Genomic DNA, 144,179 nt, shown 5'->3' on the forward strand with positions numbered 1-144,179 from the left:
CTGCATCAAGAACCTTCTTCATTACACTTTCTGTTTTCTAAGAAGTTTCACTTTATTTCAAGGAACAAACTCTATTTATTAGATTTTTCAAATGGGAGTCATTCTGTGCTTAGCATAGAGCTTTCATCATGGTATTCCAGTGATAGAAGAGATTGCATCGTTCTTCAGAGATGCCACCTTTGGCAGTTTATATTAAGCCAAGACCTATTTTTATGAAATGGGAAAATGATAACATTTCTCAGTTATGAATGAATATGATTTCAGTAGGAAAAATTCAGTATGTCTTTGTAGAGGAAGAGGAAGTATTGTTCTGTTAGAGCTTTTTGAAGGAGCAGATTGATAACAATGATCTGCTTGATGTGGTGTTTGTATTTCCAAAAGCTTGAAAAAGGTCTTTCACTGAAGGCTCCTGAAGTATCCAAGCTGTTACAGAATAAGCATTTGTAGATGAATGTCATCTAGATATCCATTGTAAATACACAGGTTAAAAAACCCCAGACAGTTACAGGTATTATTGACCAGATTTCATTACTAACAGTATAACTAAGACTTGTAGCATTCACTATGTTCATAACTGACCTGGAAAACATACTGAATTAGGGAGGAAACAGTTTGAATTCTTCCAGAGTGTTGAGATGACACTGATGCTGTAAGTGTAAAGAGTTGCAGAAAGTATCATGAATGAACAAATCAATGCCAGATGAAACTCAGTGTTGACAGACACAAAGAAATGTGTTGAGGCAAAACCAGTCCTAACTATCTGTATGTGTTGGTGGGTTTTAAATTACCTACTATTGCTTATGAAAGAGATTTTTGAATAATTTGGGGTAATTCTTAAAATATCAGCTTAATGGTTAGGTAGCATGCAAAAGAATAACAGAAGGTTAGGAACTACTTGTGAAAAGACTAGAGAGTGCAATATGCTACTCCTGTAATGCATAACTTGAAGGGAACAGAAGAGTGCACAGAATTCATCTCAAGGGTGTATTGGAGCTGGGGAAGGTGCAAATAGGGGAGCTCAGAAGTGTTAAACAGCTTACGTAGAGGAAAGGGAAATGCCAAGGTCAGTTTGCTTCATGGAAAGGACAGATGAGGGAGGGCATAGCAGATGTCTATAAAATTCTGGGCTGTTAAGAGGAAGTAAACGAGGACATAAATATTGTATGAGAACTAAGAGTACCCACTGACGTTACAGTCTTCCGGATGCTGAAAGACAGCTAAATGACAGAGTGAGGCTCTGGTATGGGAATCCTATATCATCCCAGATTGCTTGGTTTGCTCGGATTAGTGCCTCCTTGCCTACCTTGTGAATACCATCATACTTCTCTACCAAATGATCAAACTGAAGCTCTTTGGGTAAAAGCCGGAGCAGCTGGGAGTGCACCTATAGCAGTCTGTTAGTGTGCGCCATATTTCACTGTTACCTTTCTGAATTGTCTCTACCACCTTCTATTTATCAGCTGGTAAAGTTGTTGCTTTTTATCACTGTCCTTGTGAGCTCTGAAGTACGAACATGTTCCTGTAGTGCAAAAGGACAACAGGTTCTCTTTGGCTTTAAGTACTACTGTAGTAGTCATTAATGATGATCAGTTGTTGAGTGACCTAGTTCATAAAAACTGGTTATTTTTCTAGAATTTACCCTATAGATCTCTTTGCTTAATTCCATGGGTGCTTTATTATTACATATAAATATTAAAAATGCACTGAGCCACCTTTTTATTTAGTTTTATTTTGTATTATATGATGATCACAATCTCAAATACTGTGTCCTTAAGTACATGCCCAAAACTAATTTATACCAAATAATGAATCATACACTGGGTTCAGCAGAGCAGTAACACTCGTGCTCAAAATCAAGAACTCATGTGGCATCTCTCAAATACTTTGAGCAGCAAAGCAGAGCACCAACCTTTAACTTGTGCTTGTAAGATTGATAATATTTTTTTTATGCCTTGATCAGTCTAATTAAATTATTTTTCCATTGTGTCACCAGGTGAAGGCAATGAACAGTGCCAGTAGTATTGATAATGCATTACGTAAGAAGAAACACTTGCAAAGATATATTTTTCACGTGTAATTGATATTAACAAGACTGTCAACCCTCTTTTGTTTAGGGTTATGTTGTTGTTTATGAGCAGGAGGAGGAAGGTTTCTTTGTCAGTAGTGTTATGTACCTGACAGCCTAATGCATGGAGCAGTGACTAGTATAATAACGTGTGTTTTGCTTGTAGTTTGCCTCCAACAAGCTTTGGACTATCTTTAGCTGCTACTTTGGACTGTTCAGCATGTGATACTCTGAACACTCTTGGAGGGTGGGTTCTCCATTGCCTAGTACTTTGTTCAAGTTGATTCTGAGCACACCCCGCCCCCCCCAGCTACGGCTAATTAAAAATGCTACCATTTTAGGACAGTAACGTGCTAGATCCTCTTGGCTGGTGGTGTCTTTCATGCTTTAGAAATCACTGGGTTAAAATTAAGCCCACTGAATTCCATAGCATTGTTTCTGTCCTTACTACAGGATTAATATTTGGATTTCTGCTGCAGTTTGAATTTAGCACTTTCTTACAGTTAAGCATTTCTATAAATGGTTCCAGCAAATCCATTAGTCATTTCCAAAGTACAAAAGAGCTAAACTAAACTAAACTAAAGTCTCCCTTTCCATCTTCTGTACAGATTCAGCTTCCTCAGGGTTTTTGTAACTGTTGACATTGAAAGAACTTAAAGGCGACTGGAGAGCTGCACTCTGGGAACACCTCATCGCTCCTCTCAGAAAGCGGCTGTCTTGTCTGGGGTAAATGTTGTAGTAACAAGAGAAAAAGCGGGCTCGTGTTATAGCAACAAGATGTAGTTGCTTGCGTGTTTAAATACATTCTTGATAGTATTATTGCATAGTACGTTTACATTTCCCATACTTCTGCCTCATACTTTTCTCTGCGGTGCATATTTGATGTTGGGAAGAATCAGATGTATCAGACTATTGGTAAGCAAAAGTAGTATAGACAGGATGGTATTTTGCTTCTGCCAGACCCTCCACAAAACCAGAAATGATCCTGTAAAAGAAATTCTCTCAAAAGATAAGACCAGTCTTTGAAAGGGAGACTGTGACACAGGTGAAATGAGGGCAAGCTCATCCAGCTTCAGAGACAGGGCCAGAACTTGGGTTCAAAGTTCGTAATGATGTGTATAAATAATAATAAATAAATAATGTAAAGGTAGTTTAGCTATGGACCAAATTAATCAAGGAGGGTGGCTCTTTCCAGCCTGTGTTTGAATGAACATTCTTAGACTCAGTGAAATCCCCTACAAGAAGAGTATTAAACTGAATTATTTCCATCTTTAAGTCAGTTATTTACCTGAATATAGAGAGACTATCAATTGTCAGAGATAACTATTGTACTGAGAGCAGGGAAGGAGGAGAGGAAGATAGAGGTGGCTTCCTTTTTCCTTAACCTGTACCTGGTGGCATGACCAAGCCATGGGTGCTGTGTAGAGATTATTTAGGATCATTTAATGTTACTCTTGCTTGCAACAATGCTAGAAGGATAATAGTTCAGCCCCTTCTTGCCAGAGCACATTTGCCATCACATGTAGTGGGTACCAGAACTGCTTGTGGATGACAGCCAGTAGACTTGGGGATTTATTTTTATCCAGAGGTTTAAAATCTTCCCTGTTGGGGTTATGCCATAAGTGCCAGTGTGAGTTTAAGCTTGTTTTCCCTGCTATTTGAAATATTAGGTCAACCTGTGTGCAGTAAAACAGGTAAATGTGGAGAAGCATAAAAAACCCCACCCTACAAACCCTTAGAGTACTTAAACTTATGAAGCATTTAATGTGTATTATTAATAGATGGCTCATTTCAGTCCAAGTCATAAGTACTGGAACTTACTAAATCAGTTTTGTACATGTCCTGCCCCTTCAGGAAGATGCAAGTTTGGTGGTTGCGTTATTCTTGAGGCTAGTAAAGAGGTATAAAGCTGCAAAAGTTAAGAATAGTGTTGCACAGATAATTATTAGCATCCTAGTTATAGATGATTGTCACCAAAGTTTAAGAAATATTTGTTATGGTTTAACCCCAGCCAGTAACTAAGCACCACACAGCTGCTCAATCACTTCCCCCCGCTCCCCCCCAGTGGGATGGGGAGAGAATTGGGGAAAAAAAAGGAAAATTTGTGGGTTGAGATAAGAACAGTTTAATAGGACAGAAAGGAAGAAAATAATAATAATGGTAGTAATAATAATAAAATGACAATAATAATAATAAAAGGATTGGAATATACAAAACAAGTGATGCACAATGCAATTACTCACCACTTGCCGACTGATGCCCAGTTAGTTCCCGAGCAGTGATCCACCCCAGTTTATATACTGGGCTTGATGTCACATGGTATGTAATACCCCTTTGGCCAGTTCGGGTCAGCTGTCCTGGCTGTGTCCCCTCCCAACTTCTTGTGCCCCTCCAGCCTTCTTGCTGGCTGGGCATGAGAAGCTGAAAGATTCTTGACTTAGTATAAACACGACTTAGTAACAACTGAAAGCATCAGTGTGTTATCCACATTATTCTCCTACTAAATCCAAAATGTAACGCTATACCAGCTACTAGAAAGAAAATTAACTCTATCCCAGCCGAAACCAGGATGTTTTAGATATCCAATAATTTATTACATTAGATTTAAACATGATAATTAGTGTAACCTTCAATATGAAAGGTAAGCCTAAAGTGTTTCTCTCAAGGGTTGCTTCTTACCAGTGATCTGTCTTTTTATTTGCTTCTGTTTTCAAGCAACTCAAGATTATATTTTTTTTAAGTGGGAACAAGGTAGAGGAAAGAGAAAAATTATTCCTACTCCAGGCTGTTGCAGCTGAAATACATTTTTATTTCTTTAGTGAAGCAACTTCATGCAAATAAAAAGTACCAGCAATATAGTACCCAAAATAAAACAGCAAGCACTAAGTCAAGTAGGAAAGTTGTAAAACAGCGTTCCATTGCCGAATGTTAAATATTCAAATAAACATTGTAAAAACTTCAGGAAGACTTTATGGGGCCATAGATGCACAGTGTAAAATCATTTGAGTTCTGCTATCAAACCACACCAATTGTTCAACGTATTCTTAGCAGTCCAAGTTGAAAGTGAGTATCTTAAGGGAGGGGAATACCTAAGCTAGTGCATATGTGTAATTCATCTCTCAAACTGCATGTATCCTGCTGCTTTCCCTATTACACCTTTGCATACAGAATCAAGACAGTGATTAAGAACATCACAGAACATTGATGGCATAAATAAAATGTGTGCAAACATACGTCGGTGTCTGGATGAAGGAGACAGTTTGTTTCACCTAAGTGTGCTGTTACTGCCCTGGGTGCATGTTCTGTGTGCATTGGTAAGTGCCACAAGGAGAACTAAGGAAGAAGCTCTGTAGTAGGACTGCATGGGCAAAAAATTGCAAGACTGCCTGCAAAAATACGGAAGAAGGCAGCAGAACAATAGCAGGAAAAAAGGGCTTAACATTAATCTAGAGATTTTTCTCTAGATTAGTTTCCTTTTTTCTGTAGTTGAAATGTATTTAATGGAAAAGACGCCTTTAGGAAAGACTTCAGTGGAAGCATTAGTTGAATTTGAAATGTTTTAAAGAGCTGGCCTTATTCTCTAATGGCCTAGTATTCTGTGGCATTGTATTTCTGTTGCTGGAAGTAGACCTGTCTAGTAATGAATAGCAGGGAATGATTTGTTATCTGGTGGTCAACATGCCTATGGTGACATAACTCCCAAAGCTTGCGTTCCTCACAAAGAAATTGTTTGAAAATGTATCAACAGATAGAAGAACCTTTATGTGTTCAGATACGTTTTGATCTTCTTCTCACTGAGTAATACTTTATTCTGCAAATAGCCTCATTGAAATCAATGGGACTGTTTTACAGACAAAAAATAAGTGGGAGTGAGAGTGGCAGAACCAGACTGGCAGACTCTGAAGTAGATGAACAAGATACTAGAAATGAAAAATACCTATTAATAGTCTCAAGATCAAATTTACTAATCAACCACATTGTTTATCAGCTGGAGTAGCTGAGGTATTTCCGTCTGTAAACTCTGCTTGTGCACGCACCCTGTTTCTGTCTGTCAGCTGTCTCCTCATCTCACCTTATGCGGCAGATGACTAGGAGAGAATACCATCTATGGGTTGACTTGCAGCACCTTGATGTTTTTTAGCACAAAAGCAGATGGCATATCTAGGTAGCCTAAGCTTACTGAATAAGGTTACCTATAAAGTTAATCTGGATCCAAATACAGAAGAGATGTGGATTTTTGTAAGGAGGATACTGCGGAAGCTTGAATTTAAGCTGAGATACTAAACTCCCCAAAACTTCAGGAATTTTTGGTAAAATGTCAGCTCAGGGTAGAAAATGTTCCAGAGAGAAATTGTACAGGTGTGATTCAACAACAGTTATTGCAGTAACAGTTACTTAATCAGCTATTTCTATAATGAAGTAATTGTTCTAATAGTCCTTTTAAGAGTTTGGTTTAGCTTTAAATAAACTGAAAAGAGGAAGGATGGAAATCCTTAAGTGTAATCAATAATTAATTTTAAGAAATAAAATCACACCTTGTATTTGTCATCCAGGGCCTGAGTTACAGGCTGAAACCTAATTTGTCTTCTGTGTTTTTTGGTTTTGGCTCACACAAAGGTTTCTGTTGACAGAGAATAAATGACCTTGTGGAAGAGACGTGCACTTGGGAGTTGCAGGACCTGTGCTTTGTTCTTAGCTCAGTGCCAGTATTCCGTGAAATCACTTAATCTGGATGTGTTTCCCATCTATTCTGCTTTTTTGGGTGGCAAGCTTTTGCGACCATGTTTGCATACAGATGAATATAGGGGATCCCAAGTGTTACTCAGAGCCTCTTGTTGCTGTTGATATGCATATGCCAGTGAAATTAATTCTGGTTTTGTGTCTTTAAGTGATTAGATCTTAATTATATTCAAGTGTCTATTCTTCATTTGCAAGGAATTGTGGGGAACATTTACAAACGCGTTCCTCCTGTACAAAAAACTGATTAAATAAGGATGAGGGCAATGATTTAAGAAGGATAGCAAGCTGTAAGTTTATGGAGGACTTCTTGTAGAGGGATCAGAGCAGAACAGTTTTGAGTCACCCACTTCAGCTGTTTATGTCCTTGTGATTTTGCAGTTTAATTTTCCAGCCACGATGGCCTGGTCAGACATGCCCCGGCCTCTTCCTGAGTACAGGATGCTGAAGTGCAGTGTTGGAGAAGATTGAGTTGGAATGGAAGTGGTTAGTTATGTATTAAAAGCAATCATTGCTAGTAATGAGGAGTCCCGAAGAGTTTATTCTGGCAATTAAAAAGGTTGTAGCTACGCTTTCCTGGGTTCATTAGAGAAAGATGCATTTTTGCCTGATGTAAATTGATAAAGCTCTAATTATAGCTACCCTCTCAGATAAGCTGAATATTCATACTTGAGAATCTCAAGTATCACTGAATTAAAACCATGGACTGGTACTTTAGTTGCTATGGGGAAAGAAAAAAAAAATCCCAGAAATTTCTCTTGATCTCCTATTGTATTCCTAGATTGACCCCTCCCCAATCCCTGCCTTTTGTAAGCTGCCTCTGGTTCTAGAGTTGTGCTCTGTTGTGTAGAAGTATAGCTAACCTTTGATCTCATGTAGTATGTTAACTGCTGGCTTTAAATGAAATTTTTCCTGGAACAGACATTCTATGCTGCACAACTTCACTTAAATCCAGTTTATTCGAAGACAGATGGTGTTTTAAATTTACTAAATAGATACTAGTGCTCTGTAGTACTCACACTTTTTGGCAAGCTGCCTTTCTGATGTGTCTTTAAAAGATGTTTAAAATACATATTCATCAGTTTCGTGTGCCCTGCCTCCCCTCATGCCTGTGAAGGTGTGGTTTTGCATTTTTGTCAGGTAATGGGGAATAGTGGCTACTAAACTTACGGGCCATACTTCACATAAAGTTACTATTAGAAATCTAGGCAAAAATTTGTAGACTACTTGTGCAAGAAAGAACAGCTTCCATCTGATTTTATTTAGGTTTCAGAAGCTCTTGGTAGCAGAGACACCTTCCCTGTGTGTGCTGTTCCTTGTTTCCTTTAGCCTAGTTATAGGGAATAGCAATTTAATGCTAAAATAACTAAAGCCTCTAAGATCAGTTGTGTCCATTGCTTTCAGACTTCTGCACAAACCCTTGTCTGTAGGTTTACATTGCCATTCCTTAATATGAACAGTGATTCTTTGGAATGGGATTTTTAGGTGTTATTATGGAGAGGTTCACTATGGCCTGGACCACAACAGAGAGCGAATGTTGTTATGGACTGTGAATGGGACAGAGAGAGGCCAGCACTGAGCATTTCGTACTTCCTTGCTGTGGATCACTTCTGTTCATTGGAAATGGTGGAAATTGGGTGACATACTCAAGGATCCTATTTTTTTATCTCAAATATAAGATGAGTGAAAATGTGCCCTTCAAAATAACCATGAAATGCTTTGATTCCAGCTAAAAGATAAAGGCAAACCTTTGTCTGCAGTTGTTTAAGAATGGCAAAAAATTGGTCACAGGGATAAATCGATAGTTTTTCTTCACTGTCAAGCAACACAAATGATGTCATGGAAAGCAGTTTTGGTAAACAACATTTATCTCTGTTTCTCCATTTTCTGTGCTTGATGACAATTATTCATGCCAATTAAATATTCATTAACTGAATTGAAAATGTGTTTGATATTGTAAGTGTACTAACATCTATTAAAATTATTTTTTTTTAACAAACTTTTTTTTTTAAGTGAAAGGAGCAGTGGTCTGAATGTACTTCAAACAGATGACAGGCCACTTAAAATAAACTTGCTTCATATGTTTTTCATCCCAGGATCTCACAGTTAATACACTGAACCTCATAGCTAATATGCCTACCCTCAAGGAAATCTGAAAACAATTCATTCTGAAATATAGGCAGCTCTTGTGTGAATGTGATTTTAAAAAGGGGACGGATTTTTTTTCAAAACTTCTCAGCCTCTGTGTGGGGAGTACAGTTTAGTGAGTACCAGGTGCTTTGAAAATACTAGCCCACTGCATACCAAGTCAGTTAAATATATTTACATTTACATAATATTTGCTGTCATAGTAAAAAATATTAACTAGCATATTCTGTGTAGGCAGAGCCAAGTGCTGGCTGCTGTTCAGTGCACTCCTGAATTGGTATTTGTGAATAGATATGATTGTATCAAGTGCAGTGTGATGGATGCCGAAATCCTGATGGATGCCTGTGGATATCAACATGATTTTCATGTCTTAGGTCTTCCCTAAGTCTAGACTAGTTGCAGTAATGTTGACTCATCAGTGCAAATACCTCTAAGGAGATGCTTCACTAATACAAGCTCATTTTATGCTAGTGCTTTTGTACATGCGGGATTATGTCACCATAGTGTCCGTAGCATCACTGCAATACTGCAAGTCCAAAAAAAGAAACAGGCAAAATGGAGTGAAGGGAAGGTGGAGGACGAGACTGGAAGCCACTACCTGGTGTGTAATGGGCACTTCCCATAACTTCCCAAATGACTAAGGCAGCAATATCTGCCCTGGTCTTGGTATTAAGGGTGACCCTAGGCAGAGTAAAAGCCTAGGGTTTTTACTAGAAAAGGCAAAGAAAGCAGTTGTTATTTGCATATACTATGCCAGAGTCCAAAATGCTGTAGAGGTTGCTAGCTTGGGATTGCCAAGGAAGGGGTTAGATTATGTAGGACAAGGAGTGCTGCTGACAAGCCGTGATTGCAACCTCTACCCTCCCTGTGCCTCCGTCCTCTTTCACTAGGAGAAGCTGTGAGCCCAGACCTCTTCACCCTCCTGCTCTGCACCTCCCAACTGCTTCTCCTGCTGCAGGAACAACTTCACTCTTGCCAAACCTCAGCCCCTCATTTCAGAAGTGACGGGACTTGGTTTTGCCTGCTATGAGGGAAACATTTACCAGCCAAGATGACAAGATTTCTTTCTTTTTTTTTTTTTTTTTCAATCTTGGTGTTTTGCATAGATAGCACCACAGTATGCAGGACAATATCAATGTTGGTCCATGTTTTCTCTCAACCTACTTTCATTTCTCTTCCAGCAACAAGAGGCTGCAATCATTTAGTCCAGCTGTAGCTTTCTCCAAAACTTACGAGATCAGATTTGTATATGGTACAAATATGGAATGTGGTGCTTCATTCTATTCAGGATCTACTGCAGCTCTGTTTGATATGATCAGTGACTCTGGTTTGTAATCTGTGGTAAAACCAGGTTGATCTTATACTTGAATACAGTGGGCCTGATGTGCTCTGCCTTGGTCCCTCTGTGCAGTCCAGTCCACCAGCAGTCCAGTGTACCAGCAGAAAATAGGACAGAAGGTGAATGCTAGGGCTGCAGTAAGTGAGGAGCTCTGATATTTTCTTGCATTTTAGAATTGGCACAGGTATCAGGTGGTTGCCTGAAGGCAGCGAAGATTTGTGGCTTTTGTAGTTGAATGTCAGGAAATGAATTTGATAATGGAATTGATTATGGGCCAATGGAATTGATTCAAGCCTCTGTTAGCCTTAGGTTTGTGATTGTTTTGCTCAGTGTGAGTAACACATAGCATCTGCATATGTATTCTGATAGGTAATAAAGTGGAAGTGGGAGAATTTACAAAAACGCCAGCTGTTAAGAAAAATTCAATAACTGCAATGACTTCATGTATTTATTAACTCTGTAATTAATGAAATTACAATTAATGAGCTGAAGAAGAAAAGAATTTAAGATGATGATGTTGGTGCCTTATATATTACTGTAAGACCAGAAGAAATGTAGTGTCTGCTCTTCCATTGTCTTGACACTGTGGATTGTGTGGCAAATTTGCAAATGGTGCGTAGGGGTTACAGAGCCTGAGTAACAGCGCTTCAGGTGCACTTTGTACAGATGATGGTTGCTTGACAAGCCTCAGGGATGTGCAGAGTATGTGCTTAAAAGGTATACTTGGCTTTTCTTAAAATGCTTGGGTAGCTCCCAGTGCTGCTAGTAAGAAACAACTCCATTATGGCAACGGTGGAGGCCACGTGAACTCTTAATTTGGATTTCAGTTTAGGTAAATGACTTCCATTTCTTCCAGCCTGTCTCCTGGACTGCAGAAGGGCAGTGCAATCCCATGGTTCAACCTAGACTGAAACATCAGGAAAACAGGAGGGAAAATATAGCCCAAAAAATTGTTAGCTCTTCTGTAGCAAAGGTGCCTAGCTTAGCTGAGTGTCTGTAGGTCCATTTGCATACCCAAGAATGTTTAAAAATAATTGTTTTAAAATTTAACTAGCATTTAGAAGTACAATATTGTAGTTTAAATTATAGTTTGGGAAGCTAGGAGAAAATAATTTTAAATCTCTGGCATTTCAAAGATTAATACCTTCTAGGATATTTTTAATTCTGTCCTCAGTATTAGCTTAGAAGCTAAATTAAAATGAGCCAAGACCTCTCAGATTCTGAAGTTGTTTAGACCAAATTTTGACTAGTAAAAATGTCTGACATTTTGTAGGTACAGAATTAAACAAATGCAACTTGTGTGCCCCTCTAGAAAGGCTTAAGTGAAATAACTTCAAATATTCAAATTCATGGAAAGATCATGCCATTTTTCCCTAGATAAAGATGTATGAAAAACAGTAGAGTTGTATTAATTTTTACATCCATAGGAAGTAGCATATAGCTGCACATGAAGGTCTCTCCTGTCAAGTTGCAGTCATTTCCAGAATGCCTTCAAAAGTAGAGAATTTTCTATCAGAAAATAGAAAATTTCTCCATTTTAATTTTGTAACAGAGGTTATTTGAGGCTTTCTATATAAAAGTGACTTTAAAATGTAGTGTGAAGACGGGTGTACATTTTGTGTTTTCTTTGCGTGCCTGAAAGCCCTGTGTTCTGGAATTCCTGATGGGAGAACACATCTGTATGTCTGTCAGTTACACACAGTTGCAGTGCTGTCATGAATCACTTTCTTTTATAAGTAATTCAGAGTTTAGATTCATTTTCAGTGATGTTTTTAAGTGTGCCCAGGATTCAGCGGGACCTATTTAATGGGACTGATCAAAACAATTACCCGGTGAAGCAATTTCCCTAAAGAGCAGCTTGTTTCTGCTGTCAGTCTTTCCTCCCTTCATAGCTGTTCATTTATCATTTGCCAAGACATGTGGTGGTGATTTTTTTTTTTTTTTTAAGCAACCAGTTTAAAAAAAAAAAGCCACATACAAAAACACTTACTGGTGAAAGTTTCTTTCAAAGAGTCACCAAAGGATTTATTTCACATTGTCAGCATTCTGTACTAATTATTTTATATATCCTTAGATCTTCTAAAATTAAGACTTGAGTTCTGAGTTCAACAAAAGAAAATAATTTATCAAAATTATCCTAAAATGATGAGTGATATTTTATTATTATAAAATATAATAATGTTTTATGTTGAACCATTTACCCACTTCAAACCCTGAAAAGTATTTTCAAGTGGACTCAAAATCATTCAATACATTGGATTGTCATGAGGAGTTAGTAGAAAGGCAGTGATTTCCCACATAATTACTCTTAAGTAGAGGTGCCACAGTTGTGTAGCAGCTATTAGTAAGGTTTCTTTTCTTTAAGAGAGCTCTGCTTATCAGCCTTGGCTAATTTTCCAAGTCTGCGTACCTAGCCTTTGGAAAGGCTTTTGTTCAGAGTATTGCCACTAACAGGGCTGTGCTGAAACATGATTCTTTAGTGGTTAATATAAAGAACTCTCTGATCAATGGGAAGTCTCTTGACCTCTGCTTCCTGAGCAGAATAAATTCGTTCAGTATCTTGAAGATGCTTTGGTGATATGGAGACTTGAAAAAAATAAAAACATTATCAACTTGTTACCTATTAGAGCAACAAAACAGGAAATTGAATCAATTAAATAGTAATGCAAAATACAAAGAAAAAACCACTACTATAGCATAAAAATATACAGAGGAAGCACTATGTAAAAAAGATAGTCATCTGATTAAAATAGTGTGCACAGAATTATTTCACTGTGACATTAAGCTGGAGGGAGGGTTGGGATGGGAGGCAAGCTGTCAGATAGTATCCCTGACAGTTCTGCAACACTGAGGTCCAGGTGGTGAAAACCTAGTGAATATGGATACCTGCTTTAGACCTCTGTCCAATATTGCTTTTGAATATCCATCAGACTTGGATGGGATTCCTATTGTCATCTCTGTGGTTGTGCTTAGCTCTGTTCTCTGTATTCAATTGCCCACAAATGCTTGTATGGATTTAACTTATACCATGGGTATGATGATCCCAGTTCGCACAAAAATCTCACAGGTTTAATAGGATTTCTTAAGAAATTTTTGTTCAGTTTGGACTTTTTAGGATGAAATGGTAAGGAACACCCCCAAATGCAGCTGATTCATGTACTTGGTTATTCTCTGGTAATTGTCAACTTTTCATCTGACTGATCAAGATAGACTCTTGAAATATTTCGAGTAGTAAAACTGTTTCCCATTGGAATAACTTTGTGCTCTTTACACATTAGGACAATATTGTGCCTTGGGGTTTGGCCAGACAAAAACCTTTCCTCCTGTTAATTGACTGCCAATTAGCCTGAGAGCAAACCAGCACTTATGTAAATGTCCATCAAGATACTTCAGTTGTAACAGTGCAATTTGTAAGTGCTAGCAAGGGCTCAGATTTAAAATCCAGCTCCTGTTTGGCCCCTGAGATATTGCAGTGCTTTCAGAGCTGCAGTCTCTTGAAAGACTTTGATTCCTGGCTTTTCTTCAACTTCTCAGCATCTAAACCCTCTCCTGTAGTTTTTATGTCTGTCGTAAGTGCATTGGTTGAGAAAACAGAAATGGATAAAGTAATACAGCTCCCATGTGTAGATGTAGTTTGATACACATGTGTAACTAGATCTACACTGGCAGTTAGGATGGCTTCATTATTGGTATTCCTATACTAATGTAGTATGATATGAAAAATGCTTACCCAAGAAGAAATGTAGAGACAGCACTTCATATTGTGAAACTGTTCTGCAATTAACTGAAATCCTTGGTAATTACCTAAAAGCTAGCTTGGGTGTCTCTAGAGTGCAGAAGGGATGTATGCATATGCATGTACATGTAAGTAGACATATCCACAGAGTATTTTAAAAATACTCTTTCTGTCAAAATTCTGCTGGTGATAGCACCCTTATAAATTAAAATAATTTGTATTGCTTTGTTCTGTTCATAAGTGGTGATGAAACAGGGGATCTAGAACATGTCTTGCATGTCTGGCCTCCTCCAGTGCAGTCCATGGCAGGGATATTGGGTTGTTCACATCTAATTTTACAGACTGTGGCCAGAAGCGAGTCTTGAAAGATACAAGCTATTCAGGATTCATATTCAGAGCGTAACATGCATTGACCTGCCTGCTAGCAGCATCTGTATTGCTTAGTGCTTTTTCGAAGCTGTATTCAGCTTACAGATCATCAAGTTAACTAGATCTTGTATGGAAGACTATATGGATGAGTGCCATCACATGGCATGTACAGGACAACCAGGTGATCAGGCCCAGTCAGCATGGGTTTATGAAAGGCAGGTCCTGCTTGACTAACCTGATCTCCTTCTGTGACAAGGTGACCTGCTTAGTGGATGAGGGAAAGGCTGTGGATGTTGTCTACCTAGATTTTAGTAAAGCCTTTGACACCATTTCCCACAGCATTCTCGTGCAGAAACTGGCTGCTCACGGCTTGGACAGGTGTACTCTTCCCTGGGTAAAAAACTGGCTGGATGGACAAGTCTGAAGAGTGGTGGTGAATGGAGTTAAATCCAGTTGGCGGCCAGTCACAGGTGGTGTTCCCCAGGGCTCAGTACTGGGGCCAGTTCTGTTTAATATCTTTATTAATGATCTAGATGAGGGGATCGAGGGCACCTCAGTAAGTTTGCAGAGGACACCAAGTTGGGAGGGAGGGTTGATCTGCTTGAGGGTAGGAAGGCTCTACAGAGGGATCTGGACAGGCTGGATCGATGGGCCGAGGCTAATTGTATGAGGTTCAACAAGGCCAAGTGCTGGGTCCCACGCTTGGGTCGCAACAACCCCATGCAGCGCTCCAGGCTTGGGGAAGAGTGGCTGGAAAGCTGCCTTGCAGAAAAGGACCTGGGGGTGCTGGTTGACAGCTGGCTGAGTATGAGCCAGCAGTGTGCCCAGGTGGCCAAGAAGGCAAATGGCATCCTGGCTTGTATCAGAAATAGTGTGGCCAGCAGGACCAGGGAAGTGATCGTCCCCCTGTACTCGGCACTGGTGAGGCCGCACCTCGAGTACTGTGTTCAGTTTTGGGCCCCTCACTACAGGAAAGACATTGAGTTGCTGGAGCGTGTCCAGAGAAGGGCCATCAAGTTGTTGAGGGGCCTGGAGTCAAGTCTTATGAGGAGCGGCTGAGGGAACTGGGGTTGTTTAGTCTGGAGAAAAGGAGGCTGAGGGGAGACCTTATCGCTCTCTACAGCTAGCTGAAAGGAGGTGTATTGGGTCTGGCTGAGATGGAGTTAATACATCTCCTCCAGATGTTCACACACAGGTTATGACTTGGGCCCCATCCATCAAGATGAGTGGTCAGGACAGGAGAAGCAGTATGTTCGATCGTTGGGCACCAACACCGGCTTGGTTTGGGTCACCGATGCACTTGTCTGGTTCCTTACGAAGTTCACTCCTCTGCAGTTCAGGTCATTCCTGCTACATTACTTCCTACAACATACAACTCACATCACAGATTATTTTTCCCTCAAGGTTAAATGTCCTTGAGGCACACACTGGGTCTCCCCATCCTTCCGCATTACCCACCAAGTACACCCAGGTCCCTGAGCAAAGACAATCCCACGAATGGGTTTGCCTTTTCCCATGGGAGGAGAAATCCACACTGCCTTCCCCAGCCACTTCCCCATGTGCACTACGGGGACCTTATCTCCTCCCACAGTATGTAGGGGTTTTGTTTGGGCAGGACCAGGACGGTTAGCAGACCCTCTGGTGTTAACTAGCCAAGTGGCTTCTGCTAAATTTGTATCCCAATGCTTCCATGTCCCATTGCCTAGCGCTCTCAACATAGTCTTCAACAGTCCATTATATCTCTCAATTTTTCCAGATGCTTGTGGGTGATAGGGTATGTGGTACACCCACTCGATGCCGTGTTTCTTTGCCCAGGAGCTTATGAGGTTATTTCGGAAATGAGTCCCATTGTCTGATTCAATTCTTTCCGGGGTACCATGTCGCCATAAAATTTGCCTTTCGAGGCCTAAGATGGTGTTTCGGGCAGTGGCATGGTTTACAGGATATGTTTCTAGCCAACCAGTAGTTGCTTCCACCATCGTGAGTATGTAGCGCTTGCCTTGGCGTGTTCGTGGCAGTGGTCCAATGTAGTCAATTTGCCAGGCCTCGCCATATCGAAAGCCCAGCCACCGCCCTCTGTTCCAGGGAGACTTTACTCTGGTGGCTCGTTTGATTGCAGCACATGTTTCACATTCATGAGTGACCTGTGTGATGGCCTCCATGGTCAGGTCCACCCCTCGATCACGAGCCCACCTATATGTTGCATCTCTCCCTAGATGTCCCGATGTCTCATGGGCCCAGCGAGCTACAAATAGCTCACCCTTACGCTCCCAGTCCAGGTCCACCTGAGCTACTTCTATTTTGGCAGCCTTGTCTACCTGTTCATTATTTCGATGTTCTTCAGTGGCACGGCTTTTGGGCATGTGAGCGTCTACATGACGTACCTTTAAAGTCATGTGTTCTACACGGGCAGCAATGTCCTGCCACAATGCTGCTGCCCAGATGGGTTTACCCCTGCGTTGCCAATTGGTCTTCTTCCACTGCTGTAGCCACCCCCACAGGGCATTAGCCACCATCCAGGAGTCAGTATAGAGGTAGAGTACTGGCCACTTTTCTCGTTCAGCAATGTCTAGGGCTAGTTGGACGGCTTTCACTTCTGCAAACTGACTTGACTCACCTTCTCCTTCAGTGGCCTCAACGACTTGTCGTGTGGGACTCCACACAGCAGCTTTCCACTTCCGATGGTTCCCTACCACACGACAGGATCCATCAGTAAACAAAGCATAACACCTTTCGTCTTCTGATAACTCATTATATGGTGGTGCCTCTTGGGCACGAGCCACCTCCTCAGGCGATGCTCCAAAATCTCTGCCTTCTGGCCAGTCCATGATCTCTTCCAGAATTCCTGGGCGGTTAGATTTCCCCAGTCGAGCCCGTTGCGTGATCAATGCTATCCACTTACTCCATGTAGCACTGGTTGCATGATGTGTAGAGGGGATGTTTCCTTTGAACATCCAGTGTAGCACGGGCAATCGTGGTGCCAAGAGAAGATATGCTTCTGTACCAACAACTTCTGAAGCGGCTCGAACCCCCTCATATGCTGCTAGTATCTCTTTTTCAGTCGGGGTGTAGTGGGCTTCTGATCCTCGGTACCCCCGGCTCCAAAACCCTAATGGTCGACCTCGGGTTTCTCCTGGTGTTTTCTGCCAGAGGCTCCAGGTGAGACCATGCTCCCCAGCTGCAGTGTAGAGCACATTTTGTACATCTGGTCCTGTCCGGACAGGCCCAAGAGCTACCGCACGAGCTATTTCCTGTCTGATATGCTCAAAGGCTTGTTGTTGTTCAGGGCCCCATTCAAAATAGTTCTTTTTCCGCGTTACTCGATAGAGAGGGCTCACAAGCTGACTATAACCTGGAATATGCATTCTCCAGAACCCCACAAGGCCTAGGAAAGCTTGTGTTTCTTTCTTGTTAGCTGGTGGAGACATAGTTGCTATCTTGTTAACCACATCCATAGGGACATGACGGCGTCCATCCTGCCATTTTATTCCCAAGAACTGAATCTCCTGTGCAGGTCCCTTGACCTTGCTTTTCTTTATGGCAAAACCAGCTTTCAGAAGAATCTGAATTATTCTTTTTCCCTTCTCAAACACTTCTTCTGCCTCGTTGCCCCACACGATGATGTCATCTATGTATTGTAAATGTTCAGGGGCATCGCCTTGTTCCAATGCTGTTTGGATTAGTCCGTGACAAATGGTAGGGCTGTGCTTCCACCCCTGGGGCAGTCGATTCCAGGTGTATTGGACACCTCTCCATGTGAAAGCAAACTGTGGCCTGCACTCTGCTGCCAAAGGAATGGAGAAAAACCCATTGGCAATATCAATTGTAGCATACCACATGGCTGCCTTTGATGCCAGTTCATACTGGAGCTCTAACATGTCTGGTACAGCAGCACTCAGTGGCGGTGTCACTTCATTCAGGCCGCGATAATCTACTGTTAACCTCCACCCTCCATCAGACTTTCGCACTGGCCATATAGGACTATTAAAAGGTGAATGAGTCTTGCTGATGACTCCTTGGCTCTCTAGTTGATGGATCAGCTCATGGATGGGAGCCAGGGAGTCTCTGTTTGTCCGATATTGCCGGCGGTGCACCGTCCTGGTAGCGATTGGCACCTGCTGTTCTTCAACTTGCAACAGTCCCACAATGAAGGGATCTTCCGAGAGGCCAGGCAGGGTAGATAGCTGTTTGATCTTCTCTGCGTTTACAGTGGCTACACCAAAAGCCCATCGGTACCCCTTTGGGTCCTTGAAGTACCCTCTCTTGAGGTAGTCTATGCCAAGGATACAAGGAGCCTCTGGGCCAGTCACAATGGGGTGCTTTTCCCACTTGTCCCCTGTCAAGCTCACTTCAGCCTCCAATACAGTCAATTCCTGGCATCCCCCTGTCACTCCAGAGATCCAGATGGGTTCTGTGCCCCTATACACTGATGGTACCAGCGTACACTGTGCACCAGTGTCTACCAAAGCCTTATACTTCTGTGGGTCTGATGTGCCAGGCCATCGAATCCACACAGTCCAGTATATCCGGTCATCCCTTTCCTCCTCCTGGCCAAAGGCAGGGACCCTCTATTGCTGTTCCTCATCAGAGTATTCACTGTCTGACCCTTGCGGTGCCAGACCAGAAGTCCCCTCACCAGAGTCAAGGGAGGTCGTTTCAGTTCTTCTATGCCTGGAGGATCGCTGATTGCTTTCTTGGGCCTCTACAGCAACGACACTGACAGCCTTCTTCTTGGGTGACCCCTTCTTAACAGCTGTCTTCCCTCTCAGTTCACGTACGCGGGCTTCCAGCTTAAAGGTGGGTTCACCGTCCCACTTCCTCATGTCCTCCCCTTGGTCACGCAGGAAGAACCAGAGTGTACCACGTGGCATACGCCTTGGGCTCCCTTTCCCTCTGACCGGGGCAGGAGAGGACTGATTTCTTGGAGCGTCCCTAAGAGCCAAGGCACTGTCCTGTAGGGATGAGGAGACACAGAGATTTTCTTCAAAGTTTTGGAGCCAAGATGACACTTTCTCCACAGTTGGTGTTTCCATATCTGGGCAATACATTGCTGCCAAGCTGTTAGAATATGACGCTGGGGCACCTTGAATCACCTTTCTCCACATGGCCCGTGTGCACAGGACATCCTCTGGATCTTTTGAGACTTCCTCATCATCTAGATCACTGTAGATGACTTCCACCACTGCTAACTCTCTCAGGTACTGGATGCCTTCATCTGCGGTAGTCCACTTTTCTGAGGAATTCACAAGATCTTCCTTGAATGGATATCTTGCCCTCACACTTGAGAGGAGCCGGCTCCAGAGACTGCAAATTGCTGCCTCTTTTCCAATTCCTCTTTCAATTCCCCGGTTTCTAGCGAGGGATCCCAGCTGTTGGGCTTCCTTGCCTTCCAGTTGCTGACTGTCGGCCCTGTTATCCCAGCATCGGAGCAGCCAGGCAGCAATCCGCTCACCTGGCTGGCGGCTGTAGTCTTTCCGCAAGTCCCGAAGTTCTGAGGACGTCAGGGACCGGGTAGTTTCCGCTTCCTGTCTAAGTTCCCTCACTCCTTCCTCCAATTTCTTTATCGAAGGACCAGCTTCTAGATTAAGCCTTTCCTCTTCTTCTTCTTCTTCCCTCACTAATCGATGGTATGGACCTGTTGAACTCCTCGTCCACTGTTTCTTTTTCACTATTGGGGCAATTACTGTATTTGTTGTTGTTGTTTGGGTCCCTGCCTCGAGCATGGTGTCCTCAGATGCAGTCTGGGTCCCTGCCTCAACCGTGGTCCTCTGAGAGTGTTGAACTATGGCTCGGTAGGCATAGGCCAGGCCCCAGTACAGTGCGAGAAGCTGCTGGTTTTCATTGGGATAGGCAAGGCACCCTTCTATCAGGTGGCGCGTCAGTTTGCCAGGGTTACTTGCCTGTTCAGGTGTAAAGTCCCAGATTATGGGAGGTGATAACCGTCCTAGGAATCTGCCCAAATCCTTCCATATACCCTGCCACCCAGGGACCGGTCGCTTGAGGGCACATTTCAGTATTGCCTCACCCAAAACTTGTCTTCTCTTATACCAGGACGAGACCAGATTCCACAATACCCATAATATACCACCAGTATTAATTATTAGTACTGAACAACTCACATAAGGGTGAACAAGGACCTCAGGAGCCTGCATAATAAAACCATTCACATCAATGCCCGGTAGGGAGAGGGAGATGTGTTCCCTCATCTCCTCCACAAGATAGCTCCCACAACACAGCAAAGCCATCAGTGCCAGGACAAAGCACATAGATATTATTTGTATTAGCATGTTCTCGAGTTCCTTCATTCTCCCCACAAGATAGCTCCCGCAGCACAACAAAGCCATCAGTGCCAGGGCAAAGCACACAGCCATTATTTGTGTTACCATGTTCCCAAACTCAGCAAGGTAGAGATAAGCAAGCAGGCAACAAGCTCCGTGACCTGCACAGGAGCTTGCCACTTAATAACTAGCTATGGCACGTTTAATGCAAAACTGCCGTTGTCTTGTCCCTGTTCGGGCGCCAAAAAAGGACTGTAGTGGGTTGACCCTGGCTGGATGCCAGGTGCCCACCAAAGCCGCTCTATCACTCCCCCTTCTTAACTGGACAGGGGGAAGAAAATATAACCAAAGGCTCGTGGGTCAAGATAAGGACAGTTTAATAAACTGAAAGCCAAGGTCGCGCGCGAAAGCAAAGAAAAACAAATGATATTATTCTCTACTTCCCATCAGCAGGCGATGTCTAGCCACTTCCTGGGAAGCAGGGCTTCAGTACGCGTAGTGGTTGCTCCTGAAGACAAAAAATGCCCCCCTTCCGTCTCCCTTTACTTAGCTTTTATATCTGAGCTGATGTCATATGGTATGGAATATCTGTTTGGTTAGTTTAGGTCAGCTGTCCTGGTTATGTCCCCTCCCGAGATCTCGCCCTGCCCCAGCCTGCCGTTGAGGGGGGGGGCAAAAATGTTGGAGAGACAGCCTTGATGCTGTGCCAGCACTGCTCAGCAGTAGCCAAAACACTGGTGTGTTATCAACACCTTTCTAGCTACTGATGCAGAGCACAGTGCTATGAGGGCTGCTATGGGGAGTATTAACTCCATCTCAGCCAGACCCAATACAGGAGGTTGTAGTGAGGTGGGGGTCGGTCTCTTCTCCCAAGTAACAAGCAACAGGACAAGAGAAAATGGGCTCAAGTTGTGACAGGGGAGGTTTAGATTGGATATTAGGAAAAATTTCTTCACCGAAAGGGTTGTCAAGCATTGGAACAGGCTGCCCAGGGAAGTGGTGGAGTCACCATCCCTGGAGGTATTTAAAAGATGTATAGATGTGGTGCTTAGGGACATGGTTTAGTGGTAGACTTGGCAGTGATAGGTTAATGGTTGGACTCTGTGATCTTAAAGGTCTTTTCCAACCTAAACGATTCTATGATGCTTTCATATTTATTTCTTTTGAAACGCTCAGTTTTGACATGTTTCCTGACCAGCTCCTTAGTTACAGTATATGGAAGTCTGTCCCCCAAGCATGACAGTTTTCTTACCTGCAGCTCTTCAGTCTCTGTTATGGGCTTTTTTATTATTTTAAGGTTGGAGTCAGCAGTTGCTGGTCAGTCTTCTTCATATTCAGCATGTCTAGAGTTGCTCTAGGGTCTGTTTTACTTGCATGTTTAGCAATGTAATTATACTTCACTGTATTATTTTCTGCCATTCTTTCCCTTTATATAGAATTAAAATATCTAGATATAGTGCTTTATCTCAAAGTGGTTTACAAAAAAATGTTAATATTGTCACCCCTTTTTGTGAATGATATACTTAAGGGGAGCAGGGACACGTAAGGCAGATCTTTCAGGATCATCCAGTAATGAGGAATAAAACTAAAAATTAGTGTGATGCTGCAGTCACTGAATATTGCTGTCTCCTTGATATTAATGTCCAGAAATAGCTAGATCAATACTGATTTGGAAATACTGTTATTTTAATTTTAATATTTTCATATTTTTCCTTGGAAGTTTGTTCTGTGAAAGCCAGGAAGTTGACTCTCAGCTCAGTTATTTTTCTAACATCATTCAATTTCTCCTAATTAAGCTGGTTTTATGTAATCAGGTTTATGTTTCAGTATAAGAATTCCAGAAAAAACACTAGATCTTAAATTCACGATTCAAATGATGGATTGTGTATCCATTCAAATCAGTGGCAAAACTCCCAGTTACTCCAAACTACTTTCATAAAAATGACTGACAACATAAGATTACTAAACATTGTCTGTCTTCTTTGAGAACATTTTTTGATTAGTCATTAGGAAAAAAGTAATTTTGATTGGGTAGAATGAGATACTATTGAATCTGAATCAAACTATTGAAATGTGTTCTAAGCTAAGCATAATTTGTCATTATCTAAAATGATTGTAAATGGCTTCCTTGGAGAGGGATTTAATTGGGGCAGATGGATTAGGCAAGGCTGTCCAATCTCTGACTTGCTATATCAAAGTTCTACTGTCTCAAGTCAGTGAAGATGGAGGAATGTATCAGTGACAGGAAAAAAAAAACTTCAATAAACTGATCATGGGTTTGTTTGGTTTTTTTAACAAACACCACTCATTCAAAATTCTGACTTTGAAGTTATGTATTAAAGCGCAGCACTGTGTCTGTTTTTAGAAGATTGTCTAACTGCGATGAATAGGATAATTCTTGTGAGATGAGCAACATCTGAATTGTATATCTACCTCTACAAATCTCCCTTCTAGATAATTAAGAACAAAAAAAGGTAATTTTCAGGTCTGTTTTCCAAAGCACACGAGCATGTTCTCAATCAAACATAGTGTAGATTATAGAGAGAGATGTATATAAAGAGAGATAGATATAAATGTGAAGTCCTTGTGTAGGTAACATTATTACAATCAGCAGCTTCTATAGATGGGAAGGCTATATACAGTGTTGGCAATAAGTTATTAGGCTGGATACATACTTACGCAATACAATTTTTCCTTATTCAACTTCTTGCTAGGAGAGTTTGCATTGTATTTGCAAAACTACAGAGATACAGAATGTAGTTAGCCTAAAGAACAGTCAGGCAGAGTGTCTTTCTAGTAGTAGTGCTGTAGTAACTAAATCTAACGTAGCTTTGCTGTATTGTAAGCAGGACACTTCCATTCTGTCATTGCCCACCTCAGTCATTATTGCACTTACCTCAGGCATTTGGAGCACAGGTTTAGTGCCTTCAACTGCCAACAAATACTTAAGAAATGTATATAATTTTGCTATTATAATAAAAACAAATTGCAAGTCATCCCTGAATTTAGTGGTGACAGCCAAGCCTAGGGTTCCATTTGAGTTCAGCACATCATAGTTTTCAATTAAAGTCTGATGCTGTCCAGAGGACTGTTACTATTTCTATTCATTTGTTACCTTAATTAGTACCCGTCATCCCAGTGATGTGTCTGAATTCCAGTGTCACAAAACATTATGAAATTGATAGAAATTGTAAGTGTAGAAAACTGTCATCTATGCAAAAGTGAACAGGAAATTTTGCTTAAAGTGGTCCCACACTTGGCTGTGTAAGATTTCGGGCTGACTGTTGGGTTGGTGGAGGAACACAAAATCAAAGCTTGCGTGTGGTTCTGTCTATCCCCCAGCTGAAGGATAATGTTCTGGAACACAGATATTGTATGAATATGGTGCCCAGACAAAAACTGGGAGTTACTGTGTTAGCCTGGGTGGGAGGAGGGAAAAGTAAAAAAGTTTCCTAGTTCCTATGATTAAAGTCACTTTACTCTGTACATTTTTCTGGAAATTTGTGTGCAAGCTGTGTCTAAGCTGTTGGCTGTTCAGGACATTCCACTTTGGAACAGGCAAAATACATCCTTCTGTAGAAAAAGAGTTTAAGAGCTCCATTTAAAATACCTCAGAGGTATTCCCCCCGGCAAGGGGGAGGAGATCTAGGGGCTTTGGGGATTTGCTCCATCTCTAGCACTGTCTAGCTGAGTATTCTTCTCCATTGGCTCACCCTTCGAAGACCTGTCATTCAGCACTATTCCTGTGTTATTTCAGCATGGGAGAGGAAACCAAAACGGAAGACTTGCTTGTTTATCTCATAAAGACTACACTTCCACCAGCACTGTATCTTTTGGAAATGCCCCAATATCAGTACTGATCTTATATTTACCCTTTGCCATGGATATATTTTATCTTAATTTCTTATTGTCGGCTCTGAGCACTACAGAGTGGGTATCGTGGAGCATTTATAGACCAGATACCTGTACCTCCTTTCCTGGAGTACTAGAGAAAAATTGTCTGACTAGCCTCTCTAGCTACCTAAACTTGTGCTAGAATTGCACCACCATTGGATTATCTCATGTTGTAAGCACACTAGAGACAGACCTCTCCTGGTCCTTCAGGTCTGGTATCCCTTTAAGCTGGTGAACAGTGATGTTTTAGTCTGTGTTCCTAAAAGAAAAATCAGACCTAGGGTGGGGAGTTCAGGGGCTATTTCCTCTCCCAACATTATGTTAGACAGAAAGATCCTGGTGTGAGGATTTAGCTGGGTACATGGTTCTCCTGCTTTATTTGTTGATCTGAGAGTTAATACTTTTGGCCCCATGCCTACGAGATGTGGAGCAGCTCACTGAGAGTGAGTTTTCTTCACATTCTCCTTTAGTGCAGGCTCACAGTTTGTATGTTAGACCCTGTGGTAAAGCTGGTCCAGTGAGTTTATTTCATCTTCTACAGTGAGAACTAACACAGAGTGGAAGCTGTGTAGATGGGTACTTGACCCATCCTGACTTCTGACTTGAAGTACCCTCTGACTTTTCGGTGACTGAGCTGCTTTGAAATGTCACCACACAGGTTCCATACCTGTTTTCCATCCCAAGAATCAAACACTTGGATTGGAATTATTAAAGATATAAATGCTATGTACATTTTTTTTTTTCCAGCTGGATGAAAAACTGCTTGTCCTGTGAATCACCAGGAAATGAAATTCAAATTGGGGTCTGTGTGTCTTGGTGAGTCTAAGATGAGTCTGAGGTAATTAGAAGGTTGTTGTAGCTTGACTTCAATATTGGTGGTTTCCAGCTGGATAAGAGCCTGAGTGGATCTTGTTCATACTCATCCGCAGGTCTGTTCAGGCACAGTGTGGTGGATAATTGCAGGTATCCTGCCTATTAACTGTGGCTGCTGGGAAGCACTAATTGATTTGCGTGAACTGGATTTTTTTTAATGCACATGTATTGAGGATATATGTTTTGAATGAATGCTGTGTGGACAGTGCATTACCTATTCTAATAAATAATCATTGCTGATTTATTTTATTTTTAAAAATCCTTCAGAATACTCAAGAACATGAGAGGTTAATGTAAGCAGGATGGTGAGAAGTAAAGACTCATTTTGAATGCCATAAGGCAAGTATTAGAGGTAGTGGTATTAGTGTTCTCAAGACACTAGGGTAGATTTTAGATTTTCTAATATTCCTATATTCAAAATCCAGACCAAATATACTCATTTTTAACTTTGACATTTGCCCTTCTATGATTACTAATACTACAACTGTGTTGCTCTGTCACTGTGTATCATGTACCATTTGGACACAAAACAGGCTTCCAAATCCTCTTTCCTGCAAGGGAATTGACCTTCTCATTAGTTGAAAATAACACTATGATAGGTAATCAATATTTAGTTGAAATACCAGCATCTAGTCTTTGGCATTGCTCAACCTTATTTCTGGAAAGCATTCAGATTAAAAGCAAAATGTTTAGACTCAGCTGTGTATGGCAAATCCGCCCTTATACATACAAGTCATGTGTATACAAGTGTTACTCTGAATGTACAAATTGCAGATTTGCATCTCTGAAGCTTGTTGTGCGTCAGTCTGACCTTACACTCAAGAGCCTGTATCAGAACATAAAGCAGTTGCCCTGAGTGCTGCCAGGTTTCCCTGCTGACAGGGAGTTAGCTAGAATTGCTACTGGGACCTTTATGAAAGAATTCACTGGCTGTTTTTTCTTTTAAGCTGCTGTAAAGGCTTGGTAGAAAATCACTGTTTTTCTCCTCGCACTTTTAAAAATGTGTCAGATAAGAATTGATGCAGGTATCGATTAGCATTCGGAATTGTGAAGTCAATTCAGTTTTGGCATTTTACAAGAAAATGCACCTTCACCTGCCCATTTTCTGTAAAGTTGAAGGAAGAACCAAGCAACTATCTGAAAACGTGGCTTCAGTTTTTAATGGAAGTGTGACCTAATATGCCCTGGCTCAGCTCACGAGCTGTAATCAGACTAAAGGTTTTGTAAATATGAAAGCCTCTTTGTCATGTATCTCTAATGAGGCTGTATAAATTCTATGCCAACATATGTATGTTTCCAGTCAAAACTGAAGACCCTTCCTTACAACATTGCTTACACTCTCTGGAGACTGGATTCCCTTTAGATTTATTGGCTATCATCTCCTCTAGTTTTACACTTCTTGGCTTTTTTTTTTTTTTTTTAAAGTTTAATAGATGGAAACAAATACTACAGTTATTGCAGGAGAACCCTAAAGGAGCATTTCTTCTATCCTGTCTGCAGAAACAAATGGGTAAAGATAGCTGCTGAAATGTGCTTCCTTTTACCTCACCATGGTTCAGGCATCTCCTCTATTCACAGCTCAATCCTGAGAGCTGCATAATCAAATCTGTGTCTAGGTCTGCTTATGAAAAGTTAATTGGAACAGCCTGTGTGTTTAACAGCTGGAATTAAATGAGATGGAATGCTTGAAACAAAAAACACCTCAGTCTCCCTTAGCTTAGGGTTGCCATATGTATATCAGGAATGCCATAGGCCATAGCATCAAAATTAGCTTTTTGCTTTTGCATGGGCCGTTTCATTTCTTAGCGTGTATAGCAGAGTAAAAGTATATGTAGACTCGAGTCTTACTGTAGTACCAGTAAGGAAAACATTTGCAGGTAGAAACCCAAACCCTGCAATCGCTGTTGTTTGTATGGATGGCTGTTCTCTCAAGGAAATTATGATTACTGTGGTTTTTGTGGTGTTCAGGGTTACAGCCTCAACCTGTCTAGTGGCAGGATTGGACCTCAATATAACACAAAGGCAGAAGAATCCAGGCCTTAATGTGACATATATTTAAGAAGTGGCATATCAAAACTGTAAGGTATGCTTTGCTTTTGTTCTGGCAATGTCAGGCGTAAGTAGTGGAAGAGAAAGTAATGGTCATGTGTTTTTCCTCAACAAAAATGCTGAGGTCAGGTTAAAAATAAGTTTTCAAGAATAATCTGTGCTGGAATAGTTAAACACCTAATAGTTCTTCAGGTTAGTAACGTGAACTTCATTGGCACAAGTGAGAGAAGCTATTCCAAAATTGGTCTCTTGCAGCCCAGACACTGGCTGCTTTGTCAGTCAGTATTACCCTGGCAGTGCAAGCCCAGCTGGGCACTAATGGAGAGTAAATCAAGGATGAAGCAGTAGGCATGTTTTGTGCCCATTCTGATCAAATAGAAAATTACCTAACAAATAAGTGTAAAATTATTTTAGAATAAGGATCAATCTATGTATCTTGAGGTGATTGTTAGTTAAAAGAGGGTTTTTTCCTCTCTTATCATTCACCTTTAATTCTCTACATGCAGTGAAAGGTACCTAAGCATGTAGGAAAAATACCTAGCTGATAGTATTTGATTCAGATGATAAACCATAATCTGTACATGAGGGCTATTGCATCTGCTAAGTTTAACTTTCCTTCAAATGCTGTGAGAATTGATCAAATTAAAGAAGAAATTATGCTTCATTTTGTTTGCTTTTCTGACACAGCATTTCAAATAGTTTGAAGGGATAAGAAACCCTAAACAAGCACACACACCTAAGGAGCTGCAGACTGCATTTTTGTTCCTCAGTAGTGGTTTTACATGTTTTAAAATGGAGTTTGAACACTTTATTTTCAGGCATGTCTTTTTGCACAACGCGGTAGTGTCAACATTTTAGTGAGTGATACCTGGTTACCTAATGCTGCCGTAATGGTTCCAGATGCACTGCTTTTTATATTCTGCAGTTGTTTCAGTCAAGAGAAGCACACGTTATTGTAAAATGGCTTTCTGGGAATCACTGCTTTTGTTCATCCACCAGTGGAAGCCTGTGATAAGGCTGAGTTTATAGAAGAGTAATACAGGATTTATGATACATAGAAAAAAGAATGTCTTATTAAGGCCAATAGCAGCAGAACCAGAGTGATTAGTATTCTCAAAACACTTTTGAGTTTTGAAGTGTAAATGACTACTGAAGTAATGCAAAGATTGGAAACAACCTTTTAAAAGTTTGAGGCTTAGTGTAACTTAAGATGCGGCTTTTATCTGAATAAAGTTGGAAGTTACACAAATTTAATTCTGCAAGATGCTGATGATTTTGCCAAACCTCTCTTAAAATCAAGTAAAAAAACCAAAGAACACTTGCCTCTCTGTTCAGTGCTTCATTGCTCTTGCAGGTGACGGACATGCAACTGCTTTGTGGGAAACACTAGAATTACTGTAACAGATTTGATCAGTGACTTGGCTAAACTAGCCTTTTCTCTCCAATGAGGAATCATGATCTAGATATCCTAACTTCACTAGATTGCCAAGAAACAGATAAACCAGGGTTCGTTTTTGAGGGGAATCATTTCGCAGTGTGCATTGCTGCAGCTTTACTCCTCAAACTGAGGCTGAGGCACACAGCTTGCCACAGGTGGCTGGTTTTGCTCCCCATCTGCTTCTTCAAAGCATCTCAGCTTTACCTGCATTTCATCCTAAGGTGGTAATACTGTTTTATACTTCTGTTAGAAGTACTTTTGACTATAATGCTATTGTTGCTTGTTTCATTTAAATTGGAGAATTTTATTTTAAGGAAGCTATTGCGAACAAAATAGTTCTACCAACAACTTGTACTTAGTTCCTGTTCTTAGCCTCTAGCTTACTCAGGGAAGGCTGTTAATGCAAAGGCTAGGTTGATGGGTGAAGATACTCTTTTGAGAGGCAATAGTTTCCTCCCAATGCTATTAAAAATGATCTGGTTCTATCATCTTTTCTCTTTGTATGCAGTTGTCCCCCTTTGTACATGCCTTTGGCAGTTATCTATTTGTTTAATGTTGCAAGGGGTTTGTGGGTGGTGGGGTTTTTTGGGGGGGCGGGGGGGCATGTTCTGTTTTTCTGGGAGTTTTTTACCTTTCAGACATGGGTATCTGTTTAACTGAATTTCAGATGTGAAAAGAAATCTGAAAAGAAACTCCATGTATGGGACAATTTTGGCTACATATTTTTTTTTAAATAGTCCAACTTTTAATGGCTTATTAATGCCTGTGAGATACCTGCTCATCAGTGATCAATTATGCCTGTGTATTTTTATTCTTAAATAAAAGTAGATACTGTAAGAGTAAGCTGCTGCTTTCAAATTTATCATAGATGGTCTTTTGTTTTTAGATTAAACTTGCTCAATTAGTCTATCAGCAATTTTACAGAGCAGAGAAATATGCACATTTTTCTCGATTCCCAGAAGAGCAAAGGAAGCATGATATAAAACATTAACCTACATTTGTGATGGGTGATGTTGCTTCATGCGGTGTCTTATTCTCACCATTTGAGTGCAGATTTTGCAGAAGCAGAATATGATCCCTACTTTTGCCAGAAATATTGTGCTTATCTCTTTCTTGAACATATTTTTCTAGTGGTGGGGAGAGGGAGAATGCTGAAGCTGCTGTATAAACCTAACTGAAAGCTTCTTAACAAAGTGTGGGTATCATATTAAAAAAATTAAGTACAAAATTATGTGTTATAAAGGTGTTGCATGTTGTTGTGGTAGGTTGAATATAATGGATTTTTCTGTTACTCTGTCTCACAAGTGTTAATTGACAAATGTAATAATAACTTTACTCTCAAGACATCTTGGCTATTGGGTATAAAAATACTCATTTACAGTATTCTGATCATTTCTAGACAACTCTTTCATATGGGCTCATAATGGAAAGTGATTCATCAATAATTCAGGAACCATGCTTAGTTGGTATGGTAAGTGCAAGGACAGGTATGGAAAGAATATTATTAGAGGGGGGCCAATAAAAGAATAAGAAAATCCTGGAATACAAGTATAATCATGTGTATTCTAAAAAGCAGCCAGCACTCAATTTGATATGCAGTGGATGTCACCTTTGCAAATGAAACACTGGAAGCTTCCTTAGCAATGAATATAAAAATGCGAAGATCAGTTATGCAGAAAAAGGAAATTAAAAAGTAACTTTTTACATAGGTGTGATTGAAACTGTAGAATAGTTTTTAATCCTTTTGGGACAGGTATCCTGATGTGTCATTTATTGGCAATAGACTTTGCCCTTAGGATTCACTCCAGGCTTCAAGGAATTATAGTTCATACAGTGAATTATTTTTTGTTGAAACTACAGACAAGCGGCGTGAAGACTAGCCCTCTTGGGATCAGAGCGGCTGGGGATGGGGAGGAGAAGAAAAGAATGGCTTTCATTTGCAGCTAACATTGTAGTGCCGTAAAGAGCCCTAAGTATATCACACTGGAATAGATTTTCAGGGAATTTGCAATGAGGTATAGTGCAGCAAAGACAAGCTACAGTACAAGCAGAATAGAGTACTTCATCTTATAGCTTCAGGTGCAACCCAACAAGGTATTCCCAGCACTTGTAATGGATGCTTGCTGCATGGCAAGTAATTCTAGGCAGAGAATAGTTCTGAAGGTTGTTCCAGTCAAACCACTAGCTGACCTTTAGATGGTAGAATAGCTTATATTGGGGTGCTATAAACTTACTCTCCCATATTTTGTAGTCCTGTGTCCTACAGCAGGTCCTTTCTGGGGAAGGCTGACTTGAAGTTGCAACCATTTTGAATTTGTAAATTGTTTCATATGAGTATTCCTTCTTCTGCACCAAGACATTGGAAGAGTAAAGGAGTCCTGTGACATGTTTAACAGCTGCCTTTGTGGAGCTCTAGGTTGAACTATGGTATAGGACAGTGCCTTGTTACTGAATGATAGGTACATATACATAGATGTTCTCCTCTTTAGGTCAGTTGTGTATTTACATGGGGGACAAGTGGTATTTAAGAAGCTTGGAGACTGCTTTCTCATTTGGCAGTAGTGATAAAGGGAATTGGGTCTCTGGTAACCTAGCTTGTAACCCGGTATTACCTGTAAGTACATAGGACAGTCGAGTGTTAATTTCAGTACTTGTATTCACGATAAGGTGGAAGAGGAGAGTTTTTTGACTCGTATGTCAGACATACTAGAAGTGGGAGGCAGGAAAAAAACATTAGAGCACAGCTATTGCTCAGAAACTGTTTTCTGATGGGGATTGTTAACATCACAGGGATTAGGTAGTTGGCTATTTTTAGATGCCTATAACTTTTAGAGGCAATTTGAAGCAGTAGATATTACCTAGGGCATGTTTTTGTGCTGCCAGAACAGCACCTTGAGATAAGCAGGACTTCTCTCAGTTTGGAATCCTTAATTTCCTTCAGAACAGAGACTGCATAAATTCAGACTTGCACATTATGACCTCTCTGTCAAACAGCTTGTGAAACGCTCTCTGAGAAGGAGAGCCAGCTGGGCACTTAGTTGAATGGTAAGAAGGGAAGAATTGGCATCAATTGTAGCAGCAGCAAGGAGGCACACAGATGTTCATTTACTTTCTCTCTCCTGCAGGGCTGACACAAAAAGAAATAAAGGTTAGAACAAACAGAGGAATACATATTTTTAATTAAAACAAAGATGCAGGGTGTGTCAGGAAATATTTTTAATTTAAAATTAAAGGTGGGGAGGATCAAGTTAATTGATCCACTCTGGCTTCCTGATGCCACTCTGATCTCCTAAAATGACAATGAAATTGGGTTAAATAGCTAGTAGCAAGACCTGGACACCTCCTCAGATGCTGTCATTCTCAAGTTGTATAAAATGTGCTAGTTGTAGACAAGAGAAATTCAGAGAATAGAATTGTTCCAGATACTCAGCCCTGCTGTTTGAGCAATGTAATACAAACAAATCACAGAAACAGCACTCCTCAGATTTATATTGTCATGAATGGAAGAAGAGTTTGGTCCCTGTTGTGTGGTAAGAAATGCCACTTTAGTGACAACTGCATTTGTTGTTGGCACTGCAGATTCCACCTAGCTGCAAGCAAGCAAACTGGCTTTTGCATCTCATCGTTGAATTCGTGGACCTCTTACCTGTGACACACAGAGTCATTTGTAAATAAATCACGGTTTGACTAACAGAGTCAAGTTGGGATTAGGGTCTCCAAAGTGCTCCTTTTAATTTTGGCCACATCTGCTTTATTTTGGACTAATTTGAATTATTAAAGCAGCACAAAGTAATTGAATTGTATCAGGAAAACTACCATTTTGATATAAAATGGTCTTGTGCTGTAGCAGTCCAGCATTAAGGAAATTGATCTGGCTTTGATTGCTATGTGACTTGGTCAGAGTAATTCATTCGGGCACCCAAATGAATCTGGCTTGACTTTTAAATCTTAAGTAGAGTTTACTTTTAGAAAATGCAGCTTATTACTTGTGAGATAAGCAAACTTGATATGAAGCTGTAGAGACAGGCTGAATAAGGAAACCACTAGAGCTCTTATTACGTTTTTACTGAAGTTGCTATAGTTCAAATTGGATCACTTAAGCCAGAAGCATATTGCTTTCTTTTTCTTAGACTCTCAAGTCTGTAGTCTGAAATGGAGTTTAAAAACTTGTCATCCAGGAGTTCTGGCAAAGTGGAGAGGTGAATCCAGGTCCCGCAAGCCTTGGTATGGTGTCATAATCAACAGACACCCTTTACCAGAATATGCATTTCCAGAAGTATAAGTAATGCTTCTCTTTGGCTGAGTATCTGTGGGAACAGCAAAAAGCCAAAGGTCAGAGATTTTTAAAATGTTAAAGGGCAAGAGATATACTCTTTTACAGAACTTTACTGAAAATTCATCATCCCATTTGCTGAAGTTCCTTTGGAAAGAATAGCCAAACCATTAGATATGATTTTCTAACGTTTTATATTGTCAGCCTTTCACTTCTGTTTTTCTTTTGGCCAGGCTGTGTGTTTTTGCCCTTTAAAAAACAAACAAACAAAAACCCACACAAAAGCTCACAACAACAAAAAGCCACTAAATCGGAAATACTGGAAAGTAATTGCAGGAGTTACAGGATTTGTTTTTCTGAAGATTAGTTGCTTTGTAACATCCCCAACAGAACTTTAGAGTTAAATACACGTGAACAGCACTTGGCACTTGTTGTTATATTAATGATAATTGATTCTCAAATACACACAAATCTATACTATGGTGCAAGCTCTGTGACATCCCAAAATGCTTTGCTTGAATTGCAGTACCTGAAGTACTCCTGGGTTTAAATCAAAATGTAATTATTTTGTTCCTCATAAATCAGCATCCCTGAAGATAATACCAGCTTGTATAAGAACCCAATGGCTGTGCAGCCATTCATCTTCTGAAGAGCCAGAGTGTTTGTAATAGTTGTATGAGAAGTTAGTGACTCCTCGGACTTGGACACTACTGGTTTTGTGCAGAGCAATGGTGTACTTTTAATGTAGTGTAAGTACATACCCTGAAAGTTGGACAGACCTCTGAAGTGTGCAACGGTTGATTCTAAAAGATTAAGTACTTCATCTCTCTGAAGATGTAACTGTCTTCCTCCTTCACCTGTAAAACATGAAAAGCCATTTTCTATTTATGCTGTGAAAGCATGGCTGTGAAATGCCCAGATACTGCACTGAGAGCCTGAGAAGTATATAAAACACAATACTTCCGAGTTTCCATTCTCATGCTCAACATACTCTATTCAATTCTCTCTGTGTCAGTAGGGGTTAATTGTGTTTCTTTGTTACTCAATGTTGGCATATATTGGAAGTAATGAATTTGGGTTTTTAAGGCATCTCAATATATTTAATAAAATTATCTCTGTTCTTTTGGTCATTGACATCCTAGCAGTGTACAGATTTCAAAAATCTGATCTGTTGGCTAAAGCAAGGAGTCTTTTCTAAGCCTCTTGTGTTTGTTTGGTGTTGTGAGGGTGACTTCAGTGAGTTGTCATTGACAATCAAAACTGAGCTTAACTCTGTGTATGAATGCTCTTTTAAACTGCAGTACGATTTTGCCTAGGATGCATGCACTTTAATCACATTCCTTATCAGAAATATTAAAAGCCTTTTTTTTTTTTTTTAAGGTAACAGATTCTTAAGGCAGATCCCATGATGGGTGTTCTAAAGCTTCATGCTTTGAAATGTGTTCCATGTCATAATTATCTTTGTGCACGCCCACGTAGCATATGCTTTTAATTATGCTTTTAATCCATATGGATTTTTACATACACTCAAGCTAACACAAGACACATGGACTTGAGGAAGGTGAATTTTTCAGCTTGGGTTGCAGGAAAGGCTAAGCCCAAAGGTACAACAAATCAAGACTTGTTTAACGTGATTACCATGTGACCTGGCTTTAGCTAACAATTCTGGTTTTAAGGAAATATGAAATGCAGTTTTTGAGTCCAAGTGGAAACCAGTGACAAAAACATGAGAATTCTTGTGCAGTGAGGTAACTGGGATTGTCTCTGCTGCTCCATTCCTACGCTTCTGCTTCTTTACTAAGATTATCATAAGTAAAAAAAAAATACCTGCAGGCTCGAAGCATCTCTCCGAGAACAGCATGCATTTGCAAGAGTAAGTTACTATTGCTATGATACTCTCTGTGAACCGTGTCTCTTCGTAGTTATGGGCTTGGAATTGTGTTCTGACCCTGGCAAAACCAGTGGGTTCTGTGAGCCTGGACTGCGCTGTAGTTCCTGTGAAGGGAATTTCATTCCACTGAAACTAGTGCTAGAAGCATATAAATCTTATCAAAATGCAGTTACTGCCAGCACAGCACAAGTAGATCTTTAGTGGATCAAGTTACATCTGGGTGTGCTCGCGGACTGAAAAATAAATTCTCTATGGAAATAATTTTCATCAAGCTTGAACTTCAAATTTGTATATATGATTCTGGCTTTGAATTCAACAGGCAGGAGGACATAAGTGAAAAGCTGGTGCTGTAATTGCTTCGCTCTGTCTCAGGCCCTGCATCCATGCCATCACTCTTGTGCGACTCCATTTCCTCTGACTGCGGAGTGACTCCTGATTACAGAGCAGGTGTACATTAGCAAGGCTGCTAATGTTACTTCAGAAGCTGTGGTCCCCCCTCTCACTGACCACACCCTTTTGTTGCCTGTAAACTAAGACTTTTGACAGCTGCTCTTAAGCAGCTGGAATGTACTGCTTTCCGTAGCCTTTGATATTGAGTAGCAAGGCCCTGACAGAAACACACCAGTGCTGGTGACATTTAGTCAGGTCCTGTCTGGGATGAGACACAACTTCTGTCAGTTCAGCCATTTGCTTTACAGGTTTTGTAGGAAATACCACATCCACAAATGAACATTATCAAGGGTTCAAAGAGCAATACTTGCAAGAGTTGAAGTGTGCTTCCTACTTTCATCTGGTTGCCTCTTCTGCTGCCTATAAATGTTACTTCTATCCAGAGGACTGCCTGTCTTGCTTCATCTAAGGCTCTCCTTGAGATGTCTGGTACTATGCTTTATTTATTGCACACTATTCACACCTTGTTGTGATTAGACAAGTATTGATTTCCTTATGGGCTCTTCTGTGGTACGCATCATTTTGAGATGAGCATTTCATAAATGCTAATTGATCCTCAGCTTGTCCATTAGGTGACAGGATGGTGGGTATTCTCATTCTCCAGATGAAGAACTGCGACTTAGATTAAGCCAAAAAAAAAAAGGCAGCTCATTTCTGTTTGCCTAATTTGATGTGACACTGCCCTGGCTTCTCACAGCAGTCCAGATCATGTAACAATTCAGATGCTGACAGCCTGCAGTCCTGTGACCTCAGCTGCAGCTGTGAGCACTTAGGGCTCCTGCCTTTCAGACCCTGAGGTCTCAGAATACCCCAAAATGAGCAATGTGATAAGTGGCCCCTGTGGGAAATTTGGTTAAAACTATGCATTTGGTCTGTAGGAACTCATACACACTGGCAATAACAACCAGTGTTCTCTGGGACAAGAGGATCCGCCTTAACCATGAGAAAGTCCTTTATCTCATTGTTCCCTGCTCTTTGCAGCTCTGGTTAACCCCTCATGTCCCACAGCCAAGTCTCCTGCCATGTGGTATGGACCTATTCCATAGATCCTAACAACCTTCCCTCTCCCGCTGGTAGCAACCATGTTTCTTTCCCAAATTTCCTGATTAACATAATTAACATAATTAACTTGAATTCAGAGCAATTGTCCTTATCATTAGAACTTGTTGCTAGGTTTCTACAAAGCAAGGCATTCTGTCTGTACTTTTAGAGGTAACGATATTAAAGCCTAAAATGTAAAGCCATGTACTGGGCCTTGGGTAGGGGTGCGAATACAAATCTAGTTTCCTGAATGCAAGTTGACTGTTGTCTACATCATGTGTGTCCTTGCTCTCACGCAGAATTACTGCAATACAAAACTAATCCAGCATCAACTACTGCTGAAATACGCTGCAAATCCATACAAAATACCTAATTTCTGGAGCAAGGTAGTTGTTATCAATGTGCTCTTTTTTTTTTTCTTCTGGTGAACTGAATTTGCATAGCCTTTTTATTATTATGTTCATACTTTAAACAGGTAGTAAAAATGAGGCTATAAATAAGGTATTCTCTATAAGAAGGGAACTAGTGCAGCCCTTACAAACAAACTTTATTCACGACAGCTATTTTTGCAGGCAGTTGCTGTGTTCACCCGTTGTAGTGGTTTCAGGGATGTTGTTGAGCAGCACAGAAGGGTGCTGCATGTCTTTGTTTAAAAATGTCATCCCTCCCCAACTATATTACTTGGACAAAGGAGCAGGTTTGCTGGTCTCACCTCCTAGCCATTTGTGCTCATCATGAAACTACTCTGCAGTTTGCTGCAAGTGGCAAGCTGTGCTGAAAATATCAGGGGTTGCTGCCAATAAGGATTAAGGTGCATTGGTGGCAGGAGGGCAGTGTGAAGAGGCTTGCTGCTTCCCTTGCTTGTTACAACTGGCTTTTGCTAGAGGCTGTCTGTTCCTGTATTTCTTGAGCATTTATTGCAAGATTGAGACGCATCATCTGAGACTTAGATTTATTATGCCTGTTTAGATGAAAACAAACAAAACTTTTCTTGAATCTTTAGAGTTGCTCTCTTTTCCTCCTAACTAGCAAGCCCTAGGTCTGGCATCTTTTGATATCAATAAAGGGTAAATAAAGAAGCCTTTATTTAGCAACTGCATTTTGCAGAATTTCTGACATTAAAAATGGCTAGTTGTTACCAATGGAGGCTGCTCTTTTGCTCCCCCCCCCCAAACTGACCATGCTCTGCATGTGTGTCACAGTAGGGAAGAGGTCAACTCTACTGGTAGCTTTTAATTGCTACAGCATACCATAATGCCCTTCCTTTTCCTTTCTTACATGTGCTTTTTTCAACTGAGCAGCAATTGTGGACAGAAGAGTGTGTATAGTAAAGGAAAAAATAAACGAGACACTCTTTGTGCAGCCTGTCACTTATCCTTGTTCCAAAATATCAGCAATCTGCTTCTTCATTTGGGAGAACTATAAATTGGCCATCTGCTAAAAGACTGGGGTCCAAAGTTGCACACTTGTATTTGTGAAAATAGAAATCCGTTACTTCTGGCCAGCTACGATCTGCAGCAGGGTAGGGGTCATCCTTGGGGTCTGTGGGGACCCTGGGACAGGTCTGTTGTCTCTTCTTGGAGAGTGTGACCTGAGCGATGGGAAGAGGTGGGTGGGTGCAGCTCAGCCAGGCTTCTCACGGGCTGAATCTGTGTCGATTTATGGAATGAGTTGAGGGCAGTTTGGGAGGGTGATCTTGTTTTGATTTGCTTTTTCTTAAGAGTTTAGTGGGAAGCAAATATCTTTGTCTCTAGAATAGTATATGAATTCTTCCCACCTTTATGGGGTGCTGGTTAGTGCTGTCCATGTAACTGATGTGAAACCCTTTACGCTGAGAGACCTGTAAATTTTTTCAAAACACATTTCATATTGAAACCTTCCCCTCGCCAAAGAGGCACTGGTGGTGGGTGGGAGCCAGTCTCATTACACACAGAACTGATACCATTCAGAGTTGAGTCTTTGGGGGAAGAGAAACATTTCCTTGCTGTGGCTGTACAATTCTGCATCTAGCTGTAGGTACCTCATGGGGGTCCTTTGTACTGTTTCAGTATATATAACTTTGTTTCTTAGAGCATCTGCAGCATATCAAGTTCCTTGACATTATGTCAAAGAATCCCAATGCTTTCCCTGAGCATTATATTCTGGTTTGTGTTTAGTTTTCCCATAATGTTGTCTGCCCTTCCATGTAAATACCAAGAAAGGGGGTGAGAAAAGGTTGGGATTTTCTACATGGGTTATTAGAGGAGAGCTTAAAATGCTGTAGGAAGTGATATTCTCTTGAAGCCACAAGGGAAGGTTCAGCATGAGGTCACTGTGAGCTCTGTAGCACTCAATAACATAAAAATGAGTGACCCAACTGTGTGTAAGCTTTGCCATTGAGGCTAATTACCCACAACCTATCTCTGCGCTGGGGTCCTGAGCGAGCTGTGACTGCACGGACACAGCGTGTGTGCATCGGCTGCAGTACCGCTGAGCTCAGATGCTCAGCCTGCCCTGGCATTTGAGGCCAGACTCTGTCAAGTGAGATACCTGGTTGTGTTCCCCTGCCTTCCCCCTCATTATTCCATTTATTGATATACTTCTCTTTATTTGGTGCAGCGTTTCTAAGTTTCATCGGATTAGCTGCAGCATTACAGTTTGGGGGGGGAGAGGATTGGGGGCTTGTTCTTTTTATTTTCATGAAAGCAGTCTGTGTAAGAAGCTTTGAGATGTCTCTGCAGAAGACTTATCGTATTAGGATTGGATGGGGAGCTGCTTTTTTTTTTTTCTTTCCTTGCTTTCCAGGCACTTTGCAGCCTTTTTTCTCTCCATATTTTTCAGCCCCTGGCCCAACATGTGAGCAGTTTTCTTCTGTAGACTTCTTACCTTTGCTTCTCCAGCTTTCAATCTTTCCTTTTATTCCTGTGACCTGCTGTTCTGTTTGGCAGCTTTGGGTCAACATCTTAAGGGTGGTTCCAGTCACCTGGACTGTACAAGTGCTCAGAAGTGAATGCCTGTTTTGAGTGTGCTTTATTGTTGCTCCCAGGCTGGTGAACTGCCACTGCTGTCAGCTTATAGCCCCCCCAAGGTGTGAGATGTATGTTGTGCCCAAGCTTTGGATGAGAACAGAACAACAGAAAGAGTAAGATTTTTTTCCACAGTATGGAAAATCATGGATTTGATTCAGATAACTCTTCTTTTTCAAAAATTAAAAAAAAAGCAGATGTATTTAAAGGCTTGTCGTGGTTTAACCCCAGCCAGCAACTAAGCACCATGCAGCCGCTTACTCACTCCCCCCCCCACCTAGTGGGATGGGGGAGAAAATCGGGAAAAGAAGTAAAACTCGTGGGTTGAGATAAGAACAGTTTAATGGAACAGAAAAGAAGAAACTAATAATGATAATGATAACACTAATAAAATGACAACAGTAATAATAAAAGGATTGGAATGTACAAATGATGCGCAGTGCAATTGCTCACCACCCGCCGATCGACACCCAGCTAGTCACGGAGAGGCGATTCCCCGCCCCCACCCCAGTTCCTAAACTAGATGTGACGTCCCATGGTATGGAATACCCTGTTGGCCAGTTTGGGTCAGGTGCCCTGCTTGTGTCCTGTGCCAACTTCTTGTGCCCCTCCAGCTTTCTCACTGGCTGGGCATGAGAAGCTGAAAAATCCTTGACTTTAGTCTAAACACTACTTAGCAACAACTGAAAACATCAGTGTTATCAACATTCTTTGCATACTGAACTCAAAACATAGCACTGTACCAGCTACTAGGAAGACAATTAACTCTATCCCAGCTGAAACTAGGACAAGGCTTACAGGGTTTATTTCCATTTCTGTCCTGCTATAGGGACAAAGTGGGGAAGGAGAACATGGAAAGAGTGTTAAGAAGGAAAGGGAAGAGCAAACCTTTAGTTCTTGTAGTCTTTTTCAGTTGTCCTTTTATTTCCAATACATCCAATATGTTTCTTTTTTTAGAGGTCATTTTTTATGAAGCCTAGGAAGAAAAACTTACCCCATCCTTTCCATCGAGATGATCTCCCAGCGTGGAACTACTATTTGAAAGCACTGCCCTTCCAGTAACAGCCAGTAGTGAAATGCAGAACAGGGCTGTAGGCAAACTCAATTCACTTTGATCTTTTTGCCAGGAGGTAATACTTAAGCTGTCAGTGGCAGGAAGATGTCGCGTCCCAAAGTTGGAGTGGCTCAGGTGCGTGGATTTCCTTTGTCAGAATTAAGGTGAAACAACACCAGGGGAGTTCAAACAACAATCAACATTTATTCAACCTAGCCAACCTTGCCCAAGTACAAGTGAACTTATCAATATGAACCTTACATCATGTCATTAAGCCACTGTTTGACAAGAGAAGGGAGGTGTAGAAAAAGAAGCGGAAAAAGGAACATGAAACTGTGTCAGAAGGAGAGTCCTCCTGTTGAGTCACGAGGTTCAGAGCAGACCCCCTTGCTTTCTTGACTCCTTCTCAAAGAGGAGCCCAGGGGTGTCTAGATCCACGCCTAGTCTCAGACTTGGTCAACGGTTTATGTTTAAAAGGATGAGGTGTAGGGACTGTGGAAAAGAGAGAAGAAAAAGAGGGAGAGAGAGAGAAAGAAAGAAAGAGAGATGAAAAGGGTTTCACCAGTCCTGGGTCCAGTGTTGGTCCAGCCAGTGTAGAGATCCAGTTCCGGAGGGCGCACACTGAGAACTTGTTCTCCCTTCTTTTATAGTGCGTTAGTCGGTGGTCTCAACATGCACAGTTCATGTTCCCGGGGTTCTCTGGAATCGGTCGGTAAGCTTTGGGGGGCTTCACTAGGGAGTTGCCTCTCTTTCCCTGCTAGCATGACCGCTTAAGATAGAAGCACAGTCCCATCCTCTGTGGGGTCCCCTCCTCCAGGTGCATACGCTGTGCTCCTTCTCCTGGTCACTTAAGATAAGCAATTGCGGCTTGGGAGAAGCATGGTCCCACCCTCTGTGGGGCCCTCTCCTCCAGCCACATTGTCCTGTTCACAAAACTCCAGTATTTTTACAGAGGCCATCTTCTCCACCAAAGTTCTTTAACGACTGTTTGAGACATTGACTATAATTGTCAGACCGTCACAGAAGATAGCTGCCATATTGCGTTCTCTTAATTTTGTCACTCAGGATAGGATTTACCCTGTGTAACTTTAGCAATCTAAAAACTTAGGTTTTTAGCCTTAGTTCCCAGCAAGAAGAGGGGCATGTTTAAAAGCTGATTTATCCTCTCCTAAAACAGATAGATAAACAGAAGTTTAAATGAGTTGAAATCACCATTAGAAAAAACTTCTCTTTCCCCACTGACTGTAGAGCAAACAGTAGAAGGAATAGCTTTGGCCATCTTCCAAAAACTTATATCTTGCCTAATTTCAGATACTTTTCTCACATTTAGTAACTCTTCCAGGTTGTTGTCAGTGCATCAAGAATCTCTCTGAAACAACACTGGTGATACTCATTTGCACCTGTGGTTACAGGATGAGAAGAAAAAGAAATACCTTTTCATGATCTCCTCTGGATGAGGTTTCTTCCTGGTTTTGTACTCTAGTGAAAGTACTGCTGCTGGTTTTATCATGTTTCTCCTCCACCCAAAGCTCAACGCATGCATTTCTGAGTCAACAGGGTTTTTTCAACTTCAGTTTTAGATAAGTAAGAAATAAACAGAGAATTTCAAAGCACAAAAAAAAAAAAAAAAGGGGGGGGGGTTAGGCAAGCTTTTCTCCCTGTTCTCCTACGTACTTTGCAAAAGTTCTCCAGCTTTGGAAAAGTTAGGGACAAAAGAAAAATGAAATGCCACTGTCTGCCACTAACTTACTGAAGTTGGCAAAGCTTTGAAAATGGAAAAGGTGAGGCAGAAGAAGAGGAATGGGAAGGAGGATGTGAAAGAAACACTGTTTCTGCAGAATATTTACTGCACTGAGACAAGGAAGGAGAAAATGCAGGAGGAAAAATGTTACAAATCCAATCCATAGTTTTTAAAAAACAAGTTGAAATGTCATTCCTTTTTTTTCTTTTCTTTTTCTGAAGTGGTTTTACAAAAAAGTTCGTATTAGAAGACAAATTCAATAAAATAATTTTATCTGTTTTTACCTAGTTGTGACTGCTGTCATGTTAACAACATAACATGGCAGCAGTTGTATTTGTATGCTGCTGCAGATAAGATGTACGTATTTTTAACGATCTTGGCACCTTCCTCTACTGCATCTCAAGTCGTTTTACTGAGCATGTTGGGTTTAGAACACAATGACTTAGCAAAACAAAGAAGAAATCCATCCTTTTTTGCAGCCCAGTGGGAAATGCTGCCATATTGAATATTATTCATCTCTCTTGTGAGTTCTGTGTGTTGGATACCTTGACAAACACGGTCCTAGTCTGGAGGGAACTAACAGCATCAACACTTCAACAAAAGTAATTTCTAATTCAGTCTAACTGCCATGCTGGGCAGAAATAACTTGAATAATTGAGTGAATCATAATGCTGGCACTGCAGCTGTCTGGATGAATTCTGTGATGATAACATTCAACCAACTAGTACGAAGCATGCCCCTGGTATTGGCAACTATATTCACAGGAATTTGTACATCAGGCGATGCAGTTCAAGGGTGAAGAACATTTTCATCCTGTTTTTAAGGTAACAGTGCTGGACTTCTGCATTCCCAAGTACAAGTTTTGAATTTGTATCTTGTAGAGAATGGATGGATCACCATGTCTTACCACTGCCTTCTCTTGCCCTGTCCAGCTATCTTTGCCCTCTGCTCCACTGCCTTTCCTGAAAGACTGCAAACACTGCAAGAATGCTTTTTGCATTAGGACACATTTCAAAAATCAAGTATTTAATTTACTGTGGGATCATAGTAAACAGAGAGGGTAAAATAATGTACAAAAATAGACACTGTTTTGCATAAAGACACCTTTTCTCTGTCCGTTTAAGTGAGGTTTCCTTGGCCCATGTGCTGTCTAGCATTTTGCCTGTAAGATGTACTGTATTTCTACATTTCCCCCTCTAACAGTCTAATCTCAGTCTATGTGTGTGTATTATTGTATCCCTTCTCTTAGGTCCCAGGCTGATCTATATCCACTTTTCTTCTTTCTTTTGAGTTCCCAAACACAGAATTCTGCATTTTTCAAATCAAAGATTATGTTAATTCAGTAGCTAAAACATAAGAACAATTATTATAGTTGCATTTTCCATCTTGTTTTAGTTTTGATGGAAGAGAACAATGGTAAACAACAGGATCTGTAAAATTAAGTATAGGGCCAATGTTTTTTAGGTTAATGAGACTAACTCAACATGCTAATTTTAATGGGCTATCCTGAATAACTTAAAGTCATTACCTATATCTAGAGACATATATCTGCCTAAGTTCAGGTTTTTTAATATAAACTTGGGTGGATTTTTGAAAAATTTTGGCCAGTGTGAAGAAGATCCAGTCACAATACAAGAAGACTGCAAGTTACAAATGTGTACGTTGCATCCACTGCATGAATCACTCTGGAAATCAGTGTAATGCTATTGCTAATCAACTGTATTACTATCATGTTTTTGTTCTCTGAAATTTTTATTACTTCATATTTCTCCATGGTCAGAATAAAAATGTATTAATTTAACAAGCCAAGAGCCTAGATAGCATGTTCTTTCAGGGTAGCAGGTAGAGAGTACTAGTCTATAATGATCTATTGTAATTGAGGATTACTATTCAATTGTTTTTCTTCTAAAGAGGACAAAAATATCAGCAATGACAATTTTGATTTTCTTTGAATGAGTTTTGTTTAAAATGTGACTCATCAGTGAAACAGAAGGAGCTTCCTCAATTCAGAGTCCCTAAACAGTGTCACAGGGGATATAGAACAAGAATGTTTTTGAAATCTTGTAAATTCTTCTGAAAGGAGTTGGTTTTCTTGCATTCTGTAAGCATGCAAGCATGAGCTTTGTATCTGATAAACCGTGTTTTGTGCTAATGATATTGTGGCAGAGCAGAACCTCTACTATAGGAAATAATTTTGTTGATTATCTGCCTCTAGACCAAGCGTCATCACGCCTTTGCTGAAAATACCACTCTTTGCAAATATTCCCCAAGCATTTGTACCAAACAAAACCCCAAACCTTTACTGAGTGTTGTAAGAATAAGCACACTCAAGTGAATTTCTATTTTCCTTGAACAGTACAAGCAACTACTCTGACTCTTTTTGACATCTACTTGTGCTCATATTGATTTGATTTTATAAGCCTTCCCTATAATTAGAAATTCTTTCTGTGTGCAGAAGAGGTAACTACGCACATTTTAATCCTTTAGTGGATGCTGGGTCTGGCAAAAATCTGAAAGGTTTGCATAGAGAACTGTCCTTTCCAGAGAGTATCTCAAACATTTCTAGGTCTGGGGAGCTTACACTTTAATTGTTTTTTCACTTCATTTTATTGAGTAAAGGTTCTGTGCCCTTCTGTCTTTTGGGACTATAACCATATTACTAGTAGACAGATAATTGTAGGTGTTATTTATGTCAGATTGTACTCAGTGGCCAACTCTCAGTAGGTTATGCTGAAGCAATGTTATCCCTCACACAAAAAACTTCAGTAGTTCGCTGGCTACCTTGTCTTCAGGATTAAAAGAGGCTGCCCTTGTTAGGGGCTGGTGTGAAAAGATAACTGATAATCTTTGGCATCATGCTTTGTGGCAGTTTATAAATATCTGGCAAGAATATCACAACATTTATGCTTCTGTCTCAAACTTCAGGAGAAGGGATTAATTCAGTCAAAAAAAATCCATATGTTCAAACTCAACCCTAAAAGGATGATCCTATTTTATGAGTAAATTTAAGCTTTTGTACAGTGGAGTAGCTTATTTGTCAAAGCCATTGGACTGGCATGTCAGAGATCTTGGTTATTTTCTCTGCTAGATTGCAAGTTTTTAAAATGATATTGAGGGAGACCACCTCTATTTCCTATCCATAAAACAGGGGCAATACTTGTTTTCTGTCATTGCCTGCTGGTTTCAAGACAAGGTTTTCAAAAGTTGGCTTGTTGGGCTACTCCTGTACCTACTACCATGTCAATGGCAGGTTTCTCTTTAATAAGGGATAGAGGAGATGATAGGTCAGTGCTAAATGCTGTTGGAAACCCCCCCAAATATTACAGTAAGGAGAGAAATTCCTGGGCTTACAAACACCTAGTGTTTAATAAAATGGGTGCCTGATTTTGGCTGTGCAATGAAAAGGCTTCTTTATAATACCACAGTAATAAACCCACATTTTGCAATAACAGAGCTAGTAAAGAAGCATCTTTGTCCATGGACAAATTTTGTAAATCTTAATAATACTTTCCTCTGAAGGACTGCTGTAGATACTTAGGAAGTAGGAAATGGGTCATTGCTCTCCTTGGGCAACAGAAATTGGTGCTGTCACATTCAGATGTATTTCAAATCTTTCCAAACAATTTGGCCATCTTAAAGAGAAAATAAAAATAAGGATCACATTATCCACCTGTGTTTTAATCTTTCTTCCCCTTCTTGCATTTAACTTTTTAAAAATGAGTTATGTACTTAGGCAAATTCCTTTTTCACCCTTCATAAGCAACTGGATGGCTCTTTCTGCTAGTGATTCATAGCTTTGTTATTGAAATGGCAGCCTAATCACAGGACTGAGCGCCAACTGTTTGGTGTTGCAGAGTGAAATGTTCAGTTGAACAGTGATGTTTTAAGTGAGAAATATTAAAAGTTCAGCTGCTATAGAAGAAAAGGGGAATGGTTGATTCCTGTCTGTTTTCTTCCCCTCTGCTGCTTCCTATTCCCTCACTGACACACTCAGAATCAAGTTGTGCAGCAACCTAATTTTATATCAGATCTTTCATTTCACTCCTTGCCATTATTTAGGATCTAGTTGCAGCTGCATTGTGTATGCTTAACAAATAAAAGCTTTCAGAGAACATCATTCAATTCCCACCTCCTGCTAAGGGTTTTTGAAGTGTAATACATCACAGAATCAAAATGACTTTCACTAAAAGTTCATGCTGTTTAAATCACACCAAATGTTATATTGAGCTGTAGCATACATAATTCATGTATCATTAACAGCTTCTACAAGTCTTTGGCTGCATGGCATACCAATGAATCAGAACGTGTGGGTATTTTTTAATACTTGCCTTTACTTAAATTGTATTTAGAAGCAACAGCATGTAATTGTACTAACTTGGAAAATCAAACAAGTGTGTAATAAATTATGGTTTGTGATTGACATGGTGAAGTAAGTCTCTTTCCTGATGTTGAGTAAGCAAGCTATTTTAAACAGGAAAGACTCAATAGATTTTTGTGCTGCTATTACTACTATAAATAAAAATCCATTTTCATTGTTTATAATGTGAGAATTCTCCTGCAGTCACTTAGTTCATTACATGGCTGATGAATCAACAGTGTCCTTTAGTGAGAAAGACATGTCTGTTCGGTCAATTTGAATCTATTTCACAAGATGCTAGCTTGGACAAGTGAACATGGTCAGGAAGATGGCCATGGAATTACTGATGTGTTAGCCTGTTACTTATGTCCCTAAGAGATGTTTGGCTTCTAATAACAGTCACAGCTCTATGACTGCATGTGTCTGTCATTCCTACCATTATCCTCCTTCTGTCACACAAGCATCAAAGGCTTTGATTCAGGAGATCTGTTAGTGCCAACTGAAGCACTCTTAAGCTGCTAAAATCCCCACGTCCGATTTAGGAGCATGCTGCAGCACCTGACTGAATCAGAACCTTAGCTCTACCTGCATGTAGCATTGTAATTCTGTTTAAGCACCTGAAGGCAGTGAAATATCCTGTGTTGTTCAATACAGGAGGATGTTAATCTGATTGTAATAAGGGTGCTGGAGAACCCATAAAGAGTAGAACCATCTTGTGACCCATGGTTGCCAACAAAAAGAAATTTTCTGTCAAAATCATGGAAGACTGTACCTTGCAATCAGTGATCTTGTGATGGGTACATGAACTTCGTGACTGGAAAATGGAGGCGGCCAGGGTATTACAAAACATATGTTTTTCTGAAGCAGAATTGCAAATGCTGATTATAGCTCCTGACTAACTGACAAACAAGGTTAGAGGTTTTCTACAAGAGGTCTCATATTCAGAAATGTGGTTATTCTAATAAGTATATTCACCCTTAGTCATTGATATACGAATTTATTTAAGCAAAACTTCAATTTAAATATGTACTTAAAGCAGATTTGGGCCCCAGCTGCTTTTCTTTATACTTATATTTAACAATCTTTAATAATAAATTACAACTTAGGAAACTTTTTGACTGGTTATCAGGAGGCAATTTTTTTCCAAAATGATGACATTTATCAGCCTTCAGATTGCATGGGAAACAGCCCCAAATCGATGACTTCTCAAAATTAAGTGATCTGCACTTTGCAATTAGTACTGTTTTAACCTATCCTGTACTTGATATAGTATTGGTATTATGGTTTAGGGGGCATGGTTAATGGTTGGACTTGATGATCTTGAAGGTCTTTTGCAACCAAAATGATTCTATGATTCTATGTTAGGAAGTTGTATTAATAATATGTTCTTTCATTGTGATTGTTGCTGAAAGCTGAAGCGTGGTGTTCAGTTTCAAGAAAGTAGTCACCCGTCTACTCTAGCTGACCTTTTTTTTTTATTATTATTATTATTAGGACATCTGAGAACTGAATGATCAGTAAAGATTCCTCAAAAACGTGCAGAATACTTACTATGCCTGAGAGTTCACTGCTTGTTCTTGGAACATAACTTCCAATGAACTCAAAGTTGCAATGTGAAGGATACGCAGCTCTTCCTGCCTTTCTGATTTCTCTTTACAGTAGCTATGAATCAAGCAGCCCTGATCTCAGCGTTAGCTCGCTGGTTACCTTGTTTTGGTGGCATTGGCGTTGTTGCCTTGGTTTTCCCCCTAGACTTTCTCCAGTCAGTTTGATGACCTTTGTGGCAGAATTTCACTATGAGAATTCGCACGTATCTAACTATAGCCACAGCACGCAGAGATTTGTGGGGGCTGCATCACCTAGTGGGATACTCTGGGTGTTGATGATCAGTCACCACCTTGTGATGAAGGTAATGTCTGAGGCAAAGTTGCACAGAACTGTAAGGAATGTTTTCTTGAGCCGGCCAGTTTGTGAGTTAGAAAGTTTAGTCTAGATCACGTGTGGCACATGCAAACCAGTAATTACATACCTGTGTGATCTTCTAGGCATAGAGCTGTCCTGGTTTCAGCTGGGATAGAGTTAACTGTCTTCCTAGTAGCTGGTACAGTGCTATGTTTTGAGTTCAGTATGCAAAGAATGTTGATAACACTGATGTTTTCAGTTGTTGCTAAGTAGTGTTTAGACTAAAGTCAAGGATTTTTCAGCTTCTCACGCCCAGCCAGCGAGAAAGCTGGAGGGGCACAAGAAGTTGGCACAGGACACAGCCAGGGCACCTGACCCAAAGTGGCCAACGGGGTATTCCATACCATGGGACGTCCCATCTAGTATAGGAACTGGGAAGGGGGGGCGGGGGAATCGCCGCTCGGGGACTAGCTGGGTGTCGGTCGGTGGGTGGTGAGCAATTGCACTGCGCATCATTTGTACATTCCAGTCCTTTTATTATTGCTGTTGTCATTTTATTAGTGTTATCATTATCATTATTAGTTTCTTCTTTTCTGTTCTATTAAACCGTTCTTATCTCAACCCACGGGTTTTGCTTCTTTTCCCGATTTTCTCCCCCATCCCACTGGGTGGGGGGGGAAGTGAGTGAGCGGCTGCGTGGTGCTTAGTTGCTGGCTGGGGTTAAACCACGACAGAGCATAAGGTGACTGTGCAGTAAAACTTCAAATGGTTCTGGTATTAAACCCCTAAATGATTTACTTTTGTGAAATGGCTACTCAGAAAATGGCCACACCTAGAAAAATAATAAACTGTTAAAAATGTTCGTACCTTCTAATTCAGCAAATGCTTGTGCCAGTTTGTCTCTAAAGCTTCATGCTTTTAAAGAGTAACTGCATGAGTATCACTCTGAGTCTGGGCATAGCAGAGCAGCTGCACTCTGTCCTTTCACCGCAGGGTCTTTACTCCTTTACACAGCACTGTGGTTAAATGAGCTAGAGCAAATTGTACTCACCCTAGCAAGAAATCTGGAAAAAAATTTACCTTCTTAAAAATTGTTTTAATTAACCATCAGGACCTACCAAAGATTTTTTACCAGGTATCTGTGGCATAAAATGTAAAAATGGGGAATGTTCTTGTGAAAAATGATACAGTTTTAATATCATTAAGAGTTAATGTGACAAAGTCATGTTAGTATTTAATTTACCTTTTAAAAATAAATTTGAGACTTAATTTTTCTTTTAATGTTGATTTACAGCTGTTTATAACCAGGAAAAATTAAGCAGGAAAATAAGGGCTAGTAAGTTACTAGGAAGTGAAGCTGGGAGAAATGTATGAATCATGCCTAAAAGCAGTGTGTTCAGAGTTGTTGGCATTTCTAGCGTGACTTCTGTGTTACTCTGCAAATAAGTAGTCCTCTTGGGCACTGAACTATTTATTCAGGTTCTGAGGTTCTGACTTTTCTCTGTATGATTCAAACTGTATTTAAGTCACGTCTGCTTAAAGCTGCAATGAGGTGTAACTAATCTTGCCGTCTGTAAAAACAGATCTACTCAACTCCACTACTGGGCTCTGGAGAGCCAGAGAACATGTACTGCACCAGCCAGTGTGCTGGTATGCTAATGCAGAGGGCAGCACTGCTGGCACAACAGCGGGTCAGTGGCTAAAGGGTTAGCAGAAGGCAGAGAATGCATCTGAAAATGCTATTATCCTCTCCCTAGTAAGCTTTGCTTTACCTCCACCTGTTTGACTTCCAGTTTTTTATGCTGTAAGCAAACAGACAACATGGTAATGAGTTCTTTGACTGATTGGTTACTGCTGAGATGTGTGATTACCAGTTTAGACACACCATCTCAGAATTTAAATGATTCTTTAGCTGTATGAAAGTACAATAGGTATCTGCATGCAGGTGTGTACAAATACAAAAGGGTTTTTAAATCCTTTGAAGCACAGCTCCTAAAGATATGGCACTGTCAGCCGCAGACTGCAGCATCACCTGGTTTAGCTGGACATGAATTAATATGGTATATCCCTAGTGTAAAAACACCCTTAGTATTTAGAAAAAAAAAAAATTTACTAATAATCACTACCAAATTATCTATAGTTTTTGCATAGAATTTCTGTTTTTTCTTGCCGGAAGCTATGAGTGCTTGTATTTTAAAGATGGAGAGATGCTGACTAGGGGTTTGCACTGCTGGATTAGCTACAAGAATACATTTGTGTGCTGAGGTGGTCCCTGCCCTGAGGACCTATAGTTTAAAAGATCGGTGCAGGTGGGGAGGAGGAAAGGAAGCATTTATGTTCATTGAATAATTTGTGCCGTCTTACCTTTGGATTTGGTTGCACGAGTCAGAATAGAACTAGGATTTTGTGTGTTTTGGTAAGGTCAGCCTTCCTCTTCCAGCCCTGATATGTGGGCAAGCCTACTTGCATACTTGATCACAGAATTATTTTCAGCTCAGTTTCTCTTCTCTCTTTGTATTTGAAGAAACTTGCTCCAGCTGCAAAAAAACCTTAATGGTGAGAGAAATGGAGACATTGTCAGCTAACAGACAAGTCCTCTCTGATTTTTTCCACAATATCTGCTTCTGTGTATGTGCATGTGTGTGTGTTGTGTTTGGAGAGGGGTGTGTGTCAAGAAATCAAAAGTTTGCCAGGATAGTAATGCAGGTGTCTGGAAGTGAATGTAAGTGTCCTGATGGCAGACTTACCTTTCCTCACATACCTTTTGCAGTCCTTTGGGATTTTTAGCCATAGTTTGAAGAACACTGGTACTGTGAACCACATTAATGAGAATTTCTGATTTTCAACCAGAAATACCAATCTCTAAATCTTAGGCTGAAGAGAATCAGGGGTAGACATGTCTTTATTGTGAAGGCGCTCAGCCTCTAAAGCTGTTTGAGGTTGGATCCAGTGCTGTTGTCATATGCTGTAGTCAGCTGGCCCTGGTCTTAAATGCATGGCTTTGGGCTAGATTTGTGTTGTTATTAGTGTATGTTATTAATAAAATACATTATTCATTGGGGGTAGTGTGCTCCTGCCCATTAATGTGGCATACGCTTTGCACCAAGTGGTGTGGCCACACAGCCGCTCGGCTCCTCTCCCACCTGTGTGGGACACCAGCCGCTGGTGTAGCAGAGCTAGTGAAGCAGCTACCTCAGGGGCATCTGGAGACAGGCCAGCTGGCTGGTGGGAGCAGGACCCTGGGAGGGAGCTTTGGTGGTCCTGGTCACTCAGACTGCTGATAGAGCTTTTGTAGTGCTTATTACTGTGAGCAGTGCTACGAGGTGTACTTGGGGAAGGAATTTCCCCGCAGCTCACCACCCTTGATCTCACAGTTTCACTCTATACATTAGGCAATGATCAAGGAAAGAGAGAGGATACTATAACAGGGGAAGGAACAGAAAAGCTTTGGGACCTGAGTTGGACCACTGATGCTGGCTGGTTTGAACCAGTGGCCAGGCCTACGTACATATCCCCTAGGGAAAGATGATGATGTCCATTTACTGAGGCTTTCTGCTTCACAGTTACACTCGCTCTGCTCCCGTATGCCTCTCCCCTGGTGTCATTCCTCATGCAAAGAAAATGCCTCTCCCTTGACTCTGAGCTGGTACCATTGTATCAGTGGTGGTTGATGGGATTTGGAGTTGTTGAGAACAACTGCTACTGGGTTTTCTGTACAGTGGAAGCAGAGGTGACAATTTGATCCACAGACCATGATGGTAGTTCCCCAAAACACAAGCCTTCTGCCAGTTTGATGACAGAACATTTGGGGATTCAGTGGAGTAGGAGGTTAAAGCAGACAACCAAGGAATGGCTTTGGAAGCATAACTCTACCCTGAGATGTTAAGTATGGACATGGTTGCGATCTGAGAAATTCATGAATGTCACCAACACAGTCTGCTGAAGTGATAGCTATAAAATGAAAGATTTAGAGGAGGCAATCATAATGGTTAACAGCGGTATGAAAAAGCTTAAACATGTTCATAAATTTCAATAACTGCTGAGCAATATACTGGATTCATCTAGGAGAGATTTAATTTGAAAAATGCTAAATAGGAGATAGAAAGACTGGAAACACAGACATTTCTCCTGAAGATGGAGTCTTTTGGTGAGAAATTTACATTGTACTTCAGCTGAAGTGATATCAAATGCAAGTACAATGTGGTAGAAAGGGAATTATAAAATAAATTATAGAAAGAGTTTTTAAATTTGCACATTAAGGAAAAAAGCTTTATTTTGTATTCTCACTTCGGATGGTATTTGTGTCTAGATCTATAAATGACCATGCATGCTGAACGAAATGAGATAAAAAAATTTTGTGTCAATTATATAGATATTTAATAGAAAATAAAAATGACTGAAGTCTTATCATAGGGAAGTATAGGCATATATACTTGTGTGCAAGTATCCAGAATATATACATCATTTAAATAGATGCATTTGACTTAGAATATAAATACTTTACATGAATTTTAGATTTTCTATGTTTAAAATTAATTGTATTCTGAGGCAGAAGCTTTCATTGCAGATAGTTTTAGCAAGATGCATCAGTGCACTAAGATTTTGAAATGGTGAATACCTTCTTTGTGTTGCTAATTGCAGCTGTGCAGTCTGCAAATGAAGGATATCCAGCATCTTATTTCCAATTTCAATCATTCTATTCCTGTTGATAAACAGCCCTTATCTTCTTCCCACACACCAGATAGTTTTTACATTATTTTATAAATGAGAATTTTCCATTGTGCTGCAGCATATTGTTAGCAAGCTTGAGCTTTATTAAAAAGAAATAAAAACATAGAATTTGGAAACTTTCTCCTCATTCAAGTGACTTATTTTTAGATGTACTGGTGCTGCTTGCAGTAATGATTAAATTAATGAAGGTTGTGTGGTCTGAAGTGGCAATACTAGACATTACCATGCTCTGTTCTGTTCTAAACCCTGCTGCACTCTTATCTCAGTCAGAACACCAGCCTGCTTCAGATGGGTGTGGAAGTGATCACAGCTCCAACTGCATTGCGGTTCTTCTGAACTGGGTGCCTGAATGTAAGAAAGACGAACCACCAACTACCCCATTTCAAATTGCTGTTTGGCAGGTATGTTGAACCTCCCAAGCCCTGGTGTCCTGATTTCTAGTGTCATGATCACAGCAAGATGGTGAATGCTTGTGAGCAATCAGCTTGATCTGGGTTGCTGCCTGTGATGAAGGAGTTATGGTCTGCTGTACGTATCCAGCCCCCTCCAAGAAGCAGCACAGCCCTATAGATCAGTGTGTTGCTTACAGAAATGCCACCTCAGAAGCGTTTTAGGAGCTGAATCTGTCTTTTGAAGTCATATGGGAGCTGACTTACAGGATTTGGGGCAACATCTGAGTAGGCATCCCTGTAAGAACTAGTAGGTTTGGAACACTGAGTACCTTTCTTTCAAGCAAAAAGTCTGTTTTCATCTTGTGTCTTCCTGTAGTAGGTAAAGGTACACAGCTATTTTCTGAGTTCGGGCTAAATTTCACTATCCATCCTTGCTGTTTTTATGTATGCCCAGATCCTAAGGCAGTATTTATTTAAAAAGAAGACAAAAATATACACAAAAGTGTACACTTTCAGCAGAAAGTGGAAAGTAGAATGGCTGAAGTTACAAGGCAGACACTATTGGGACCAGCGCAGCTAAAGTGAAGCAAAGGGAATTTCCCTTTCTGTGGTCACCAAAAGCTACTCCCAAACACTGGAAGTCATGAGTTCCCCTCAACTGAAACAGAATGTGTTCTCCACATTCGATTATTGAAGGAAGGTGATAACAAAAAGGTGTGTTGAGGGACTTTGGAAAGAGGAAATACAGCTACTGGCAGAAGAGTGGTTAACCTAGTAAAGAACTCGATACCGATGTTTAATTCGCAAGGTATGTTACATATTTGCCATGACACTTTATATTCTGAATGGCTTTACTGGTGTGGTTCTATTTGCTTCACAAACCACTCAAAACACAAGGACATTTCTAGAGAGTGAGAATAATGATTTCCAATAACAGAATGAAATATTTTAGCTGACAAGTTCTGTGGCATGGCTCTGTGAGTCCTCCTACATTCCCTGCCAAATACCACATCAATTTCGTTGGACTTCATGCAAATCTGGATGGAGAGGAGGGGCCCTTATCATGCTGTATACTTACATACAGTCTATATATGTGCATAAATATTCCCAAACATGTTTGTGCTGGTGTCTCAGCAAAGCATATGGAATTTCACATTGATTTGTGAACTCTATAAAACACTAATGGAGCTGCTGCTTTAGTTTTCAGTCAATTGGGAAAGACTCAGTGATGGGAAGCTGCAAGCAAATTCTCCCTTTGCTGGTCCCAATAGTGCCTTCCTTGTAACTTTAGCCATTCTGGTTTCCACTGTCCTCAGATTCATTTCTGTCATTTGGGAAGCCACACAAACTCATTCATAATACAACTCAGAAATTAGTTCTATCTCCCTACATCTGATACACTTTATTTATTTCTAAGCACAGCTCTCTAAAAGGGAAAACAAGCCACACAATTCCATGCATAATGTGCACACCTACAGTGCTGTAAAATGCTTCATCAGGAAGAGACGCAGAACATCACTCTTCTCTCCTTTTTATTGTGAAATGAATTGTGCTGCTTTCAACAGCCTACACTTGCAGATTTGTTATCTCTGTGCTCTGCTGAAAATGATTCCGCATTACATATGTTTTATGTGTGCCTGTGGGTACATCAGTGATACCTTACACTGCCGTTTAGGGCACAGCCTCAGGACACCTTGTTATTCAGAATCAGGTTCTATTATAATAAGGTCATCTACTTCTAAAGAGCTTTTCATTGCCATGTACTTTTTAGAAACTTTTTTGGTATATCATTATTCCACTCACTGCTGAAACAGTTGTTTTTGTGGTAAAATGATGTTATTTCATAGCACAGTTGCCCAATTGTCACAGGCAGTAGCTAAAGGATTAAATTAAACAAGCAGAAACCTATCTGGAATGTAGATAGTGATCAGAATTACTGACCTTGGCCTCATTTGTGAGAAACCATGAGATCTCTAATGGCAAATGGTATCTTCCTGTACAATTTTAGTACCAAATTATTTTTAGTACAGATTTTTTTTTTTTAAAAAAACAACAACCTACACGAGCAGCAACATGATTCCCTCACATGCTGCACAAAGGTATTTATGCCATAGTGAATTCAGGATATGTACTACCAGTTGAAACATCATCTGCTTCTCTGAACACGCAGAAGGCTGCTTTTCTCTCCAGAAGCTGGAGGAGGCAGTAAGATGGTTTGTTGGGGTTTGGGGGTTTTTTTGAGGAGGTGAGAATAGAAAACAAACTGAAGCCATGCAGCACTAAACATGGAGCAGTGTGGGGGCTGTAGTTACTGAGGTCTAGAGGACAGTGTGCTTATTGCTGGACTGAGTGTAGGGTTCTGCACAGCAACTGTCTAGCTTCAGGGGTATGGCCTGATGCTGTCAGCAGAGGTCATGGATAATGATATTAGCCACTGGATCTAGTCTGACTTCTTCCCACGTGGCCTTAATGCTAAGGATGCATTCAATGGACTTGTGGTTTCTAAAGCTAGAGCCAGGCTTTTGACATTGTTTCAGTAGCTGCTGGAAGGAGTGTTTTCTGTTGGCTTAAACTGAGGTACCCATGGGCAGGACACTGTTAAAAAAAAGGGGGGTGGACTGGGTGAAATCCAGGCTGCTTTTCTGCGTACAGTCTATGTGTTGGGATATCTCCTTGCTGTCCCCTGTGAGCTGGTGGAGATGAAAGGTGGCACACAGAGATTAAAGGGGTAGTCTGACTGTTGGGTCTGACTTCTCCCCTAGCTGCACTTCATCATCTTTTTTCTTCCTCTAATCACTTTTTTTCATTTTGATAATTTGTTTTCCCCTGGACATAGTCCCCTGTGGGAACCTTTATCAGCTGAGTGAACTGCTGCACACATTTCATTAATGCATAAATGAGCAGGCTGAGAGCATCTTATTGATCAGCAGATGCCTCGTTATCTGTGTTACCCTTGCTGATGGGGATAGGGGGGCTTTCTATTGTGAGTATATACACTATTACTTCCCTTCCTTTCTTTTCTTATTTTATGCGCACAAATAATTAAATAAATGTGTCATTATAATTTAGTGTTTTCATACTATAATCTCTCATCTCCCTTCTTCCCAATAGAGTAATACATTTCAGATTCTCAATCTCACCTTTGAGGCTATGTGCAGTCTTCTGATTTTGTTCTGTACTCTTACTCTTTGCACAAGTAAGCTTGGTGCTCGTAATGATGGGATTTGCACAGTCAACATGGAGAACCTGGCACTACATTTAATATGCTGAGGATTAGAGGCACAGTCCAGAGTCTTCAGAAGCCAGCTGGACATTCATTGCTTCCAGGTAAAGAAGATTTAAAAAAAAAAAAAAAAAAAGTGTCTCTTTTGCCAGTCCCTATGTCTGTTGCAAGACCCAGATACTTGCTGAGAAAGAAATATCGAACCTGAAACTCCATTGATCATTGTCACCAGGAAAAATACCCTTTTCAAAGTGAAAGGTGGACATGTAAAAGCACCAGTTCTGTTGAAATCATTGCTTGGTTTAGTTTCTGTGACCTTTTCCCAAAGCTACAGTGGCTTTGAATGTTCTTTAAAATTCTCTTCTAACATCTTGAATCTTCACTGATAAAATTTTAGGCATTAAAATCCTCCACCTTCCTTTTGTCACTGCCTGTTTTCCTGACACACTCATCTGCAATGGGCTTGTTGATGCCTGTATGGGATAAGCCTGATGGGATCTTTGCAACTGATAAAGCTTACTTGAACTACACTTCCCTGGAGGCACAACTTGATGTAAAACAAAGTGAGTGCAGAAGCGGACCAAATTCTTACCAATCCCTCTCTTTGAACAAGGAAATCCTCACGATGGTGCCTGGTAGCCCTGCCGCTGTAATGGGGAGAGGCTGGATCTCCCACGTGCAGCACTATTTGCTTTTTCACAGTACTGTAAGCCATATAAAAATCACACTAATTGCATTTGGTTCGTGTTTTCAAGCTTTTCTGATTAGCAAGAGCTAGGGGCTGTAATGTTAAAAATGCCAGCATGTGACTCCAGTGGTCTGTATCTGGTTCTCTCTTAATTTGCTACTCTTGATTTGCGTTACTCTGAGTTTAGTCATGTTAGAGATGTACTCAAAGCCTTGACTTGTGCTTTTTAAGCTAACTTAAAATCCTCTTTCATATCATAGATAATAATGGTAGCAATGAGTATGAGAATTCACTGCATTCAGTTGCTTTTAGCAACTTTGTTAAAAAGTAGTAAAGTTAATACATAAGAAATAGATTTACAATACAAATGGAGAAAGCTAATACCCAAGCCATATACCCAGCTCCCCAAAATTCAACTCGAAACCTTCAGCTCCAGAATATTGTATTTAGAAAATCAGCTTGCTTTCCAAACTACTGCTTTACATGTATTGTGGAGTGATCCATTAGTGGGAAATCAGCATTGGTTCCATGCATACATTGCAAAATACATTGTACAGTTCACTGCAATGTGCACTTTTGTCTTACAACTCCAATTTGCAGTCCAGAATATTACAAAGAAGAACTTCCAATATGTCAGGTGTACAATACATATAGTATTTCTTTCTTTTTTTTGCTTTCAGTCTCCGTTTTTTCTCTTACTACAAAAAAGGGGATAATCCACAGTGCCAGAGTATGGCGCAAGCGTGTGCACAGTATTTCAGTTTATGACAGTCTTGTAAATCTCTTGGTATGTGCACATCAACTTTCTACGAGCTGTCAAAAAAAGTTTCCAAGTGTAGTAATTGTATACTTTTCACAAGTATACATTAATTTGTTTTGATTTTAAGTTCACTGAGAGGTCACTTTTTCAGTGGGCCTGCTGCTGGTGAACGGCCTTTTCAGTTTGTATCATACATCAATTTACACATTGCTAAAATATGTCTGTCTTTGACTGGATTGTACAAATAGAAAATAGTAAGTTGAAAGTTTGCCTTGTGAACCAGAATTAAGTTAGCAAAATATACACACTGAAATGTTATGCTTTGCTGTTAAGTATAAAGTGAAAGGTTAATAGAGTATATTCATAAGTTACATTTAAAGACCATATTTACCTAAGACTGCAGTTAGGGACTATAATAACTTAGAGCACAGTCCTTCCCTCAAAAGCCTCCAGCCTGAATGGACAAGGCAAGTGAGAGGAATGAGGAGAAACAGAGCTCAAAGAGCTTTCCACTGGCTGCTGATTGCAGTAAGAATGGGGCCAGCACTCTGGAAGACTGTCCTTGGGTTCCATGTGAGCAAAGAGTTTCAGCTGGCAGAGACTTGAGAGGTAAAAAAGTCTGTAACACACTGGGGATCAGATTTACCCCTGTGCGGTCCAAATGCCTGATTGTGCAGAAAACTTTCTAATAACTGATGATTCTTTGGATGACCTGTGCAGTGGTTTTCATGCTTGGTTTGATGGGTTATCATGTAAATCTTTGCTACAAATCAATCAGGTTAGATTCATTCTTTTTATAGGTTCTTACGTAGCATGTTCTGCAGGATGTGTGTGTGAAATTTCAGTAGCTTCACCTTAAGGTGACTTTTAAGGGACACAGACAAACTAGCTTTAGAACTGAAAATTAAACCCAGACTGATGCCTAGTCCAGAGCTTTACCAATTAGACTACTATCACAAAAATATTTTTCAATTAATGCTGTAATCTGCTCTATCTTTTATTTTAAGTTTTCATTTCCTGTAGAGTTATGTTTCCACAAAATTTGCCCTAGATACTTGTGTAGTTGAGTTCTAATAGCTGGAGCTGTCTGATTTCAGAGTGATAGTGATGAACTTGCTTTTGCAGCTGATGTTTCCATGTATGGGCTGCTGGAGATAGCCTAGGGGTATTCCTGGCTGAAATGAAAGCATATGCGCAGCACTGGGTGCTTTGTTGGTATTTTAATATTTCTTCTGAAATTTTCAAATACACTGCACACAGGAGGGAAAGATTTTTGGGATATGCATAGGCATACCTCACAGTTCCAACAGATCTATGCATTGCATGGGGATAACACAGGAGAGTTTTTTAAATGTCATCTACGTGATAAGCTCAGTTTTCAATATTTAATCTTTTCCTCTATGCTGGGCATCACAGAAGCTATCAAAACCCATGATGAGAGAGGTGGACAACACAGAAGGGGATATAACCCACACCAATGGGGTTACAAGATGCTAGGCAAACTTATGGGTCAGGATGCAATAAAGCCCTATTTTATATACCAGATTCAATGATCTCCTCTGCCTTTGACTTTCTGTACAACGTAGGTAGTAAATACAAAACCTGATCATGTCTCATGGCTGTTTACAAGCACGCAATTTGTGAGCAAGAACATGAATTTATTCCATGCTAACTCTGTACGCTGACACATTTAAGAAGGCCTAAGAGTTTTGTGCTAGGTAGCTTATTCCATTCTGAAAACAGAGCAAGGTACCTAGTATGTTAGTATATCAACACTTCAAGCTGCTGTTTTTTACAGTTAACTTTAATGATCTGGCATTTGCACTGAAAACAGCTGAACCTTGACAGTCCATGGCTTTGTGTGAACTTGCCTGTTTTGCCAAGAAGCAGCACACGAGCCTGGAATCTGCTTTCTGCTCACTGGCAACACGTGTGTCCAGTGCTGTGTAGTAATGGAGGAGCAGCTCCCAAGGCTGGGTCTGGTCCGCACTGACTTCCCAGCTGGGCAGTCCTGAGCTGTTCTTCAGCCTGCTAGTTTAAAGGTAAACCTCTAAAGAAGCAGCAGCCACTGCTCTCCATGTGAGATGTTCATGCCAGGTGACTGCTGTCCAGAATGACACTTGGGATGACTACACGTGCTCATTTTCTTGTGGGGTTGGCTATGGATCATGTGACTGTGCTATGAAGGATGCAAGCCTGTAAAGAAGCCACATGGTTTGGATTCTTAACTTTGTAATGAGACAATGGTAAAGAAACCAGGGTCCCAAGTATTTTGCATTCAGAAATTTAACTGCAGATTAATAGTGACAGTACTGTGTAAAATATCTCTTAGGGATTTCAATCCAGTTCACCTTTTTCCTCTAGTCTGACAATGATAACACTTGTAAAGCGTTTTGTAATAATGGTCTTTCAAACCTCTAGTTAATAACATCATTGAGAGAAACCATTTGTCAGAACAGAAAATGCTGTACTGTGTTTCAGGCTTGCAAACACTTCTTGATTTCACCACAGAAAGATGTTGAGAAAGGGGAACTTTCAGTCTGATATTCTGCTAAAAGCCTGTATTCTCAAGGGTATACTGTTGACAAAGAAAAGCTAGAAGCTGCTTTTGGTTTGATTTGAAGCAGCCACTGGAAATACGGGACAATATGGTAATATCTGAGGAAGAAAGTGCAAGATTTATAGAAGCCCAATCTACATCTTGAGCTTTGGAAAGTTCTTCCCCAGCCCATAGTTATTAATGTTTTCTCAGATGGTCTCTTGGCTGATTTGTGGAAACATAATTCCAAAATGAGCAGGAGAAAGTCTTGATGTTCAAGCAAAAATGGGTTGCATGTGCTTAACAATAATCACTGTTTCCAAACAATCCTTTCTATCCCTCTCAGGTAGAGCCTTTGCATTCCTAAATCAGCATTAACAGGAAAGAAAAAAATAAAAGAAAGCATTTGCTTAAATATACCAACAGCTGACCTATGTTAACTTGTATGTGTTTCTTCATTGGCAAGGAAAGACTTGATATCTGTTCCTCACTTGTGAATTATCTCCTACAACAGAGGTGAACTATCCACTATACATTATCTTCCTTCCCATCACACAAATTGTAGGTTGTATCTAGTGTCCTAGTTTCAGCTGGGATAGAGTTAACTGTCTTCCTAGTAGCTGGTACAGTGCTATGTTTTGAATTCAGAGCGAAGAATGTTGATAACACTGATGTTTTCAGTTGTTGCTCAGTAGTGTTTAGACTAATGTCAAGGATTTTTCAGCTTCTCATGCCCAGCCAGTGAGAAAGCTGGAGGGGCACAAGAAGTTGGCACAGGACACAGCCAGGGCACCTGACCCAAAGTGGCCAACGGGGTATTCCATACCATGGGACGTCCCATCTAGTATAGGAACAGGGAAGTGGGGGCAGGGAATCGCCGCTCGGGGACTAGCTGGGTGTCGGTCGACGGGTGGTGAGCAATTGCACTGCATATCATTTGTACATTCCCATCCTTTCATTATTGCTGTTGTCATTTTATTAGTGTTATCATTATCATTATTAGTTTCTTCTTTTCTGTTCTATTAAACCGTTCTTATCTCAACCCGCGGGTTTTGCTTCTTTTTTCCCGATTTTCTCCCCCATCCCACTAGGTGGGGGGGGAAGTGAGTGAGCGGCTGCGTGGTGCTTAGTTGCTGGCTGGGGTTAAACCACGACATCTGGATATCCATTCCATGTGTTATGTGCACAGTGTAACTTTGAAGAGTAAATGGGAAAACTTATAGCTAGTGTTTTAATATGCTTGACAAAGCAGCAGGACACTCTAATTAAAACGACACAGTGCAGCGTGGAATGGGACAGCTTCCCATTATGAACAGCTTAAAATTCTGATGATAAGTGTTCATCTATCACTGTTACGGCATACCAAACAACTGGTTACAAAAACAAGCACTTGTTTAGCAGCAGGTGCTGTGCCGGTGACACAACTGAAGAAAACTTGTGATCTTGTGATTTTACCCTTGAAAGCTTCCTTTTTGAACTCTGTAAACCTGCATCATTTCTATGTTTTTCTCTTCTAACTCATCCATAAGTGTTTAATGCCTTTCACGCAACTACATGCCTCTAAACAAAGCAGGTCTTCTTCTGCCCTGGAAACCTATGTATGGATCCTCCCTGTGTCAGACTGAGCTTGCAGTCAATCACTAGGTCATCTGGTTTAGACTCCTCAGAGACTTCTCTGTCAGTCACAACCAGTGATGAGTGGGTGCCTTATATGATAAGGTACTTTTTGTTTTAAAGGAGAGTATGAGAGACAGCTATAGACCTCTGATGGACCTGTGGATGTGGAGAGAGGTTTGTGGAGTATTCCTGAATTCCCAGTCCTCTGTAGATATGCTTTAATAAAAAAGTGTGCTCAGCCTTAAATTATTGTTAAATACTCAGCTTAGCTTGGCATAAATAATGATAGAATCAATATTTAAAGATACTGCACCATTCAACATAGTCACATTTAACTGATTTTAGAGCCTATGTCAAGTTTGTTATGGTGTTTGGGAATTTAAGTCTGCTTTCCAAGTGTCTAATTAATTGGGAATTTCAGTGCTGAGTGGACTAGTGGCTCAACACCTTTAAGAAAATGGCTTAAAGCTTTACACTTCGTAATTTATTACTGTGAACCATAATCAGAGAATATGCTGTACAGGCACCCAGAAAAAGCACTGAGCCTTTTACTGCAGAAAGAAATTCTCCATTTCTGTGGCACATCTGTTGCGCTTGTCAGTCCATAACTGAAAAGCAAGAAATAATTTCGGTTTTTTGCAGGCAGAAGACTGACTCTTCATAGATACTGTGTAGTTTTAGATCCTCTTGAGGCTGTCAATTCTCAGTTCCTGTTTTGGGGATTTACAATTCAAACCCAGTTACAGGCTACACTTGAAGTGAGGAAAAAAGTCTATATATTGCCTTCTTCAAAAAAATATGAATTTTTTTGAAATCTGTGAAAGTGTCCATGTGAGTGAAGTCCTCCATGTGCTAGTGTTGACAGTGTTGGATCTTGGCTAAGTAGACGTACTTATGTAGATAGACTCATACATACATACTTATGTGCATAGATTTACATGTGGGGGAGAAGGAAACTTTCTATGCTATAGCAAACTGATGTGGAAAGGAGTAAATAAACTAACTGAAACAAAGAATTCAAACCGTTAATTTCTGGTAGTAAATGTGAATATACTGCAAGTACTACTTTAGGAGTGAAGAGCTGCTAAAGTAAATGTATCAGTCTGTCAGTGAGAATTACACATAATATCCTTTCCACATTAATCCTGCCACCTTTCCCCTCTGTCTCTTTCTCGCTTCTGTCAGTGGCTCTTGCTCTCTGTTTCCAGGACTCATTCACAGAGACATCAGCAGCCATGCTAAAGGACACGAATAGATGATTTTATGTGATGGTCACATTAAAAAAACAAGGAAACAAGCAAGCTTACAAACAAGACTTGGGTATGAATCCACAGCAGCAGAAGAAAACTTATCGAAAGGGATTTCAAAAACAAAATAAACCACTCTTCCAAAGGGCAATGTAAGGGTGGCATTAAGCATGCATGGCCAATGCGTTATTGCCTGTTCTTGTCTCTACGTGCATTGAAGCAGAGGTGGTTTGGCCAAATGGCTGCTGCATTCGTGTGATTCTGGAAGCGTGTTTAGTTCTCCATGTTGGTCCGTAAAAAACAAAACCTTACATTCTTTACAGTTACAGGCATCAGCTTTGTGGTTGTGACTATAATGTCCTCTAAGAGAAATAGGCCTCTTTAATCCAGTTCAGTCAAATAGCAGAGTATCACAACATACATTTACTATGACAATAGACTTACGTGTGCGTGCTAGAGAAGTATTGTGACAGGGTACAACTGTGTACTTTTAATTTATAGATTATTAGATACTGGTGTCATTTCCTTTGAAGGAAAGAAATCAGCGTCTTGCGTTATGTTTGAAAGTGGATTCATTAACACCATGCAGTGAGGCTATTGGAGCCGACTGTCTAAGTCACTGTCACACCTTTGAAAAGGTCTCTCTTGTTCATAGAATCTGATTCCTTATTCTGTGGCTCTGACGTAGGAAGCTTATGTGGAACGGTTAGCTTGCCATGGGATGGTGAGGCTGCAAAGACCTTTCGGTCAGTACCTGAATGATTGGTTTCTTGAAGGGGGGGAAAAAACTCCTGAAAAAGTCACTGTGTATCTGCCCGGCACACATAGTGGCAGGTGCTTAAGTCAGAGCAGGCATCCCCTGTACCCTATGGGTCAGCCAGGTATATTGGGAAGTTGTGTGGTGGTGCTCAGGGCCTCAGATTTGGCAGCCCAGCAGCTCCAGCTAACACAACCAGTAAAAGCTGTGCTGGTGCACTGGTAGTGGCAGTGGGAGGGAGGTGGGGGCCCTGGGCAGGCAGGAGGAGCCGCGGCTGGAGCAGCTTGGAGAGGAGACAAGTCTGAGGCAGCAGTAAGACTGGGGTCCTGTATGTTATAAACATAAAATATGCCTGTCTGCAGGGGTAACTTTGGTGAAATCTGGTGCAAATGAGCCTTCTCAATAGCTCGCTCACCCTGGACATGAACTTGAGCTTAAAATTGCTTGGAGTGTGGTAGCTTTGTGTGGTAGCTGCCATTTTGTTGAGGGGGGAATGACACTCCGTGCAGCTCATGGGGACAAAGTCTGCAAGAGGCTCATACTGAGCTCTTGGAGGTGTTCGAAAACATGAAAAATTATATGACAACGTTTGAAAACTGTGGTGTGCACTTGTTTATCTTTGTGAGTCTGTACCTGGTCTGGATCCGTTTTCCTGGGGAGATGCCTTTCCCTCAGGGGCAGCGCCATGAGGCGGCTGAGGCCTCGGCTCCCCTCTGGAACCCGGGAGGCCCTTCCCTGCACAGCTGTGCTGCCCTGTGCGAGAGGTCACATGCACTGAGCTGCCGGTCATTGCTCTTCAAGACACAACAAAAAACCTTCACTTTTCAGGTTTGCCTTGAGGGTGAAACTTGCTGAGAAGATTTTAAAGCAGGAGGCTTGTCTCATGTAATTTTGGATTAATGGCAGGAAGGGAGGGGAGGGATTGTGTAAGAGCCAAAAGACTAGTGATAGTTTTAATTACCTCAGATTTAGCAGCTGGATGATCAGTAGAAAGTTAAGAGGTCTTGTTATTTTGGTTACGTGCACCAGGTTTTCAGACCTTTGTCTAATGTTTGACTAAATTAGGTTGAACCTTCTAAACAACTAAATTTCCTCTTTGCTTTTTCAAGGCAGTGACTTTTTCTCTACTGCTGCCAGCCGTATGGATTGAAAATGAGAATTGCCTGTGTGCCAGGAGTTAGGGCACATTGTGTAGTTGATTTTTTGGTGGGGAGGTAGGAAGTTGATGTGGGGTTGTCTCTCCTGGATCCTGACTTAGCAGCATGCTGCCCCACACAGCAGTACTTCTCTGGAGAAAAGATGAGGTAAAAACTCTTATTCCTCGCCACCTGCGTCCTTGACTGAGGCCTCAGAAAGGTGGATCAAGAGTCCACCTGGGAGGGCAAGATAGTGCTTGTCAGGAAGCTGAGACTAGCTTGCTTACTTTGGGGATGTGAGTTATATTAGCTATACTTCCAAATCCTTCTTTTTCTGCTGCTTGAGAAATTTCAGGATGTGGAAGTTGTTTTCAGAGGAGAGAAAACTGTTCCTTTCATGAAATGTGTTAATTTAGTTAAAACCAGCTTGACAGGAAAAAGTAATGGGCTTACCTCTGCTCATCATGGTTTTCATAGCTCTAAGAGCATGATGCAGTTGTGTGGAATCCACATTTGCTCCCCAAAATATTTGGGTTCATAAAATCATAAGATCCTTTATATAACCTTTGTCTTCACTAAATGAATTTTCTCGTTTATGGAGTTGAACACCAGAAGAGGCTCTTTTGTATAATACATTTTCTAGTCATGATGAGACTATATGATCTGTCTCTCCTCTGCCCTGCTTCCAGACTCCTGATGAGAAGACATGAATCAAGCGAGGTTTTCCATCTTTGTTCTTTCTTTTTTTTTTACTAGTTAATTACCCTCAGTGGTGAAGTAGAGTTTGAATTTGTCAGGCATAACTTCCTCCTGCAGTTTCTTGTTATGCCACCTTTGACCAAATTAAAGAGTTCTTCAGTACTAGATATTTTTCTCTCCCAGGCTGATCTATGATCTTTTTAAAATTACTTTTCTCTCTGAAGACTTTAACCCAGTCTTTGAATGAAGTTTTCTTCTTTGAAATCTTTTCACATATTTAAAACATCTATTTTGAAAATGTGGGCATGAGACGTGGATGCAGTATTTTGATAGCTGTTCCAGATCTGCTGTATATGAGCCTAAAAATATCTGTTGGTTCCTCTCTGCTGCTGTTTTGTATACCTGTGGTCGTACTAGTCCTCTAGCAGCATTTAGGGGCAATAACGTTCAACTGCTATTCACTCTTAGGACTGTATTACTTTTAGAATCAATTTACAGCTCTCTAGTGTATGGATTCCCTTCTAAGTATGTCTTGTATTGTTAAAAACAAAGTAGGGCTAAAATACAGTTTAGGGCTAAAATGCTTTGTTTTTTTAAATTAATATCTTTAATTGGACCTATCATACTAAATAAGCCAAAGTGCTCTGAAAAGCTACCCAGAATTTTATTCGCATCATCTCATTTGTCTGTCACCTGCTAACCTTTCTTTCAGTGGATTAAGATGGAATAAAATACATTGATTACCATCAGTTGGTCATTACAGCTCTCACATTCCAATATGATTTCTCACTGAAAATGAATTCTTTAATTCTTTTCATTATCGGTAATCCATTTAACATTGGTATTGTATAGGGTTAGTGTAGTCAGAATGTTAAGTGGCATTCAAGTATGTTACCAAAATCTGAGATTACAGGTTTTTAACATTTTCTGTTAAATTGGTAGGTGTGCATCATGTTACTACCTGGAATATGAATGAGGTAGTTATTAAATATTTTATCTTAAACGTGTAATTAAATGGAGATGGTAAAACGATAAGTAACAACCTTATACTCCTATTAGGATTTATTTTGTTTCTGATTTCTTTGAAACAGAAAAAGTACTACTGAGTGTAATCTAACCAGAATTCTTGCAAAACTTAACAATGTCTGGTTTAATTCACATTAAAATTCAACATGACTCTTACATTAATTAACTGATTTTTCTGTCCTCAGCAGATAAGATTTCTAAGGTTGATTTTTTAAGGAGCAGTTGAGATAATTCACTTCAATATACTTTCTTAGGTGAGTGAAGAATAATAATAATAACAATAATAATAATCATCATCATCCCACAGTCCTGAGCATTCTGTGTCCTTGTAGGGAGCATTTCCTGCAGGCTTTGTGCCTCATCAGGTGTCAGTCATTTAGATTTAGAGTGCCTTTTGAGCTCTGTACCTTAAGCAGCTGTTCTGTGCCACCTTTGAAACAAATATAAAATGATCAAAGAGAGTCAAATGGTAATGCATTATCCACTGTATCAGAAAGACAGGTTTGCAAGCCTATTTAACCACAGTGGATAGATAACCTGGTATTCAGAGATCCAATAACATATTCAAAATTAAAATTACATATATGAGAATTGCAATCAATATGAAGATCAGTCATGTGAATTGTCACTAAAGGCTATTTAATCATCTCACCCTGAGTATGCATTTGGTATATGTCAAGAGGTGTACACCCTGCAGTTTGCAAACAGAAAGAGTTAAATTTGCAACACTTGATTTCCATTAGAGTTTTTACCACAAGAACAGGTTTCTTTGTCCCACTTTCTCTTTGTTGTCATGAGAACAAAACATCATTTATATCCCCAGTGTAGTCAGTAGCAAAACTATAAACTTTTAATGCACTTATAATCATATACTTTAACCTTTTTAATATTCAGTGTTTTCATTGGTTGGCCTTTCACCTTTCCTTCATGGGTTATTGAGGCAATAAACAAGGGAGTAGGGGAATAACTGGTGACATAAACTTCAGAACACTGAAAATGTCACTGACATATATTTTACAGCTTTTCTTTGGTGTATATGGCACATGGAAATGCCAATACAATGGTCTCAGTTCAGACTGATCAAATCCCTTTTTGCTGCTGCAGATCAACCCCAAAACTTCCTTTATGAGTCTCCAGGGGGACCTATGGCAGCTCGATACCAGAGTAACCAGCCAGGCATTACCTCCTGCAGGTCCCTTTCCTCAGTGTACGAGTGGTTGTGGAGGGGCCGGAAAGTGGTATTCTTGACTGCTTGCTGTTGCTGTAGCCTCAGCACGCTCTGGGCTGAAGTGCATGCCAATGCCTGTATTTGAACACAAACTTGCTCTTGATACAAATGGTTTGGATACAGGCCTAACTAGGTGTTTGTATTGGACAAGCTCAGAAGCACAGCAGGAGGGAGAGGGCAGGTGTCCCAACAATCTCTGAGAGACACCTCTGCCTGTGGTGTGCGCTTGTCTCCAGTTCACCATACATCCCACTGTGGCTTGCTGAGACAGCACATTGGTGGCATTTGGCAGACAAGTCAGCCTTGTCTTCTTTCTAGAGAATCCTGAAGTCATGTGTAGCAGAATATTTATTATGGTGTTTCAGTACTATGGGATAGGAATGGAACTGAATACGGGATGCAGAACATGTTCAACTTTTGATTTTCTAGTTGGGGTGTTGTTGGTGCTTGGCTTGGTAGTATGGACAGAGATACTTGCTGTAGGCCTAGTTTGTAGCAATTCAGCTGTGAGGCTACTTTTGGAGTGTGTCTTTTCCTTAAGAGTCACTGAATCTGCTAATGCCTTGAAGTTGCTGTTAACCCTATCTTTACTGAGCTCATGTCAAGTGTCAAGTGCAGTAGTGGGGTAGTACATGGGGAGAGAACCATTGCTATTTTATGTGTGTGTAGTGAGGTAGCTTTAGATGGCAAAGATGAATAGGCTGATCTATATTGACTGCAAAGTAGGTACTTGGATTTTTCTGGCTGAGAATCCAGCTATAGAAGCAAAACCATACTTATACCTTGGGCTTAAAGACAATATAAAATGAGACCTCTAGAATTTATCAGCTGATACAAGAGATGACGTGTTTAGTTCACTCAGCTTAGAACAAGCTATAAATCAAAGCAGCCAGGTTTTTTATATTTTAATGGGGACAGCTGCAAGAAGCCAGATTGAAGCCCAAAGCTGCAGTAACCAGGACAACACAAAGGTTTTAGCAAAATTGAACATTGATAAGGAAGGAAAAAACCTGCCCTGCTGCATTATCTTTAAATTGGAATAGCTTAAGGACTGGCAGAAGGTTTCTTTATAATTGTTTGATTTGCAGGAAACACTTGACCTTTTCTGATGAGTTACCAAATATCACAAGGGGTTTTATTTTTACTTTTGGTAAAAAACATTTGATCCACTTCATTGATTTTTAATTTTTTAGAAGCATGACAGCACGGGATTGTTCATTTAAAGTCAGGAATTTCACAGTCTAAATAGTTGGACCAACATAAGAGCTCATGATTTTTACTGCAGCTTTTGTGACTTGAATATTCTGATCGTTCTGATGCCTCTCAGGATTATGAATAGAAAATTGGTCCTTAAAGATGTTTACATTTGTTTGGTATTAGCAATGTAGTTTCTGATTTTATTTGGAACATTTCTTTGTGTTTACATATGACTTTCTATACTGAATGCCACCAGCTACAAAGTATATGAAATCTTATAGCTCATGTATTTCATAGGAAATGGAAGGTCTGTAACATGACTTATGCTTGAGCTGCTGATACTGTTGGTGAACAATGGAAAGAAAAGAGAATATATATTAAAAAAGAAGTGTGTCACAAGGGCTCAGAATGAGTTCTGTGGCCACAGCAGACTGACACAGGAGAAGGCTAACAAGGCACAGAAAGCCCTAAAGCCAGGCAATCCTTAATCTTGCAAATGATCCCATTCCCGTTGATGTTGACTGTTTGCCTGCAGCAAGCTACAGATACTTCTTTTGAGAAAGGATATTTAACTTTCCTTCTTGCTGGGCATCAGTCTCATCAAAAGAAAGATGGAAGTTAACTTTCCTGTGAGCTTTCTGTTCACATTTACCTTCTTTTCTGTTTTCTTATCTCTCCAGACTGTAATATGGAATAGTAAACTGTGCAAACAAAACCCCTTGTTATTTCTCCAAATCTTTCAGCACTGCCTGCCATTAAAGCTTTTACCAAACCAAAGACCAATGATTTAATATTACTGCAATGCTCTGTTTTCTCTAGGTATACTTTTTATGGAAAAAAAAGAACTACTACATAAATGATCACCAAGTTGCCTGTTGGTAAAGGTAGCCTACTTGTTAGTTGAATTGCTCCAGGTAAGCTGGCTTACTGATCCAGCCTGCAACTGGAGCTAATGAAATACTTGTCTAGAGCATGCAAATGCTTTAGAGAACCCAGAATGGAAGAAGCAGGTTCTATCATATTCATAGGCCTTGGAGAGTCATATATATATTCCTTTCAAGAGAATATATATATATTTTATTAGTAGTCTAAGTCCAGGGTATTTTTAGATAGCTACATAAGCTAAGCATCTCCTGTTCAAGGAGATTAATTCTTTCTTGTGTGTGTTAGGTACAAAGGGCAGTATACATGCGACATCCCTGCTGCCCCGCATCTGACCCTCTGTCATACTGGCGTGGAGGGCGTTGGACAGAATGGCAGGAGCTGCAGTGCTCAGCAATCTGAGGTCTTGTACCTCCTAATCAGCCCACTAGCAGTTGCCCAAAGTTAAATTAGACACTGAGACTGCTCTTGGTTGTGCAAGGCACCTTTTGAATTCTCGCAAGCACCTTGCATGTCTGGGCTGCAGTATTTCCCTGAGGGTGAGTGCAACAAACATCAAGCTTGTTTTGATGAAAGCCCACTCAGAGTTACAGAATGGCTGCTGTTGAGAATATGCTGTGGCTCTGCTCAAAAGCTGGTGGTGGTACCAGAGCAGTGCTGGTAAGCACTCAGGCTGCATTCATGATCTGTGTTCACCTGAGTGACTTGTTGGCATTTTTTTCAGGCTGGTTTAGCATGCAGTTTGTTTGAATCTACAGCTTCCATTAAAAACTAGCGCAAATAATCAAAGAATACATATATTGATGCTGTCTCCACTAGTCAGTTCAACTGCTCCGGGTCTCAGTCCATTCCCTGTCTCTGGAGACTGTTGGTTGCTCAAGTGAGAAAGTTTTAGTGTCCAGTAGGCTTGGAGACTCAGGTGTACATTTTGTCTAGATAATCTCTATTTTACTCCAGGTAGAACAGTTTCTAGTATAGCTGTCCTCAATTCATGTTAACCTTTTACTCATGGTGGTCTGGCTCTTTGGAAACAGGAAGAGTTTGTGCTGAATTTTAGCAGAGTGCTCTAACCCATATTTTGTTTGTATAAAAAGGCTTGAGACACCTAGTTCTATAGCCACATATTCTTCTTTGCTTGTATTTTACTAAAGTAAAAAATATTGGCTGCTGCAACATTTATGCCAAGTCTGCTGCTCTAATTTGTGTTAGAGGTTCACTCGGTCTCTAAGGACTTGCATGGAGATACATCTGTCCTGTGGGATCTGATAAGGTCTGGGTGGTTCTAAAGAGAAACAGAAGTACAGTTTGGCATTTGGGGTACAAAATATTTTGCTAGTAGACTTTTTCTGGGCTTTATATGTGATTTTGAGAATTGCACCATAAATAGAGTACAGAAGTCTGCCTCAGGTTCCTTTTAGATAATCAAGTTCTGCTGAATATCTGGATTGACATGACTTGCTGTCAGCTGCCATGTGCCAAAGTCGATTAGTGGCAAAGCTGAGGCAAGTCACATCTGATTTGAAGAAAGTTCTTGAGACTGAATCTCTGTGGTCTTTGTTTGACTTGGGCTGAATTTGGACCCAAATTTGCTCTTTAGTTACAAGACTATTCTTATTTGTCTTTACTAATATTTTCAGTGTACCTTCAGTTAGCATGAATGCCATATCAAGTGCTGAATGGGAATATTACAAAGTGTGTGGATTGGAAAAGCGAGCAGTCTTATTAGAAAACTTGCATCTTGAATGTGCAATTTACTGTGATGTCAAATATTGCATATTCTGTCCAAATGTTGAATCTTTTGTTCATAAAATTCCACTGAATATTTGGTATATCTAGGTAAATGTAAAATTACCAATAAACCTAAAATAATATGGGTCTTAACCCACTTAATTATGCACAATTTTGTAAGTTTTCTTCATTATTGAATGAAAGCTTACTGAAGGGGCCATATACATCATATGCAACTCTGGTACACTTGGATGGAAAAGTCTTAACAGATTGTTGAGCCACATTTTCAGCCTGTCCATGCCTGGCAGCTGCCGTAGGCTGAAGGCAGGCATGTGCTGCTACAGTTTTCTCCTGGCAAACAGATGAAAGAACAGTGCTGCTAAGCCCCTTTCAATTGGTGGTATATCCTATGTGTATATATTGGCCCATGCCAAGCTATAGATGCCACTCTAGTGTCTTTAGTAGAGCTCTGCTGTTCTGTACTAACAGGGGACCTAGTCCTTTGTGGCTGTATGCCAAGGCATGTTAGCACATCAGGTTAATAGCCAAAATTAGGGAAAAATGGGATAAAATATTTCCAGGCATTCTTAGAAAAACTGCAGCCTCTGTTGTTGTCACTCTGTGCTGCTGTCATGTTCAGATAACATAATTCTCTTCATATCACATCTGTAGATGGTGAAAATTCTTGGAACTACCAATATAAATAAGCACATGCTGCATTTGGCAATCATCTCTGTTTAGTAAAGAGTTGATAATTTCATAGGCGAGGAAATAGTTTTTGCAATGGAAATTACTCTGTTAAATTCTGTCCTTATACTGTCATTTGTTCTTCAATCGGAATATATTTGTTGTCAGGCTTGCCATACAATCTGTAGGAGAGAGCAAGCTGATGATTTCATTTAATGGCAATCAGTGTGATCCAGCTGAAATCCCTTACTGTATTACAGACAGAGGTTTCTCATTAATCTGGCAAGGTTTTCTGCTATGATAGATCTTTACACTTGTCCCTCTTAGAGGATTTTTTAAACCTTGAAGAATTATCTTACAGGGGTTTGTGTATAAAGGCTAATATTTCTTAAATTCCTGAAGTTAGGAAATTGAAGGAGTGGTCTCCCCCAGCACTGAGACCATGCCTTCCATGGACTATTGAATGGCTCTGGCCTAGCCTGCTGGGCCTGGTATAATTTCTGTTTTCTTTCCACATCTGCACTGAGGGATTGTATGACCTTGACAAATGCCGTTACCTCTCTGTGGCTCTTTCCCTTCTTGTCCATTGTCTCATCTTTCCAGCTTGCAAACTCCCCAAGGCATGGATTATTTGTGCATATTTGGTGCCAAGAACAAAAGGCATTCTGGTGTGGGCATTAAGATACAGACATTAAGGGACTTTGCATAAATCACAGGGTGATGGAATCAACTCATTATATCGATCTTACACTGGTCCTCCTTATCAAAAATATCCAGTCCTCATGGGCACAGCAAAACTAAAGAATGTGACCTGAGTGTAAGTGCAATGGTGATTGGTGCCTTAGGCTGCAGGCTTTCTTGGCTGTTGTTAGGCTTCTCCATGCTCAGAGGAACAGCAGCACATGGTAAAAAAGGACTCCCTAGTTGCCCCAGGTGGAAAGAGAATCTTAATCCATCTAGCTCCAGTTTAGGAATTTCTGTGGTGACCTTATAGCAAGGTAACTTGCTAAGCCACACAATAACTCATCATTGTAATAATCCTTCCCACATTTTAAATCATGTTAGCCAACAGGGGTAGAATGAAATCTTGATCTCCTAGAAATCAGCAGCAAAACTGCCAGTTGATTTTATCAGAAATTCACACCTAGTCAAAAGAATTGCCAAGTACTGGAGTTCAAACTGTCATTGCAGACACTTGGAAGCTGAGCTGCTTTTATGGCATGTCATGCCTTTAAAGAATAAATGCCAGTTAAGAGGATAAGTAGAAACAATACATAATCCAAAAAAGCTGCTAAGTTTCTGTATTCTTAGTTATGTCATTAAGGTTTTACAGGTGTTCACTGTCTAAGGTTTGCATCTAGTGCTCGATAAGTACATCAAGGCTGGATACAGGATAAGATCCAGCAGCGAAGAAAAAAGGAACAAAATATGTCATAAATGTACATTTGAAAAGAAATGTGTTGCAGTTCACAGAATTTTGAAATAGTGGTCACTGCAGAAAAGGGGGTGAGTTGTTGGGCAAGGTGAGACCTCCTCAGTTGGAAGTTGTGTTTTGCATATTTTACAAACAATATCAAACCTTATGGGGAGTTGATCAAAGTTTAAGTGTAAATTAAGGCAATATGTTTTCTGGGGGAGCTTGTATGAATAATAGAAGATGTTAGCTTATGGAGAGCCAGCCATTTGGTAGCTTCCATAATTTGCAGCTAGAAAGGGAAATTAAAACACACATGGGTCCACTTCTTTCTTGTTTGATGTTTTTAATAATGTTATTAATTCACTTCATATTAAACAGTCACCAAAGACGAGGTGAGTGACTAGACATTAAATTAGTGGACTATTTTTTCTGTCCAGAAAACCTGTTTAACACTAAGCACCAAGACCAAAAGATATTAAAGAACTACAAATCCTTTGTTCTGCACGACATCACTTTAAAATAAAGTTAATATAAGTCATGATGTGCATCTATAGGTTTTACAAGACCCTATAAATTTCAGGAAATTAACTTCCTCATAATCACATGTTCGAGCTAGTCTTTTTGAACAGGCATTTTATTTTTAGGTTAATCACTGCTGAATTTTTTTTTTCAGAAACCTGTTTGTGTTCAGTCTCTTGAAAGGGAGAAGAAAGTTGCTTTTATTTTATTTATCAAACTGGGATTTCTTTCAATCACTTGTATTAGGAAATGCTCACTGCTAATGAACATACAGGCATACTGCATATCTGCTTTCATGCTAATTACCTGATTATTCAATTACTATGCAGATCAAAGAATTTGTCATGGTTTATTTTGCAAAGCAGAGGGACAAATTTTGAGGTAAGGTGAACCAAACATAATGGTATTGATTTCATTAGTGTTGGGCAACTTTCAGTTGAAGATCTGGCTTAAAAATCATAATGCAATAATATGAGGTCATCCTGCAGATGCTTTTAGAAGCTCTCAGTTTATTCTCTTTATTGATACTTCTCCTTTGTGCACTGTCTGACGTTCCTGAGTTGAATTCTGAAAGTTGAGACAAATATAAACTCCATATCAAGCCAGTAACATTATGAAGTTGTCTCTGACACTTTTATAAACATGCACAATCCTAATTTCCAGTAAGCATCAGATTTGTCACCTCAGTTGTTACCTACATCTTAAGTCAAGAGCACTTCAACTTCAACAGCAGTTGCTTTCTGCTGATTAATATTTGCTTGCATGGTCTTGTCAGTTAGTACTTGAAACCCAGAAGGCACCAAAACAGAGTTCAGTTTCTGTAATCATAGACAATAATGCACCATTCTGAAGTTATTGCAGCACTTTTACAGAAAAAGTTTAACACAATTTGCATAAATCAAGCAGTGACCTTATACATGCCTTTCTGACAGGGGTTTTGCAAGTTATAAGAACACTTCAAAAAAAAAAAAATTGTGATCTCTTCCCTACAGTTTGACTTTCAGTCTTAGAGGCTTGACTCAGTGGTTTGAAACAAACATCTTTCAATCTTTTTGAGAATGGAAAAAATAGTTTTAAGTACAGAATTGGAATATAGTAGGATTTAGCAGGAAACATGGACACTGGGATTGTTCAACACAAAGGGAAAGGCTTACACAACTCACAGCCCTACATGAGTTTCTTTTTTAGCAAACACCTTTTTTATTCTGTTGACAGTAAAGCCAATTCTCTTTTGTATGTCCACATGGAGTGGATTTGCTGAAAAACTTCCACAGATAGAATGTTCTTCATTCACTGTCAAATATAAATGAAAGGAGAAGTTCTGTAGCCTCATTGCTGGGGCACGTTACCCCTTTTCACTGTTACGTCCTGTTATTTAGTGAATTGAGATATCTGCTGTCTGTTTTCTGTCTGAATCTGGGACTTCTTGTGTCAGATTGTCTCACGTTCAATCTAGCATTTCATAGGGTCTATTTTTGGCGGTATTCCTCTCCATCTCACCACCAAATGAGCTACTTTCCTTTTGGTGAAAACAGGGGTTTATGGCCCCTTCAACGAAGTGTTGGATAAAGAAAAACTGGCATATTTTAGCAACTAGCTGTGTTCTGCTGCTGCTTTTGTGTTTCAAGGTGACATATTCAATGTAAGAAACTCATAACCAACTGAAAAGGCAGTCTCCTGGGTGTAAAGGAAGCATAAGCTGATGAGAATCAGTTCAGGAAAGGCAGCATTCATTCATAGTTCATCTCTCTTTTTGTGTCACTAAGCTAATAAGGAGAATAGCTGAGACCCACAGACTGCTTCATTTTCTATTGTACCCCAGAGTGTAGCTTGTGGGACTGGAAGAGTGAAAATTAAATTACCTTCTCATGCTTCAGATGAGTTGGATACCAAGGGATGCTTGAATAAAGTTCTAATCAACAGCCAGATTTCTGTGTGTAGTCAGAGAGGAGAAAAAAATGTGAATGCAAGATAATTATAAAGTCAGTCTCTGGCACAACAATTACTGTAAAAGAGAAGTCAAAGAACAACCTGCTCCTCTAAGGCATTAAAAGATGGTGTCGTCAAGGTATACTGACTCCTGACCTCATTTTCTCTATGTGCTGTTGTGAGCAGGTGGCAGGGAGTATGGCTTGTGTGTGTCCTTTCAGTCCCAGAAATCTGGGAGGCTTATGTCACCCTTTATTTTACAATAAACGTTCAACCTTCCCTGTTATGTCTTCCCAAAATCTCTTTGTCCTTATTGACCTTGCTTTGTCCTTGCTTAAATATATACCTCTCAAGTGAAAGACCACATCTATATGTTTTCAATTGTGTAATAAAGCTTTAAACGATTAAATCTGGAGCGGCCAGAGTGAGACTGAGACATGACCATCTGCTTATACCCTTGCAAATTTTCTGCGACCTGTAGTTACCTGGGCATAAGCTAAGTACTCTAGGTGTCTGAGTTCTTTGCTTGTAGGCACAATTGAGTCCTTTACTATCTCTAAATGACCAACTGTTTCTTAAAAACTTAAGTTTAAAAAAATAGAGTTTCTAGGATGAGCTGAAAATTTGACCCTAGGTTTGTTTTACTGTTCCTAATTCTTGGCTCGAGCCATGAGAAGGGATTGTTTAACATGGTAGAATATGAAATAAAGTGTTATTAAAAATTGGTAGTGTATTTTGAGTCACTTCTGCTGTAGCAGTACAAATTGCAGCCTTTGGAAAAATAATATGCAGGAAAGTAGGATCATACAGTTCATCTTAAGAGTGGCTTTAATGAAGCAGAGGGAACTTTCCCCACATGCACAAATGGTGACTCCTGCATGTCCTGTGGCTTAGTAAACCTTAGCTGGACTTGTCTGGGTCTCACAGAAGGTTCTTCAGTACCTTCAACGGGAGCTCCTTACCAGTCCTGATGTTCATATGTCAGGCTTCTGAACTGCTTTCCATGCAACCGCTTTTGAATATATACAGTTGAAAGTATAGTGGGCCCTTAGTTATCCAAAGGGGTTGGCACCATGTAGTTTCTGGATTACATTTGTGGCAGTACATCCCGCCCCCCCCCATCCTGCCAGCAGGAAACAAAACTTCTCCAGGAAGGGAGAAGGGGAAGGAAACCCTGGAGGCTGCAGGTTGAAATTTGAACTGGCCAATCGAGATGCGCCAGGTACACCGAGGTGACCCTCCTAGCCAATAGAATTAAATGACCACAGGTCAGATTCGACAGGGGTATAAACGGGGTCCCGCCGGAGGACACGATGGCAGTCCTCCTCGGAGCAGTGGGTCTGCAGTCGGGGACTCCCCCTCGGGCCGGGGCACCGCCCGAGGTAACTCCTCGAGGGAGAGAGCCCTCAGCTTTTAGGTGAGTGATACGCGCGTTTTGAGCCATCACTTTAAATCTTGGGGATTCTTAAGTTGGCTGTGTAGTATTAATTCTCTTTACATCATTGAGCCTGTGGTCCTATAAAATGTTACCGGACTTCTAACTAACTTTTGCTGAAGAATAAATCTGAGTTTTAACACCTGTTGGATTTGGTTAGTCGTGCATCCGTAACAACATTCATTCACATTTCTGCAATATGTTTGTGGCTTGTACAAATATGAGTTCTTCAGATATGCTGCTGAGATGTTTCCCTGAAAATGAGTGCACTGGCATTAGACAAAGAGCAAGAAAATGTGAGCACTAAATGTGATAAACACATAGAAATAAAAATGAGAAGCACAATGGCAAAAGGAAAAGCAGAGGCAAACAGCAAGTTGTCCAAGTCAGTGAGTAGAAAATAATAAGATTCTGTTGTACTTTGGTTTTAACTATTTACATTCTTTAAGACTTTAAGGCCCATCACAAAGAAACTCAACTGAAATACTCGCCTGAAAGGCAGGCACAAATTGAATCATGTTTAACTGGATTCAGGGTTATATTGGAATGTTTTGGACAATGTTATTAGGAAATGGCAGAATTGACAGTCTGGGTAGTTTAAATATATGTGAGGGAGGCTTTCCAGACTCAAGTCACTGGACCTTTGCAAGCAGATCGATGTAGTCCATCCAATAAGTAAGCAAGCTGGTGACTTCTCAGTGCAGTTTCTCTCTTATGATTTTTCTGGAAGTTCCCAGAAAAAATTGTCTGTTAAAACATGGGTGAAATAAATGCTTGTTCTTTCTTGTGGTCGCTGCAGGAGGATACTCTCCACTTAACTGTGCCAAACCTTGGCAGGTCCTTCTATGCGCTTAATAAGAGAGCATAGCAAAAGAAGGGATTTAAAAACAAACAATACATGCCAAGACATAAATCTTTATTTTATAAAAAGTAGCATAAAGTGAATGATGGGTCTGGTGCGTGTTAGGAAAAGGGTTACAATATTAATGGTTTTGAAGCTGACCCACACTAGGACACCAATCAAAGTTAATGAGCTGAGCGTACATTAAAAGGACAATATAGAACACATCTGCTTTAATGGAATCTCTTCTCTGCTTTTGACTGCACCTTCAGGTAACGTAGAAATGATGAATGAGGCACACGATAATCCACAAGGTTTTTAATCTATTAACTGGATTCAGATCAGAAGGACTAGCATTGCTTATCATAGAAATGGACTTATGGCAGATATGACAGCCCTCACCCAAACATTTCAATTTACCAACAGAAGGTTTTTTTAATAAGTATTTATTTAAACAGTATATATTGTATCTCTCCTCTGGCTGCCAGTCTGAAAGACATTGATCAATGCATCTTTCTTTCATATCCTTGGTGGCTGAGTTTTAAGCTTTTTCAAAGAAAGTAAGAATTTATGAACCTAATTGTCAACATGGAAGCGAAAGAAAGCAGTAAATGTTCTGGGTTTGTTGAGGTTTTTTTGTTTTGGTGTTTAGATTTGTTGGATTTTTTAGCTAGAATTGTGCAGCTGTAAGGGTGAGTAGGGTTACATGCAAGAAATTTCATGCAAGTGATTCCGGGGACTGTTTGTTTTTGTCAAGAATGGGAATGGGAATGTATTTTCTCTTTCTTGTGCTTCTTTCATTTAGTCCAAGCTGGAGGCTCTGCCATTATTCAGTTGTGTTACACCCAAGCCTGGTGACTACCAGTGGGATGGACCTCCTACAATGTTGAGTGCTGCACAGATGCATCGTAAGAAAAAGGAAATACCTTTTGGAATTTATAGTCTAAATGAACGCAACAGACAAATTACTGGAGAGGCTGCTTAAATCTTGTAGGTCATTTTATGTTGTTTGTGAGTTCTTGTTCGGCTTTGCTGCTCTTTCCATGCAAAAGTGAGTCACGTTTTAAAAAAAAATCATTGGTTGTGGGTTTTGGGGGGTGGTCTGGGTTTTTTTAGCTTTCTTTCTTAAACAATTGTTCAAAGATCTTTGAGTTCTTAATGCCTCAGGAAGTCCGGAAAGGGCCCCCAAGTTATTACTCCCAGCATCTCTCAATTTAGTGTTTATTTCCTTAGGATTTGTTCCTATACCTTTAAAGCCAGGAAGAACTTTATGCAGAGGCTTCTGCCTGTGAATGCCATATAAATTATGTAGCATAGTCTGAGAGCCTTTATTAAACTTGAGCTGGAGATCTGAAATTGGGCATTAATGGCTTTTTAGAGTTTGGATCATTGTATTTCTTCCTGAGGGCAAACGTTACATGGCTAGATTCATCCTGTGACTTCTCCTGCCTTTGGCAGTATAACCATAGGCCATTCTGTGGGGAGATCTCTTGAGAGAAAACTAGTATTACAAGGATCCCTGGCTGGGAGACATGTAACTGAATAGCTGATGCCCATTCATGCTGCTTTCTAAGAGGCATATGCTTTAAACAACAACAGGAAATACTGCAGTGGCAAGCAAAGTGCTGTACCCAATATCTACTGATTCTGGAGAAATTCCTGAGGTGTCCCTTAGTTGGACAAGGCTTCATGGCATGTAGTGGCTGTTTAATATTTAGTCCGTTTGGCTGGGATTAAGCAGGATCATGAGATTTTAGACATAGCAATATAATTCTTGTTTAAATGTTAACCTGCAGTTACTGAAAGTATATACAGTTAAAACCAAATGAGAATATATGTTCTAACTAAAACTTTCATTTATAGTCTGGGGTTTCCCAAAGCACTGAAAGCAGTATCTGCATTTCTAAATGCTATCAAGACTTTGTCCAGAAAACAGAGGAAACTGCTAGTGCATTCTGCTAGAGAGTTTTGTCCAGCTAAGTAAAAGGTTTGGACTGCAGCTCAGCAACCTGCTTAATCTTAACCTGAAGTCTGGACAGACTGTTCCTTGCACTGAAGCTCCTCAGACTAATGAGAACTGCACTGGTGCCCTGGTGCTAGTTCTTCTCCAGGTGGAAATCTGCAGTGGTAGAAGGGCTCTACAGTAAAATTTGGAAAACATGCTCATAACTGTTTTTTTCCTCCAGGAAAGAGGAGTGTTGTGAGAGCTAGGACCTAACCATGACATTTGCTTTGGTTGCTCCTTTCATGCCTAGTGACACAAAGTAACTGCCGGGTCTGTGAACAGCAGCCCAGGTCAGGGAAGGGGAAGGAATCCCTTTCTGGCCATGAGTTAGTATACTGGCTTCAAGACTAGCCTGCAGTGTGAAGGGACATTGCTGGAGGGGAAACGGGGAACAGGGATAGCAGAGTAGACCTGAACATGGTTTATGCTAAAGAAAGACCTCAGAGGACAATCTGGGGCCCTGGAGAACTGCCATGAATGGATGGAAGCACTTCATCTTTAGCATCTTTGAGTAGTGTCTGACCTGAGAGATGAGCTGTTCCCCAACCAGTCAGAAAAATGACCTAATGTGGAGTGTTAATAGAGGAGGGCTGGGAATTTTATGAGTTTGGTTAAAAGGCAGTTAAGGCATAGCCTCACTTCTCTGAAATCACAGTGGTTTTGTGGTAAGCAAAGGTGTCAAGGAAATTGCAAGTTTGGGTCTATAAGGGAATGATTCAGCTGTAGGAGAGTCAATATCAGTTTAAAAAATAATCAGAAGGGCATTTTGGGGGGCTAGCCTTGGTGAGAAAACTTTTCATGTTACCAATTTTCTTTATTGAATGACTCTCTTGAAGTGAGAACACATGGAACAGCAAGTTGCCATCAAGTCTAATAAGTCACAGAGACTTTTATTCTACATTGTAAAGTCAGTCTGTGTGTACAGAGTAGAGTCAGATACATGCCTCGGTCAATTTTTAATGGCATGAAAGATTTAAGGGAATTGTTCTTAGCATTTCCAGCATTATAATATGAAAGCACAGGAAGGATAATGGTATTTAAACATGACTATGTGTAGGCAGAGCACCCTTTACTGCACACCATTAACTGAGGATTAAAGGAGATATAAGACTCTGGCAGTAATGAGAGATTTCATAGAAGCCTTATGGTTTTCCTGTTCATCTTGTCAGTAAAAATAACCAAGACTTGCTAGGGCTCACTGGTGGTATCTGTTACCATGGAGACTGGGGTTCAAGTTATTTTTAGGGCACAGAAAACTGATGATTGTGGACCCATATCAAACCTCTCTCCTTTAAAGCAAATATTACGTATAGGCACAGTTAAAGATTCTAATCTGCAGAAGTGCCCATGCTGTAAGAAGCAGGAATGTTAAGGATCAGACCAAAGGTCACTGGGAGCTCAGTTCTTCCACTGATGGGGAAGCTAAGCAATAAACTGTCACTCCTGAAGAAATGCCTTAGAATGTTGTAATTACTGATGTCTGAGGAAAAGCAGTGCTTAACAAAAGCAAAACTTGAAAGAACTGTTGCTCTGCAGATGATATTAAATAACACACATAATGGACTAAAAGCAACGGGAAGCCAGAATCATGTCTTAGTGTGGCCTACAGAATTACTGTGCCAGATTTTAGTGTCTTGGGGCACTTCATAAAAAGAAAACTCCTTGGACTGGATTTTTAGCATCAACTGTTCATACGCAGAGTATATGGCACAGTGTCTCCATCTGCTATCCTCTTCAGCTGGAGTATACCTGCTTATATAAATGAGCTAGGTGTGCTACATGTGTCCCATTCATATATGATGCAATTTTTGCTGTCAGAACTTATTGCTAACCACAGTAACCTTAACTTGGACCTGCTCTCTCTTGTTGCAATAGGAAGTTTTCTTCTTGACTTCTAGCATCTTGCTGAAGAGATGAAGAATAATGTTGATATTGTGCAACTTTTAACTCCATGGTTTTAAAATGATGTGTTAAGCTATCAGGTATACATAGTATTCTGTCCGGTTTGTCCAGTGCTTTTAGGCTATACAAGATGTTTTCCTGTCCTATCACAGCATGTAGTTTTAGGCTAGTTGAGAGAAATGTGCATGCATTATGATCCGATTTCTTATTTCTTGGTTTTAAACCACCTCATCAAAAGTGACCGATGTGTAGTGTTACCATTTGCAAGCTGATAAAATGTAGCAGGGTATTCTAATGAAACTGTTCATGTAAATTAGAAGGAGTTTCTGAGGCTAATATCCAGTTGATTTTCAGTTAGCAATCATGAGTACAATTTTTGAAAATCTATGCAGGGAATGATCAAGAAGAACATCTGTTTTTGAAAATGGCAATTTAAATTTCAAAGAAACTATTTACATTTTAATAGACCTATTCTCTGAAAGTTCCTGGGGTCTGATACTTCTGATTAGGAAAATGATCTCTGGACCCACATTTTGTATTTGGTATTCATTTTAGTAACAGCCCTAATGAAATTATCTTGTATTAATGTGGATGCATGTAATATGCAATTACAGAAGAATTCCGTTGTCATTTAGCTATGAATTGTCATAGCATTCCTTTAAAGTCTGGGATTTCAACAAAAGGCAGGGAAAACAGCATCTAAAATAATTCTCAAAGGATCAAACTGAAAAGTATTTCAGTCGCTTCTTTTAATCAGGAGAAGTTTTTTTTGTTTTCAGCTTCTTTGCCAATATAACTTGCTAAAAGGCTGACTGATGTAGGGGTAGACTTTCAAGCAGCCTTATTCTATTTAAAATTTAGGGTCCTTGGTGACTTGGATATTTTTAAATACTCTGTTATTGCCATCTATTAATCAGTGCCACAATATTTAATAAGTCTTTTCAATATGCAAAGAGCTTAGTATTGTTGATCTTTTGGAGGGCTTAGAGTTAAAGTAACATGTGTGTGTCTGTATATAAAATGCATCCTGATACTTCAGCCTGGGGCTTACTCTAGGACAATTGACAACGTTGTCTAATAATGTTGCCAGACACTTTCTGTGATAAGGTCTTACTGTCCATGATCTGTAACTTCGAATGTCAAGAGACTGAAATTTTCAGTGTAGGGTATTTGCTAAAGACTTGATTGTTTGGGGGGGTTGGGGTTTTTGTTGTGGGGGGTGAGGAGAGGTGTTTGTGGCACAGAGCCAGAAAAGCTTCACTATTGTCAAGAATGAAGCTGGGACATAGCACATTCACCTCTGCTAAATTCTGGTGATTTTTCCTTTGAAGAGGCCTAATGCCCTGACTCTTTGAGGCAGGAAATTGAAATCTGGTAGGGATTAACCATTGGGTCAGGGATTTGCCTTTTGATTTCCTCCTGAAATTGAAATTAAGCCTGTCCGTTTGGGGATTTTTTTAATCATTGTGGCCTGTGATGTGCCAACTGGGTAACGGCTTTTTTTGTTAGCCTCTGTCTATCCTTCCACCCAAAATCGCTGCACAAACAGGGAGTTACAGAGAGCACGATCATCTGTGACTTCCTTCTGATCTTTCCTCCACACTAAATTTGTGTAATTCCCATGAAGGACTCCCTCCTGCTACCTTGCAAAGATAATCCTAGCCTCTGTTTTCTAACGTGATAGTCCTTCTGTTACTCATCTAAGTCAGTTCATTGGCATTCTCATGGGCTTAACATTTGGCACCCTTTTCTTTAGAAACTTTTAAACATCTCTCATCAAGAGTTTTATATATAATGACAAGTTTATAACTTAACCAGAAGTTTTCAAACATGCTTAAGGAATGCGGGGGTTCTCATCTCCAATGACAAACCTTCAGGAGGTTTTCAAAACATCAGACTATATTATTAGGATACACCAATGTGTAAAGATGAATTACATGCCTAAGCGAAGGCCAGAACAGAGATCTGTGAAACCTCTTTATAAAAAGTTCAGTGGATTAAAGAATTTATATCTGGTTAGAGTTCAAATTAAGATTGCCAGCTTGGCAGTTAGGCTGTGGTGGGGAGTTGTTTATCACAACATTACCTAAAGTTTTGTCGACAGATCATCACAGTTGCCGTTTTCTATTTAAGAAATTCATGCCTGGAGCATCTGATGTGAAGTGTAGTGGAAGAGATATGTGCAGTGCATCTGTCTGTACTAAGACAGTTACTAGTCCATGCCGTCAATCTAATCACTTTCAGAAGCCCTAAAAAAACCCAGTGCAGTTTTAGAGAAGTGTTGATGTTTGTGAGATGCTCAAATACTAAATTTATGGGAGCCAAATGCCTAAGCAATCAGGCAGATATAGCCACCATTTTATAAAGGCACAGAATCAGAACAAAATAAAATAAATGTTTAATTATTTTTTTATTTAGGTCTTTCTATTTTTTCACTATTACAATGCCTGAGAAACTTAAAAATACTGGGGTTTTTTCTTTGTTGTGCAGTCATAGGCACCTTCACACCTTATGGGAAAAGAACAGAAGCCAAAATGTCCCCTATAAAACTTATTTCAAGCTAATAGAGCAACTCCCTCCAACTTCAATGGACTTTAAATGCCACCCCGGGGCATTATATAGGTTGTCCAAAACCACTTATGCGGTCTGTGTAGCAGCCAGAAGGAAATCCAGTCCTAATACACCTTAGTTCAATGCCATTTCCTCAACCACTGTGTTGACCTAAATCTGGTGGGAGAGGTCCAAGCTAACTCAAGAGCACTTCCACTACCAGGACTGAAGTCACTGCAGATGTCATGCCAGTGTAACAGATGACCAAATCCTGCTGGTCATGTCTATGGGGTGCAGTGGGGCTTGATGCCCCAGTCCCTGAGCTAATGTCAGTCCTGCTAGTCAGTCCATTTGGTGTAGCTGACCAGCTGAGGTCCAGGATGGCAGTGTTGGACATAAGCTGTTGAGCTCTGCCAGGATGCCTTGCTGATACAGCTTCTCTGGGAGATGCCTGCTGTGGGATGTAGGCCAGGGCAAGAGGAAGGACTGGCAAAACCAGTATGTAATCCTCATTTCTATGAAGGATGAGGAAGGCTGAATGGCAGCTGCATGCGGAGGGAGATGAAGCTAATCCAAGATGTTGGAAATGCTACTCCTCACAGTCCCTGGTGGACTGACAATGCCTGACCCTGATTTCATTTGTACCACTTTAAAGGAATTACTCTTCTTATAGCCTACAGGAAATGAGGTGGGCCTCAGGTTCATGGCATGTGGCAAATGCATATAATCTGAAACAGCATTGTTCGTATCTGTATTCAGGTTAGATAATTTTGAATCAAGAAATACTTTTTGTCCCTGAAGTGCTGGGTGTACTGGTAATAAGCTGTGGTTGTCTCGTTGCTGCAGTGAATAGCACCATCTAGGGATCAGGATGGTTTTAAAGTCATCTTTTCAAACTTTGCATGGCAAGAATATCTTGAATGTCAGATGTACAAAGCACATATGCTGTTCATATAGCCATACTTTTTTATATTTATAGTATTTCAGGCACACATACAGTATTTCCCTCAGTTTATATCTATCTATATATATGCATAATTATTCACACACATAATACTTCCCTCAGTTTATATATATATACGTGTGCCCCAGCAGTACAAAGCTTAAATGAAGAGTATATCTATATTTACAAACACAAAGCCTATAGATGTATGCTTCATATTTACAGAATTCTTTGGAGCTGTTGTTATCAGCTGGTGTTAATGCAGCAACTAGTCTCTTCTATGCTGTAACAGGCTTTTCCAAATACCTGTGCCAAAAATGTAGCAATTTACTCTATGGTGTGTGATACATTGCACTGCAGAGAAAATTGGAATTACCACCTATGCTGCTTTAAAATCTCTCCCTATCTTGACTATGCAAAATGGGGAAGATAAAGATAATAGTACTAATTTTTATTATAGTGAAGCTGAGTGACTTCGGCTGAGGTCAAAGCTGCTGTTTCAAGAAAAACTTGCATGTACAATAAAGCCATTTCTGTGCTGGCATTTAATGAGAGTGTCTTGGCCAGAGCTGGGATTATAATCTCCTTCATTAAAACCTTTTCAGATTTATTGATTCAGACCAATACTCTGAAAACTGCCTATTGTTCAATAGATCAATAAATAAATAAATTTGGAGACAAAAGCAAATAAAATAGACCAGAATCACAACTGAGGTAGCTGTAATAACAAACCTGGATTTTATAAAACAGTCTTTTAAAACCACAAAACGTATTGCACCCAATTCAGTTAGTTTGATTGCTTTTAATTTAAATGTTTATCTTTTGTATCCTGTTGAGAATACTTGGCCTCCAAGTGGGGTCTGTTCAGGCCTGTTACCGAAAGATGGTCCAGATTCTCTATGTACAGGTGGCACGGAACTGACTTCATTTCAACTGCAATGACCTGCAGACAGAAAGGCTTGTTACCAAGGCAGGAAGGTCTTCAGACACTGTCACTACAGACTCTGCTATGTTTCACAGAGTTTGGATGTTCGGACCTTGATAGATTTGAAGTACTTTTTTCTGCTGTCATAAACTGTTTAAAGGAATACCCCCAATCTGTGTGCATTGATAGGTCCCAAGTAATCACAATCAGTGAATGCATAGAGTAGGTGTGATTTTCCTCCAGCCATTGTCAGACTAGTTCAGCTTGTCTACTTATGCCTATGAATATATCAAGTTACAGCAGAAACCCAGTGCATGGAGTTTAAGCTAGCCATTGAAGTAATACTTATTCTGTGCGAATTCATATTCTAATTTGAGAAGAACGTGTAAACTCCAAATATTGTTTCAGTGAAGTGGCTGCTTTGCAGATGCACCTAATTTTTGTTGAGCTATTTGCACTAGTAAATATTAACATTTGACTGTATTTGTAAAATTATATTCATTAATGCAAATTTCATGCAGTCTTTAGTATACTTATGTAAACAGTGTTTATATACCATGTTCTTATTATGGACGCATCTGAAACTTAATGCAGCTCATGTTGCTATCAGTTTGAGAGCTTTTTCAGGGGGAGAAATGATGGCTATCACACTTGAATATGATGCCTTTGGTTATTTTCTTTGAGGGTCCTGCTCTTGAAGAAATAACGCTGGGTCAGTTTTCCATAAAATTCTAGCTGGCCCTGACAGCCTTCTGTTTAAATCAGTGGTAAAACCCAAGCTGAGTTAAGATGCCAAGTGAAATTTTTCTTTTTGCTTTTTTCTGCACTTTTGTTTCAATGGATTGTGATGTAAAAAATTCTACCATTAAATGTGAACAATCAGTTTTATGGTTTTACATTACTATTAAGGCACTAATTTACCACTTCAGTGGTACTGTACTATGTACTTAATTTTCTATTTCTATATTTTTGCATAACCCATAGGAATCACTGATGCAGTAAAAATACTGGCTTTCCAGTCACTCTGCGAATAACAAGAGTTTTTCTTGCTGTTGTGGTTTAACCCCAGCCAGCAACTAAGCACCATGCAGCCACTCACTCACTCCCCCTCCACCCAGTGGAATGGGGGAGAGAATCAGAAGGAAAAAGGTAAAACTCATGGGTTGAGATGAGAACAGTTTAATAGAACAGAAAGGAAAAACTAATAGTGATAATAATAACAATAAAAACGACAATAATAATAATAAAAGGATTGGAATATACAAAAGAAGTGATGCACAATGCAATTGCTCACCACTTGCTGACCGATGCCCAGTTAGTTCCTGAGCAGCGATGCCCCCCCAGGCCAACTCCCCCCAGTTTATATACTAGGCGTGATGTCAGATGGTCTGGAATACCCCTTTGGCTAGTTTGGGTCAGCTGCCCTGGCTGTGTCACCTCCCAACTTCTTGTGACCCTCCAGCCTTCTTGCTGGCTGGGCATGAGAAGCTGAAAAATCCTTGACTTAGTATAAACACTACTTAGCAACAACTGAAAACATCAGTGTGTTATCCACATTATTCTCCTACTGAATCCAAGACATAATACTACAGCAGCTACTAGAAAGAAAATTAACTCTATCCCAGCTGAAACCAGGACACTTGCAGACTTGACTTGATTGAATATTATTGCTGTTTAATTTTTTTACATCTGCAACGTGTTAGACATCAACTATTCAAGAAGCATGTTCCCGTCCAAACAATACTCTTTATGTACAGTGCCAGAACTGTCATGAGTTCACTCCTTATTGTAGTTGCCTATAATTTCCCTGTGTTGCAGAATCATGGAGCTGGAAGAAATCTGTTTCCATTCCTCTCTAAAACGCCCGTGTTCAGGTAACCTGTACCTGATACTGGGAGATTAGGGACAGAGAAGCTGAGGTGTTTGCTTGAATGCAGGGACTCCATTTCTAAACTGCTCTTAAAAACCTCCATTACTAGAAACTGTACAACACTTTCAAGCAGTCTATTAAAGAAACTACACACTAATTTTGAAAGAGCTGCTACTGACTCATGCTAAAGTTAGAAGGAAAGTTGTTTCTTCCTTTTCCTAGGTAATAACCAGAACCTGGCCCTGGTCCTGCAGTGAGTTCCCCTTTGACAGGTAGAGCTGCACAGTTCCAGGATTTCCAAGGACACAGTTATTCTAAGGAAGTGTTCCTACTTCATTTTGGTGGAGGTTGGCAGCTTAACTGTTCCCACTGTCTGTCATCTGAATGGTAGCTAGTGCCTTCAGGTGAGTTAATGTTCACCAGTTTGCTAAAATAAGCTTGTCTAATCTTGGTATCTAATCTTGTCTAATAAACACTGTCTAGTCTTGGGAAACAAATACAGCCTAAACTTATATGTGTGTGAGAGCAATGTTGCCTCCTGGGGTCACTGGCCTCTTTACTCAGAGGTAAAACATTGATCTCCTGAGAATTGCTAAGGAAAAAAAAAATTACCTTGGATGTTTTATAAGCTTATAGTACTCCAGTTGCTATGACAGCCTGTACAATTGAAACACAGCTGTCTCTGGAATCACACCATTCTGTAGCAGGGTGGCATGACTCTCCAAGGAGAGCTTCCCTTCTCTCCTTTGGAGCTAAGCAGGAAACAGATTTCCCCCACTCCCCTTTCTGGAATGAATTGGGCCCCCAAATGTGTGTCAGTGCTGCTCTGCAGGTCAGTCTGAGGGTAAGCTCTCTCTTCTCAGCCATCTGTCAGAAGTGGTTTGATATTGGGAGATTGGAGAAGTTGAGGTGTTTGTTTGAATGCAAGAACTACAATGCTTCTTCCTACAACATATTAGAGGGTTGGATACAGTAGAGTTAGAGCTCAGAGTAGTGCAAAGGCCTCATCAGAAATGTGGAACGTGGTATGTTTTGGGAGAGGCTATATAAACAGAGACAGCTGAAGAAGTGTGGGAATGAAGTTAGGACGGAGGTTTCCATTGTCACAAGTGCTGTGGAGAAGGTGAATGAGGAAATTATACAGTTTCTTACAGTACAAAAATCAGAAAGCGCCTCTGATGCAACAATATGACATGTTTTAAACAAACCAAGAGGAGGTATGTTTTCATACATTGCATAGTAACATAGTAATAGTTGTGGAATGTTGCTAGAGGCTATAGAGGAGACTGGAAGTGGATTTAGAAAAATAACTGACAAGTTTAGGAATAAAAGTTTCCATAAGTAACAAGAAGCCTGACCACCTGGATACAGCTTCTAGAAACCCCTCAGCCACTGATTCCTGGAGTGTATAGCAGGGAAATAAACATTCTATAAGGAGTTTTCCTTAAGGAACGAGTAGGTAAAAATTTGTTGTTAGCCACTGAAAGATAAAGTTTACAAGGTCAAATAAATCCATAGTCAGACCCTGAGTATCTGTTCTTGTGTTTGTTGCATCCTTCGTATTCCTGCAGTGGGCTTGTAGCAGGACAAAGCTTAATTAGCTACATTTATTTCCATTTGTTTTGAATTCCTGGTAGTATTACTTAAGATAATGACTGCACGCTAACTTAGGTTATCCTATTAAACACAGTTACAATGGTTTCAAAGGTAGTCCATGATATTTGTTACTTTATATTGCCTCTTCACTTAAAAGCTGACTGACCATTGGAGAATGGGCAGCAGTATTCTGTCACATGTGGCTGCCACACTCTTCTTGTGCATTCTTATGCTTTGGAAGGGATTATTGTGCCTTTCCATGCCAGAGTACTGGCTTGGAGCATAGTAGGAATGTCCCATTTGTGTCACAGGGCTGGTTATTCCTGCAGCAGACACAAGAGAAATTCAAGGGTTACTTGCAAAAATATTACCTTTTCATTACTTGCACAAGCTCTTTTCTCCATTTCTTATGAGCTTCCCACCTTTTTTGCAGCTCAGTGTGGAGCTTGGTCATTAACTGATTCCTTCAGTCTTTAAGAAATACAACAGCTGGCTATGAGATCCCCCTTCCATCATTACATCTTTTCTATATGAGCATGTTAACAGCTGTATTTTCAAAGCATTATGCAGGGATTCAACCACATAACTTGTGCTAATAACAGCAGGAAATGCACAGCTAAATCTCCACCTACTCCTTTAAGAACTTGCCTTTTGCTATCCCAAGGTTATCTTCTTAAAAATAACACTTATTGTTAAGTGTTCAATTACTTTCTTTAAACTATGGCTGCTTCATCAAGAAAAGGGTAAGCCTGCTCTTTTTGTATGCCTCCGCTTGGATGAGCAATGCCTGTGAAATACCACTTAGAGCAATGCCAGTTTCAAAACTTGCATCCATGCATTAACTAGATGGTTTTGGCTGAATGTGTCTTATTATAGTTATTAACAGGCCACAGAAAATAGATAATTAGGAAATGAAAATGAAAGATTGCTATACCTTCCTTGCGTAAGTAAGCAAAATAGGAAAGGTGGCTTTACAGACACATTTACAAAACCTCATGCAAAGAGAGGAGTGGCTGTGAAGGAGCCTTATGCAGTTAATGGGTTTTATTGGTTACGATTTGTAAATCATTTGGAAACTTCCTTTGCCAGAACCTGTTGGACATGTGCCTTGTACAGTGAGGCTTTAACTGCAGAAAGGTACAAGGGAAGACATACAGGAGGGAAGCGTGAGGAAGAGCGTGTTAGGTTTGTTCAGCAGGACTACTCGGGGTGAAGATATAAGTGGCTGTAGGAGATAGGGCCAGAGTCTATCTCACCCAATACTTTTATCCCTGGCTATGGCCAGTGGTTGAAGTCTGTAAGATAATAGGAAAACACGCCAAAGATGCACTATTCAGACTTTCACTGAATAGTCTTCCAGCCTCCATCAGTTCCAAGCTCAGGGTCTTCCTGAACCAGAGATGTTATTTCTGTTTTTTATAATCCACATTAGATTGCTTTTCTGTTGATATACTCAGTTAGTTTTGAATCCCTGTAAGCTTTATGGCATTTGCAGTGTCCTATAACAGGGAGTTCCGTACTTGACAGTGTTCAAGGAGGGAAGTCTGGTTTGTTTGGTTTTGAGTTTGCCTTTTGCTAATTTAATCTGATTACTTTAAAGTACTAAGAAGTGGTAATGACTCTGAGTCCTTAATCATGTATGTAAAGTTAGGATTGTTTTCTGCCATGTGTATGACTTCATGTTTCATTACATATAATTTAATTTCCTATTTGTTTTAATATTTGTTCAGTCTTGGAAGGTCCTTTTGCAATATTTGGTCTTTATCTTTAATATCCCAGATAGCTGTGTATCATCACCAGATTTCACCAGTATTGAATTTGTTTCCAAATCACTTATGAGTATGCTGAACAGTGTGCACCCAAGACTGACAGCACACTGTATCCTGAAGAGGACTAGGCAGTGGAAAGAAATGGACACCAAATTGCCATTGCAGTCACGGAGGAATTGGTGGGTGCAAAGCAGGATGGTAAAAGCAACGTAGAGCCTGGGTACCTGTGACATGGGACCTTATAGGTGCCAGCAACTCTAATGCTTGGATAGAGATGGCCATGGCTCATTTCTAAACCAGCAGCAAATGCCAAGCACATCCCTTGTCTCAAGTACCTTAAGACAACAGTACCCAAACTAGAGGCTGCAACCTTAATGAGGTTGTGGATGTTTGAGGTTGTGGTGATGGTATTGGAAGACCCTTTTTTGCTTCATTGTCTGCTTTCAAGATAAGAATGGTAGCTTTTCTTTTGATTGGAGCATTGCCATTACTCCTAGATAGGTGACAGGTAAGTTGGGGCAGTACCTCTTCTCTTATCTAGAGGTAAGAGTGCTGCCTGTGCTGGCAGTGGTGGGCACCATCTGAGTTAGCTGTATCATTGCTCCCTTGTTCAGAGCTGCTGCTTGACAACTTTCTCCCCTATATCCCCACCCATCCAGAACAGCTCTTTACAATGTGTGCAGCAAATTACGGAGCTGAGAGGTGAGCAGGTGTGAAAGCTCAGGGCTGGCGACTCTCTCTGCACAATCTGTGTTCATTTGTCATGTGTGGACGTTGTAGTAAAGGCAAGGATGGTGAGATTTATTACTAGATGTAATAGAAACTTCAGAAGCACAGCCCAAAATTGTTTCTAATATACTTCCAGATTAGAAACAATCAGAACTGGAATGCAGCCTGTGTCAATATGTCATTTTGTGAATATGAAAAAAATCTTGACCACAAATGCTGCTTATGGATCAACTGTTACTATGCATAACTAGACTTTAGAAACAGATTATTTGGACCTCAGGCAGTTTATGGTTTATGTACTTACTGAAATCGTCATCTTTAAATGCTAGTGAGAGAAGATAGATGTTCATACATACCAGCTCTTTTCCCTAAATTCCCTTTCACACAGTTTGACTGAATAAATCAAAATGTATTCTCCTCTAACCTTCAAATGCAGGACACTATTGTATAACAGATTTCGCTCTCTGGTCTGAGTAGGAGAAAATCATGTCCTTTTCCAGGGGAGCTTCTGCAGGGGAATAGCTAACCAGTGCATATGTCCAGTGCTGTCAGTCTTTCACTTACAGTATGTCATTGTCTTCTGGGAGGTCTCCGAATTGCATCAGGTTGGATAACTTGTGGAATAGGACCTGAATATAACATCAGAAAACATTCTGAGGACAATTACTTAGATTCTGCTTTTCTTGTGATGGAAACATGGTGTGCCTACAGATACCTAAATAAAGATGGCTTTCTTTGTACCTGTCTCTATCTTCCTTGCTCAAAAATGACAGTGTTCTTTACTGATAAAGTGTTAGTCTGCATTTTTGTCAATTTTGTTTTAAATTATGAACTTGCCTGAAATACACAGCTATAAATAGGTCTCTCCTCTGGGTTATTGACAAAATATGTCATAGAAATATGAGTGTCTGCTCCTAAATTTAGCAGTAGTGGCTTGTTACTAATTTCAGAAATCAGCAATAGAATCTGCAGGGGACTATGGCGCAAACATCCTGCAAAATCAGTACGCCTTACATAAATTCGCCAAATCCAGATAAACAGAAATATACTTTTGCCTTTGTTATGGCCACATTTGTATGTATCTGCTTGTGTTGCAGCTATTTGAACATTTGTATTATAATTATGCACATATAATAATGAATGCTAATCATCTGTGTCACAGATTGAAGCCTTTCAACAATGCTAGTCAGCATTTTTACTCTGCAGCTGCAGTCAGAGGTTGTAGCTGATGTGAGAATTTGGATTGTGTGAGTTACCACTGAAACCTGCCTGTGACTGTGCGTTACTGCATCATGTTCGTGCACTTCTTGAACTGCATTGGAGAAAATAGTGAAGTTACTCGTAGGTAAGGATTTTTCAAGGCATTGAAATATAGTTCAGAGATTGTTATTTGAGTCTCCATGATAATCACAGGGTCTTTATACGTGCCATCTAAAGTTCTTTTGCAGTAAGGATTTAAGTTAACAGAAGGGAATATGTGAAATCAGCTGTATAGCAGAATGAAAAATCAAACATATGCCCAGTTGTTTAAGATGCTTGTAAACAACATGAGTATGATTGCTTGAAGGAATGACAGATAATTAGTGTCCAGCAAAAAGGAGTTGGTGTATTAAGAATAGCTTTGTTGTTAAGCTAGAGAGATCACAAGTTGACCATGCTGTGTTCATTCATTTTCCAATTTCCCCTTACAGGGAAATATTCAGTTTTTAAAGTAAAACAAGATATGAAAGTAGTTGAGGGATACAAGTTTCTGGTAGGGAAGAGTCTTCTTCAGTGTGTATAGTAATAGGGTGGGGTAGTTCTCTATTGTAGGCACTCTTTAAAAATGTGACCAGGTAGCCTGCGTCACTGCTGCTTCACATTTCTCTCATCTTCTTGTGAAAAGTAGAGTAATTGGCAAAGTTACTTTCAGAAAACTGTTTGGTGTAATTACATCTAGTGCTTAGCAGTAGCTGGAAAGCAGGGATTGCCATCATCAGAGGGACAAAAGCTTTTGGGCTCTGGACTGTAATCTACCTGTTTCATGGTTGTGGTGTTTGAGCTATGGTACTAAGAGGAGGTACTCGTGGCGGGGGAGGGGGTATTTATAACAGGTGACATTTAATTTTAAATATCTTTTTCCTCTGTTTTCATTTGTAGATTCTCATTGTTTGGCTGCCATCCCATTGTAAATTTGCCTTTCCCACGTTCTGACTCAGGACAATGCCAAGTGTTCCAGTGGTTTCCTGCAAAACTTGAGTCCCACCTTGTTCCCTTCAACCAGGAATATTTTCTAGAACTTTCTGGCAGGATAGGCAGAGGAAAGAGGCTGCTGCTGAGGAAGCAACGGTGCCACTGTGAAGGACAGAGATATAAGACTTTGCAACAGAGTACAAATTTAACTGTTTCTCTGCTTTCTCCTCATTGAAGCAAGGTAAGGAGGGGGATCAGTTCAAACAGAATTTGTTCATACATCCTTTGCACTGATGTCTGATGGAGTAGCACAGATACGCTGATAGCCATTTGAGGGAAAAACCTCATAGCTTCATCTTCTTTTGTGCATTATTGGAAATGTGACTATATGAAAGAGCCTCTTGAGGAACATTTTTGTGAGAGACTCAGGAAGGCAACAGTCAGATAATCCTGTTCACCATATTTCAGACAACACAAACAATATGTTGCAAGATGCCACAGCAGGATTCATATTGTATTAGATATTCATTAGTTAGGATTTAGAAATTATGAGAAGCTGTGCCCTGGAATGAGTCCATTTCAGTCATTCATGGGATCTGGATTTACATTCTTGTGTCAGTCAGTATAGGACTGCCATAATTTGGATGCACTGATTTCTATCTCAATGTGCAGTGGTATCCTACCCTCCTGCAGTTCTCTGTTGGAAAGGACTGGTGGGAGCAGAAAACTTCAAGTTGCATCAATTGCTTTTGAAAGCATAGTGGTATAGAACTACCTCTTGGGAATCCACAGGAAAAAAGAGATAAAGTGCAACAGCATTCTGGCTTACTCTCTTCCACCCCCAACCCCCTTCCCCTCCTTGGCAGCTATTTAGCATCTCTATGGCTGTATGGTTCTGTAGCCAGGCCTCTGGTTAGGGATCCAAGTATGAAAGAAGCATTAATAGCGCTCAGAGCAGCAGTAATTTGTATGTACATTTAACAAAAGAATTGCCGTGGGATTTCACCTGACACAAGTTCAACATATCCTATTGTGAGTATGGACAATACTGTGCTGCAGGAGTAGGATTGTTTCAGAGCAGGAGTGGATCTTGCACCACTGCTAATTTTTCACCTTTGTGCACTCAGTCCAGTTGTACTAGCAATGTCTCTGCAATTTACATTAGCGTAAGGCATACTGGAGTGGACAAGGTACCAGGAAATACCAGTTGCTTTCAAATAATTCTACAGTACAAGTGCAAGGGAAGATTTTTGGAAACTTAGATAGATGTTCTACCAATGCAGCCCCAAAGTCCCTAAACACTTCTCCAAAGAAATTCAGTATACAGCACAGCATGAGGACATTGTCAGTTCTTCATATTAATTATAGGGAGTTGCTGCATTGTCTCAAGGATAAGAAAGATTTTATTGGCTTCTGAGGACAGCTGTGCATAATGTGTCTTTTTATGGACATATGATGCAGTTTTCCTCCAAGTTCTTGTTCTTGTGTAGGACTTTTAAATACTGAATTCAAAAGATCCACCCATACTAATTTTTTTAAATGCAGAGTTGGAGTACTCGGATCTCCTAAACTCTGTCATTTCAGTACTCCCCAGCTACTGAAGTTTGGATTCCAGTGACTTAGTGCTTGTGATCTTCTATAAAACTGTTATAAAGTACTTTTTATCCCCTTCTTCCTTCCTTCTTTCCTCTGTCTCTCCTATCAGTGCAGCGGAGGACTGTGACCACATTACCATTAAAAATTTTAAGAAATTGAATTACAAAAGAGCAGTTCAACATGAAATACTGTACAGTAAAACACTTTTTATCAGTTCCTACTGTGAAGTGATGTCCACTTCTTAAATAATTGGGACAAAAATAGCAGTAATTCTAAACTGTCTTAAATTTTAACTGTGCCTAGATTTCAGTAAGGTTTAATTGGGAGAAGCATGACACATCTGAGTTCTGTTACATTTGGGAGTGATTTGTTCTAAATATCAGAGCCTGTTTTCAGTTTGATGCAGAAATTATTAATCCTATAAAATCTTGATATTCTTGAGGAGATCTTGATACCCTTGTGTGTGGATACCTTCAGAACAAATAAGGACATCCTTTATTCTTAGCATGGGAAAAAAGCCAAATCTCCCTGAAATTATGAAGTTCTTCATTTTCCAGGGTCTCAAGTAGCACTTCAGCATGTCATATTTTCACATGGAGGTGTCTAGGAGGGAGGTGGATGCCAGAATATCCTTTCCCACTCCTTTAGAGGTTTTTTAGTAAAACCAGAGGCTTGGAGACTTGGTCCATAACTTTTTTCTTTTTTTCTTAAACTTTGGGGGGAGAATCTCAGCTGTGAGAGGTCCCTTCCATTCTCTATGAAACTCTTCAGTGATGTGATGTGATGTGATGATATGAAGTCCTGATGCTGCCACACAGTGTGTCACATTGGTTCAGCACATATAAGTCAACTTGTGCCAACATGGTGCATAATTGTCATGATTTCCAGTGTAAATTGCTACTGGAAACAGCATTCTTGCTAGTAGGTAGGGATCCCTTTCCGGTGGAAGAGGAGGAAAGCAGTCTTTCTTTCTGTTCCTTCCCTGTTCTATGGGAGAACAAGCTCCTTGCTCCTCAGTGGATGGCTTGTGCCAGTTACCAGTCACAAGCGTGGCAGTCTGAATTCTTTAATGAGAAACTCTTAGAAATTTCTGCCAGGACAGAAGGTACACTGTACTAATAGATTGCCAAGAGATCCCAACTGATCAGTACTTCACACTGAGCAGGGCCTTTGTAATTGTAATGCATCACACTTTTATCTTTGACACATGCGTCACAACACTTTGAATATTGCAGCTGATCCTCTTGAAAACAAGAGTTAAACCAGGTTATTCTGCGAGATCAAGAAACTTATTTCCAAGAAAAGCTGATAGCCCAGGGGGATTATTGAGTGGGAAACTGTTGATGAAGTTAGACAGTGGTTTGGGGTTTTTTTCCTTTTTTTTTTTTTTTACTGGAGGTGGAATCCCTCTAATTGTCTTTCACCATGGCAGTTGACTCGGTTTACTTTTTCATCAGCTCAGTGGATGAGGAGGTGGTACAAGAAGGTGGGTTTGCTCATTTGTTAGACCTTTTCTGCTTCTTACTATAGCAGAGCTGTCAGGAGATAGTAGCTCCAAGTTGCTTGCTTTGAGTGACAATGTAACATATCAGACCAGGCATAGCTTCTCTAAGGTGTTGCTCTTTGCTGATCCTCCTACTGTGTTTTGACTGTTGTATTTATTTGTTAATATTCTTATGAAATTGTTCTATATATCATTCTCCTGTGGCTATGGATTCATCTACTAAAGCCCATCAACTCTATTCCTATATAGCCTCCATCTGACAGAACATAGCCCTTTGTAGGCGAGAAGATACTTTAAATTAAACTCCTATTTTTGTGCCTGTAAAGGTAGTTAAGCAGTTTGCTGTGAGATTCAGGGAGAGTTTGAACAGAAGTTAGGGAGATTTGATGACATCTCTAACCTCTCCCATGATGTTCTGTGCAACATGAGTCTGCCAGAGTAGGAGGCTAGCAAAGTGTGAAGCCATCATCTGGGCAAAAGGTATCAGGTGTATTTTCAGACCCAACCAACATGGCAGTGCCCCACCCATCAAAGTATCTCCACGTGTTTGAACCTACACAAGATCATGCAAAATACAGCCCCGTGTAATCCTCCTTCATCTGTACCTGTGGGACCACGCTTTCGTTGGAAGGCTTGGCATCTGGACACCTTCTGCAGTATTTTTGCTACACAGCTAAATATATATGTATGTATTTCAACATATTTAGGCAGCTGGGCTGATTTTCTTACATACTTCAGGAGAGAAAATTATGCCAAAGAATAGAGCTAAATTGTTCCCTACCATCACCGCTTTTTTTCCTCATTTGCTCAGGGTAGCAGATTGTAAGAGTTCCCTTCTTCATGAAGAGAATTAGCCAGTCTGGGGAGATGAAGAACATTATATTGTAATATATCCCTAAAGACAGTAATAACCTAACAAGCTACAAATTGAAATAATGGGAAAGTGTTGTACCACTGTTTGCAATGGAGACAGTTTCACTGTCTGTCATATTTTCTTAACATCAGTTTTTCAGCCATCTTAAAAAAGAAAAGAAAAAAGTATAACCTGAAATATGGATGGAATTGGAGCATGGATGGACATTCAAGAATGGCACCCTGCAGGATCATTCTAGAAAGTTCTTGTTCCCTGTTGCAGTCTGAGGGTCAGGGAGAGTGAAATCAAATTTCCATTGCATTGGCTTTTCTAACATAATTAATCAACGTGGTTTCCCATGAGAACATCCAGCCTGTTAGTAGCCAGGCATTGAGAAGCAGTTATAATAATAGGTGTGCTTTCAGGAATTGATCCTAAGGCAGCCCCAATTCTGCTCAGTAACTCTACCTCCAATAACATCTTAAGGAAGATAGTATTAGGTATACTTCCAAGAATCAATCATGCTCCTCAGAAGGATTACAGCATGAATGAATAACATACCAGAAAGGAAAATCTGTTTCAATATTGTATGTGGCTTTAGAATTTACTAACTTGGGTTTGTCTTATTTTGGGACATCATCTGTAACGTCAGTGGTTACTTCTGCACTGATGCTTATGGGAGGTGCTTTTAGTTGGTTTTTTGTTGTTATTTTTTCTTTTTTTTTGTATTGTGAAGAGTGTTAGCTGAAGAGAGCCTCTTGATGGGAAGAGCGCTGTGCAGTTCTGCACTTCACCAGTTTTAGTTCTTAATAGTGCACAAATGTTGAAGATACCAAGCTCTTACACATCACTTTTCATCAGCTCTTAAAACATTTAACCAAGAAGATGAGTATCCCATCATTGTACAGAGACATGAAACTGACACTCCAGCAACTTGCTTAAGATGTTTTAGCAGTACTTGCAGAGCTGGGCCCAGAACTCTGGCTCTGTCCTGGTCTGGTGCCCTTTGCAAGGGATGGCTTAAGATAGAAGTGGGAGTCTGTGTCTGTGGTCACAAGTGTCTAAGGCGGATAAAAATACCTTTGTGCGAACAACAGAAATTTTAAAGACAGCTTATGGATGAACCTAACTCTTTGAGGCTTAGAGTTATTGCCTCTGCTCAAAGAGATCTGTTAATTGTCAGTATGTGGGATTTGGCCAGCAGACTTCCCAGCTCAAGAATGAAGTTGATAGTAGGGCGAAGCACACCTGAGAGTGTTCAGTGTCAGGGAAACAGCGGTAGCAGAGGTGTGACTTCGTGCATTGCAATTCTTTCTTTTTCTGGGCCCTGCTTTATTTATCCAAAATGGAGTTTTCTGGGCTTCCCTTCTCTCTTATGTGGTTTGCCTTGCTACTTTGGGTTACTAGGCACCTATGTTTAAATGCGTCAGGGAATATTTTGAATACACTTTGCACTGTGCAATCTTTCCAAACAAACCACACCAACTAATCTTTGCCACAAAGACCATTCATATGGATTATATGCTAACACTAGCTTGAGTTTTGACAGAAACACTTGTCAGAGTATTTCTGCCAAGGACCTAAAATTGCTGATTTCTCTGCTTTCATCAACTAGAGCGGATGACTGTTTTCAGCATTAAAAGCAATGTAGGAATAAGCTGGTACTATTTCCATCTAGAAGAGCAAATGGGTTTCAAATTTCATTCTGCTTACAATAATGGCTAAGATAGCCAGCTTGGGGATAATTCAGTACAGTTGCTTTTGTACTAACCTGTCAGGCTATATCCTCAGGACTCTGGTAATAAATTGTCCAGAGAATTATGGGTGAGATTATGTAAGGCACTTCTAAAAGGCACATGTGGATCTTTCAACCAGCAGCAATGAGGAAAATAGGATGATATGAAACCATTTTTGTGTTATTCTAATAATGAATTTTTTCTCTGTCTCTGATGTCTTTAGACTGTGATTTCTGTGATTTCTCATATCTGAGTATAACCCTGATACATTTATGGCTTGGAGTGGGGTCTTTGAAAACAGGCTTGGGTCTGTCTTGCCCCAAGACTGTGCCAAAGTTACGCTGGCATTTTATAAACAAGCTAGACTGGATGTAGGCATCTCACATTAAATACTGAAGAAAACTTAGTACTAGCTATCTCAGAGATTCCAAAATGAGGAGATGGATGCCAGTATTGTGAGATGAGACCTTTCTTCTTCATCTTTCTTTGCTTGTTTAAATTACTGCTGCAGGAGGTTTATTTTCAATGGAAACTATGCATTTCCCTACTCTGAAGGCTTCAGGAGCTGTACACTCAGTTCTGCTAGATCTTGGATTCTTCTTAAATTTGATATAGTGAATTTTCCTGACTGACCTGTATAGCATGAGATGCCAGAGTGACCCTTCTGAAATGCAAAACTTGCCCAACATCTGCTGGATTCACTAGGAGTCCTTGCTGGATACTAATGTTGTTTGTAGGTTATCTGAAATGAAACAGCTAATTCAATCTACTTTAATAAAATATTTCTCTGTTCCAAACTAGGTTGCATTTTCTTAGCCAAATACCTTTGTCTTAAAGATTCCATTTCCATAAATCTCTCTGATGTACATTTGATGGTTATTATGTTATTCATGTCATGTATTAATGCTGTAAGTGCCGTACAGTCCTCTCTCTTTCAGGTCTTCAGTAGCCAAAAAAGGTGTCTGAAAATGTTATGGAAGTGTTTTTCCAGAAGGTTTCAAAAACTCTATTTTGTTCCTTTTTTAGTTAAAATTTAAAGTCTTGAACAAATCACGCACAGCATGACAGCTCTGACCGTTCCATTCACACCATGTAGCCTTAGATTGTTCTTTCTCTGGACCTTTCCTTTTACCACACCAAATTTGCCTCTAAGTGCTCTTCCCTTTAGAGATGTTGATGGCCACCACTGTAGTTGCTGGTAGTTCTTGGAACTGTGTTTAAGCATCAGTCATTTCAAAGGTCCAGTACTAATGCTGTCTATAATAATTGCAGTGTTCTCCCCTTAAAAGACTGCAGCAGAACTACCGTTATTATAAGCGGTCACAGCAAAACTAGAGGTGTGACTGTCTGCTTGCTTGAGGCAAGAATTGTTCTCACTAAATTCATAAAAAGGCCCTCTAAAACCAGCAGAAACACTATTGTGTTAATGCCAACTATTTAGCTTCCATCTGGCAATCTTTGCCTGCTGCTTTGAAAGGAGATGTCTGCTTTTCACTCCATGGTTTTAGTGTTGCAAAGAACAGTCATGCTGTCAACTCAACCTTTTCCTAGACTGTTTATTTCTAGCTTCATATAGTTGGGGAAGTTCCCAAAGGTTTTACCTGTTTGATATGACAGAAGTTGAGCTGGGAGTCAAAGTGCAAATATTAACTTCAGTCATCACTATAGAAAAGATAATAGTTATAACTACTGCATCATGTTGGGTGACAACAGTAATTTTTTATTGTAGGTAAGTTGGTGTAACTGTAGACTTTTTATTAGATTTGCGTTGCTCTGACCAGAGAAGAATTTTTTTAAAATCATTTTTCAATGAATTTCCTGCTTTTAACCATCTGATTTATAAAATAAAAGATTTTCTGGCAGCAACTTCCTATTCATCCAGGCAATCAATTTTCAGCATATTCTGGAGCAAGGTTTTAAAAAGGGCCAAGTCCTATACACCTACAGGTGTATAGGTAGATTCATGGCTTTTCCAGAAATTGAAGTGGAGGGTTAAGGCATAGACATAACTGTTCACCTTTTTCATGAGATGCTCTGTTGTTATTAAAACAATGGCTATATAGAGGGGTCCATCCTGTTAGCATGTCTCAATGGATTTTCCCAGAGTGGACTCAGTTAGAAGAAGCAGAAGTAGGAAAAGGCAAGGAAGGCCAAGTGCCACAAAAGCTAAAACATGCAAACAATGTAGACTCCTAGAAACTGAATAGGCATCAGCAGGGCAGCCTGCTTTCAAATTCAGTTTGACAGAGTGAAATGAGCAATTTTTCTGCTGAAGCTGGTTTTCCTGACTCTCAGAAGAAATGGCTAGTCATTTCCAGGTTACGATTTACCAAGAATAGAAAAGTAAACCGATCTGCAGGGCTTCTACTTCAATACCAGAAGCAGAGCACTAAATAGTCTGAGGCTGAGTTTTCTGTAGACTGGAATGACGTGAGTAGGCCTGAATCCTGGAGCAACAGAGACCTTTAATTCCAGAAGCTCAGGGAAGGATAGCACAGGGAAGTTTTCCTACTCACTAGCTTCTGGTCTGGATTTCCCAATGTCCTCTAATACATGCACAATGTATATATTGCAATTTGTGCTGTCATGTTACCCTTGTGTTTTCAAAATAAATGTAATTATCTGAACTCTCAAACTTTTTGCTGTTCTGAACTACTGATGTTTTGCTGGTTTTTAAGGTACTTGGGTAGAGGGTTAATTGGATTTGTGAATGAGAATAATTTCTAAATCTAAATGAGAAAATAGGATCTATGAGAAAAGAATAAATTAACTTGGCTTGTTTAAAGACTAAGGGGAAACCTAACAGAAACATGAATAAGATTGTTTAAAAAACAAAAAAAAGAATAAATTGTTTTCAGTGTTCATTGGATGTGGAAAGAAGTTAAAGAAATTGGAAGAAAAAGCAGGTTTTAATGGTAAATATGTTTAAGCAGTGGTATATAAAGTGGACTTAAAATCACCAGGTAATACTAAGGACAGGTTAGGCACATTGTTCAGGGATGGTGTAAGATGGCTGAACTTCTGTTGGAGCACAAGAGGCAGGATATGATGCCCTTTCAACTAATTTTCACTTGTTTCCTAGGGTGCATGACTTTCTGTTGGAATATCATGAATGGCTTTAATATTCTGACACATAAACAAAGAAGAAAAATTGTGGAAGCTGAACAGATACATCCTCTGAAGAGATGAAGAATTTCTAAAGCCACAAATATTTAAGGACAGCAGTTAAGAGAAACGGGGGGAAAAGCCTGTTGTTGAAGGAGTTTTTCTACTCTAGGAAGTTAGGGAGGAGGCCCTTACTCAAAGATAAACTTCAAAGAACTGGGAATTCTGATGCACTCAGCTTTTTATTTATTTTACTCTGCTTTCTATTCATTTTTATTTAAACATATTTATATATGTTGGAAATTGCCTCCTGTGAGTAACTTATTTCAGTCAAACTCACTAAACCAAACTCACATTTGGGCTGCACTGAATGCTTATTTTAATCTTCACCCCTTTATCCATGATGATTTTACTACGTACAAGAAAACCCCATCTCTTTGCTCAGCTGCAGCAAAGACCTTTTCCATTCTGGTGATGAAGTCGTAATGCCTCTGTCCGCACTTGATCTGAGAAGATAGCAGCAGTAAGAACAGACCACCTCTGCTCTCTTACAGTCTTTCTTCAAAATGAAAGCCTGCTTTGAGGGCTCTGCTGAGGGTCAGACCTCTCCTTGTTATCTCATAGGAAAGAGCTATCAGGTACGCAAATAATGTGGCAGCCAAAATCTTGAAAGGTCTGGCTGTCACAGGAAGCATGGATATAAAAATCTATACTCAAATCAGGAGAAAGAAGAGCTGAGCTTGTTTAACGTAGAAGGACTCAAAGAAAAGGGATTTCCTACTCTGACTGTGGTAGACAGTTGCGGTTTTGAAGTGGGTGGGAGCCTGTGAAGAGGTAGGTGACAGAGGACTCAGAACCGGCCTCTGTGATCGGCAAACACTAATAGGGAAGGGAGTGATGTGTTAAAAGCCCAAGGCTTACTAGGGGCAAAAACCGACCCAGACCAGTGGGAGGACTAATTGTTCCCTGTGCCCTGTGGCAATCATTCGTAGGCTCACTTTGTGTCCTTGCTCTGTGATCTGACTTTTGAGTGCATGAAACACCAAGAAAGAAGATTCAAATTATGCATGCAAAATATGAGCATGCCGAGAGCTATCTGCATGCAGAAAATGTATGCTCAGAAAAGCTTGTCTGTACTTGTACAAACAGATGTGGGGTTTTGTCTGATCTGTGAGGATCAAGCAAGTGAGCTGCAAGCAGGTAGTTGTAAATGAAAGAGAGCAGGAGTTAGACATCATCCAGCCTCACACCTGAGGTCTCTTGCTGGAGCTGCAAGAAAACTCTTTTAGTTTGTGCCTGTATTGATGTTGCAGGCCATAAAGGGCAATGTTGTTTTTCTATACTGTGTCAATATATTACTCTGTTTGATATCATGTTTTATTTCTTCATCAATACTAAAGATCAAGCCGTATCTATGAAGTGTTTTGCTTCTTGAGAGCTGTGCAGCTGGTTTGGGAGCTAGTCTGTAAAAAATATGATTATCTGAGAGGAGAGAGAGAGAGAGGAAGACAGCTACACCCAGTAGTTCTGAAACTGGAGCCCTGTATCAGTAAGGTGAAAAAAGTTTACTACTACAAGTGTTGTGCAAAGATAAAGACTCATGTAGTTTCTTCTAAGTAAACAGGAACCCCCCAAGGAAGCAGTGGTGTACTTGAATAGTCCTACACATATACTCTGTACTAAGTAATCCTACTGTAACAAAACAAACAAACAACAACTTCTTGTAGCTTTGCAGTGATGAGCTTAACACTTACTCATTAGACCTCTTTCCCTTCCCCTTGTGTGTACACACCTGCATTCTTCCATCCTTATGCTCTTTAAGGGTGTTATTTCTTTTTTTCCCCTGAAGTTTGCTGCAGCAATATTTCTTACTTTTCTGCCCCTCAGAGTGCATATGTATGGAGGAAGGCAAGTTAATAGCCAGAAACTATAAAATTCACACCTGTATGTGGCTAGTCAAGTTGCACCATAAGGAGGTGTTTGGGGAAGGAAAGTTGTTTCTGCTGAGTCTGAATCAGTTCCTGTTAGTACATTCAGCAACTTCAGTGTCAGGTTAACTGTTGATACTGCCTGAATGAACATCATCCTTTATTTCCCCCAAGCTGTAAATGATGAATCACAATCATGATAAACTCTGGCTGTACCAAAAAAAATTAGCTGTATTTATGTTTTTTCTGCATAGTCTAATAACCTCAGTTACTAAGTTGGACAGCTGTCAAATACATGCTAAGTCTTTCAAATTACAAAAATCCTCAAGATTCTGTGTAAATGCTGATAAAGAAAAAGGCTTCTGAGATTTTTAAGCTTTAACAACTGTAAGGATTCCGCAGAAAACATGGGATGAAAACAGACTTCCAATTTTTCTGAGATTTTTCTTGAAAAAATTATTTTTCTGACCCCCTTTATTTCAGCACCTGGCCAGGGAAAGTGGAGAAAATATTTATCACTGTGCCATGTGCAGCCATTAAAACTTTGTGCTAGATCCTTCAGGCTCTGGGCCATAAAAGAGCTACAGGTGGCCCAAACAACAAAGGCTGACTGTCACAGTTCTCCTTCAGCCTGCTGCTAAAGGAGGTAGAGCAGGCACAGAGAGGGAGAAGAAAACCCTCTCCATTGTTGGGGCAAAGGCAGGACTTAGCTTAGAGAGAGCAATGTCATTGCTGAAAAATAAAACTGCAGGACAGGCATACACAACCTGATGTTGTCTCACTTGCTTTATTGTCCTCTCCTCCCTAGAGTAGGAGAGTGCAGAGGAGGCCTATAGTCAGCAATTCTTGGGTTAAAAAGGAATATCTGGCTGGTCTACAGGAAGAGAGGGAAGTAACTGCAGACAATAAGCAATAGAAATAAGTGTGTAAGCAGGGGTTGCTGTCTATTCTTCAGCTGAAGTTCAGGACAGTGATTACAAACCTGTACTTTAGTTTGCCCTGGAAGTAAGGCTAAATCGTACACATTCCAGCTGTAGCTTAAAGGTGTTTTTTTGTCTGGGAAACTTTTGCTCCATTCCTACAAGCACTTGCCCACATGTTTCTCTTTAATGGAAGCTCATCTGTTGACATGGATTGGACCTGTTACGTGTTTAAGATGGAAGCGTGTGTGCAGATGTGTGCAGGATTGGATTCTCTATGGGTGAGTGACATTTGTAAACTTCTTGGACATATTTCATAGAGCAGTATAATAAATCTTATTTTAACTGTACCATACTTTTTGTAATTTCAATACGTAACTAGTTTCTTGGAGAATAAAAAGGTAAGGAAATGTAAGAAAGCAGTTCAAACAATTTTCATAGTTTAACAAATTACCAACTATTTATAAAGTGCAAATGCAGCCAGAATTACCTTCTTCTCTGATTATATGAACTTTTAATTATATGAATCAATGAAATTCATATCCCAAACAATTTATCTCAGGAAGAATGATAATCCATCAGTTTTATCTTAAAAAAATCACCAAACACCCCCACCATAATTAAATGAATGCCCATGTAACTTTGAGACCATATTTTATGTAGAGAATCTATTCTAACTTCTGTCTAATGAGTCTGTTTCCCCATGGATCTACCAGAGGTCAGACCTACTCCCACAAAGGCCAATTCACATGACAGGGCTCCCCTTGAGGTCTGATCCCTCACCTTTCTTACAGTGACAACAGTGGTGTGGCTTGGGCTGCTTGATTATATACCATTCAAAGTGTGCATCTGTGCTATGCACTTATTCTTCTTGGGCGCAGAAATTAAGTATTGCTCTAGGAAAAAAAAAATGTCTCTGCTTGTTAAAGCTCTGACTTAACAAGAGCTGCTTTCCAGACTGGAGGGGTTCTTGACTTGTACTCCCTGTACTGACCTTCACAGTTGACTTGGGCAGTCTCTCACATTACTCTGAAATTCCCAGTTCTTACTGATCACTCTCTTTGCTTCTGTCTCCAGGTCTTTTTTAATTGTGTTACACTCTATCTTTCTCACATTGGTCTTATTTTTTGAATGCAAATACAATTGAACTCAGGCTAGTTATCAGGAAGTACCAGGTACAAAAATCTAAAGGATTGCCAGTTTTTATTTTAGCTTCCATTCACAAGTCTTTGGAACAGTTTTGGATGCTGGGCTTTAATAAGTGCTTAAAAAGAAAATGCCTAAAATGGGAGCTACAAGTAGGTGGTTACACTACTTGAAAGAACATCCTGTCTCAAAACTACTAGAGAACCAGATGTCCTCAAATTGGTATCACAATGACTCAACTGATCTGGATAGTCTCGCCAGTTAGAGGTGGGTGATATAGGACTGTGCGCTCCAGCAGAGCAGAGATTTCCTCTGACAGGGTTTTTTGAGCTATATGTAATGGCAAACAAGCACTTGTCCACCCAACAGGAAGGGCGAGAAGGAATTTGTGCTCCAAGCAGTATGTTGCCTTCTGGCACCCCTACAGCTCTTCCTACACAAATCTTTTGGCAAAGCCACAAACCTAGCTGACAACTGGGGATTTACAATTAGCTGAATGCATGATTTATAATAACAATCATCCTCTTTCATACTGTTTTATGAATGAGTGATTTTATGGCATGGAATTTGCTATTAGGATATGTTCTTGTAATTGACCTTTTCAGCTGTCTCAGCATTAGATGATTGCAAAATCTGGTAGTGAGGTGAACAATGTTGCTAAAATACATACCAGTGCAGAGGAGAGGAAAGCATGCTAGTGACAAACTGGACAGGGAGCCTGCTTTACCTTGTGTACAACTCCAGTTTTTACAGCTGCTTTAATAAAGACAAAGCTACATCACCCACAGCCTGGAGAAAGGATCACAAACGCTGCAGTAGACCATTAATAAGTTAATACTGAAAGCAGTAAAGCATTTGCAATACAACTTTCATGTTAGCAAGTTTGCAACTGAAACCTAGTCTAAGGGAAGCTTCTGGGTACCAGCAAAGACAATGTACCAGCAGGCCCAGCTGGGGTGTTGTGCCTGTCCAAGATTGTGGTTCTGCCTGTGATTTATGCCCATGTTTGCCTGGGTCCTGACTTCCTACCAAAAACTTTTCAGGCTTCTACTTCCCCTGCTTGCTCATTCCCTCCAACTGGGCCCAACCATAACTAACCCAGCTCTGTTTAGTAATCTCTGCTGCTGGAAAAATGAAATGGAGACTGCCTGGAGGGCCTGCCCATGTTTTCATGGAATCTGATTACTTTTCTGGTTCATTTTGGAAGGCATGGCTCCCCCCCTTTTTTTGCTTGATTCTACAGTTCAGCCTTATTGTGCCCACCTTTGATAGGCAGTTTCTCCAGGTCCCAAGATTTCTCTGTAATACCAGGACTGGGTCTACCCCGTTAACTGTGGGTTCCTGCTGCCATAACAGCAGGCCTAACTTGTAGATGATGCATCTCATTGCCACAGTCCCTCTCAAAGCTCAGTTAGTGGTTTTGCACTAAGAAGCAAATCTGCCATTTCTTGTTACACTGTATGTATGTTACCTGGTTGGTCACCAGTTCACCTCTTCTGCAAGTCCATCTTGGTGCATTTAGGTGCTACAGCAAAGCTTGATACAGTAGCTTGTGCTGCCTAAGGGAGCAGTCCCAGTCCTCCTTTTTCCTTTGTGTGTTCCTAGCCACAAGTTCAAACAAGTTCTGCTGCTGCTTTGACTGCACTCTGGAATGACTCACCTTGCTGGTCCTGCAGAAGCTACTCAGTGGTCTTTTTGACTGCCTGATTAGCATGTTGGCTATGCTCATCTGAAGTCATGTGAAAGGTGGATTGCAGGATGAGAGGAGTGTAGTGTCCTTCAGGAGATTAGGTCAGTCAAAGGGTGTGACTGTATCCTATGCATTAGAGCAGGAATCTCAACCTTCCCTGGCCGCCTGTATCTCTAGAAACATACAGCAGGGAGATCTCACTGAGCCTTCCCTCAGAGATACTTAGGAGGGAAGGCAGTGAAAGCCAGGGCCCAGCCCTTCACATGTCCCTTATTCCATTGCTTTGTATAACCTGTACAGCATCTTTCAACCTGCACAGCTCCTTCAAAGCATATTTGCTTTTGATTCATTCACAGATGATCCAGAATAAAACTGCTCTCTGTGGTGCTGTTGTTGGATCCAAGAGCAAGAAGCACAAGTGATACAACCTGTTGCACAGGTAGAGGTAAGCCCTTCAGCGCTTCGATCTTTCCTACAGAAATTATCATCTTTCCTACAGGAATCCCTTCATTTTATCTTTAATTCTTCATTCCACGCTTTGGAATCTTTTTTACAGAAATTATTTTCACAACCGTTTCTACATGGATTTGCTGAGAGACGGTTATTTCACTAAGAGGAATACAGAGTAGATAAAATTTCTTCCCTGCAGCTGCACCGATCACAGTTATTTAGTTAAGAGTCTAATGGTGTTTTCATTATAAACCTCTGGTTTCAAGGATTTATATAATGTCCTGAAAAGGCTTGGCTTAAAAATAGTTATTTGGAAGAAATGTATGTATGTACTTAACTTTCTAAAACCAGTGGTGTGTTTTGCAAGTCTGTGGGATGCAAAAAAAGCATCAGCTTTTCATATGTCTTTTTATTTGTTCCTAATAACTCTAAACTTTTAGAAATGTTTATGCTAAAGACACATGCACTTAGGCATCTTGATGCAGATGCTGAAAAACATAATCTTGTTTAACAAATAACCTTTCTGTCTTTAGTTCAGTACTCCCTTCCCAATTGCAAGTAGTACCACAGAGATCTCTGGCCCCAAAGACACTCCACATTTGTTCTTTGTTTACAATGTTTCCTTTCTTTTGACATGTCTTTCAGCTTCATGCTACTTGTTTGCAGTGTAACCATTGGCAGATTAAAAATTGATGACCATCAAAGGATTAAATAATTGTAGAAAGAAATGCAGCATAATGGCATATTATTCTGTTCAGTGTCATGTTGATGACATGTATTTTAACAAAACTGTGCATTTAAATCTTGTAGAAGCTTCAATGTACTCTAAGCATGGACTGCTTAGATGGTAAGCTCTTGATGTGTGGACACATATTTAGCTAATGGTCGCAAGAGCATTCCAGACGCCTTTAGAAGGCCTTGAACTGAATAAACAAGACGACAAAAAAAGAAAGATACCAATTAGAAGAACACAGGTGCGCATTCCACGATAAAGGGAACTTGGCACAAAGAACCTCAATTCGGCAGTTTATCTTGACCAATTAGACTGAGACAAGTTTTGCATGTTTTAGTTAGTATAACCAATTATGTCTTACGTTTATGCGCATGTACAGTGTTGATATGACCAATCATTAAGTGTAACTAGGCGCATGGACAACGTGTGAATAATGTGTGTAACCAATAGTAAAATAGCTAAACGCATGTACGGATGTAACCAACGTATAAAAATGATGTCTGATACTCTAGTAAAGGGTCTTCAACTATGATCATATTGATCTGTCGTTGAGTCCATTATTATGCTCCCACATTGATGCATCTGCTTGAGGAAGCAAGCATCAAGCCTATAGCGTTTCAGACTTGAAAACAATTTTTTCTTTAAGCTGCATACTACTGGGAAAACCAGTAAGGATAACTTAAGAAATGTAGTGAGAGCTCTGTGAGGGAATTTTTGAAGTGTGAACTGAATTACTTTGGACTGGTTGTCATGTCCTACATACTTAAATGTGAAACAATGCTGCTCTTTCAACCCCTGTAGTGTTAGAAAATGGGGCAAAGCTTTTCTTCACTGCAGCTGAGCAGCAGAGCTGGTGCTGATATGGATATCACTTACTGCATCAACCTTTCGCTATTACATGCAGATCTGAATTGATTTGAGTTCTAAGAGTTCTAACTGAATTCTAAGATTTTTAAGATACATTGTGCAAAAAATAGATTCTTGATTTTGAAATAGTAACAGAGAAACTAAAAAGGAGAAATATAAATGAAAGGCAGATTAAGAGCAGTGATAATACATAAGGTCAGTTTCTGATTCACCAAAATTCCTGCACATTATCCTCTAGTCACCATTTCTGGATTGGACTTGATTAATTTATGTCTGTTCTTTAGGCCAAACCCTTGTTGCTGAGAAAATATTTCTATTAATTTAGAACAGTTTTGTAGCAGATCCCTCCAAATGTTTGGGTTTGAAAGTATAAGCTCCATGCATATATTAAGACTTATTCGGGTCACTCCAGTAAACACACTGAGCTCTATGTTCTAAACCTGAGACCAGAGAAGTGTTGTCAAAAGAAGTCTATGACATAAATTTGATCTCTTTGCTTTGAACAGAAGAGATAAATGAAAGAGCTAATTCAGAGCCTGATTTCAAAAAATAAAATCAAAGAAGAAAGAACACCTAGTAGAAATTCAGTCTGTAGAATGTGACTGCATTTAGGGAAAAGTTCATGTACTTATGCTCTTTTCGGATCTTGGTACTGTTACATACTAGTGCTCCATGTGAATTAATCATAGAATCATTAAATAGTATTTCCCACTCCAAATGAACTTATATTTTTAGCTCAATCAGGAAAGCAGTGATAGATTTGATGGCTGAAAATTTTTGATAGACATGAAAACAAATCTGAATAGATTAATTTTTAAAAGTCATACCTAGAAAACACAAGCTCAGTTTAATTCCATATGTCCCTGTAGAAAACTACCATATTGCTACCATGATATAATAAATAACCTTAATGTCTCTTACAGAGCTGGGGGAAAAAATCCTCCAAGTTTCTATCATAAATAAAATTACAGAGATTCCTTTGGCACCCTCTTTAATTGTGTTTTAATTATTACCCAACAAATGCAACTACATATGATATAGCTTTTAAGCTGAGATATTTATGAACCATGTGTTCCCTGGGCAAAATTAATTTAGGCTCTTTAGTGGTTGTTGTTCCTGTCTATACACAGATTCTGCAACACTTTCTTAAATTATTTTGATCTTTAAGTCCAAGACAACTGATAAGGCTGCAGGTATATGCTAGATGTCGGTTATTGCTTTCAAGCCTTTTTGCAGGTAGGATATAGGCTGTTTGTTCCAGCACTGGTACTCTCATCTGGCTTTTCTGTGTGACTGTATATGCATCAGCTAAAATAATCCAAGTTCTCAGAGCCCAGTGGTAATTAGCTCCACAGTGAAAACACACCTTAAAAATAAACAGATTAGATGGATAAATGAACCAAATGGATAATGGATATTACAAGATTTATGTAATGCTTAAAATCAAATTATTCAGAATTATGGAGAGTGGTAGCCCTGTGCAAGAGGTATTATTTTAGTATTTCTGAATTCCATGGGTGAGTGAGTGTAGGTTCTTTGAATGATGGACTTGGTCTGAAAAGGTCATACGAAATTATCTCTATTGTTGGTTATATACATGTAGTCTTTCACCAGAAAAGAGAAATAAGATGATACGGACTGTATTAAAAAATCATTGGAGGCCAGTGGTGTCAGGAAGTTGAGCTAGGAATGTGGTTAATAATTACCTTGTTGAACTTTGATTTTGAACCTGCTCTATATTTAGGGCTGCATTTGGGAAATCATCTGTGTTGCTCATGAGATTAAATTATATTGTTTTCAGTGTTTTGTGAGCCCTTACGGACCTCCTTTTCTTCTTTTGTGATAATTCACAAAATCTGGCTGAGTGATGCATTGGTAATATGTATGTGCTTGCATTTAATAGAGTCATTTAGAGCCAAGGTTGGTGGGATGTCATTTCTTGTTCCTACTGTTATATGAAAGTAAATGCATTTCAGAATTGCACTTAAAAATATGTTTAAATTTAGCATGTCTATGTTTGCTTTCTTTGAATTTGAGCCCAAATTTACAAATTGTGTTTCTGTTTGCTGGTACCAATTAAGCCCTGCTAGACGATTAATGTCTGAGGGTTTTTTAAACCTGCAACAATGCTGGAAATACTGAACTGCTATGTCCGTAATAGTGAAACAGTTTTTAGCACAGGAGCAGCAGATACCTTTTTTTTTCAAGGCAGCAAGCTTGATGTTCTGGTGTTAATGCATTATTTTCAATTCTGTGTTAGGCTGAACGTTAAATGTAATGGTTTATGAGTATTCTTTTTCCTAGACGCATGCTATATTAGAGACTGCAATCAGAGTTTAAAGCCAGGGCTAGGCTCCTTCTATTGACCTTTTTCTCACCTGCTGTGTGTCTGAGGAATATCAGTTCTGTTTCGTCAGACTACCCTCACTAAATAAATTATTAGGATTGCATGGGTTTTTTGCTATTTTGGCCCAACAAAGACAAGGGCTAGAGCTTTGTCCAAATTGCCTGGATGCAGTGGCTGAACAACTGCAACGCAGACCAGCACACATCAGAGTCTCACAAATATTAGGTGTGTGAAAAATCAGAACAAAGAAATCTTCTTGAAGATCAGGAAATGGTGCAACTTTTGATCTGTGCCAGGCTTTTATCAACAGAGATTTTTTTTTTTTTTTTAATGTGTGCGCCTTTTTCGGTAAACTCCCCAGAACTGGAATACTATGGGGCTGTAGCAACCCCTTCTGCTTTGCAAATCCAAAGCTGAAGCACACTTACTCCATTTGGAGTTCTTAGAAGTGTAGCAAAGCCATGATGTTAGTATTGTATCAAAAAGGAAGGTTTATGTGTGATGCTAAATCTGGAATTGTCAAACTCGAATGTAGTAAGTAAATGACATCATATAAATAATTCAGTAGGCTGCCAGAGTTCATAGAATTAGAATACATTTTATATCAACTCTTAAACTATCTCATCAGTATGCACACCAGAGACTAAAAAAATACAACGTATCATATATAACAATACTTGCACTTGCATGACAAATTGAAATCTTCAGACAGATACTCTACAGAGGTTTTTCTTTCAGGAAAGAATCCAATGATTACATTGTCCAAGAATTCAATGACTATTGTCAGTGCTGAGTTTTTTACTTGGTCTTTCTCTTATAACCTGGAGTATCTGGGTCAATGATTTAAGCACAATAATTGCATTATGTTTTATTATTAAATAACTACAAATGAATAAAAATAAAATCCTTACCTTATATTTATTTATGAGATGGCTCACAAAAGGGCTTTTATAGGGAGAATTTACAAACTTTCTTCTTTTTCAAAATGTTCTTAATAGTGTTCATTGACAAGAAGCTCAACATGACCCAGCAATGTGTGTTTGCAGCCCAGAAAGCCAACCGTATCCTGGGCTGCATCAAAAGAAGCATGACCAGCAGGTCGAGGGAGGTGATTCTGCCCCTCTACTCTGCTCTTGTGAGACCCCACCTGGAGTACTGCATCCAGCTTTGTGGCCCCCAACATAAGAAGGACATGGACCTGTGAGAGTGAGTCCAGAGGGAGGGCTACGAAGATGATCAGAGGGCTGGAGCACCTCTCCTATGAAGACAGGCTGAGAGAGTTGGGGTTGTTCAGCCTGGAGAAGAGAAGGCTCCCGGGAGACCTTACAGCAGCCTTCCAGTACCTAAAGGGGGCCTACAAGAAAGCCAGAGAGGGACTATTTACAAGGGCATGTACTGATAGGACAAGGGGTAATGCTTTAAACTGAAAGAGGGTAGCTTTAGATTACATTTAAGGAAGAAGTTCTTCCCTGGGAAGGTGGTGAGGCACTGGAACAGGTTGCCCAGAGAAGCTGTGGATGCCTCATCCCTGGAAGGGTTCAAGGCCAGGTTGGATGGGGCTTTGAGCAACCTGATGTAGTGGAAGATGTCCCTGCCCATGGCAGGGGGGTTGGAACTAGATGATCTTTAATGTCCCTTCCAACCCAAACCATTCTATGATTTTATGGTTCTACATAATATTTTTCATCCTGAGGAAAGCATAAGAATGGTCTTAAGTATTATAAATCACTCAGTCAAAAAAGAAGTACTTCATTCTCTTATACTTCTAGGCAGTGCATTTTATTCCCCTCCTAGCACCAGTCTTAAATACTGTTTTAAACTCTCTTACTTTAAGATTCATATCATATGTAGTCAGCAAAAACCCAAGTTTATAGTTGTCCAATGATGGTTTAAAAGACATAGAAGACCAGGATACTGCAGTAGAGCTGCCAATTTTTCAAGGTAATGCCTTTTTTTTCCCCAGAGTTCTTTATGAATTTTTACCTCTATATGGGATAGTGTGATACTGTACAGATGGTACACTGAATTTTTTTTTTATGGCTTATTCTTTTCAATGCTGGCTAACCTCATTAAAAGGAACAGTTTACTGCAAGGGATGCCCAGTATGTCTGTGCAGAGGACTGGGTCTCACCTTAATCATGTGCTGTGCTAGGCAGCGTAGCAGCTTAGGGCACTGACTTTTTGAAGGGTTAAAATGGAGTGTGCTGTTATCTTTTTGAACTTAAGAGATTTTAAAAGCCTTCTTCAAAGCCTGCAGTCTGGTGGAAAGATTGTACTAGTTTTGGACATTAGTTAGTGATCGGACCACCTATTACCTCAGAGTTGCATATCTTGTGTGCTTGTTCTAGTTTAGGAATCAAATTCAGCTCAGAAGCTTGTATTAGGAATTTACTATTTTCTTAAGAGCTGATAACTGAGGGTTTTAATTAAGTTCAAAGGTTGCTGTGGTAAGAAAAGTGTGCCTATTGTACTTATAAAGGAATGACCATTTCTGAGGAAGCTGCTCCTTGAATCTGGCGATACAGATTCTCATGCTCCTGCTGGGAGTTTATGTGATTGACTACCTGCATCTCTAATGCATGTTTGACTCTCTTTTCTCTTTTACTGCCCTTATGAGTGTTATGGTTCACAGTCCCTGACCAGGCCATGACACATCCTCTTTGGAGCAGAGGGGTGTCTGACACTGTGGGGAAGAAATGTAACACTAGTATAGGAAGAGTAGTGCAGACCACGGTTGCATGCTGTAGAAATGGTGCATAAAACCACAATCTGGCCAGAAGTCCCACAGCCCCATTGGTCTGAACTACCCATCACCATACAATAAAAGCCACAGACAGAAGGGGGAAAGTACCAAGTCACACAAAAAGGAGTAGCATGCCATTTGCAAAGAGAATATGCTCTGCTGAAATAAGTGACTTGCGGTGCATGGTAGCAATCATCAAAATGACACTTTGATTACAAAACATGAAATAAAATGAATCAAGTTGGATTCTGTCTCTTACTCAACTGGCAGCTCAGTTTGTGGCTATCTTCATTGATTTTAGTGAGCCTATTTGCAGTAGAAGGGGAAAAAAAAAAGGTAGTCTTGCATCCTTTCTGTCTCTGCATGATGGTTGTTCTGCATCCCCTGGAGACATCCATGGTTCTTCCTCCTCTAACACATAGGCCACAGCAGCTGGAACAGTGTCCTGGAGAAAGCAGGCTGTGCCCTTAAGGAGCAGGGGTGCTTCATTGTTTAGTTCCCTGTTTGCTCCCAGGTCAGAACAATATTGCATTGTCCTTTCCCTGGGGTTCTGCAGCAAACAAATAGCTGAGTGCAACCCTGTGTGTTTTGGAAAGATGCCACAAGAGTGCAAAGAAGGTGAATCAAAATTTCATGTATACACCAAAGAAAAGTTAAATGAAAAATGAAGGCAATATTTTATTATGATTAAAAATCAAAAAAGTAAACATGACTTTAAACATCCTTGGTATCAACAGAAAATAGTGCTTGCTATAGAACACACCAGTAGGTGGGGTTTTTTTCTTTTTCCCCAAGTAAGTGGGTTGAGCCAAATTGTGTTCTTGGCAGAGGGGACAATGAACCTCTGAAGATGAAAACGTTGGAATTAAATACCATTGTACTCTGCCATTGAGGCTATTATTTGAGTCAAGCACATGAAATGAACTTCTGTCTTCCAACAGCAACTTGGATGTTAATTGGAAAGTACTGGAGTAGTGGGAAAACTTGGTTGGAATTGTGCTTTAGGTATCTTCTTCTGTTTACTTTCTGAACAAGCCCTAGTAATTTTACAGGCTATTGAATTGCTGGACAGATAAGATATTTTAACAGTGTGCTATAATTCTGTACTTAAAGGTTTTTCCTCCAGAGTGCATGAGGTGGGAGAAAAGGAGAAATACTTCAGAAGTGATTTCTCTTTTTTTCCCTTAAGTTGATTTAAAATTTATCCTTTCCAGACAGGTCAAATCTTCAATGGATACAAAATGGCAAAGTTCCACTGAAGCCAGGGTGTTCTGTTGTTTTACAGCAGTTGAGGATTTCTTTCAAGTAACATCTAGTGAATAAAGATAGAAGAACTAGCCAATTGGCTTAACACTGAATTGGAAACCTTAACATCAAACCTCTTTTTGAAAGACCCTGAAGGTTGTAAAGAAAATGTTGCGTAGGTGATGGAATGTGTCCTCCCATCACAGACAAGATGCTGGCTCAAGGAAGGCCAAGCAGAGTAGCTAGTACAAAGAAAACTGCTTAGCTCAAGATGAAAAGCTTGTCCGGTGAGTTGCTGGGCACTTTTGCCTCTCAGGGGAAGTAAGTGAAAGCTGCAAGTGTCAGATAGCATAATGCTCATATTGGTGTTCTGAGCCTGGAAAAATGGTTCATGCATGTGTCTATCCTTTCCTGTGTCATTAAAGCAATCTTTTGTAAAATAGAATGAAGCAGAAATATAAAGGCAGATTTTTGTTAGCTGAGAATCTGGCCTGGCATTATCTAATGAATTCCTGGAAAGTGTTGATGTGATTTCAGCTACAATAGCATCAGCAGAACTGGTGAATAGAGTCCTGTGAAAGAGAAATCAAATGGGCTGAAAAGCATAACCATTCATAATGTTGTACTCATTTTGCAAGGAGTTAGAATTGAGGCTGTTGTTAGGGATATAACAGGAACAAATTTTGCTTATATCTTCAGCTGATGAGGCCTGGAATTTTTATATGTAACATGCCATACACCTGGGAAGGAAGAATAGTCCCTGTAGCACAGATTCTAGATGTCAATGAATGGTGTTGCTCCTGAATGGGAGTTTTTTCGACTCTCTGTATAGTGTGGTCAGCAGTTCCTGTAGTGAGCCTTGCATGAGGTGAAATGCTTTATGGCAGAAATAACTGGGGAGCTCTTTGTGATTCTGGCAAGGATCCAGATGACAACATGAAAATGATAAATAAGAAAAGATTTTCAAGAAGTGGCAACAGTGTGTTCACAAATAGGGCTTGCATGCAACTTGTACTGTCTCTATAGTAAGCAAAACTTATGCAATTGGACAAAACTTTTGAGAGTTAGTGAAGCTGCACTCTTTTACTATGGCAAAGTCCCTATGTTCACAATTTCACATTTGAATGCAGAAAGGCAAGAGTCTGGACTATGAAAAGTGAGCATCTGAAAAGATGACAAACAGAAGAATCTCACCACAGTCACTCTGTTTCCAATTTTGTTGAACTGTGGAGTCTCTGGTCTTGACTGTCACTGTTGAGCAGAGTTTTACACTTCAAAGCAGAGATCAACCTTCTCTATTCTACGTAGGCCTGTTCTGTGGCTGCACCTTCCAGGCCAAGGGTTACAGGTTTTATCAAGTGTATAATGCAAGTTTTGTTTTCCAATCAACAGCGGTAGTAAAACCCACAGTAAGCTGCACAGAATGATAGTACAAAAAGCACCAGAAAACATAAGAGTGGAGTCACGATTGCATCAGAATTCTGGGACAGGACCTTAAAATACCAGCAAAGACTTCCTGGAGATAGGGATTTCACAGGAATTGCAATGAGGCATTTCAGCCTAGTGTTCATTGCCAAGGTACCCTTGGGACCTTCAAGAATGACACCATGACAGGTTGCTGCCTATCACTTCTTAAATTGGAATCATTATTTCCATGGCAACAGCAAGTGTATAATGTACCCGAGGCCTTAGGGCACTTTGACATATCTGATGGTTATGTAATGTTGTGTCTAGTCACAACTAAATTTCACTTAGCAGATAAAAAGCAAGAGGTAATTTATGGTCCAAGTTTTTGATTCTTTGATAAATGAACAACCTTTCAAAGTTGTGGTTGTGTAGTGACTCAGTAAGTATCTTGGTGCCAGGATGTCTTGTGCTCCTTTGAAGTTTACAGTAAGCACTGATGAAATACTTGCATTTGTTCTGGTAACTCTTTGCTCCACTTCTATGGTGGTAGGGTGCCTTGTAAGGCAAACCCCTTATAGGTGAGGCGAGAGGAACTTCCCTAAGAAGTAAATTAAGTTTTCTTCCCCATAACTGGCTACTTTTGTCTTTTCAGAGATTTCTTTCTATGGGCTTTACTTAATAAAACAGTCTGACATATTAGACTTTTCCTATAATATCTTCGTGCTTCTGCATTTTGTGATTTCTGCCAGGATCCCTCTGAATGACAGTGATTCTGCTTTGCCAAAGTCAGATGAGAAACTTAGGCTCATCTTGCTGATAGTTTCTACCTGGAAAGGATGGTTTCAGTTAGCATTTAAGATAGAAGAACAGTTTGATTTTCTTTTTTCTTCTAAGGTACAAAAAAATTGATATTTTTTTTCTTTGTTTTAATACTAGCAAAGTAAATTGCCTTCCCAGTTTCTCAGCTTAACTTACTGTGTTATATTTAAACCAGAGGGCTAAGAAGGGAAAAAAAAATCTGTGGAGGTTTCTGCAGTTCCATAAATCATGAGAGTGAAGCTGGCGTGTTTGAATGAAATCCAAGCAAGCAACAGCTTTCTGGTAAGGTGTAATGTGATTACCTGCAAGCTCAGAGCTTAATTTTATTTCTACTAAGCATTCATCTGGGCAGGCGACAGTTTTGAATTAGTATCTGTGGAGCAGTTCTGGATTTTCTGGTGCTGAAATAATTTTTCTTTCCACCACCACAAGTTCACTGAAATGTAGCTACGATTGCAGCTTATCTGCCTTCGAGGCAGAAGCAGATAGGAACATATAATAAAACCTGTGGTCCGCTTGTCCTCTCTCTTACATTCTCTCAAACTGGTCTGTATTGGATATTTCAGAGGCAGCTGAGAGCGTGTCCTCATGTCCCTCAGCTGTGAGGGAATGGGCTAGACAGGGAGTCAAGAGATCAGAGTTGCACATTAGGGCTTCTAGATGTACCTAAGTTATGAAGTATTAAAGAATGGTATTTTTCATTTCTTTCTTTTCCCTTTTTGCTTTTCATCTATGAGTGGCCCTTATTTCATTAAGTTATTATATCTGTGTCTGAACAAAATAAAACCATTGTTTTAAAGGAGGGGAAGGAAGCAGTTAATGAAGAACAACTTTTATTTTCTAGCATAAAACAATAACTTACAACTCATAGTAAGTTGACAGTATTTGCTGCTCTAATCTCCACATGGCAGTATTTCAGTTCTAAACTAAGTGCAACTCGAAATGCCACAATAAAAAGCAGATTACAGGTGTTGCAGATGCCATATTTTACAGCTGTCCACTGTGCCCATTGTAGAGATTTGATACTGCTTTGGCAAAAGTCACCAGGTGTATGTTGCATATAGTCTTAAAAATCTCTTTTTGTGTATGAGAGTAATATGCAGTCTTGAAGGAGATACTACTACATTGTTCATTGGTATTGCATTAATTTTGGTTGTGGTGGAGAGAGAACAAGCAAGCAGCAAGACACTGTTTTAGTCTCTATGCAGTTCTGTTCTTCCTTGTGCATTTATTTTGTGTATGTAGGGAAAAAACATCAGAAATGTATTATAAAAACTTCCAGTACAGACAGGTCTGTGACACCATTCAAATATGTTGTCACATGGCTGCTTTAGACTTCTCAAGCTCAGATAAAATAAGAGTTTATTCAAGTAGGACATAGGCATCCTCTATCAGTCATTAGGGCAGCTGGTTAGAAATTCACGGTAACATTCATTAAATGTAGGTCTTTGCAGCAGTATTTAGGTTGCATGTCCAACAACCATTATTGTAGTGCACTCTGAATATCCACTCATGTCTATCAAATGGCTATGAAGAAATTTCAAGGAATTTGAAATTTGACAAAACAGTGGTGGTTTGAGCTTGCACTGCTCTCTGGCTGCTGCTGGGTAAGACTCGGATTCGGTAGTGGTGGATGGGCTGGAAGATGAATGACGGTATTTTGCCCTTGGTGCTCTGAGAGCATAGGGAAAAAAGCTGTAGAAAGCAGGTGTGTGCACTGAAGTGCTCAGGAGTACCCAAAAAAGCATAAGTAAAAAGATTCTAATCTTTCCTACAGGAAACTGGATTGTGTCTGTCAAAAATATTTCAAAGAAGCCTGGTACTGTAAGGTTCTGCATTTGTTCTGTTCTCATGGTTGACGGTGCGTTGGGAGGGGGAGGGGTGGTTTGGGGTTTTTTAATGTACCATTTGACACTAATACCTTTCAACTTTTATCCCCGTGAAGAAGTGACCAGGATTACACCTACAGTGCCTTCTGTCCCTGTTTGTATCCTTCTGGGGACCAAGGATCGCTGCTGTAAAATCCATTTGACACTTGGATAACAAGTCAGAAGCTTCTGAGTGGTCACCAGTACAAACTGTAAATGCAGGAATATTTCATATGTTACTGTTAAAATCTCATTAGATAATTTTTTTATGACTTGTGCTGTTGAAGGACAGGTTAGATATCACATAGGTCCTTTTTTGGATTTCAAATCTATTTAATTTATTATCCTAATGGTATTACCTAGGACTTCTGGGATTCCTGAGCCACAAAATCTTGCCTTGTTCTCTGTATCTGCATTCAGTTACGGTTTTTGCAGCAGGGAATTCTCTTGGTTTTGCCATTCCTAGTGCAACTGCAGAGAATAAGCCTGGCAATTTGTGTAATAGTATCACTGTAACTATTGTACTTGTAGGGGTTTTATTCTGCATTTTAGATTGATTTCTTACCTGAACTATACTTCCAGGAGGTTTATTCCTTGTTCCTGATATTTTCCAAGCTCTCCATGTTGACTTAAATGGGAGCAGAATTAGATCAACAACTGCCTTTTGGGAGCAAAGAGTCAAACCAGTGCTGAGCATGCTGAGGTGCCTGCTTGAATGTGTTCTGGAAGCAATTGGGCATTTTTACTCTCCTGGCTGAGAAAACTACATCACCTGCAGGGTGACGAGGTCTGCACAGAAACTCTGTTCTTCTAGCAGCTTATTCATATGCCCTTGCATTGATCATGTAGTCTTGGCAGCGTTCCTCAAAGTTGTTCACATATATTTGTGAAAGTTTCTAAAACATTAAAGATACCAGTCGATCATCACTAATGGACTAAGAGTATGTGCTATGCAGTTTCCACACTGTAGAAGTCCATTAAAATGGCTTTTCCTATACCGTCTTGAAGTGTATAAAACACTCAGTACCGGTAAGGTTATTGTGTTCTTTCTACACTAGAATTTACCAAGTATGATAGCTTGAAGAGCACTCATGGCTATAGGTATGTCACTGCAACACCTGTTGACCAGATATGTTTTCTGTGTAAATGACAGCTACTTATGGTTAACTGCCTGTACTCACTTAATAGCCAAGAGGATTTATTACATCTGTCAGATGTAGTGATGTGGTATCAAGAACACGGATCACAAAATGTTGCCATCAGAATCCTTTTTGGACTGAAGATGACTTTCACATTTCCGTAATACGTGCTATTACTCTTCTCCAGATGGTGCTTCTACTGTTAGTGTCACCGGCTCCCCATCACAGATTAATGGGGCACACTAACCTTTCTGGTCTCGTAAATTGAAACCTGACTCCTCCATATTTCTTGTGCATAGTACATTGTCATTAACATCAGCTCCATTAGCATCAGGAAGCAGCCAGTCTTCATCTCTCTCTGCTTCCGAGCACCTTCATGTCCTGCTGAAATAGCCATTCATTACTTTGAGGAAGGGCCATGGGATGATTTCTGTGTAGTTTGTGAAACCTATAGGGAACCAACATGTAACAGGCTGGTTAAATAGCAGATAGATTTTGTTACATAATTACTTTGCTGGTTTTGTGAACACAGTGATTTTTTTAATTAAAAGTTACATTCCATAACTTATCATTTTGACTCTATTGCTCCTTATCCTCTATGGACATTCTGAGTGCAGATAATTTTAATTAAAAAAAGCCAACAGATGCCTAACATGAAAAATATGAAGGAATGATATTGTATTCCTTTTTAACATAATCATTGCTATGCTAATATTTTGTACTATACTAATAGATCATACTAGACTGTTTTAAAATATTCTTTACAGAGAAAAAGATTTTGAAGAGAGAAAATTAGCTGTTGCTTCTAAAGTCTGATGCACAAATTCACTGAGAAAAAAATCTTATTGACTTCAAGGGCTTTGGATCAGACCCACATGAATAAATTCAGCAAAGCATGTAAAGTACATGATTAACCTTCAGAATGTTCTCAAATCACTCTCCTCAACAAAGCACATAAGCACTTGCTTAAATTTGAGTATTTGATTAGCTGTCTGAAGTATTCGCTGAAGAAAGACCAAAGCACTACCACTTTTAGCTAATGTTATCTACCTAATGCTGTCTCCTCAATTGCATCCACATGTGAATCTGTTTTGTGCAAAATGCCAAAATGACAATTTTTACTTTCAGTGTTCACGGGGGCTTCTAATGCAGTGACAATTTAGAAGAGCAGGCGGTCACAACAGTTAATACATTTTAATCAGAGCTCTTAATTTTGAATTTGCTTTCTAACAAGTTTTTGTTTATAACAAAACTTTTTTAAAAATTAGAAGTAAGCTTGAGTCAAAATATTGAAATTTAATTTAAAAAGTTAATTTTATCAGAACTCTAAATTTTATTAAAAAGCAAATCCAAATCACAACACAAAGTCAAAATAAATTATTTCTTTGGAAAATTTATACTCATTGAAACATTTTTCAGCTGGAGAAGTGCTTTACTGGGAAATATCTACTTGACTCTAATGCTGATATATCACAAAACTGTTTTGAAATGAGAGCAGGCAATTAATATTACTCTGATTCACTGTATTAAAACCAGAACAAAGCAACTGCATTTAGTTTTGCTTGTGACATTTGGGCACTCACTTTGTAAAGCTTTAAACATTTCTAGCTAAGAAATGTTTACAGTAAGAAGGCAGCAAATATAGTTATTTTTTCCCCTTGCTTTTTTAAAGGATCTGTATTCATTTACAGTTCTGGAAATGATTCTGTGACTGTTGGTGCAGAAAAGAATGACAGTTTATGCCTGAAGAGACCTCCCAGATCACAGTGACATAATTTGAACTAAGCTGCCTGTAGTGGGCAGCTCTAGCCCGATCCAGAATACATGTGATCTCCCAACCCGTAATTTACATTCTAGTGTGTTCATCAAGGCAGCACTTTTGCCAATAATATTTGAGATGGGCTCAGGCACCAACCTGCAGGCTGATGTGGAGCAGTTTAGTTTCACCTTTGTGTTTTCTTAGTGAACAAACAGGAGGAAAAAACCTGTAGGTAGATGTGGACTTGTTAAAGAAGAAAAAGAAGTCACTTGCCTTCTAACTCTTCACCCTCCTTGTAATGCCTGCAGTTATATCCATGCATGCTGCCTCTGTGTGATGCTCCCCACTGTCCTACAGCAAAGATCTAACTTTCATGAGTGAAAACAAGGCATGTGTGCTGTTTTGCTGGAGGAGAAGGCAGCCAGGCAGCAGTACATTTGTTCACCATAGGTATCCTCTCCAGCACTTTATTTGCATTTGCCTGCTCTAGACAGAATTTGCATCTGTTCCAGAGGCACCATGCAGCGTATAGAGCATTCAACAGACAGATGTTTGTAATAATTAGCAGATTTTGACTGCTATCCGTTAAGCACACAGCAGGCAAGGTATGTAACACTGATGTTCAATAGCCCACTAAGCTTGCTCTAATGGCCCCTGCTGAGGAAACTTACATAGTCTGTTGTCAGGTAAAACAGGACAGCAGTCCTACAGCCAGTACTTTACTGCAGCAATCATATGGAAGACTGTGTCCCTTGATTACAAAGAACCAGTCTCTGCCTGGTTCTGAGCTGTCCTTTCCCTGGTACCTGTGAACCAGCCTCTCTGCTCATTGCTGACATCAGTGCATACGAGGCTGTTAACAGAAGTTGCACCTGAGTGAGTTTGGACAGGAAAGCTGCTCCTGAGCATGGACGCTGGGAGTGCCTGAGCTGTATTGAATGCAGCGATGTGCTCGTCCTTCTGGAGAGGAGCACACCTGGCCGTGAGTCTGGGTGCTGGTCTATAGGTTTTCTATTGTTGGGGATTGCTGTGAAGCTAGGACTGAGTGACATGAAGGGTATATTGACCTGATTGCTGGCACCTTTTTAAGTCATTTGTTGTATTTTGCAGCATGTCTTTTAATACCATTGTGCTATTCAGGGATGTGAGAGATTAGGCAATAAAGCCTTTATACTCTGAGGCAGTTAAAAAAAATCACAGGTACCAAATCTGTTCTTCTTCTGGCTTGACCTTCTTCTTTTTCACTCTCAACTTGTCCTATTGGCATGGAAACCACATTTTTACTTTTGTTGCCTGCCTCTCTCTTCCCTCCTGCCCTTATTAATCATCTCCTAGCTGGTTAGTCTAATGTTTCAGGTAAGTATTGCAGACAGAATGACTTGTTGCAACCCCAGCCACCCAGAAAACCTATTTTTCCTCTGTCTTCTCAAAGAGAAAATTTGCTTCTCTCATTTCAAGGCAAATTCAATGAAGTATGACAATATAAACTGAGTTTCTCCTTCTCAGTAAATGGAAGTTTTGGACCATTTGAAATGGACATAACTTGGTCCCACTAGTCAAGATACTGGGTTGCACAGAATGAGTCACTGATGTACTGATACTCACATACCAAAAAAGGGCTTGTCTGGTACTGAATGGAAAGCTTCAGCCATGCAATTTCAGTGAGGTATCACCTTTGATAAGTAACATAGTATATATACATATATTGATAAAAGGCATGAGGAGCTGTAATTGTTTCTCAGCAACTTCTACTTGCCCCCTCTTGTAGAAAATCAAGATTAAAGAATTATATATTAATCTATTTTGACTATCCAACTGTAGTTCTCCCAGAGGGGAAATATTTTAGGATCAGCAGCTTATACAGTACAATACTCCTGAAATTTTTGTACAAATCTGTAAATATTTCTACCAGTGTCTGTATTTGTAAGTAAAAAAGAGAGCAAATCTGATCACCAGAACATTATGATTACTTTCCTCCTTTTGCTCTACTACGATTTGCGTAAGAATTTATCAGCTAGTAAATCGTATATTGCTAGGTTGAGAGGCCGTTATATTAGTCCAGGGTCTTAATGTTTCAGATGCTGCAAAATACTGGTGTCTATCCTTAGCAGATACTATGAGAACAACCACTACACTTATATCCGGCCAGAGGAACATCTGGAGTTCTAATATCCAGAGTTTTTAAGGTCCTCTCTATTGTCACCTGCTAATGCAGAATTGTATTTTTTGTGCTTTTAAATGCATGGAAGTTGTTACAGAGAGGCTCTTTATCAAGGATGCAAATTGGCAAATGAGTATCTTTTGGTGCAGAAACTCTTGTGAACCCTTTCGTCTTTTGGACCTGAAATGAAATAAAAGTCTGAAAAACTGCTGATATTGCTACATTACTTTCAATTATTTATCTGTGAGACCAGCCTGGAAGAGAGAGGAGGGAAAAATGACTTTGTAAAAAGTTTGACAAAACAGATTTAAATATGGCTTCTTGTTTGGTTGGATGGTTGGGTTTTTTCCTAGAATGTTTTTTTCTGTTGCCTTTAATTACATCTCCATGGGTTCATTTCCTTGGCAAGCTTTGAAAGAGTGAGGAGAGCTTTCATGCCAAGATGGTTTCTCCAAGTTCTTACTAATCCATACTTTATAGTAGCTTTATCAGTAATTGGTTTGGGTACGTTGGCAGTGCTTGATAGCTTTCAGCTGGGTTTGTACAAACACATTTTTGTAATCTACAGAATATTGTTCTCTTAGATCTTGTTTGTTCTTCTTTTCCAAAATAACTTTTTTTTTCAAACATTGCAATGTCTGATGTTTGAATGTTCCATTGTAATAAAATTTATGGCATAGCTTAGGTAATGTTTAGGAGAGTAAACCCCATACATGTACTGTGTTTCTTACTAATTACAGAAGGCTCAACTCAGTACTTCTGGGACAAAACAGAAGAGAGGGGGAAGAAAAATTAAGAAAGGGGAAGTCATCATGAAGGTAGTCTGTGCTTATGAATATTATCTTTATAAAGTGACATTTGATGAATATATTTCTGGATCCAAAACCCAGTGCAGTGTCAATGAATCACGTCATCAGACCTATTTCGTCCTCACTGCTGGTAAGGTGCTTAGCCAGCAGGTCTAAAAACTGCTGTGGCACACAGAAGTAATTTAATTTTGGGGTAATTTCCCATTACCTACATGTGTCAGCCTCTTTCAGTACTCTGAAAATCCTGCAGCTCAGCAGGAGGAAGTGGCAAAATTCTGTTTGCCTCTGCTGAACTTGATGATACGATGGTTTGGGCGTGGACATGTCTCTCTATTGCAGATCAGGCTGTGATTATGAAAATTATTTTGGATAGAGTTAACAATGCGAAGATGCTATAAGCTGATGGGGCAGATTTGGGATTTGAAAATCCAGCAAAGGTAAAACTGAAGGAGGCCACTAATCTTCATGTATGTAAAGATTATGAATACAAAAGATAAATAAACTGCCCTGCATATTGACTGTGCTGGGGATAAAATGTCCTAGGCTTAGAGCAGAGGAGAGCTAGGACAAAGCATCAAGCAGGAGAGTTCTGTGCTGAAATAGATTGCATAGGAAAGCAATGGAGTCTTCAGTCAATGGAGATTTGTAAGAACAGGCTGGACATGAGGTTTTAAATCCTCTTTCTGCTGACGGAAAGAGAGTACAGGTTCTGGTGGCAGCAACAGAGGTACCAGGCTATGTGCTGATTTTCTAAGGTTTCTTAAATCCCTTGAGCTCTTCTCTATAAAACCATAATTTCAGACTTTCTGTGGGATTAAAATTTTGCTGAAGGCATGTTGGTGAGAGGCAGTGGCTCTCTGCCCGAGGGCCTGTGAAATCTGCGCAGGGCAATGTGGCTGTGAGGTCCCGTGGAGGGTGGACACCTATCACTGCACAGCTGCGCAGCCATTCCCTGGCAGTGCTGTTCCCCAGGTGACACTCCTCTGCAACTCTGCGACCACTGTGCTGGTAATGCCACCAAGGTGTGTTGTATGGGTCATTACCACCAGGGACTCTGGTGCGGAGTGCAGTGCTAAGCACCATGTTCAGTGTCCCCAGGTCTCCTGGGCTACGCCACAAACATCAAGGGAGTGGTGACCACAGCACACTAATGAAACCTGGGGTGAGCCCGGGAGGCAGAGGTCACTGTGAAAAGGACTGAGCTTCCTAAAGAACCAACAGCCACCATTTCTGGTTGCTCCTGTTGGAAACCAGAGCCCTTACATCCTTGTAAAGATATTCAGAGGCTAGAGGTGGATCAGTAAGAAATCCAGAAGTATAGGAAGGCCTGGCTCTGAGCTGCTCCCTGCCATTAGCTCAGGCCATGGGTGTTATCTCACGCCAGAGCTGTACCCCCAAGCTGTCAATTTCATAAGAGGGAAGAAACATGCACACCCTGAAAAAAAAATACTTTTAGCTGTCTTTGCAGTTACAGAACAAAGCCTATTTTTCTTCCTAGTTTTGTCATTCCTCTTTAAATCTGAACGTTACTATGAATAATGTAAATGAGCATTCGCCACCTGGGATAAGGCTAACTAAAATGTTAAATGTGACTTTAAATGGCCTGTCTACCACCACTTTGTCATGTTACATATTACAGCCATTGCTTGTTTAACTGAAAGGCTGCTTCACAGCCGTTGGGGTAGCACAGAGCAAGCTGTATGTGCTGGGGATATGAGCTGCATGCTGCAGTTAGCCATTATTAATGGGTGCAGTTATAAATAAGTGTGTACATGTGTACAGTAATCTTTGAAGAGGATTATAAAGTGCAATGTCAAAGTGAAAAATCTAACACTGGGACACCTCTGAAGAGGTAGCAACCCCCTTTGGATCCTTTCACTGTCGCTCCTTCATATTGTCAGCTTCTGCTGCCTTGTTGCAATCTGTAGCTGCTAATGCATTTATAGGAAAACGACGCTCAGTGGGAGAGGTTCTAAAATGGTGCTTAGTGTTTGTGTGGAGAGAAAGATTCATGTCTCTTCAAAGGGAATTGTGAAAATGCGTTTGTCAATATGCGTGAAGTAAATGAAGAAGCAGATATGTGTTATAGGTTGCTTGTAGAATGAGAATATGGTTCCCCTCTGAGACAGGCTTTATCAAGGCTGTGCCTGTGTGTGTAACTTTGTTTTTTCCCTGCCATAAGAGCAGCGCAGTGATACCAGTACCTGTGCAGACTTTGAGTGCAAGCACAGGGTGCTGAAGGGGACTAACTGTGGAGAGGGTTTGCTGTTATGGAGACTTTGCACAATTCCCTGAGTCTTCTGTCCTGTTCCTGCCATCCCTCCTCCATTCCCCTTCTCACTTAGAATCTTATAGCCACACATGCACAGAAATCAATTCACAGTTGTGCATGGCAGGCAAGAGACAACAGACACCAACCGAGACAAGAGAGGGTCTGACTGGGTATAAAGAGAAAATTTCCCCCATGAGGACAGTCAGGTGTTGGGACCCATTGTCCAGGGAGGATGTACCATGTCCATTTTTGGAGATTCTCAAGCCCAGTTTGGGTAAAGCACTGAGCAACCTCATCTGATCTCATTGTGGACCCTGCTTTGAAGCAGGAGGTTCTTCCAGCCTGGATTACTGTGTGACGCTAAATCCTTCCCTGCCTCAGAGGCTGCAGGGACTCTTAGGAGGGGTTGGGCTGGAGGTTTCTGTTGCACAAAGGGACTATACATTGTCATTCTGGCCACAGGTGTAAAGATTTAACTGTTGGGTATGAAACTAAAGGTAACCAGCAAAAGAAGTGCAGGATAACATGGGATGGGGAATCCCCTTGGAAGGATACTGGATATGGAGTTTCTTCACTGGGAATTATGTTAACAGCCCAAGGAACCCACCTCTTGTCTGTCAGCCTTGTCTTTACATGAGAGCTGAGCAGATCTTCCTGTTTCTGTGTGTATGCTCAGCAAACCCTGCTGTAACGTGCAGAGGAAGCACAGGCTCACTATGGGAACACCTGCTACAATGTGCTCCCTGTCCCTCTGTAAATCTGCCCAGCCCTTTTGTGACATGGAAGCATCACCACCAGAATGGAGGAAGGGCTGCCAAGACAGATCCACGTCTCCTACCTTTAACCAGACTGCAAAATTAATGAGGTTCACATTGGAGAGTTGATCTGTACCCTGAAGAACATGGTCAGTGCAGTGCAGCCAGGAGGAATCCCTGTCATAGATCAGAGCTTACAGGATGCTGGCACTGAGAGGGAAGCAAGCATACCTGTGCCAGCTTTCTGCCAGCTCTGCTGTTGGAGTGGGGTTTTCCTTCTCTGTTGCACATACCCCTCTGGGGACAGATACTGTGCTCCTTCACTATGCAATAAGCTGGAGACTTTTAAGAGAGCCTGAGTGACTTAGATACCCCACGTAATCGAATTGGGTTCCTCTGGGCTTCTTGAAAATTCCCTGTTGCTCAGGTCTCCATTTAATACAATTGCTTAGCTGATACACACTTGAATTCCTGGCTGTAGAGCAGCCTGCAGGCAGTAATGCAGTACACAAGACACATTACCCCCAGGTGACTTTGGCTGCTGAGGCTCCCATCGTTTTACTATTTAGAAAGGACTTAATGGGCAAGAGGGAAGGAGGAGCAGTGCTCAGTACGGAAATTACCCTCCCTGTTAGTGAGTCATCAGGACCTCAAAAGAAATTATCATGAATGCTGGTAAATCAATGTCCTAACAGAGGGAGCAGAAGATGGAGTACTAGTTAATGGCTGCTACAGCCCACCCACTGGCATTAGAAAGCAAGTTGGCCAGCTTCTGAAGCAGCCATCTGTCATTTCAGTGGTGAAAAAGACTGTGTACTCCTAGTAGACTTCTGAGTGGTGCTCATGCTGCTGGTGCTAAGACACTTTTGCCACTTCTGACTATTCTTACTGAGAGAATAAAAATCAGAAAGTCTGGCATCCAGTGGGAAAACACTTGTAAAAATGAGGTGATTGTAAAATAGATATTTTCAGTGTAAGTAACTGTGATTGGATCACGCTTCTTATCTGCAAGTCTGAAACCAGAGGATATTCCCTGGATGGTTTAACATTGCTTGTTTCATGGCATTGCAGATAATTTTGAGGCATAGTGGCAAGGAGCTGGAAGTAAAATTGCAGAGCACATAAGGGGGTTGGAACTGTTTTAGCTCCTCTTATGAGCTCCCCAAAATGTCACAGTCAAAAAGAGGGCCACTGTCACCGAGAAACCAGGAGCCTGGTTTAGGGGGAGTGTAAGGCAACTAGAAAGGAAAAAAGTTTTAAAGCGTCTGACACATAACAAATGGAAGAAAGGGGTAGATGGTGGGTCATAAAGCAGTAACTGGAAATTCGGGGAGAGGAGGAGTAACAAAAGTTGAAATCTAAGTCATCAGCAAAACAATTGGAAGACCTTGGCGGGGGGGGGCGCGCTGAAGGTATATTAAAACACAAGAAATATGTATCAGTTGCAACAGTCCATTCCTAGGAAATGGTAACACTGACAGTGAAATCATATAAGAGGTGATTTTCAGTAGGTGTTTCTATCTTCTAGTTGAGGAAAGGCAAAATGATGTATCCTTTTCATATGAGAATGTGACATTTTCATCTCTCACAATGAAGAGTATGTTAAACCTCAGGTACAGAAGTTACACTTCTTGAGTTTGGCAAATGTAGATTAACTTGCATCCTGTAGTTCTAAAAGAGCTGGCCAAAGACTGATGTTATCGGGGGTTTTGTTTGGTGGTGGTTGTTTTGTTTTTCAACACTCCTAGAACCCTGGGAGAGTTTCAAGGCGCTAAATGGAAATTAATGTTTCAGAATTTGAAAAACAGAAATGGATTTGTCCTGGTTTCAGCTGGGATAGACTTAACTGTCTTCCTAGTAGCTGGTAAGGTGCTATGTTTTGAGTTCAGTATGCCAAGAATGTTGATAACACTGATGTTTTCAGTTGTTGCTAAGTAGTGTTTAGACTAAAATCAAGGATTTTTCAGCTTCTCATGCCCAGCCAGTGAGAAAGCTGGAGGGGCACAAGAAGTTGGCACAGGACACAGCCAGGGCACCTGACCCAAACTGGCTAAGGGGGAATTCCATACCATGTGATGTCCCATCCAGTATAGGAACTGGGGAGTGGGGGCGGGGAATCGCCGCTTGGGGACTGGCTGGGTGTCGGTCGGCGGGTGGTGAGCAATTGCACTGCGCATCATTTGTACATTCCAATCCTTTCATTATTGCTGTTGTCATTTTATTAGTGTTATCATTATCATTATTAGTTTCTTCTTTTCTGTTCTATTAAACCGTTCTTATCTCAACCCACGGGTTTTGCTTCTTTTCCCGATTTTCTCCCCCATCCCACTAGGTGGGGGGGAGTGAGTGAGCGGCTGCATGGTGCTTAGTTGCTGGCTGGGGTTAAACCACGACAGGACTGATCTATGTAAGTAAAATTCAGGTAAATGTAAGTCAACTTGGTATCAGACTTGGACAAAACAAACGGAGGACAAATACATGAATCTTGTAATACACAGTTAAAATATGTTAGTTCTTTAATTAATACCACTTGGTATTGATTTGTGGAAAAATGGATCCTGTTAGACTAGCTTTTTGATAGTATTATAAACTTATTTGATTAAATTAATAGTGTTTGTATAATGTACTTTTGCTTGGTACCTTGGAATATTTTGACTGAGAAACAATGCAAGATGACCTTCATTCCTATTAAGTTTTATTTCTGGCTGATAGGTGCTGAACTCTAAGAGCAGCTAAGTCGTTACCATGCTGGTGTGCTTGTAGGGATATCCTGCAATATTTTTTCAGTGACCTGAGAGACAACCTGAAGTTACTGAACAAAGCTTGTGGATGTCACAGCAGCTCTGGAGTTATAAATAATTAAAAGACCAGATCACTGTTGCAGGTGTGAGAGACAGAGACACGTTGTAACATGGCAAAATGTAAATTTCTATGCCTAGGAACAAAGAAGGCAGCATACCAATTTGAATGTGGACAGAGGCTTTCTGTTTGTCTCCCCTTCCCCCAAATTTAAAAGTTAAACATCATTGCTTAATAATTGGGAATCCCACTCCCAAGAAAAAGATTTCTTCCCTGTTCAAGTCCCAGGAGCTTCCTTGGCTGGCTGGAGCAGGCACGCATAGCTTCCAGAGCCAGCCCTCTGCTGGTCTATGGGCCTGTGCAGGCAGGACGTGCTGTGCACAGCCCTTAGGACTTGCATCAGGAAGAGTCTGAACTGGGGGTAAATCCAGACTGTTGGGCTGACATAGCTCTAGGGGAGGAACACCAGATGTGGGCCCTATGTCTAGTGGGTCAGTCACAGTGATACTTTTGGGTGCGTTGGATGCCTCACTTCTCTTTGGACACCTCTCTCAGGCCAACGCCACCTCCTGCTCACCGTCATGGCATTTGCAGCCGCTTTTCCACAGGGGTAGCTACAACGAGCACAGGGCATTCCTCTGCTGCCTCCAGAGCTTTGTTCTGGCAGGGAAAGGTAGGTTGGGGGAGGCATCATTGAAACATCACTGAGAGGACTGGAAATTGTGCCATTATATTGTGACTCTGGAAGCTGGAGTTTTCAGTGAAATGAGGAAAAGAGGACGATGTCCCTTTATGAGTGGCTGCATGAGGATCCAGTCTTGGTAACAGACTTCATTTCAACCAGTAAATGTATGAGAAGACCCAAGATTTAGTGGATGTATCTGGACATGTTAAAAATTTTGAAGTTAAAAATGGCTAACAAATATTTAGCAGTAGGGATAATTAATACCCAGAAAAACCTTTCTAGAAGTGTGCTTGGACTCTTCACTGCTGGCAATTTTAAGACTAAAGCTGACTGTTGTAGTCTGAGGTATGAACTGCTCCAGACAAGAATTGAGCAAACATGACAGCTTGTGTTATGCAGGAGAACATCTCAGTGATTGCAGCAGTCCTTGGCTGCACGATCGGTGATGTGAAGGGTAGTGTGAAGCCAGGCAGATGCAGTAGTAAATGAGCTGATCATCTGAATGAATCCCCTTTAACCACTTGAATTATGAGGATAGGATGCTTCTCACTGTGATGACGCTCAAACTTGGCTCATCCTCATCAGTGTGTCTGATGTGCTGGGTGCCTATTTGCAGAATCTCAGGGGATGCTAATCAAGTTGTCTTTTCATCTCCTAGCTAGCAGCACTCTTAAGGAGGCACTAAGGCAATACTTCAACATGTCATTTCTCTTCATTTTTGGGGGAGGTGATGTGGGACAGTAAGTCACCAGTTGGTACACAGCAGTAAATATTGAAGACAGTTATCTTCCCTATTCCAGTAAAAGTAGTAGTAGAATGCCAACTCCTATGGGAGCTAAATGAAAACTAAATAAGAAATTAATGCTTTTCTTAATTCTCAGAAAATTAAATTAACAAAAACTGAATCAAATGTCTCCTGAGCAAAGGACTTTTAGTCAACGCTTATTGTCTAGAGAGCCAAAATAGTGAGGCAATACCCCTGCGATCAGTATTCTCAGCCGTTACCAATCTGCTTGTGTTCTTGGCTCTGTAAATACTTAACAAGGTAAATATCTAAGTCCCAATTTTTACCAGCTATCACCACCACTATTTTGCAAATCAAGGTTAGCTTCTTCAGTGCATTATTTCAATGCAGCGCTGGATTCAGCTCTGGACTGCCTTCTTCCACCCTCCATGTGGGCAAGCTTTTAACAGGAAGGGTGTCTGGAAAACTCTTGAGCTTAGTGTTTGCTCATGCAAAGTTTATATATAGTCTGGGTATTAGGGAGAGAGGAGAATGCTTCTACTGGTGCTGGAAAGTAAGGAGATAAGAAATCATCAGTAGTTTTCTTAGGATGACAGTCAGTAGAAATAAAGAATATGGCAAGCAAAACAAGTACTGCGGAATCTCAAACTGCGTGCAGTGCAACTAGTAACACCTGCAGTATGTTTGGTTGCACAATAAGTATGTATATAATAACCTAGCCCTTCCTTCCTTATTACCAAGCTTTAATAGAAGTATTGCAGCAAAATGAGACCCTGACTTGGCCACCCTCACCACACCCTAACCCCCCCAGTGGATTCAGTGGTCTGTCATATAGATTTGTCAGAACTGATCATTAAATTCACTCCTCAGAGTTGCAGGCCCCACTTCTGCAAATTCAGTAGCTTGGGTTTAAGACTGGTTTTGCAGCAGTAGGGCAAGTCCCCTAGGAAAAACTGAACATATGCATGACTTTTTGCAGTGTTGGAGGAACCCAAAGAGCTCCTCAGCAGCACAGGCTTGAATGTGCTGATCGCCCATTTTAGGGTCTGCATCTGTAAATTGCATTATAAGTTGTTATAATTTGATCCCAAGGTCAAATGATAAAGCAGCAACAAAATAACATTGAAGAACCAGGAAAGGTCATTGTGGCTACTTATGTACATCTCAGATTCTGCTAGGAGACGCTTCTTCCTGCATGCTGTAGGATGCTGTGCTGAGTATGAGGTACTGTTATGTCTAAGAGGTAAGGAGCTCCCCAGCTGTGTACTCACTACTGTGAGTATTTCACAGCACTCCTTGCTCTCTTCCAGTTTATTTCTCTGTTAGACACCATGCAGAGAGACATGAATGAGCTCAACTAGACCAGAAAACCATTAGATGAAAGCTTTAGGTGCTGTCTGTCAGATATGGCAGCTGCTGTGTCTTTGATCTGTATGTCATTAACAAAGCACCTCTGTCATCCCAAGCCTCCACTAGGAAGTGAGGGCTAGGAAGAGGGGAAAATCAATAGCTGAGCTTCCGTGCACAGTGCCAGATACAATATATTGAGAGCATACACCAGATTAGGCCTGTTTGCAAAGTGGGTAGAACAGTATTAGAACCCTTTAATTTGCCCTTTCAAGAAAATATAGGTTGAAAAACTGAAAACTGAGCTTTCCATCAAACTTCTTTATTCATCAAGGGTGCACAACTGAAGGCAAAAACATAGGTCATCCATTCAGCACAGTCAGACAATATGGGAAGAGAAGACATTCCTTTGCTTCCCTGTGATACTCATCCACATGGAGTGGCCTTATCACAAGGGTGAGAAGGGAACAGAGAAAATTAGCCCCCGAGTCCACTTCTTTCTTGTCTGGGAGAAGTGGACAGCGAAGTGCCGTGGAGGAGAAGGCAAGCAGGAGACAAGCATTTGAACTCTTATACTAGCTCACTCAGCCCACACAGGTTAGCTGAAAACATGGGGAAGTAACTCCCTGTTTGGCAGGCACCAAGTGCTGCTGCTCCTCCTTCTGGGGCAGGTAGAAACTACAATGGCTCAGATGCCAGTCCTTTCCGGGCAGGAGTACAGCAGCATATTACTCTGCTATGGGCCCTGGCTGGATTCTTAAGCTTATCATTAAATCTTGACACTGTGTCTGCTTTTCTTTTTTATTTTTCTTCATGATATATGCTGGGCTTTTCCTCTAGTAAGTTCACATAACTTCCAGTGGGGTTTTTGGACCACATCCTGCTGCCTCCTGAATTTGGATGAAGCGGATTAGTTACAGTGCAGGTTAACATGTGTAACATGGAATGAGGGGAGCCTCTAAACCTTCTGAATTGAACCATTGTTCCTTAACAGCATTATGTGGTGTAGCCAGCCATTAATCACTCCCAATTCTTAAATTATGAATCATTAATGAGAGTGCAGAAGGAACAGAATACAAATGAAAAGTGGATTTCATTATTAAAGCAATTTTAACTTCATCTCTGAAGATAAGAAAATAAAGTCTGATTTTCTATAATAGAAAATAATTATGAATCTTAATCATTAAACTGAAATTATAAATTTACATACATAGTTCTCACAAAGAGCAAAAATATTCAAGGTTTGCTATTCTCCTTATGTTATATTTTAAACACAAGAAAAAGCAACGTAAGCATTTGCAGAAATTGATCAGTGAGCCAAAATTTGGTGGGCCTACTGACCTGAAGTAACAATTTACTCTTTGAGTAGTCTCCATGATATCAGTGGAGGTTCTTTTCCTGGAAGGATACTAGTTGATATGTATAAAAGTATCAGACTTCAGATATAAATGACTTGATATACTTGAAATAGTTTAGGTCACACTGTGAGTTCCCTTTGGCCATATATGAGAATAGGTCCCAGCATATTCCTTAGATGCTTTGTATGAGTAAGCACACTGTAGAAGAAGTACCAACCTTCTTTCTGAGCATGATTAAGCTTCTCTACAATGTACACTGCTTCTTGAAGCATTTTAAATATTTTTCTTCTTACAGTGGTAAAGGATTTGTTGTGATCACAGCAGTAATTTCAGTGTTTGCAACAGGAGGGAAAACAACCCAGCAAATATGCACTTCCATTCCATTGCATACACATTCACATGTGGGGAGGTCACATTCATCACAGCAGGTGTTCCTGCACTTCTACTGCTGTAAACCAGAGGCTGTGGAATAGAGAAGATTCAATACGAAAGAAGGGGTAATAGCAATGCACAAGCCTGGGAGCCAGGTCTACAGTAAAAACAGATTAGGCAGACTGGGCTGCTCTAATAAAGAGAACTGGAAGAGAAAAATAAAAATTATGGAAAAAGATAAGGGAAGGTTTACAATAGACCTGCAGGATGGAAAGTGAGGGCAGAGCACCCAGTGTTTTTGCAGGTTCATAAAGAGCCTAGCACAGTCATCATGGGAGGGTTTTAACAGCCCTGCTATTGACTAGAATAAGAATTACAGAATGACTGGGGAAGGATGAATGTTTCTGGTGGTTATTTCAGGACTGTTTTCTTGCTGCTTTTTCTTAAGCAATCAATAAGATCAGAAGCTGTAGTGGTTGGAAATGAACACTAAGTGACAAAAGATAGAGTCTTCATCTGAAGGAAAATGGTCACTATACCATTGGATTTGTTTGAGGTACTTATGAGGAAACGTTCAAAGGCAGCAACACAGAAATATTGGATTTTTAAAAGGTAGATGTGAGGGAATGTGAAAAGGCTGGGATGAAAGTGATTGAAAGAACTATTGTCCAAAAATTCTACTTGGGAGCAGTCAGATCCAGGGCCTGTGAAGAGGAATCTCTTCATTATAGAAGTTCTTTTACTGTTAATGGTGGCAAAGGAAGGCTCCTTTGTGGAGCAGGAAGATTAGTGTTTAATCAGGTGCCAGGTTAGAAGGGTGGAAGTTGAGTGAAGAGGGTGATGGAGGGTATTTCACCACAGAATATCATCAGGAACACTGAGACTGGTCCTTGTCCATTCTCATGGAATAGCAGTGATTTCAGCCTACATGGGTCTTCCAGCAAATATGGAAACTCTGGAGGATCTACAAGACACCAGGATCACTAATGCTAATCTGCTGCTCCCTATGCCTCTTACTTCGAGGACTTTAGCTGCCACCACCTGCATCCAAATCCCCACTGAGTGGAGATTTTGTAGCCTGCAAGGCACAGCCTTGGACTTTATTATCTTTTCAGCAGATTCGCACCCTTGCCTGCAGCCCTCTGCCTGCCTTTTCCAGCTGTCTCCCAACACAGACCTCTGGGACCAGCTGTTTTCTCTCCGCAAGGAGAGCAGCGAGAAAGAACAATTCCCTCAGCAAGTGCCGTCCCTAATGTGCTGTGCTATATCCTGTTTCGCCCCACTGCACAGGAAGGAAGAAGGATATAGCTGAACATTCCTCAATGTACAAAAGAAATGAGGCAAAATAGATAATGTCCCTTTTATCAAAATAAGCGGTGGTTAAAAAAGCAAAGAGCAAAATCAAGCTTGCACATTTGAATAAGTACCAAGTTCCTTTTTATGTAAGATTTCCATTTATAATAAGTTAATAAATGAGAAAGAAATGTCTAATGTTTTTATAACATGACTAGTATGTGTTTATAGACTGTTATAAGACAATCAGGAAAAAGTGTTATAGATGGTTACCTGCTGAGGTTATGACCAAGCTGTGTGACTTTTAACAGCTGATCATTTTTTAAACATCTATTCCTTTTCCGAATCCTTTACAAACCCTCTGCAGAACCTGCACATGAAATAAGACTAAATACTGAGTGAGGTACAGATGTGCCACTTACTGCTGGTTCTTGCATGCTGCAGCCTGCCGTGCCTCTGGTTCCTGCCAAGTGGAGCTGCCACTGGAGGCAGACTGAGGACGGGGTGGTTTTTGCTTTGCAGTAGTAGTGTGGGGGTTTGGAGTACTGGCAGGGGAAAGAGGGACAGAAGTAAGCTATACTGATTCATTAGCCAAAATACTGTGTTTGCAACTTACACCTTGAGGGGCTGTCAGCATGCCTGAGGACTGATTGTGCTCATCTGGGCACGCTGCAGCTTCTCCACCACTTTCCTGCTAGCAGTTTTCTGTCAAACAGAGAAAACATGCAAAAAGGTTTACATGGATAAAACACACTTTCTACTTATCTCTCCTCAAAAGTCTGGCTCCTAAAGGAGTAGGAAGAGGGAAGGAGATTGCTTCTCTTCCTTTTCAGGATCAAAACAATTCATGCTGGTTTCACTGACTTCCACCAGCATGTGTTCCCTTTTGTCTTCCTCAGTGGTGTTTACATCAGGCCCCATGTTCTCTTCATGGCTGTCTTAATGTTTTGTCAGAGCCGCAAACTCTTCCCCACCCTCAAGGCTTTGGCTGCCTCTAATCAAGGCCAGCTCTGATATGGTGCAGCTGTAACCTGGCATCAGGCTGCTGGGGCAGAGCCATGTGCGACTGAGCTGGGTCATGCCTCAGTTGGGGCTCAGGAGCTGCATTTAATCTCAGGCCCTCAACCCAGGTCCTTACCTGTGCTCAGCACCGTGCTTTGCTCATCCCAGCTTTGTCTTACTAAGTTGACTTCCTGGCTTGACCTTGGATCTACCTCCTTCCTGCAGGTTGACTGCTGCTGGGCCTGCTCTGCTTCCTTTGGTGCTGTGGGACCATTCCCTGTGCTGAAGAGGGTACTGCCCTGGGCCTGCCTTGTTGTTGTTGTCCTTAGCTCACGTCCCCTTGCTGGGCAGCCCACTCATGATGCTCTTGGAGATGATCTAGGTAGGAAAAACCTGTCTGAGGTTACACCTTTTTTCATCTCCATAATTTTGAGTGTTTTCTTTGGTTTGTGATAAGATACTGGGAAATGGAGAGGGCTACCCATGTATTTTCTTGACTGCATTTTGAGGTGCTTTTCCAGTACGGGATGACTTTTCTTCCTGTTTACATCTTCAGTGATTCTATTTTAAAAAAGTATGCTAGTTGTGGACTTTGTCTCTCTAATTGTTCTAATTTTTTTTCCTTCTTTCCCAAAAGAGAAAGACTGAGATATTTTTTGGACCAGTCTTGTAGAACAAACATTCTTTTGTGCACCAGCAGACAGTCCCACCATCTGTCAAGCAATTAGCTGTTCTCACTTAAGCACCTCTGCTCTGTGCTCTTCAGGAGGAGACTCAGGAGTCTGCTTTTCAATCCCTCTTGGGCAGAAGATGTTTCTCCCTTGGTCCTCAGTTGGTTGATAGCAACTGTGTGTGCAGCCAGTTGTAATAAAGGCAAGTAGCTGTGTAACACCTGCTCATTGCTCCAAATGCCTGCTTCTCTGGCTTGATCCTGCTCTGTGTGGGTTGGTGTTCCTCAGCTGTCGCTGGATAGCAGTTCAGGATTCATTGCGATGTTTTCCAAGCTGGGCACCAGGTTCTACCCAAGAGAAAATCCATCAGATTTCCCTGGGAGCTGTTATAAAGAGAGGTGAGCTACAGCCAATGTGTCCTGAAGAGGCTCAGCCCCAGCTGGTGGCACATATAATGGTGATGGGAAGGAAGGGAAAGGCAGAGGCAGTTTTGCAGCCTCTTTTGTTTTTCACAGCACGCAATACGTATGCAATGAGGAGGGAGTGGCAACTCTATCCGTCCTTGGTCTTCATCTGCTGCCCCAATAAGTCTGTAGTGGGTCTCTTATGGGGCATAGGTTTTTGCATACTGCCTCCTCTTGTCTGCCATTCTCTGCAGTCTCAACAGCTTTCCACTTGGAAGGTTCAGTGGAGAGGGCTGCTTTTTGTGGCTGGTATTACATGGAAACAAGTCAAGCACCACTTTTAATTACCCATGCTGTTTTGGAAAGCAACGTAATTGTTAAGCAGATTTTCAGGAAAGAGATCTCTCCAAATCAGCTCATGTGATTTAAACTCAAGAGTGATTGTAGACAGGTAGCTAATCCTTGGCCTTGGAGAGTTATGGGGTTTGGGTTTTTTGTTGGTGTGGTTGTTGGTGGGGTTTGGGGTTTTTTTTAACATATAGCAGGAACAGTTGTTTCAATATGTAAAATGAAACTGTAGCTTGGCAAAGTAAATCCCTATAAAATGCTAGCATTCTGTTTATGTAGCCCTTCCTTTGGGTGTTTCTTTGTTCATTATTGTTTATGATATGGAGTGGAAACTGAATGGCTTCATACAAATAATGGTCTCTTAACCCTCATAATCTCATATCGTAAATTTCTTCTTGTCTCCAAACATCTCCTTGAGACCAGTTCTAGGCTTAATATGCCAAAGACTTTAACAATAGTCAATAAGTGCATCTTCCGCAGACTTAGGATAGCAGGGAATATTTGTTTGAACATAGCATTTTCATACCCATACCACAGCAGTTTATAAAATCACATTTTTGATGAAGAACAATGTAAACAGGAAAGTAGTAATAGTTATCTGAATAGAGCTTTGGCTTACTTAACCAAGAGGAGGAAGCCTTACCTGGATACTGCCAACTCTTGTACTCCTCGGAAAGGAAAGAAGAGACAAACTTTCAAGTGGCAGAAGTCAGTATGGCTTCATGGAAGTCAGTTTGCATGATCCAGCTCACGTTTTCCACCTGTTTGGGCACAGAGTTGGACAACAGGGTTTCAAAATTTCACTTGAAAATTTGTTCTCTGTTTCACTGCAGTGTCATTACAGGATATGAGCCTCTGTCCCAGTGTGGGAAGTGAACTTGAGAACTGGCTTATGAACAGAAATGTTTCCCTAAAGAATCTTGACAAAATTGCAGAGCATGATTTAATGCAAGAAAGAGGGCAGGCACTGAAAGGTCAGCGTGATGACAGATGATATTTCACTCTGCTTAGAGTTCTGCAGCTGTTTGCTGTTGTGGGGGGCGGGGGATGGGGGCAAATCCCAGTAGTAGTATATCAAGAGACTATGTCAGTATGTCATGTGGAAGTGCTTACTCCTAGGGGTGTCCACCTGGCACCTAGCAATGCTCACAGGAACACTTCCACTGGCTCTGCAACCCTGGGGAATCAATGGCTTTATGCTGTCCCAAGCTGTAGGTACTGTAGTGTGGATTTATGGAGAGATGGGGAAGCCAAAACAGACTAAAAGCCCTCTTCCTCCATATTTTATCATTGTTCAAAATGATTCCCACGCCACACGATGGAAGAGACACCTTGCAGCCCTTTATTGCAACTGTAGCTGTATGGTGTAAGAGGTACAAGGCATACAGAGCTGACTGATGGAGTATAGGAGACTTCCTCCCAGGAGCTGCCATGAGAGTAAAGAGCCCCAGGTTTACCCATTGCCAACCAGGATTCTTATTTTGGGGAGGCAAGAAGCAAGCGTATTGTCCTGCATGCCATGCC

Source organism: Harpia harpyja, chromosome 12, assembly GCF_026419915.1.
Source record: "Harpia harpyja isolate bHarHar1 chromosome 12, bHarHar1 primary haplotype, whole genome shotgun sequence".
NCBI lineage: Eukaryota > Metazoa > Chordata > Aves > Accipitriformes > Accipitridae > Harpia > Harpia harpyja.